The sequence below is a fragment of the Pseudonaja textilis genome, chromosome 9 (genome assembly GCF_049901715.1).
Source record: "Pseudonaja textilis isolate UNSWEBS1 chromosome 9, rPseTex1.2, whole genome shotgun sequence".
NCBI classification, from domain to species: Eukaryota; Metazoa; Chordata; class Lepidosauria; order Squamata; family Elapidae; genus Pseudonaja; species Pseudonaja textilis.
The window spans coordinates 7,108,776-7,219,051 of NC_141998.1; the positions used below are offsets into that span (position 1 = coordinate 7,108,776).

At 41.4% G+C, this 110,276-nt stretch overlaps 1 protein-coding gene and 1 long non-coding RNA gene across 5 annotated transcripts; both read left to right on the top strand.

The window, feature by feature from the left end:
• Positions 1 to 26,325: 26,325 nt before the first annotated feature.
• Positions 26,326 to 29,650, top strand: LOC148125024 (uncharacterized). The gene is made up of 2 exons (XR_015744654.1): positions 26,326 to 26,619; positions 29,359 to 29,650. It is a non-coding gene; the product is annotated as an uncharacterized LOC148125024 (long non-coding RNA).
• A 5,499-nt stretch (positions 29,651 to 35,149) lies between these two features.
• On the top strand, positions 35,150 to 80,240 carry LOC113445596 (zinc metalloproteinase-disintegrin-like MTP4). 4 transcript variants are annotated; one of them, XM_026714867.2, is made up of 17 exons: positions 35,150 to 35,287; positions 37,241 to 37,347; positions 39,972 to 40,048; positions 43,898 to 43,976; positions 44,454 to 44,530; positions 45,904 to 46,096; positions 47,607 to 47,669; positions 48,351 to 48,422; positions 53,809 to 53,982; positions 55,500 to 55,580; positions 57,131 to 57,261; positions 65,765 to 65,942; positions 66,942 to 67,031; positions 69,969 to 70,164; positions 70,805 to 70,907; positions 77,854 to 77,974; positions 79,778 to 80,240. In XM_026714867.2, exons 1-17 carry the CDS (start codon positions 35,236 to 35,238, stop codon positions 79,820 to 79,822), a joined length of 1,839 nt encoding a protein of 612 aa, XP_026570652.2. In that variant the 5' UTR covers positions 35,150 to 35,235; the 3' UTR covers positions 79,823 to 80,240. The 4 variants fall into 4 exon arrangements, with proteins under 4 accessions (XP_026570652.2, XP_087794996.1, XP_087794998.1 ...); XM_087938870.1 differs by having other exon boundaries at positions 53,809 to 53,978; positions 55,496 to 55,580; XM_087938871.1 differs by lacking the exon at positions 35,150 to 35,287 and adding an exon at positions 36,564 to 36,673 and having other exon boundaries at positions 36,780 to 37,347; positions 53,809 to 53,978; positions 55,496 to 55,580.
• Positions 80,241 to 110,276: the final 30,036 nt, after the last annotated feature.

Consider the following 110,276-nt stretch of genomic DNA (forward strand, 5'->3'; position numbering starts at 1 on the left):
ATAGCATAAGGTGTAGCCATATATGGCAATATTCCCTATTCCTGTCTAACTTCCTCATGTGTAACCTAACCGCCCCCCCTGCTTGCTGCACAATAAAAGAGAGGTGCGTAGTACTATCTGTGCTTCCTCTCACCAAAAGGAACCTTTGTGTCGCTGTCATCTTTGCCACTAAGAGGAGCCCGCCCGGACAATCTGCCTGGGTGCAGGTCATCAGCTGACTGATTCATCCCGGTAGTGGGACCTGCAACGCATCAACTGGTGACCCCGACGTGATCGTCTCAACGATACGTCCCTGACAAAGCGTGATTCTTGTCTAGGAATGCGCTTCCTTCATGCCTGTACTACGCACCTGGAATAGGCTCGCGCATTGTAAGTATGGGCTCCTCACATTCTCAAGTTCAACTCAAGCATAGGGATGAACTTCTCGCTTTAGTGAAGAAGGCAAATTATTTGCAAAAGGCTAACGGCACAAATGTATATCCTCTGTCAAAAAAGTATTTGGATGATTTTTTGAGTTATGTCCAACAACACTGCCCCGCGTATCCTGCGGAAGGCACTCTTAAATGTTCCTCTTGGGAACGGATGGGGAAATGGATGCATGAACCAGCCAGGGCTCCACCTCAGATTATTTGTTCTTGGCGTGCCGTTATGGCCGCCCTTAATATTCTCTTTCCCGATGATTCTATCCAGTCTTCCTCAGACCCACCTTCCGCTGAACTCTGTCCTGTTGCTGCCTCGGCACCTCCACCCTACTCCACCCCTTGACTCTTCTCCGAATCCCTCTTCTCCGTTGCCTCCTTCCACCATGGCGACAGATCCTCCTGTCCGTAATGCCTTTCAATCGGCTTTGGCGGAAGGAAAGCTATCTGCAGATGATCTTTCTTGTTTCCCTATGATTCTTCAAACCCCCGCTGCTGGGGGTAATCCTGTCCCTCATTATACCCCATTGGAGTGGACTTTGTTAAAGGAATTAAAAACTGCTGCTTCTAAGTATGGCATTCCTGTCATACAACTCTTCAGACCTCAGCCCAAAAAGCAGAATTAGCGGCTGTCATCTTAGCCTTGGACTTATTTTCTCACATCCCAATCAATCTTATTTCTGACAGCTTGTATGTCACTCAAGTAGTATTTCACATATATGGCTCTTATCTTTCCCCCTCCATGGAGACTTCCCTTTTAAAATTGTTCTCTTGCTTACAGCAACTCATTACTGCTCGTCAACATCCTTTTTTTATTGCTCACATTCGGAGCCACCAGCACCTTCCGGGATACCTCTCCGAGGGAAATGTCAGAGCCGATACTGCTTGCCAACAGGTTTTTGCTGCTCAAACACAACCTGCCCCCTTAACAGCAGGAGAAAGCCATGCTTATTTTCACCAAAATAAAAAGGCTCTGGTCAAACAATTTGGCATTACCATGGCTGAAGCAATTGCTATCATCCAACAATGCCCCACATGCAGTCTCCAAGCGAAAGCTATCCCTCAAGGGGTTAACCCCAGGGGACTTCAGGCATGTGATACGTGGCAAATGGATGTTACTCAGTACCCTCCTTTTGCCCCATGGAAATATCTTCATGTTACCATTGATACTTATTCAGGATTCATATTGGCCACACCCCAAAGGGGCGAAAATGCAAAACAGGTAATCAACCACTGTATTCAAACCTTTTCAGTGTTGGGATGTCCAAAAATACTAAAAATGGATAATGGACCTGCCTACACAAGCTCTGCCTTTTCGGAGTTTTGCCATCATTGGTCCATTAACCACAAATTTGGAATCCCTTTCAATAGCCAAGGTCAAGCTATTGTAGAAAGGGCAAACCAAACGCTTAAACAAGCCCTTGATCGGTACACGGGTCAAAAGGGATTAGCCCCCAACCTCCCGACACTGCAAAATCTGTTAAATGTCTGTTTGTATACTCTTAATTTCCTTAACCTCACTGGGAACCCTCCCTCGTCTGCTGTGTCTCGTTATTTCACTAAACCCTCTCTCCCCACTGCAAGACCACTTGTCTATTACAGGCAACTCCCAGATCCAGCTTGGAAGGGTCCTGCTGAACTTATCACCTGGGGGCGAGGCTATGCTGCAATTCAGTTACCTGAAAAAGTTCTCTGGATTCCTGGTCACTGTGTACGCCCTTGCCACACCTCCCCACCTGATCAGCCACAACCCAACGCAGACCCTCTGGATCTCCACTGGTTGAAGCTCCATGATGAATAACTGCCTCCTCTTCTTCACTGCATTATTTTCTTCCTTTCTCCTACAAACGTTGCCTGCAAACCCCCTCAATCTACACCAGCCAGTGAAACAAACTTGGACAATATATGATGCCTATGATTGTGTCTTATTTTCCATCAGCAACACCACTCACCCATATACCTGGTGGCCTACCCTCAAAGCTGACGTCGGACAGATATTGGTAGGCCTCACCGCCTACACCAGCACAACCGAGATACCCACACCTTCTCTGGGATTCGTCCATCGCTATCGATTTTATATTTGCCCCAGACATAAGCAGACTCGCGAGAATATTCACGTTTGTGGAGGCCCCGCAGATGCCTTCTGTGCCGCTTGGTCATGTCTCTCCACCGGTTCTATCTCCTGGTCGCCACCGATCAAAGACGATTATATCTTTGCCTTCCAAAATGGTTCTTGGCATCAAGCCATTTGCCCCTCAGGGGGCACATGGACTCCATGTATATTTTGTTTTCAGTGGGAGGGAAAAGGCTGACTACACGGTGGGAGGCGGGTCTTACCTGGGGAATCCGGATCTATGCTGATGGGTACGACTATGGCAATACCTTTCCCATAAAACTCGTCATTGAGTGGCCCGCTATCCAAGTAGGTCCCAATAGAAACATATCCCTGGTAGAATATCGTCCAGGCCATACAGTTCCCCAATCTTTGCTACGGTTGATAAACTCTAGTTACCTCTTCCTCAATGCCAGCAACCCTGCAATTACCAATGATTGTTGGCTGTGTCTTAACGCAGGCCCCCCTTACTATGAGGCCGTCGGTAGCACCACCAATTTCACTGCCCAAAACTCACCTTCATCTTGTCGTTGGTCACAAGGTACTCAAACCATTGGTAACATTATAGGGACAGGATACTGCCTGGGAAATGTACCTAACACCACAAGTCATCATTGTAACCAGACTTACTTATGGCTCAATGGTACTTCAAGGGCACTTTGGAATACCGGTGGGAATTTCACTACTGTTTTTCAGAACTTGTATTTTGTTCCGGACAACAATTCATGGTGGGCCTGTGACACTGGCCTCACCATCACTCAAAGAAATGGTTACTGTGTTCTCGTTTCTATAGTCCCAAAAATAACTTACCACTCCGGCCAAACCTTTCTGCAGGATAACACCAATTTTGCTCGTCCTAAGAGAGAGGTAGTCACCACCCTTACCCTTGCTGTATTACTAGGACTAGGAGCTACAGGTGCTGCTATGGGAATTGCCGGTCTAGCAGTAATAATCAATACCAAACTTTGCGTGCTGATATAGACAAAGATCTCGAACTTCTCGAACAGTCTATTTCTCACCTTAAAACATCTCTTACATCCTTATCAGAAGTTGTTTTGCAGAATAGAAGGGGCCTTGATCTGTTGTTTTTAAAAGAAGGAGGGCTATATGTAGCATTAAAAGAAGAATGTTGTTTCTATGCTGATCATACCGGCTTAGTACAAGATTCATTAGATAAACTAAAAGAGCGGTTGGAAATACGCAAAAGGGAAAGGGAAGCAGGTAACACTTGGTACCATAATATGTTTAATTTCTCCCCATGGCTCACAACACTTCTTTCCTCAATTGCTGGACCATTAATATTGCTCCTATTGCTGTGTGCCATGGGTCCTTGTGTATTCGGGAAAATAATGCAATTTCTTAAAAAACGACTGGCCATTATTGATACTGAGATTACCAACATAAACATGCTTGTAAAAATAAGGTCCGAGATCAACACTCCAGCAGAAAAAAAGGTCTCTACTGGCATTCACTTCGGACTCGGAGGAGAACGAAGATGAATACCCAGAAAAAGGAGACGGCCCTCGCATTCTAATATGCCGGCAGGACTTGGACTCGGAGGACGACTAGATCTCGCAGCATAAAGAATAGAGAGGTCTCAAAATAATAAAAACAGAGGAGATGTTGCAATATCATGACACATCAGTAGGAAGTCACGTACACAGAAAACCCAATACACATACAATACACATATAGGGCGACACTATGGAACAGCAACGTGTAAAACATGAGTTGGCTATAGCATAAGGTGTAGCCATATATGGCAATATTCCCTATTCCTGTCTAACTTCCTCATGTGTAACCTAACCGCTCCCCCTGCTTGCTGCACAATAAAAGAGAGGTGCGTAGTACTATCTGTGCTTCCTCTCACCAAAAGGAACCTTTGTGTCGCTGTCATCTTTGCCACTAAGAGGAGCCCGCCCGGACAGTCTGCCTGGGTGCAGGTCATCAGCTGACTGATTCATCCCAGTAGTGGGACCCGCAATGCATCACCCATGGTCAAGGGCTGCATAAGGCATACGTCCCCTCCACCCCCCGGAACCATAAACCTGGGGAAGAATCTCGGGAGTTGTGCATCGTCCTGAGAGGCGAAGAGGTCTACTGCTGGTCATCTGAAGCACTCTGACAGCTCCTGAAACAAAGTGGGGTGCAAACGCCACTCTGTATGGTCTATAGTGGCTTTGCTAAGCCATTCTGCTTCAACATTGGATACACCTGCAATATGCTCAGCTCTGAGTGAGACATGATGCCTTTCTGCCCAGAGGCACAATTGTTCTGCCTCTAGCATCAGGGGCCTTGAATGTGTTCCCCCTTGGCAATTTACCTGTGCCTTAGTGGTCACATTGTCAGTTAAGAACAGGACGTCCCTATTTGCAACTATGTTTTGGAATTGTCTCAGGGCCAGGTGAACTGCCCTGAGTTCTAACCAATTGATGTTATGGTCCAAATGGGCCTGGGACCACTGTCCACGGGCCATCATGGATTGGAGTTGAGCTGGCATCATAAAGGCTGGCATCAGTGGTCAGAACCAGCTGGTTAGGGTCCTTGAATTGGTTTCCTAAGGAAAGTGCTCCTGATAACCACCACCAAAAGGACTTGATGACTTCTGGGGGTATTCTGACTTGGGAATGGGAACAACTCTTGCCTGTCCTTTGATAAGGAAGAAGAAACTATTGGAGAGCCCTGGCATGCAAGTGTGCTCAGGGCACTATATTAATACACGAGATCATCTTGCCTAGAAGTCTTGAAAGCATAGCCGGGGGTACCCTGGTCTTAGATTTCGCTAGCATAATCAATTCCCTGATACTCTCCTGATACTCCTGGGACAAGAACACCTTGCACTATATAGTATCTATTACAGCTCCCAGATGGAGTAAGCTGGTGGTGGGAGTGAAATGGCTTTTGGCCTTGTTGACAGAAAAGACGTGCTCCTGTAGCACCTGAATGGTGAGCCCCAAGTCCTCCGCTGTTTGAGATGCTAAAGAGGACTGGACCAGGGTGTCACCAGATAACACTGGACTTTGACTGAGATAGCCCTAAGGTGAGCTGTTAGGGCTGCTAAAAGCTTCGTGGATGTTCTAGAAGCAGATGAAAGACCAAAGGGCAAGATCCTGTATTGAAAATCTCTGCCAGGATAGCAGAATCTGAGGAATTGTCTATGGGCACATAGTATAGGGACATTAAGTCTATGGAAGTGAAGAAGTCCCCTTCCCTAATTCCATCCAAAATAGACTGGAGAGAATGCATCTTGAACCGCCTGTATTTAGTTGACAGTTTAGATACTTTAGATCCAGACTTGCCCTCCATCCACCCTCCTCCCGAGGCCTTTGTTATGACAAATAGGATGGAATAAAATCCCCATCCCTTGTTGGTCCTCAGGCACCAGATGGATTGCACGGATTTCTAGCAGGTGCTGAATGACTGTTTCCATGAGGACATTTTCCTCGCTGTTCTTAGAAACAGGGCAATGAATGAGAAACTTCGGGAATATGGAGAGGAATTATACAGAAAGGCCCGATCAGACCATCTCCAGGACCCCGGTGTCTGTGATCACTTCCTCCCAACACCTGGCAAACAAGGCCAGATGTCCCCCAATGGGAGGGTTGATAGAAAATTTATCTAGGACATCGGAAGGGATGACCCCCTCCCCCTCAAAAGGGCCACTTGTTCTGGAACTGGCGGTTTCTACCTGTCCTGTCCTGCTGTTGTTCCTGTCTGGGGTGAAAGACTTCTGGGGTCTAGAAAACCCGCTCCAGCTTCAGTTGTCCTAGTGGAGGGGCAGTGAAAATAAGGCATCGAGCAGAATTCACCCCTTCTTGACCTGGAAGGCAAATCTTCCCCTTCTCTTTGGAGTCCACCAGAACCTTGTCCAGGGCTTCTCCAAACAATTTCTCCCACTTGAAGGGAGCAGTGGCCAACCTCCACTTATGCCTCATATCTGCCTGCGCCAGAGCAGACGGTGAGAGGCTACAGACAATCCTATCACCGTTGAAGCAAACCTGGCTGCACTGAGTGTGGCATCAGCAGAGAATCTAACAGCTGCTAGCTTATTAATGTGATGATGAGATCTCACATCGTTAGTTGGAATTCTCTCCTGCGGTTTACGCAGTCAGATGAGGGATGCCCTATTGAAGAAAGACGCGGCAGTAGAGTCCTTTACTGCCCAGGCTGCTGATTGACGAGTCCTTTGAAGTGTTTGTTCTGCCCTCTTGTCTTCTGCTGTCAAGGAGTCTTCAGCCTTACCAGGAATCTCAGAATTGGACTGCAGGGCAGCTACCGGGGCATCTACTATGGGTACTTCCAGAGCTCTGGAAAGATCAGCTCCCACATTGAACAACCTCCTGTCAAGGGAAGAAGGGCTTGGACCTGACCCAGGAGAAGACCGTTGCCTCTGGATCACCGTTGTAAACATCTTTGGTGAAGGGATGGCATTAGCAGTTATGGTCTTCTCTGAGAAGGGTGGATCATTGGGGTCTTCAGATGCACCTTGCCTTGCCTTGTGGTGTTCTTTGCCTTGAAGAGGAGCGATTTAAATAGGGCCGGTTGAAAAAGTCCTGAAATTACAGAGTTCTCAGGATCCAGGCCATCATCATTGGAAAGGTCTCTCTCTTTCTGATCCCCAGTGTCGGAGTGGGAAGAATGACCATGTAGAGAGGGAGTGTAAGAATCAGCCTCAGAATACACGGACAGGTCATCACAAAATTGAGAGGCTTGTCTCAAGCCCCGCCTAGAAGAAGAGCAGGAGGCTACTGAAGGAGATTGCCTAGACTGCTTGAGGGCTGCCAGATACCCCTTGCTTTACTGCTTCCACTAGTAGAGCCTGCATGTTGAATTGCACATCTGGATCTTGTCCCATTGCTGGATGGAACCCCGCAGCAGTGGGTGTGAAAGTGGCCTCGGGAGCTTCTCTGGGTCTTTGCAAAGTAGTTGCTAGCTGTTCTGTTGCTGGGCAGACAGAGAAGTTCTCTTCCTTCAGAAGTGCCAAAAGGAATTTCTGGCTCCTGGCATCAAAACTGCTCTTCAGCTCCCCCTGTGGCCAGCTCCTGCAATTGCCTCCTGTCAGTCTGTCGGGAAGTGGCTCTTCTCTCCAAGGGTGGCTCCTGATCTGGGCGGGAATCTATGCTAGTGCTGTAAGGAACCACTTCCAGGCTTTCCTTGGCTTCTTCTTGCTGTCCCTTTGCCCACAGCCTGTTCAGCGCCCCATCCTGCGTTGCTCATCTCTCTCTGCTGCCTTGGAGCTCTTTTGAGTGCTTGAGCAAGCCGGTGCAATAAGGGTGTGGAGGTCTCCTCAGACACACCGCGCTGTTAACCCTCTTACTTGAAGGGGATTGGCCCTCAGCCGATCCATCCACTTCGCTCCAAGCTGAAGCCCCAAACAATCTCTCTTTTGACAGCCACTCACTTGGTAGACTGGGAGCCGGCTGTCACTCCTTTATTGGGGATGTCTTGCTAACTGCCTCCGCTTTCCACCTGTTGTCTATTCCATTTGCACAACAGCATGTGAAATTGATTGTCAATCAGTGTTGCTACCTAAGTGGACCCATTAGTCCAAACATTACACTAGTCTTCAAATCCCTCTGTTAACCATCTATTATTGTATTTAACACGTAGAAAGTCTAAAAACAACTTCCAGCCTCTTATAAAGCTGTCTACTCCATTGTTTAATCAAAGGAGTCAGTTTTGCCATCTCTGCTAGTTCAGACAACTTTGAGATCCATTCTTCAACAGTCAGCATAATGACAGTCAGCAAGTGCAATCCTCCCAGCAGCCAAATAAAGAGATAACATCCCAAAACGTTTTTCAAGTGGTTTGTCCATAATACCTAATAAAGAAAACATCAAGTTTAATATTTCTATCTTAAATTTTAGAGAAGTGAAATGTTTTCAAGGAAAAAAAAACCCCAAGAAAGTCCAGTTGCCTTTTAAAAAGCACCTTTGGGACAACCATGAGCTGGATGACAGAGAATCTCCATAGACAGTGAGACCAATTAATCAGTGGGATGGCTTGACTCTAGAAACTGTGGGTTTCTGCTCCATCATCCCTGGAGGTTTTCAGGACAGTTGTTTGTCCGGGATTGTATAAGGTCTCCTGCTTGGCCAGAGGGTTGGACTAGAGGACCTCCAAGGTCCCTTTCAGCCCTATGATTCTAAATGCTGACTGCTACTAAAGGTTCTCTGGTTTCAAAAAGGTGCAAATTCCCTGATTGCGGATTCTTACCCTTTTGTGCTCAAAGCTGACTATTTGTTTTGCTAATGTTTGCATTCTAGCTTAAAAAATTCAGAGGACATGAAAAGACACCGGTTCTAAACATTTAGATTTTTAAAACATAGATTTTTTAAAAAAGGTCTTTATATGTGTAGCAACCCTGACATCTACTGTGCATGAGTCTCAACTGCACCCTTAAATACATGCTGTTTAGTTGTGTACTATCTGCATAGAGTCATGCTGGTCACATGACCACAGAAGCTCTTCAGCTGTGAATCAGAGGTGAATACTGCCCCCTGGAATCAGACACATTTTTTTTAATGCACCGGTAACAATGTTTGATAGTTCTTCCTCTCATATTTGAGCAGAAGATTTTGAGAGAAATACAGCTAAATGAAGCTCATGAGTTATGTGGACTTTGTCAATGTAAAGAGAGTAAAATTTGTGTTTCTGGTGCCAGATCTTCTTTGACAACACTTTGTTCTGATGACACAAAGGATAAGATCCAAGGAAACAGGAAGTGATGGTGACATTTCTAGTTTTTATTAGATAGCATTAACTTTGGTCTTGAAAAGTCTAAATGAGACAAGCTGATATTAATGGTAGATTTGTTTCCAGACAGAGCACATGAACTTGACATTGTCCTTTGAATCAGAAACGGTAATGGTATGTGGGAACGACCTTGAAAAAGACTGGGCAAACTGAGGGAACAATAAGACAAGAGACAACATGACCCCACAGCTGCATAATAGGTGGTGTAAGAGGCTCAGAAGGGACTCCCCCTAGTTTCTCAGACTGCAAAGGAGACAGTGGAAGATTTGTCCTTTCAGACGAATCAAAGGAGTTGATTTTCCAGAGCCTCATCCCTCCACTTCCAGTTCTGTTCTGTAGTGGAAAAAGCTCCTCAAATAGAGCTACTAAAATGGCTCACTTGTGCCCTGGTTCTTCGTTCTCAAGTACACAATGTCTTTATTTTTCTGCAGTTCTAGATTTTACAGCCACCTGTGAAATCCCATTTTAGCACCCCGATGGAACAGCTTACTTCCTGAAGGATGTTCTATCTGACCAGATCAGTCAGCAAGAGTAACTCATGTGGTCAGTTAAAGCTACCACCTGCAACATTTAGCAACAAAATGATTTTTAAAAACACACATTCTATCTCTTCCTAGTGTTTGCCTTCCTTTCATCTTAAAAAGTGATTAGAAACTCCAAATGTGACTTATGATTTGGAATGGGGGTGTGTGTGTCAAATTCTCCTACTCTTGAATTAGATTGCCTTGAATGTATCAAGCCCATTCTTATCAACGTGGTTAATTTCAAAGGTGAGGAAGATGTCTGGCTACCATGAACGTATTTGACAATATACCTTAGATTCTGGAGTGTTCATCATTGCATCTTGTTTTATTTTATTTTATTTTAGTTATTTTATTTTATTATTATTTTTATTATTTATGAGCTGCTCATCTTGTCCAGAAGCGATTCTGGGAAGCTTATAAACATTAAAACTAGTACATATTAAAATAAAAAGCGGGGGAAGATAATAGTAGCAATAATATTGTTAAAAGATGCAAAGGAGGGGAACATTAAGTACACAAGGAAAGATTGAGGGGGGGGGGTCTTTCCCAACCCAACCCAACCCAACAGCCACCTCCAGTTGGAGCCAGGGTTTCAGGCTCTTGTGGAAGGCCAAAAAGGAGGGTACGGATTTCACCTCCGGTGGGAGAGTATCCCAAAGGGCAGGAGCCAGGGCAGAAAAGGCTCTTCTCCGAGGCAGCTTCTGCCAAAATTCCTTGATTGACGCCTTGACGGGGGTGCAGAGCATGCCCCCTCTGCCACCATGGGTCGGGTGGACCAATCCTATTGATCTGAGATGATTCGTTGATTATGCCTTTTCTCTTATAGCTCAAGTCAGAGCAAGGAGGAGACTGGTCTTTCTCATTGTATATCTACAATAGTTGCCATTTTCAATAGACCAGAGTAGGAGAGTAATCAGCTAATAGTGATCCATGGTCGGGGTTAAGCTGAGAGCTGGATCAACCTAATCCAAACCCAGCCCACTATGCTTCCTCCTCTAATGGCAGCTGACTGGCAATCCTTGCATTTCCCGCATGGTGGAGAATTTTTTTTTTCCCCTTTGGAGACCACATGGCTTGTTTGATGCTACAGAGATTGGTCTCCTGTCCATAAGTATATCTTGGCTCACTTTTGTGAACATTTAATAGCTGGAGCTGTGGAGTTGTGCAGTGAGCCAGAAGGCATAGTTAAAGTGGATTGCTCTTGCGTGAGGTAATCTACACTGTGATTGGTTGCTATGGGTGTGAAGGAGGAGGGGTGGTCTCCCTTTTTCCCACCTTTTTCTTCTGGGTGCTCTGCGATTTACGTCATGATGCTCCTCTTTGCCCAAATATCTAGTTTTCTTTAAAAAAACACTTATACATTTTCCCATTATTATACACAATGCTTATAATATCTAGTTTTCTGTATTTACAGATGCAAAATATATTTATTTAGTATGACACCTGCTACACAATTCCCTGGCAATTTTCATATATGTAAAGGCAATTTTGGGATAGCCTTGATCCCTTTCTTGTAGCAATAGTAATAGCACTTAGATTTATATCCTGCTTCACAGTGCTTTACAGCCGTCACTCTAAGCAGTTTACAGAGTCAGCCTTTTGCCCTCAACAATCTGGCTCCTCATTTTGCCCACCTCAGAAGGATGGAAGGCTGAGTCAACCTTGAGCCTGGTGGGATTTGAACTGCCAAATTGCAAGCAACTGGCACTCAGTAGATCATCTCTCTTCCAATCTTGAGCAGCATCACTGGGGAGGAAAAATATGATGAACCTTCTTCCATTTTCCCAGTCATCCCTTGATGATCGCTGGTTTCTTACTGTCATTAGCACTGGGAAACTGGTGGTGCATCCCAGTTAAGCCACTATTCATCAGGATAGCAGAAATGAAATTACCTGATTGCTTTCTATTGATTGTGAAAAGAATTTCAGTTCAATATAAGAAGAACAAATACTTTTCAGGAACAAAAATGTCAGAAATAATTTCTACTGTGATATTTACCTATCTCTGAATGTTGCAATAGTTTCGGTGTGTCTTCTTCTACAAGTAGTAGAAGAAAGGGGGTCCTTGAACATTATTCTCCTACACTATAGAACAATACAGGTAGTCCTTGACCTACAACAGTTCATTTAGTGACTGTTCAAAGTTACAATGGCACTGAGAAAGTGACTTATGACCATTTTTCACAGTTACGACCTTTCCAGCATTCCCATGGTCAAGTGATCAAAATTCGGATGCTTGGCAACTGGCTCATACTTATGACCGTTGCTGTGTCCGAGGTCACGTGATTCCCTTTTGCCACCTTCTGATAAGCAGCATCAATGGGGAAACCGGATTCACTGAAGAACCAGGTTACTGACTTAGGAACTGCTGTGATTCACTTAACAACTGAGACAAGAAAGGTCATAAAGTGGGGCAAAATTCATTTCACAAGTGTCTCACTGAACAACAGAAATCTGTGGCTGAATTGTGATCATAAGTTGGGGATTACCTGTAATATCATGGGAAATTTCCAATTTTACCCCCCCCCCCTCCGAGTTTGATATGGGTGTGGAGGGTAAGAAGGTAATCAAAATATTCTGTATCATTTCTCATTTTGCAGACCTTCTGGTGGTCTTTAATGAGCACCAAAATGATCCACGTTTCTTTAATTGGAAATTACAAAAAGAAGGGTGTGTGTGTGAAGAAGCATGCTGTTGTATATGGACATTTTTCTAAACCTTCTGCTTTCTTTATGCTGTTCTTCTACTCCTCTTCTGTGGCTGTGAAGATTTTCAAACTGCAATAGATGAAATAAAACTGTCTTGTAATGTGATGACAGTGAGGTATGAAATAATTGTAAAATATAAACTAGCTATAGATACATAACAATGGCAAAGCCTACTGAATTGTAGAAGCGGTTTTAAGAACAAGTTTTATTGATTTTTGAAGACAAACAAAACATAAAACATAAAAGTATAAAACCTCCTTTCTAAGAATTACTTATAAATTTTAACAAGGCAAATAAAGCATTAGTTTTTAAAACATAGTTCCACATTATCACATTTCCATTTACACATATATATCTTTTCCAAATTTCTCATTATTTCTCCCTTCACTTTTGTTCAATTATATTTCTTTCTGTCAAAGTTTTAGTAATTCTCAATCAGTCATAAGCACACAAAATACATAACATAAAACAAGACATAAGAAAAATAAAACCTCCTTAATTGTCATTTATACATGTCTTTTCCAAATTTCTCTCCCTTTAGTTTCATTCCTCCAAGGTTTTATTAATTCGCAATCAAACATAACTAATCAAAACACAAAACATAAAACTTCTTTTGAAAAGTGGTTTAGCCCCGGGTTACATCTTTTTTAACAGACCTAAATCAAATTCATGCTCACCTTATATACCATTCATATCTTATTAACCATTTTATATTTTCTATATAACTTCTCCCATCTTTTCACTCTCTTAATTATGTTTTATTTATTTCATCTTATTTCAAAATCATTATGCTTATATCTTTTGTCCATTCTTTTCCAATCATCTATTTATCTCTTCTCTTTAGCAAAAAATTTCCCCTGTAATCACTTTTAAAGTGTGCGCCTTCCCCTAAAGTAAAACTTAAAATAATACATAATTAACATCCTGATTCTGCATAGTACATTCTACATATTAAATCTTAAAATAAAAGAATAATAAACTTATAGTATAGTTAAATATATAATTCCATTCTAATTCTAACTAGTACATTATTATAGAATAAGAAAATAAAATACTAAGTTTATAATAACATTAAGACAATAACGAATTAAACTATAACTAAACATTAATCATTTTACACATTCTCCTTAATATTTTATTAAATATTCTGGGCATGTTTTTACTCAGAGGTAGGTCCTATTGAATTCAACAGGAACTACTGCTGGCTATGTGCCAAGGAAGCTCTGTGTGTGTGTGTGTGTGTGTGTGTGTGTGTGTGTGTGTGTGTGTGTGTTTTAAAATAAGCTTGGCAGAGAAACAATTTTGCAAAGCTAATTCTTTCTGAATTGTTGGCTCAGTGTCACCAGGGCCAAATATAGACACTAATGACCTTCACTTTGATTCTCCCACCTACATTTCCAACAATATTTAATATTCTTATATTTATAATTGTCAAATATTTGTGTCTTTTATCTTGTAAGCTGCTCAGAATGACCTTGAGCCACCAGGTGGACATGAAATAAATAAAAATAAATAAATAAAATTGTCAAAAGAAGACGGTCAAAGTATTGGCCTGCTGAGATTTGGGGAAATTGCCGATCTGGAAGGTTACAATCTACCACATCCAAATATGACTGGAGAAAATTGGTCTAGCTGCTATCCCAGAATAAACATTTCCATTTCCAACAAGCTGCATTTTATAATTTTATAGAAGGAGGAATGATCCTTCTGCATTTAATTAATTGAATTTGTGCAGGATTAAATTAGTTTTTATCTGGTTCTTCTTTTCCATTGTTTTGCCTTAATTCTGCCTAATTAAAAAAAAAAATCAATATTAGACTCCCAAATCTTGAGTATTTCTCAACTAATCATCCCTGAACCAGGTAGCGCATTCCAGACTTTGACAACCCTATTACAGAAGTCATATTTTTACAGTCAAGTTTGCATTGAGTTTAAAGCAGTTGTTAGCACACGTATTATTTGATTAAAACAAAAAAAGTCATTTATAGCAAAACTTTAGTACATATAATTTTGTATAAAATACCAAGGTCTGACCACAAGCTATGCAGTTCTACATTATCCAAACTGAGAATGTTGAGCCTAGTAGCATAGGGAATTCTATCGTGTATAGAACAGTGCAAGACTTTTTTCATGAAGTACTTCTGAACCCGGTCAATTTACTGATGTCAGATATATGGTGGGGATTCCAAACAATACTCTAAGATTGGTCTAGCACAAGTTTCATAAGTTCTAATTAACAAAACGATATTTCCAGGGAAAAAAACTGCGCAAAATTAAGTTTACAACTCTTAATGCTTTTACAGTGAACTAGCTTATATTTGACATTCTGATTACATTTACCAATATGTAAGACAGAGCATATAGTGATCAAAATTTGAAGTTGCCAAATAGATGGCCGTTCAGACACATAGTTGAGATCACTTTGCAAAACAAAAGAATTATCTGTAGTACTAAATAATTTTATGTTATCAACAAAAAGAATGCAATTGCTTTTAAGTTGATTACATAAATCGTTGATATAGAGCAAGGAAAGCGTAGGACCTAAGATGCTGCCTTGTGGAACACCCCTGTTAACTAATGCAGGATCCTCTTCTGGATCCCACCAGCCAGAATCCCTTGGCAGAAGGATCCAAAGTAGCCCCCTTCAACCAGCACGAATGGGGCAAGCCAATCCCTTTGGGGAACGGTGGCTCTGCAGATACCTTCGATCCATGCCATGAAGGGCTTTAAAGATAATAAATAAAACATTTTTAATTGCACCCAGAAACAGATCAGTGCACCTCTTGTAACAAGGTGTAACATATCCTATTCAAGGAGCCTCCCAAAGTGTCCAAGCCAAAACATTCTGGACCTACTGTAGCAAAGGTAGCATTCAGCAGGTTCTGACCAGTTCTGGAGAACCAGTAGCGGAAATTTCGAGTAGTTCGGAGAACCAAACTGGCCCCACCCCCATCTATTCTCTGCCTCCCATTGAGTCCCAGCTAATCGGCTGGGTCTTCTTGGGTTCCCCTGCGCAGGAGAACGGAGCTTGAAAGCAGGTTATTGGAGGGAATGGAGATTTTGCAGTATCCTTCCTCTGCCACGCCCACCAGGCCATGCCCCCCGAACTGGTAATAAAATGTTTGAATCCCACCACTGTATTGTAGGTTCCAAATACTCTTCAAGGGAGGCCCCTGTAGAAGACACTGCAATAATCCAAGTGGGAGATTGACAATTATGGCAGCAGGATGTTTACTGGTTCCAATGGTGAGAAGGGTGCCCATGAACCCACCATACAAATCAAAGTGTATACTTCTATTTTTAAAAAAGTTGAAATCTGAAGATCTATCTGAAGAATACTACTTTGTGAAAAAGTAATTATGAATACTTAACCCTTAAGAAAAGCTTTGGTAATTCAGGAAAGTTTAGGATTATTATTTCTAAATAAAGAGCTGGGCCATTAGGTAAGACTATAAGATGACATCAAAGGCCAGGGGGAAAAGCCATCATCTTGTGTAGAGGACAGCAGTAAAATAGAAATAAGGGCTTTAGCTTCTTCATTCTGTTAAAAGGTTTCCTTTGCAGAAGTGAATAGAATATATATGTTTTCCTATTATTTCTTAATCCCTGGCATGAGAAAGCTAAATGTCAGTGTGTGTGTTTGTTATTAAAGGTTCTTGGCATGGATGAGACTTATTGTGCTAAATGTTTGTACTTGTCTTTCAACGATTAGGCACATCTCCAGAAAGGCAATGAAATGCCATCACAAGTCATGTGAAAGTTTTGTAAACGTAAATGTGGACAGTGCCAGGTAAGGTTACATGGACATTCATGAGACAAAGTTCTCCTCCTCTGATGTTGTTTTTTGATCCACTGCAGTAAACGTGGATTGTCTACACTTTTTAAACGAGGCAGCAGCATGAGCGGTAAACAGTCACAATGTTCAGAAATAAATGATATTGAGAGAGGAAAATGAAGAAGAGCCAAAACCAATGGGTTCATTTCAAAAGAAATAGATTTTAAAGAAATAGATCTTAACACAGTGTGTTTTTGCATACCTTCCGTGTATTACTCTTTGACTCAGGAACAAAAGGTTATATTAAGAATGTACATGCATAACCCATCAAATCCATCAGTCTTTTCTCAGTATAGTTGCCAACTGCAAGAGAAACTCTTTGGACTCCCAGCAGAGAGTCCCTCTGCCTTCAAGGCTAACAAATGATTATTTCCATGTCTTCTATGAATTGGTCTAACCCTTTTTCTGAAAAAAGAAAAATGGTTTAGGGAGCTACGTATGTCTAGCATATCGAAGAGAAGGGGAGCATGATAATTGTCTTCCGGTACTTGTGGGGCTACCTTAGGGAAGAGGGCATAGACTGATTAAAGAGAGATCAAACTAAAGGTAAGTAGAAATTTTCTGACAGTGAGAATGATTAATCAAAAGAATGAAAATTCACTGGAGATTTCACTGGGATGTTATAAGGCTTCGAAACAACCATCCTAAATTCTTCACCTTGTTTATAGTTAAAAAAATCCAGTTAGGTAAGAGGATTTCTCAGGTTTTCAATAAATTAGAATGGTCACCTCTGATGAAATCATCCCTTTTCAGAAGGCTACCATGCAATTTGCAACTCATAAAATGAACATAGAAAGGTCCCTAAAACAAAGGACAAAAAAATTAAAGCAACATTAGAACAAACTCTCTTAATATAATTGTTTGAACTAGGCATACAAAGTAAAGTACTTCAGAAAATAAATGTATTAGATGTACATGCATAAAAACTTTAATGCAGGCTTCCTGTTAATACAAAATTTATAATGATTGAATGATATGCTCATTTATCTATTTCATTTATACCTCAACTTTCATCTCAAATTAATATTTAATGCAATAAGTTGACAAATGCTATCAGGTTAGATTATGGAATAGTCTACAGAATAAAAATCTTTGCAAATCTTTAGCCAAATATCAAACATCCATTGTAAAATAACCAACACTACTGCAACAGCTGTTCATAAGTGTGGCAAGAATGGACTTTCCTTTGTCTTCTATATGAAGAGGAAGAAAGAATGATATATTAGAAAAGAAGGAAGAAATCACTAAGAGAGAGAGAGAGAGAATATGTATGCCTCATGAAATTTTACCTTTTGCTCCCAGTCACTAGTTTATCTAGTCTTGTCCCTTATTTGTACAATGCTTCTTCTAATTGAGCTTCAAAATATCATTATGAACAGAAAGGCAGAAGAACTAAAGTTGAAGTGCAAATACTATAATACTAATATTACTATAATACTACATAATATCATATAACATTATATAATACTAATATTACTGGACACCTGCATAACTGGATAGAAGCATTCCTCTCAAAGAGACAACAAATGGTCAAAATTGGGAGCGTCCTATCAAATTCTGTACCTGTCAACAGTGGTGTCCCCCAAGGCAGTGTTCTAGGACCAATTCTTTTCATAGTCTACATAAATGACCTCTGTGATCATATCAAGAGCAACTGCATTCTCTTCGTTGATGATGTAAAGCTATTCAACACCACAGACAATACTGCTACCCTCCAAAAAGACCTTGACTATGTATCAGAATGGTCAAACAAATGGCAACTTCAAATCTCAACAAATAAATGCTCTGTCCTACATACTGGCAAGCTTCTCGATGGAACCGCCTGGAAGGGTGAGCCAGGCCTATAGCTGTGACCCCTGCCTGGTGTTTCCGGGTCGGTCTAGTCGTTCACTCTGTCGGTCCCACCTGGATTCCCTGGGCTGGTTGAGCTTGTTCAGCTGCTACTTCCAGGTGAAGCACCCGTCTGCCTCAGTTCCCTGTTTGAAGGTAAGTATTGCTGATTTAATGTTTGATTTTTGTTTAATGTGTGTGTGGGGTGTTCTGCTTGTGCAGATATTGGCTCTTTTTCTAAGTTTGAGGTTTCCCCCACCCCTCTGATTTCTTGGTTAGAGTCTGTGAGGGAAAGGGTGGCCAGCCTGGACCTTAGCTGGTCAATGTGCCATTTCCAACACCTACCATCGGTGGTCTCTAGCCGGTAGGAGCGAGGGCCAGTGATTTGGGTGATTTTTGCAGGAAGCAATAGTGGGTTCCCGGTAAAGTTTTTTGCGAAAACAGTGTCTCCTACATTAAAGGTGCGGTATTTGCTGCTAGATCCCGGGGGTTTCTCTGGGGTGTAAGCAGGGTGCAGGCGATCTAGAGGTGACCATAGTCTTCTGCCCATGAGCAGTTCTGCTGGGCTTTTGTTGGTAGTGGTGTTGGGTGTGATGTGTTGTATTAGAAGCAGTTTGGTGATTTTTTCGTGGATGTTTCCATGTTCAATTTTTTGAGGAGTTTTTTTTTTTGCAAATTGAACCATGCGTTCAGCTCTCCCATTTGCCGCCAGGTGAGCAGGCGATGTCAATGCGTGTCAGATGCCATGGTCTGCCAAGTATTGCTCGAATGCCAATGTGGTAAACTGGGGGCCATTGTCAGATACTATCACATCTGGCAGACTGTGCGTGGTGAAGAGTTTGTTTAATTTCTTGGTGACAGCATCTGTGGTGGTTGTTTTCATTTTGCTCACTTCGAGCCAGTTCGAATAAGCATCAACAGTGATCAAAAAGGTATGCCCTTTGGTTGGCCCAGCAAAGTCAATATGGATGCGCGACCAAGGGCCTCTAGGTGTCTCCCATTCTAACGGTGGAGCCTTTGGGGAGGCTGAGTGAGTCTCTTGGCATCTGCTGCAAGCGGCGACCCAGGTTTCAATTTGTTTGTCCATGCCCAGCCACCAAGCATAGCTTCTGGCTAGGGCTTTCATGAGAACAATGCCTGGGTGCCCATTGTGCAGCATATTTAAAACTGTTTTCTGTAATGTTTCCGGTATTATTACCTGGTCTCCCCAAAGGATACAGCCCCTCTGGGAAAAAAGTTCAGTTTGTCAGTTTTTAAACGGTTTGAAGAGTTCGTTTTTTCCACTTTCTGGCCAACCCCTCTCCACCCAGCTGAGAACTCGCACCAAGTGTTTGTCCCTTCTTGTTTCGCGGGCAATGTCTTGCACGGTCAATGGTGGTGTAGCTACTGTTTCTATTTGTAAAATTGATAATGTGGGTGCTGGGTCGTCTTGCACATCTGGTAGGGGGGAGTGGCTTAAGGCATCGGCGTGCGAAATAGTTTTGCCAGGTCAATGTATTAATTGGTAATTATCAGCGGCAAGAAATTCAGACCATCTTGTCATTCTAGGTGACAGGATGTGTGGAGTAGGTTTGTTACCAGCCAAATGCCAAGTAGGGGTTTGTGGTCCGTAATAATTGAAAAAGTCCTACCTGTTTCATGTCTTTTCTCTGACTATGCGGCTCTTTAGTCAAAGGCTTTTTCTCTGGTTGGACAGGGTTCTGGAAGAAGATGGGGCCTCGTCCATTGGGGGGTAGGTTGCTCCCACACTGAGGGGGGGGGAAGGTGATCCGGTGTGGGGGGGGGGGTTTTTTGTTTTGTGGGGGGTTTTTTGTCTCTCACCGTCCCCATATCCAGGATGCCTTTTTATCCAGGAGTCTATGCAAGGGTTCTGCAACAGTTGCTTTCTGGGGTAGGAAAATATTATAGAAATTAATGAGTCCAAGGAAGGCTTGGAGGTCCATCTTATTTTTCGGCCTGGGGGCTTCTTTGATGGCTTTTAATTTTTTGTCAGTAGGGTGAATTCCTTGTTTATCAAGGAGGTATCCGAGGAATTCAACCCATTCAGTACATAATTGGCACTTCTCTTTTTTTTACTTTGAGGCCGGAGTCTTTAAATTTTTGTAGGACTGCTCTCAGTCATTTTTCCAATTGTTTTTTTATTGGGGGCTGCTACTAAAACGTTGTTGAAATAGGGTACGACTCCTTTAATTCCATGCAGCAGTCGTTCCATTAGGCTTTGGAAAATGCCAGGTGCGACACTGACTCCAAATTGGAGTTGGTTGCATTTAAATGCCCCTCGATGTGTCACGATTGTTTGAGCTTCGGTGGTTTCAGCATTGACCGGCAGTTGTTGATAGGCTTGTGCCAGGTCAAGCTTTGCAAAGATTTTGCCACCCCCCAGTGAGTGTAGGAGATGCTGGAATACTGGCACAGGGTAGGCACTCTGCTGCAGAGCATGGTTGAGGGTGCCCTTGTAGTCACCACAAATTCTCAGGGAGCCATCTGGTTTGATGGGGGTGACAATTGGTGTTTCCCAGGGGGCATGGTCGATAGGTTCTAATACGCCTTGCACTATGAGCTTATTTAATTGCTCATCTATTTTAGGTTTGAGTGCAAATGGCACTCAGTGTGGCTTGATGCGGATGGGAGCGACGTTAGGGCTAAGATTAAAGGAGATTGGGGACCCCTTGTACTTGCCTAAGGTGTCATCGAAGACCTCTTGGAAGTCTCGTACGAGCGTCGCCTCCCAATCTTCGTCATCTGTATGGTTGATGCCTGCCATCTCAATTCCCAGCAGTGTGAGCCATTGCAACCCGAGTAGGCTGGGGCGGTCCTTATCAACGATTGTGAGTGGTAGGATGTTGGTTCAGTTTTTGAATGAAATCTTGAAGTGTCCTATTCCAGCTACTGGAATGTGGTTCCCTTGATAATCTCTCAAAATTAGTTTCTGGTCGCTTAGTTCTTGGAGGGTATTAAGCACTTTATGGTCTGCCAGGAGACCATAGAGAGATAAGAGCTAGAATCCACTTCCATGGTGCATGGCTGGTTTTCGATGCTGACCTCAATGAGAATCTTCCATGCATCTATTGATGAAGCGTGGCCGATGATGACTGTTTGGTGCGTTTCTTCTCTTTGCGGTGCATCATTGAACTTTTTAATTCGGCTGTCTTGGCTCCATTGGTTGTCAGTCTGGCGGTCCCGGTTTTTGGTGGGGGTGCCATCAAGTCTTCTTGGGCTGTTTCCCCGACGCCAGGGGCTGAAATTTCTTTTATTGCGGCATACTTTGGAGATATGCCCTTGCTGCTCGCAAAAACGGCAAACAGCATCCAGGAACTTGCATTCAGAACACGGGTGATTCCCTCCACAGCCTTGATACCCTGACTTACAACCTCACCGGTCTCGACGCTCACGTTCAGATTGAAGTCTGTGGATTTCTTCCTCTTCACTGTCAGAGAGGGATTTGATGTTGTCATGGTGGTTGGAGGCTGCGAGTTTTTCTGGTGTGGTGGTCGCCTCGCTGGTTGATTGGCGATTGGTTCCATTTGAACGCCCCATTCGCGCTGCTGATTTGCGGGTAGCTTCGGCTGCGGTGGCTTCGTTGATGGCGTCGGTGAAGGAGATGTCACCCTTGGCCATCAACCTGCTTTGGAGTGCTGGGTCTTTTAGGCCGAGGACGACCTGGTCATTCATGGCCTCATCCAAGTTGGTGAATCCGCATAATCCCCCTAGGTCCCTCAGGTCAGTTACGAACTCACCAATGCTCTCACCCTCACACTGATCTCACTGATAAAAATCGTGCCTTCGGATAAGAGTTGGTACAGCTGGAGCGTAGTGGTTCCGGAGGATGGGAGCTAGGTTGTCCAAATCCATTGTCTTGATATCTGCGGGCTTCGCTAGTGCCTTGGCCATTTTGAAAACGGCGGGCCCGCAGTGCGTTAAAAAGACCGCTCGCTTTTTGCTGCTGGTAGCATCTTTTAAGTTGTTGGATTCCAAGAACATTTGGAAACAATCAATTTAGGACTCCAAGTCCTCGCTGGCTGGGTTGAATGGTGAGGGCAGCGTGGCGCTGCTGGCCATTTCGCTGGTCGTCTCTGCACTGTTTGCCATGTGCTGTTCAGCCCTGTTGTCTCAGAATCCCATCCTCGTCGCCAGTGTTAAGTATGCTTGGAGGGTCCCATAAGAACGAGGCTTGAGTAGTGAACAAACAGCTCTTTATTAAACAGAAAGAATTCTGAGAGAAAAGGCAGCTCTTTTTATAGAGCCAGCCACGGCTAGGCAGCCAATGACAGTTCTTTGAGTTTGCCGCGCTTGGTTGTAGCCAATCACGGCAAACCCCATACAAGCCAATCAGGGTTGTTTAAGACATCCAATCATGGTCTGGCTTTTCTGGACCAATAGGAATGCAGGTCTACAAGCTGGCTAATATGGAACACAAACAATTATATTAAGAGAGTTTGTTCTAATGTTGCTTTAATTTTTTTTGTCCTTTGTTTTAGGGACCTTTCCGTGTTCATTTTATGAGTTGCAAATTGCATGGTAGCCTTCTGAAAAGGGATGATTTCATCAGAGGTGACCATTCTAATTTATTGAAAACCTGAGAAATCCTCTTACCTAACTGGGTTTTTTTAACTATAAACAAGGTGAAGAATTTAGGATGGTTGTTTCGAAGCCTTATAACATCCCAGTGAAATCTCCAGTGAATTTTCATTCTTTTGATTAATCATTCTCACTGTCAGAAAATTTCTACTTACTTTTAGTTTGATCTCTCTTTAATCAGTCTATGCCCTCTTCCCTAAGGTAGCCCCACAAGTACCGGAAGACAATTATCATGCTCCCCTTCTCTTCGATATGCTAGACATACGTAGCTCCCTAAACCATTTTTCTTTTTTCAGAAAAAGGGTTAGACCAATTCATAGAAGACATGGAAATAATCATTTGTTAGCCTTGAAGGCAGAGGGACTCTCTGCTGGGAGTCCAAAGAGTTTCTCTTGCAGTTGGCAACTATACTGAGAAAAGACTGATGGATTTGATGGGTTATGCATGTACATTCTTAATATAACCTTTTGCTCCTGAGTCAAAGAGTAATACACGGAAGGTATGCAAAAACACACTGTGTTAAGATCTATTTCTTTAAAATCTATTTCTTTTGAAATGAACCCATTGGTTTTGGCTCTTCTTGATTTTCCTCTCTCAATATCATTTATTTCTGAACATTGTGACTGTTTACCGCTCATGCTGCTCCCTCGTTTTAAAAGTGTAGACAATCCACGTTTACTGCAGTGCATCAAAAAACAACATCAGAGGAGGAGAACTTTGTCTCATGAATGTCCATGTAACCTTACCTGGCACTGTCCACATTTACGTTTACAAAACTTTCACATGACTTGTGATGGCATTTCATTGCCTTTCTGGAGATGTGCCTAATCGTTGAAAGACAAGTACAAACATTTAGCACAATAAGTCTCATCCATGCCAAGAACCTTTAATAACAAACACACACACTGACATTTAGCTTTCTCATGCCAGGGATTAAGAAATAATAGGAAAACGTATATATTCTATTCACTTCTACAAAGGAAACTTTTTAACAGAATGAAGAAGCTAAAGCCCTTATTTCTACTTTACTGCTGTCCTCTACACAAGATGATGGCTTTTCCCCCTGGCCTTTGATGTCATCTTATAGTCTTATCTAATGACCTAGCTCTTCATTTAGAAATAATAATCCTAAACTTTCCTGAATTACCAAAGCTTTTCTTAAGGTTTAAGTATTCATAATTACTTTTTCACAGAGTAGTATTCTTCAGACAGATGGCTGTTGAGTTGGAAAAGACCTCCCCCGCAATCTTTTCTTGTGCACTTAATGTTCCCCTCCTTTGCATCTTTTAACAATGTTATTACTACTGTTATCTTCCCCACTGTTTATTTTAATATGTACTAGTTTTAATGTTTATAAGCTTCCCAGAATTGCTTCCGGACAAGATGGGCAGCTCATAAATAATAAAAAAATAATAATAAAATAAAATAACTAAAATAAAATAAAATAAAACAAGATTCAATGATGAACACTCAAGAATCTAAGGTATATTGTCAAATACGTTCATGGTAGCCAGACATCTTCCTCACCTTTGAAATTAACCACCTTGATAAGAATGGAGTTGATACAATTCAAGGCAATCTAATTTACGACTAGTAAAATTTGACACACACACACACACACACACAGTTCCAAATCATAAGTCACATTTGGAGTTTCTAATCACTTTTTAAGATGAAAGGAAGGCAAACACTAGGAAGAGATAGAATGTGTGTTTTTAAAAATCATTTTGTTGCTAAATGTTGCAGGTGGTAGCTTTAACTGACCACATGAGTTACTCTTGCTGACTGATCTGGTCAGATAGAACATCCTTCAGGAAGTAAGCTGTTCCATCGGAGTGCTAAAATGGGACTTCACAGATGGCTGTAAAATCTAGAACTGCAGAAAAATAAAGACAGCCATTTTTGAATTGTGTAGTTGAGAACTAAGAACCAGGGCACAAGTGAGCCATTTTAGTAGCTCTATTTGAGGAGCTTTTTCCACTACAGAACAGAACTGGAAGTGGGCGGATGAGGCTCTGGAAAACCAACTCCTCTGATTTGTCTGAAAGGACAAATCTTCCACTGTCTCCTTTGCAGTCTGAGAAAGTAGGGAGAGTCCCTTCTGAGCCTCTTACACCACCTATTATGCAGCTGTGGGGTCATGTTGTCTCTTGTGTTATTGTTCCCTCAGTTTGCCCAGTCTTTTTCAAGGTCGTTCCCACATACCATTACCGTTTCTGATTCAAAGGACAATGTCAAGTTCATGTGCTCTGTCTGGAAACAAATCTACCATTAATATCAGCTTGTCTCATTTAGACTTTTCAAGACCAAAGTTAATGCTATCTAATAAAAACTAGAAATGTCATCATCACTTCCTGTGATGATCCTTCCTTGGATCCTTCCTTGGATCTTATCCTTTGTGTCATCAGAGATACCGTAAGATTTTAGTTTTAGGAGTAGTTTGTCATGTACCACTGAATCAAAGGCTTTACAGAAGTCTGTGTAGATTGCTTCTATTGCTTTGCCCTGATCGAGTTGTGTAGTCCATATGTTTTTGGCAGTGTAAGAGTTGCAGATTACATGATAGTTTTTCCTGAAACCAAATTGTTTATTAGCGAGTAGGTTGTTTGTTTCTAAGTGGAGGATGATGGATTGGTTAATAATTGATTCCGTGACTTTACAGGTGACACAGAGAGTTTGGTCTGTAATTTTCAACTAGGCTGGGGTCTTCCTTTTTGAAGATAGGGATGACCATGGCTTGTGACCATAGTTTTGGCAAGGAGCTGGTCCTGAAAGATTTTTCAAAGATTATGCTTAGAGGTTCAGCTATGGCAGTGGATAGCTTTTTAAAGAAGTAGGAGCATATTTTGTCCGGTCCAATAGATAGAGATGGTTTTAGATTGTGTAGTGCTTTTTCAACATTGTCTTCTGTAAAATCGATATTAAATAATAAAATCATTGTAGTTGTCTGTGGTTCAACTTGGAAATACTGCGCATGATCCATTGCTGTTTACAAATACTGAGCCAAAGAATGTGTTAAAGAGGTTGGCTTTAATAGTGTCGTCGTTGCAGTCTTTACCATTATGTGCTATCAGGGGTGGGATGGACCCTGAGTCTTGTAGTTTGTTGTTTACAAAATTGTAGAAAGCGCGGGTGGAATTGGTGCATAGAACATTTTCTTCTTGTTTAATGTGATAATTGGTGCAATCGGTTTTTATCTGGTGGCATAAATTTTTGTATCGGCTTTTGAAGTTGGCAACGTGACCAGATTTGTTTTTCTGCTAAAGGGATTTCTTTTTGAATTGAAGCTTCCTTATTGTTATGGGTAATTTGTTTTTTTCTGGTTTGGGGAGTTGTTATTGGTACATATAGTTTGAGGACTCTTTTGACTTCAAGTAAAAATATGTTGTATCCCAAACATTCTCAATTGAAGTATCTTCTTTTTTATTTTCTCTAAAGAAAAAAGCCAATTCTTTCTCAATCCATTGTGTAAAATCTTTTTCCTTTAAAATAGTATTATTTAGCATCCATCTTGATCTTTTTTTTGTCCTTTCCATTTTTCATTGGATTATGGTCTGCCCAAGTACTTGTTTCGATATTGAGGAGAGGGGAGGAACTGGCGTCGCGACGGTACAGTCTGCAATCGAGCTCCAAGTTTGCAGCCGATATCTTTGCCCCTGGCCGGTCCAAACGGACCTAAACCGTCCCATAGAGATGGTGATAGTGAAGGGCACATCCTATGGATCCCAGGGACACCACAAAGTCCCTGGTTGATTCAGGGGAAGTCCCTTTTGCTGGCGGCAGAGAGGCAGCCCCAAAACTGCTGAAGTTGGGACAGCTCCAGAAAGGAAGAGACTGAAAGAAAGTGTGTCAGCTGGGTGAGAATTTTTTTTTTTTTTACTAATATTTTGACACTTGAAAGGACACTCTAAGTATAAGAAGAAATCTGTAAGATTTTTGACAAAATTGAATAAGCGGCGATTTTTAAAGGGAGACGTCAAAGTGAGGCTTGGCTTTTTATTTCTTTACTTTTTTTACTGGACTTTATTGCGACTTAGCAGTTAACTGGACTGAATTTTCCTCTCTATATATTCTTTTTTTCTCTTCTCCTTCTTGATTTTTCAATTTTTTTAGATTAGAGGCTCCCTTTAGTTACTTTTCTTTATATATGTGTGTGTGTTTTCTGAGGTATAGTATATATATTAAAAGTATATATATATACTTTCTCTTTTTTTTTTAACCTCAATTACGTTTTTCTGGGAAAGGAGGGGGGAAATGAGAACAAAGAAACTTTGTAACACTGCCAACTAGAGGCTTGAAAATATTTTACTTGAAGTGGAGAGAACTGTGAAAGACTCCTTCTCAAGGACATTGCAACTTGATAAGATAGAGGGAAGAGCGCGGGAGAATATTCCTTTATTTCTATTCAGTTTTATTCATTCATATATTTCATCTTACTATATTTCATATTGTTACTATTTCATATGTTCTTATCCAATATTACTCCTCAATAAGCAAATATAAACTGACAAAACACATAACATAAAAAATATAAAACTTCTTTTTAGAAAGCGGCTTAACCCCGGGTTATAACTTTTGGTACAGACTTAAATTAAATTCATGCTCAGCTTATATACTATTTCATATCTTGTTAAAAATTCTACATTTAACAAATATCTTCTCCCCTCTTTTCACTCTCTTAATTCTACTTTGTTTATTTAATCTCAATTTAAATCATTTCACTTGTATTTTTTGTCTGTTCTTTTTCAATCATCCATTTACCTTTCTCTTAAACACAAACTTTTTCCTGTAATGACTGGTTGAAGTATGACACCTTTCTATTTTCCCCCCAAATTCAATGCTTAAAATTAAACATTATTTCAATTCTGATTCTGCTTAGTACATTCTAGATGACATTTTAGAATAAAAAAACAAACATAATATTCTTATAGATATTGGAAATAGTATTCCCTAACAAATTAGTTAAATACACATCAATTACAGTCCCTACAATATTTTATTGACACATATTTCAAATACAAATATAAAATGCAGTCTTGTGTACCTTTGCAGAATCTCTATTAGAATTTTATTTTACCCTTTGTCTCTGAAAAAAAGTTGCGTATAAACAAAACAAACAACATCTTGTTTAAAATCTTTATAACTTCCCTTCGCTTTGTCCCTTCCTTCCTTGTCAAATCTAGCCTTTTTACCCCCCTCTCTCAATCTCCCACTTTTTAATCTCCCCTCTCTGTTGCATTCCTCTTTTCCATTGCTTTCTATCATTATATCGATTTTTCACCTTTCTTTTCCCTTTCTTAATTGTTTTTTTAAAGCTTAAATTCTTGATTTTCTTCTCCTTTTTACCCTTTTTTAAAATCATATGTCCATTAAAGATGGCTTTTTCTTCATCATCCCAGCCTCTTTCTTGTTGCATTTCCTGGTAGGCAGAAATCGCCATTTCTAAAAAGCAAAAGATAGATCCAAAAGAGCCATCTTCCTCTTTTCTTAATTTTCGGAACTGCATTTTCAATTCTTCAAAAGACACCATTGTAAACAGAAAAGGATTTTTTTTTTTAAGCAGTCCAAATGTTTTCTTAGTCTTTCAAAAGATAGTTAGAGTCCCAAAGTCATGAGGCAATCAAAATCAGTACATTGAGTGCATTCTGTTTCGCTTTCTTACTTGCTCTTCCTGGGGGAGAATTCAATTACATGATTCCAAGACATTTTTTGGAAGTTTTATTGCAATTTAATCTCTAATCTTATAAAACTCCAAGCAGTCTCCTTCAACAAACGTTAGTATAAATCATTTGCCTCTCTTCCTTCCCCCTTAAAGCAAAAAGATTTGAGTTTTAAAGTATCAATATTTGAGAATGTAATTTCCCCTTGGCTTCAATTTTGAAAGTTAATACCTTCTGCTGCCAATACGGGTGTTTCGGATTTCCATCTGCTGCCTCCGTGGGAAGGAAAGTGAGGAGAAAAAAAATTTTTTCCCTTTACTCTTCCACCGCAGCTTAACGATCCTTTGGGAAACAATATATCACTTGAAAAGCCAAAGTTCCAGGGTATTCAGATGTTAATTGTTGTCCCGGTTCAGCCAAAAGCTTTCTCTGTTTTCTCTTCCTTCAACACCCCTCCTGCGCAATCTTTTCCCGGATGCCAGCCTCTTCATGGCGGCCATAAGACCGTCGCTGCATCGTCTTGAGAGAAGGAGGTTTAAACTGGGGGGGGGGTCTGCGACACCTCCAAACCCCTTCCCAGATCCTCCCTAACTTCGGCTGCCTCTACAAGGCAGCCTTATCCTCCAAATCCATCTGGATCGGAGGCACCAAGACGGCGAGCAGCATGGGAGAATATTATTATAGGTGTTCCTATCAACAATCTAACACTTGAAGCTTGGCTTTGAAGTTTGTGGAGAAGGGAGTCCTAATAAGAGCCTTGGATAATTAAATAAAGTGCAGTGTGTTTTCTTCTATTTTCTTTTAGTTGTGTTACCCCTCCTTACCAGCTCTACTGTAAACTTTTATTTTTGCAATATTTTTATTTTCGCTTTTTATTTTAAAGGGAAAGCCTCAGAATTTCTCCTTTTTCTTTTTTTTCTTTCATTGGGAAACAAGGAGAAACTTTCTGACAGTGAGAACAACCAACCAATGGAACAGAAGTTGCTCTCGGAAGTTGTGGGAGCCCCTTCACCTGAGACTTTCAAGAAGAGATTGGACTGACATTTGTCAGAAATGGTGTAGGGTCTCCTGCTTGGGCGGGAGGTTGGAATAGATGACCTGCAAAGTCCCTTCCAACTCTGATTATCTGTTATCTGTTAATTCCAGAAGTGATCTCGTGTATATCTTGAGCTCCATGGAGGAAATGTGGGAAATTAATATAAGAGAATAAAATAGATTCTTGAATGAAGCTCTTTGCACCAATTTTTCTTAGATTATATTGATGATCTTCTGTTTATGATTCTTTTCTTTGACCAAAACAATATCATTTTATTTAGTTCCTAATAACTCCTAGATTATGACAATAGATAATAATATATCAGCAAATACAGTACAAAAATTACAGGTAAATAGGATAAAAAATACAATTTTTCTAAAATATCTAAAAAGGATTGGAATAAATATGGCATTCTGTACAAATTATAGGACAGTGGTTATGATCAAGAAAATAAAATCAGATTGATCCAATAATAACATATTGAAATAAACCAAATCAGAATGACCAGATTATTTAGTAAAAAAATAAAAATAATAATTATTGGCAAAATCTGCATAGAGAGGACAATATAGAATAGCATGTTCCATCAATTTAATTATTCCTTTACCACATGGACACTGTCTGTGTTCGAAGGGGATTTTTTGGTATCCTCCTTCAATAATTGCTGGGGCATTGAATTGTGCTAGGGATAATGTCCTTCAGAATTTTGGGATACTTCCATAACTAAAATTTCTGACTGTTGGAGAAGGTAAGCAGAGTAGTTCAAGAAGGGATTTCTGAGAATGTATTCATTTATTTAGAAAATCTAAATGGATGCCCACTCATTCTCCATGAGTAGAGCTGGAAAGTCTGCTTACAGCTCTAAATCAATGGCCCTAATTAGTGTATGTTCATAGTCATGGTGATGCCTAGCCAAGAAACCCATAAAGTTTGCCTGCCTCACTCCAGAAGCACTAAAAGCTGTAAATCATAATTAAAGTGGACTGTCAAGCAAAAATAACTAAGAGCATTTGTTGTGTTCAATGCACAGAATAATTTATTACTGCTACTTGTAATAAAAGAATCCCAATAGGTTCACCTCTTATTTAGTTGAAAAGAACAAACAGATCATTGAGATGTACCATAGGTTCTTGTTCTAAAGAATGGGCGTGCATGATAGAGTATGGCCTAGACAAGAACTGTTGCATCAGCAAAGAGGGCTGAAGCATTCTTGAATCTTCAAATTTGGCAATAATAATCCTAAGGCCCCCAGATCCTGCTAAATTAAAATCTAGATATATTGGCTACACTGTTAGGGTTGCTGGGAGATGCTCAGTTGATTAGCAGTATCTGGAAGTCTAAGGGACTATTAGTAAAGAAAAGGCAAAAGATTCTGAAAGAAAAATCCTTATGCATGTAGTACATATACCTGTACATATATTCACTTGAATACAATGCAAGTAGAAATTTTTTGACTAAGCTAGTGACCTCACCCCTTTCCTAAGAGGTCTGTAGGGGGCGTGCATAAGTTCACCAACATGCCTACCGTCCCTGTCCTATTGTTTCTTTTATTTTTCTTATATGTACCCATTTCATGTATTCATAACTATGTATATACTTATACCTATTATCTTGTAAGCGATTGACAAAACAAAATAAATAAAATAAAAATAAATTCCTGAGTTGCTATATACAATTTATTTTCATAATAGAGGTAAAAGAAAAAAAATAAATGATGATTTTACTAAATGAGGGAGAATGAACCCAAAATGTGGAAGAAGAGATGGAGAAAAAAACCCTAAAAACTAATTAAAGAAGAAATTGAAAAGAAATTTAGATAAATTTAGAGAGTGTGTTAGATATAAGTGTTAGAGACATATTTTTCACAGGTTGTTTGGGTGAACAACTAAAATAATTTACTCAGAAAATTTTCTTATGATGTGGTTAATTATCAATTAGCCAAGAAACTTTCTTATAGTCATTGACCAATTCATAAAAAGGAAAAAGACAAATTCTAGTTCTAGCAAACACAACTTTGATAAAACTATTTTAAATAAATAAATAAATCCAAAATAAAGCTTATTTTATAAATAATAAAGGAAATGTAGCCACATTCAGAGAAAGGAAAAGCTCAGACAATAAAAATTTAGACAGAATTATCCTGAGTTGTCTGGAAATGATCAACAATTATTATAGCAGAGAAACGTGATGATCTAGAAGTTTCCTTGTCTACTGACATGTGAGTGATGATCTCTTCAGAAGCAAAATATAGAGACACGGAGAGGAAAATTAATGGGAAGAGTGAGGTTGTTCAGTTGAGTAGAAGCTATGAGGAAAGATCTCAACCAGATCTCAATTCTGATTTTTTAATCTCTTCCTTCTTTGATCACTCTAAAACAGAACCAAGTTCTCACTTCAAGAAAGTTCAATGAGTAGCTCCTTTTTAAAAAGACTGAAAAGGAAAGCTTTTCCTCCTTTTTTTCTACTGTGAGAGAAGAATTTAGAAATTTTAGATCAGATTCAGCATCAAACTAAGATAAGAAAAGCATTAAATGCAGGTACATATTTTTAGAAGTATGCATACATTGTAATACTGGTTTATAATTTACCTTCCCCTCAAACAGAAACATTAAATTCAGTATAAGATGTGGCTTTGAGGCTACTTCTCCTAATAAGCTTTGCAATTTTAATTAGTTTGGTGCTGATGCAAGAAAGGATGTCTGATGATGGGAAGTGCAGAAGTTCTGAAAGAAAACAAGGTGGACACCAAAGAGAGTGTCAGTCCTGAAGACTCCTTTCTTTCGCTATCTTTTCGGCTGCTATAGTAATGGTGGGGAGGGCTTTGTGGGATGGGAAGTGTGCTGGAGGCTTTCGAGAATGAACTGTAAAACTTGGGGAAAACTTTATTGTTTATGCTTACTTGCTTACTGTGCAACTGCAGCATCTTATCTAACCAGGCCAAGGTCAATGGCCAGATGTCTGCATCACCATCTGAAGATGCCCCGCATGACATTATACACATCTCAGATTGGATGGACTGTTTGAACTATTCTGGGTGGGAATGCTGCCATGACTTTGTATATGGGATTTTTCCATGCCTAAATTCTCAGATCTCGGATTCTTTTGATGCTACCACTTGATTTCCAGTAAAACTTTCTTTTCTCTATAACAATGGAGTCTAAGAGTGTCTTTCTTAGATTTTCAATGGATCACTATCTGACATTATTCTAGATTTCAGTTTACCATCCCACCTGGAGAATTAACATTCTTTCTTCCAATGGGGTCTGAAAAACAATGTCCAACTCAGCTAGTGACCAAGAAGATTTGGGAGCTGCTGGATAAACAACTTCCCTACTTCTGGATGCTGCAGGGATGGCCGAGTTGCTAGTAGGGCTGCACCTCAAGGAGAAACCTGTGGTCTGACCCAAATGGTCCTTGGGAGTCAGCTGGAAGGAACCAGATGACACCCCCCTCCCCCCAGGGGTGATGACTACCAGATGCCATTGAGGAGAAGAGGCTTGGCATGAGGAACAGAAGAAAAATCTTCTGCTAGTGCAAGCCTTTAATCTCCTAAAGGAAGCTGTGGGTGGAAGCAAACCCAACCCAAGGTATGAATGAATGACTCATGGAGAATCTGAGAGAGAGAAGGGGGAGGCAGCAGCACTGGGAACCCTGCCAGCCATCCTCATAAATCTGGCCAGTTCAACCAGTGGCTGCAGCCCAAGGGCCCCAGTAGGGGGAGCAATTGCCCAAAGGTGTCAAATTCCAAGGTGCTTCCACTGGAAGTAAAATATGGGGGGGGGTGGAATCCCAAGGAATTAGGTTTTTTCCTAGCCTAAGAATATGGTAATGATTTTTCATCAGAAGCAGCTAAAGTGAGATGTGTCACCAGGGCTTTAGAAGGAAGTATTCCAAAATGGATGGTGACATTGCATAATGATAACGCTCCCAATTGATGAATTATGACCTGTTCACGGCAGCATTATGTGCCAGATTTGAAGACCCATTGGCTGAACGTAAGGCTAGGATTAGAATGAAGACCATAAATCAGGGGAGGAGATCAGTGGCCGAATACACCCAGGAATTTAGAGAGCCGGAGTGCCATATTTGAAGCTGGTCCCAGGGAGCCCTGATAGAAGCATTCAAAGATGGGCTGAACGAAGATGTTTATCAAAGCTGCATCGCCAGAAAAGACCCAAGTGAACTGCAATTCTGGTACATGTTAGCAGCAGAGATGGAAATCGATCTGACCTGAAACAGATGCAGGGGTGGCCTCAGTTGGAGCAAGCCCTCCCCCACCAACCCTCAAGAAACCAAAGCCTCAAAAGGGAAGATGAAACCCAAAACCACCACATGCTTCCAATGTGGGAAGGAAGGTCACCGGGTTGCAGATTGCTGTGCTAAGTTGGAGCCAAAGGGGGCGCAGGTGGAAGAAAACTAGAAAAAACTCTGTGCGAGACTGCATTGAAAGTGCAGGAGGTTCTAGAGTTCGCCCCTTCGAAAGGAGAGGAGCTGGGAACTCCAACCTCTTCTGGTGAGAGCAAGTCCAACTCTGAAGGCAATCCTCTGGTAAGTCCAAAGAAGGGCCCCACGACTATCCCAGTGAAATTAAGGGTACCCACTTCTGGAACCCAAGGGGAAATGTTGGCCTTGCTAAGAAAGAAAGAAAGAAAGAAAGAAAGAAAGAAAGAAAGAAAGAAAGAAAGAAAGAAAGAAAGAAAGAAAGAAAGAAAGAAAGAAAGAAAGAAAGAAAGAAAGAAAGAAAGAAAGAAAGGAAGGAAGGAAGGGAGGGAGAGAGAGTGTGTGTGTGGTGTGTGTATGTGGTGTCTGTGTGGTGTGTGTTGTGTGAGAGAGAGAAAGGAAGGGAGAGAAAGACAGAAAGAGACAAAGAAAGATAAAGAAAGGAAAAGAAATAGGAAGGGAGAGAGAGGGAGAGAGAGAGAGAGAGAACTGTGCTATTATTTTTAATTGTTCTATTATTTATCATGTGTTAATATTTTACGCTGTCCCTACACCTAGAGTGATTCTACTGCCTTTCTTTTGCCCAGAGCTACCATATATTTTTCAGGGTTTACATGCATTCCCATATCTATAGTCCAGAGCATAAATACATGTGTGTTTAAGAGTTGAAAGGGACTTTGGAGATCTTCTAGTCCAACCCCCTGCTCAGGCAGGAAAACTGAGGATGCCAAACTCTGAGTAGAGGTCCTGGGAAAGGTGTCAGAATAACAGAATAACACTTAGAAGGGATGTTGGGAGGAACCCTATACCGTTTCAGAGAAATGGCTGTGCAGTCTTTTAAATATTTCCAGTAATTGGGCACCCAGAACTTCTGGGCACAAGCACTAAATGCTAGCAATATTGAAAGGAAGCTAGATTGTTGAAAAAGCGCTCACAAAATACGATAAAAACCAACTCGTGGCATTTAAGACCCCATGCCCAAGAGACCCCAAACATGTGAGCCAAATGAGGCAATGCTGTGAGCATTTAATCCTCTCCATTTGGCTTTGGCTTTCAGGGATGCTTTCAAAGAAGCTTTCCAGATGTCATTATTGCAGTGACAAGGACTAAGCCAGTTGGAAAACTGCCCTCCAGTAATATAGTTGGAAAACTGCCCTCCAGTAATATTGTTACAACTTAGAATTTGGGCAAACCCTTTAGCAAACACCTTTGCATGCAAGGGCATGAATGGAGCCGAAGGACTCACTACTTGCTTCTCACGGTGAATAGGAGAAGAGCTCAGGTTGGCTTGGAAGCAGAAAGAGATTTCTATCCACCAGTCCAATCCAGGCTCCAAAATGATCCAAGCTCTCTTGGTAACTATATGCTTCGCGGTTTTTCCATATCAAGGTAAGATGTTTTCTTTGGTTTCAATGTTCAGACTCTTATTGGTAAAAGTCTATGGCACCCAACAAATTTCTATGGTTTTTCTTTAGATGCTTAACCAAAATTTGTTCCATTTCCATTTCTACAGACTTAGCAAAAGAGCGCTTGCTCTCAAAGCTCACATTTGTTCTAAAGTTACGTAGATTGCGGGGAGGGAGTATTTGCTTAAATTTTGTCAAGCCTCAAACAGATCCTAAGAAAGAAAAGTCATAATATCCTCAGAAGAAAAGCATGTTCAATTTGGAGAGAAGATTTTCCAATAAAGTGAGTTTAAAAAAGGATTAGAAGACTGAAGAGCACAGAGAGAGACAGGGTTTGTGGCAAGAAAATTTCAGGAAGCAAAATGTTAAAGAAAAATAAAGAGCTTTCAGTTCTAATTTTATTTCAATAGGTCCGTTAGACATCCTGTAATTAAGCTAGCACAATAGTCAGCCAAACAAAAGCTATGTTATTGTTGTTAAAGAGAGCCTTCAAAAAATACTCAAGTTAATATGATACCTTTTACATGCCAGTTGATTAGTCTGTCGCTCTTCCTCCTGTCTCCAAAGTCATTTCCCCATATCATTGCAAATAATAATGTTCAACTGGTTGCCAAGATACAAGTGAGGGTCAGAAGCTCACTGGGATAGCCTTGGTTTTTTTTAAAGCAAGAAATGATGGGGATGTCCTTATCAGGAGGTATCTTTCAAAATTAGAATAATAATTTACGGAGAACAATATAGTAAAGAAGAAGGGAAAACGCTGATTTTCTGTGCTCAAAGCAAGGGAGGAATAACCACCTTCATTTCCAGGAGATGGAGTTGAACCCCTCCCTGTTTCTGGGAGCATCCGGTACAAATGGGCAGCTACATGGATAGGTATGAGGAAGATATATCCTTCTGCCTGGATCTTCCTTTGGAAGATGCTCATCAGTCTCAGAAGATAGATTTCCAAGGCCAAATGCTACTTATGCTTAGAATTCAGCCTCTCCCTCTCCCTCTCTCTTTCCCTCCCTCTCTCTTTCCCTCCCTCCCTCTCTCTTTCCCTCCCTCCCTCTCTCCTTCCTCTCCCTCTTAAACATATCCAGTACTTTGACCCCCTCTTCTTTGTGACAACCCCTCAAGTACTAGAATACTGCTATTATCACCCCCTAATTCTTCTTTTCTTCAGACTAGCCAAACCCAAATCCTGCAGCCATTCTTCACAGGTTTTAATGCAAAATTTTGCTTTTCTTCACATTGAAATTCATTTTGTTGGATAGGGCCCTTTAATCTGTTAACAAATGTTGGTCTCAGTTGTGATCGTACATCCTGGAGTACTGTAGGTGTTGGACTACCACATTTACAAAGTATGTTAAGGAACAAATAGCAGGTGAGTGACCATTGAATGTGCACATACTGTAGTCATACTAAATTTTTCAACTTTTGTCTAATTCTGAAATCGCTGAATTTGATTGTATACCTGTTGTTTTTGAAAGTGAAAGAACGGAGTCAAGCAAACCATTTGGATGGCAGTAAAATAGCAGTTCAACTGGAATGAATTCCTAATAAGCTGCATTTGCATAACAAGCTAAGTTTGCCTAGCTTTTTCACTATGGATATACTAAACCATAATGTAATATGGTTTACTGAATTTTGTGAATCAAACTATTGTGATTTATAGGTTCTCATGTTATCCTTATACTTGCACTTTCTTTTTTCAAGCTCCAAAATCTTTCTTTTCCAGCTGCCCAAAGCAATGTCTCTAAATAGTCTCCTAGCTCTCAAACATCCTTCCGCATACTCAGAGAAAATCTTGATTTCAGTGCTGTCTTCCACTAGAAAATGATCCCATTCTTCATTGATAACTGAATAGCGAATTGAGTTGTGGGTGTGAGAATGGTAGAATAACATCCCAAAGTCAACCAAAGTTTTCTTATTTTTCTTCCCCCTTATGAAGGGAGCTCTATAATCCTGGAATCTGGGAATGTTAATGATTATGAAGTAGTGTATCCACAAAAAGTGCCTGCATTGCCCAAAGGAGGAGTTCAGAATCCTCAGCCAGAGGTAAGAAAAAGATCTCAGCAAAAGACTTCTTACCAGCCAACATAATTTTTTGTTTCCCTTTACTGCCATCTAATGATTATCTGGATTTTTTTTTTCATTGAAATCTATGTGCCCCATTCATTCATTCAACAAATTTATATAATCACCTAATTCGCATAAAATTGAGGAGACTCCTGGCAACATAGAACAGAATTTCCTAGTATTAATAGGTTACTATTAATGTTCATAAGATATTCAGTTGGAGGACTTCTGGTTTGCTGGGCTTCGGCAGCGGCAGGAATCTGCGATCGTGTGTGGTTTCTGCTTGTGCTTGCCGCTGGAGTGCCCCGAGCCAGCCGGCTTCGGGGCTAAAGCCACCCCATAGAGGGGGCTGAAGACAGGGGAGACCCAGCAGGGCTTTGAGGGGAGTCCGCACCTTCCCTCCTCAGCTGGCTTAACTCCCTTTTCCAAAGGCGGTAGAGCGGTGGTCAGAAATGGTCGCCTCAAAGAAGCACTCATCCGGAAAAGAATGTGCAGTAAGAAGCTAAGAAGTGAAAATTTTGGCTGACCGGGATAAGAAGCAACATTCAAGATATCCTGGAATTTAAATTTTTAAAAAGATTCATCGTTCCCAAGGAAGATCTGGAAGCAGCAAATGAAAGTGAAAAGGGAAAGTTTGTTTTTTCTCACACTCCTTCCTTACGGTGACAGCAGATGAATGAGAAATCGGAAAAACCCACTTTGATATCAGCAGGTAATTAAACTGAAAATCAAAGCCAAGGGGACAATAAAGATTTCTGAACACTGAAAAAACTTTTTTTTTTGCTGTAAGTGCGAAGGGAGAGGAAAAGAATAAAGAGTAAGATTTGGCTGGAGGAGACTGCTTGGAATTTAAAAGAATCGAAAGTTAAATTGTAACAAGACTTCTAAAAGATACATTTTAATTGGAACTTTGTAACTGAATTGTAACCCCAGGAAGAGAAAGTGAAAAAAGAGGAAAGTGTTAAATGAAACAGCTTGTGTGTATTTGGACTGCTTGGTGACTTTTAGACTTTTGGAAATTATATTTTAATGATTAAAAATACTTGGGTAGTTGTTTAAAAATTTTTTTATAATGGCATCACTTGTGGATGAACTGAAAATTGAATTTAAAAAATATAAAGAAGAGGAACAAGAAGGGAAGGCCTCTTTTGGCTCTGTTTTCCACTTTTTAGAAATGGCGATTTCTATCTATGAGAAACTACAAGAACAAGAAGATTGGGACAAAGAAGAAGCCATCTTTAATGAACTTTATCTGGGGGAGAAAGGGGAAAGAGGGGAAAGAGAATGGAGAATTTAAAACCTAAAAGAACAACCAAAAAAGGGAAAAAATAAGGTGAAAAGTGGATATAATGTCAGAAAGCAACAGAAAAGAGGGATACAGAAGAGGGAAATGGAGATGGAGAGACAAGGGGGTAAAAAGGGCATGAAGAAGCAAGGGAGGAAGGAAGGGAAGAGAAGCTACCAGGGTTTGAAACAAGATGTGAAGAAACAGAATTTATTTAGAGATAATGGGTAAAAATATAACTGAAAAAGAGATTCTGCAAAGGTACATATAGACAGTATTGTTGTATTTGTATTAGAAATAATGTTAGAAAATTGGAACAACATATGATTATAAAATGGGATAATATATTCAATGTAATTTAGTGAAACTTTTTCTTTTTTGAACAAAATAAATGAAATGAAATATGAGAGAATTGAATTAAAAAGGAATGGGAACATTTTAATTACATAATGTTTTAAAATATAAGTGAAATGGGGGGGGAAGTAACTACGCAAAACTTATAAGGGTTCCCATAGAAGTATGATACTTATTTGAAAAGGAATGTGTAAAATGTTTAAGATTTAAATGAATATTATTTTTAATGATGGAGTTTAACTGGTATGGATTGTTGTTTTAATTATATTATATATTTATAATTTTTTTCTTTTTTAAAAAATATAGTGTGTAGCTTTAGAATGTACTAAGCAGAATCCGAATGAAAGTTATGTATTATATTAAGTGTTAAATTTAGGGGAAAGATATAAAGGCGTCATACTCCAATCAGTGATTACAGGAGAAATTTTGTGTTAATGAGAAAAGATAATAGACAGTTGAAACAGGACAGACAAAGGATATAAGTATAATGATTTAAATTGAGATGAAATAAATAAAATAGAATTAAGAGAGTGAAAAGAGGGGAGAAGCTATATAGAAAATTTAGAATGGTAATAAGATATGGAATGGTATATAAAAGTGAGCATGAACTTGAATTTATGTCTGTACGAAGAGATGTAACCCGGGATCAAGCTGCTTTCAAAAAAGATGTTTTATGTTTTTATGTTTTGTGTTTGGTTTGTATGTTTGTTTTTTAAAAAAATAATAAATTTTTGGGAGAAAAAAGATGTTCAGTTGGAGAATGAGATCTTGAACTTGTGCTAGAAAGTTTAATTCAATTTAAATTTTTATAGTGCTGTTCAAGCACCAGATGAAATATTCTAAATCTAATAAATAATTTGGCTATAGCTCTCCATTTGACACAGGTGTAGAGTTGTTAAAAGGGTACACATTTTATTTGCCTTATTCTTTTAAAGAAAAAACCTCTGAACTCTTTGCATTTCAGACCAAGTATGAAGATACAATGCAATATGAATTTCAGGTGAATGGAGAGCCAGTGGTCCTTCACTTAGAAAGAAATAAGTATGTTATCTCCAAAGTTCTCTTAACTTAATTAGAACAATATGGAAAATGTATGTTCTTGGATGTAATCCAAGAGAAATAATAATTGTATTGCTTTGTTTGGGAACCTAAAAGTAAATTAAATTTTACACTATAGGAAAAATCGATATAGTTGGTGAACATGTTAATTAGGTTTTACCCCTGAACTGAGAATTGTTTATTTCAGCTTTCTATGGTTCATTGCTGTACTATAACAATTTAGATAAAGTTGAACCATTCAAGGCTCATAACCTTCTATCCCTTGAATTACCTAGATTAGTTATGAAATATTATAGTTTTTAAAATGATGGCTTATGCTGCTTCAAAGATATCCTATTGATCTGAATAATATTACCTAAGAAATCTATATAGTCAATCAACTTACATCAGAATTTACATATTGAAGCACGAAAGGCATGAAATATCAAGGCATGAAAAACCTAAGTAAGCTCAGATTTCACTACACTTTTTTTCAAAGAATGCCATGTGAATCTTCTTGGTGGTGTTCTATTTGAATTATAAATCAAAATATTAATAAAGATATTGTTCAAATATAAGCCACCTGGTTTATATTCTCATAATAACAAACCATTGAAAGAAGTTTTTGGTCTTTCACTGACTCATCTAGCCAGGCCTTTAAAAAAGATTGGCAGCTTTGTTTCACTACAGGTAACAAAAATGGAACAAAATTATTTTTCAGCAGAAAGGGACCTTGAAGGTCTTCTAGTCCAACCCCCTGCTCAAGCAGGAGACTGTACCATTCCATAGCTATCCAATCATTCCTTGAAAACCTCCAGTGATGGAATACCCACAACTTCTGAAGGCAAGCCATTGCACCAATTAATTGTTCTCATTGTCAGGAAATTGCTCTTAATTGTAAGTTGGATTTCTCATATGTAAACTACTAATACCACTAAAAGAAAGTATGCCATTTTCATTATCCCCTAACCTGTAAATGCCGCATCACCTTTGAAATTTGTATGGCTGCGTGCTTTAGAAATCCTAGTGTCCTTTTTAGTTTTGTTTAAATATGAAGGCTATCCAGGATTTCAAGGGCAGCATCTAGATCAGGCTTGTCCAACCCACGGCTCGCGGGCCGCATGTGGCCCAGGTCGGCTCATAATGCGGCCCAGTGCCCACCCCAACCTTCATGCAAGAAGACGAGCCAGCGAGGAGGAGGAGGAGAGGCAGGCGCGAGGCGGGGCGAGGCAAGCGCCACGCCAAGCAGCAACAGAAAAGGTGGGCGTCGTCAGAGCGCTCCTCGTGCCAAGGCAGCCACAGCCCAAGTCCCGCTCCACCACCTCCTGCTGTTGCCGCTGCCACTGCTGCCGCCGGAGCTGTTGTAACAGCTTCTGCCCCCGCCGCCGCTGCTGCTGCTGCTGCACTGAGCCTCCCGGTCCTCGCCTTCCAGTTCTGCTGCATCCAGCCAGGCCATTTGCAGGAGGAGAGGTAGGCGCGAGACGGGTGAGCTTTCTTCCCCCCCCTCCGTGTTCCTTTCTCCCTGGTTGACTATTTTTTATGATATCTTATGAAAAAAATGTTTGCTATGGTTTTTTTGGATGATCAGGTATCATTACTGTTATTTTATTTTATGTGCAGCCCAAACCAAATTTTCATCTTCTAATGTGGCCCAGGGAAGGTGAAAGGTTGGACAAGCCTGATCTAGATGATCACGTTTTGGGACGGAAGCCAAGCAGGGCTAGAGGTGGAAGACTAGCAAAGAATATCTAGATTGGAAAAATAGAAGGAAATGCGAAAGCACACAGATGTGACATAGGAGTGGAAAGTGAATCCATATATTAGTTTAAAACTTCAAGACAGATGCTTCTGTGTGAGGAGTCAAGGCATCCATTTCTTTGAGGTTGCTTCATTTTACTCTTAAGCAGGGATGGAATTCTACCAGTTCAGACTGGTTCTATAGAACCGGTTGTTATGGTTCCCGATAGTTCAGATAACCGGTAAAACGGCCCCCAGGCTGGCCCCGCTGCTCTCCACCCTCTTCTCCGCTTCCTGCCCAGTCAGTTCCTATTGCACATGTGCAACATCGTGCGCATGCGTGACATGCCTGCAGCCTGCTTTTGCCCGCCAGGCCAGCCGTTGTTGCCTGCTTTTCGCTGCAGCAGAGCAAAAAGCTTCTAAGTCCCCCCCATTCGGGAATCAGTTGAATCCTGTTTCTCACTGCTGCCTAGGAGTCATTTCCAAAGGGAAGAGGGACTTGCAAGGTTTTTGCTCTGCCAGGAGATGCTCTCCCAGCAAGAGCAGGTGAGAGAAGAAGACCAGAGCTGATACGAGCCTCTCTTCTGATCTGCCTGCTCACAGGTAAGCCTGCGAGTTGTGCTAACCCTTCCCCCACTGTCCCTGAGGCTCCCCTACCCTCACCCAGCCTATCTAGCTACACCCCCCCAACATCCCCGGGCTTGGCTGGCTTCCCCTCCAGTGCAGCCCCTTCCCACTGACTGGCTAAGCCACCACACAGCATTCTCCCAGCTCTCCCTACCATGTGGCAGTGCTGCCGCCTATAAGCAACTCTATCACCACAGCGTCTCTGCCGCCTCTGCCCGCTTCTCTCGGGGGCAAAATGGGGGGCAGCCAGTCCGCCACCTCTGCTGCCTGCAGAGATGCTTTTGAGGGCCGGGGAGGGGGAGGTGCTCACGCTTTAAAGCAGCATGCTTTAAAGTATACAGCTGTTGCTGTAAACTTAAAGCAGCAGGACTATGAGCACACACACACACACACACACACACACACACACACACCTGCCGCAGCTGTCACAAACACACACACACACACACACACACCTACCTGGTCTGGGACTAACTGTGATCCAGTGAGCTCCAGTTAGCAGTGGGTGGCAAAAAGGAAGAAAGGGGGGAGGAGGTGGTGGCGTGCAGCTGCAACGGGACCTTGAGCACCCCGCACCCCAGCTGTTGCTGCTCAACTTGGAGATGCTTTTGGAGGGCTGGAGCAGCGGGTGCTCACGCTTAAAATGGCAGGCAGGCTTTAAAGCAGCACGCACTCTTTAAGAATGCTGCTTTAAAGCCTGCCTCCCGCTTTAAGTGTGAGCACCTGCTGCCCCAGACCTCTGAAATCATCTCCAAGTGGAGCAGTGACGGCTGGGGTGGGGGGTGCTCAAGGTCCCATTGCACAGTCCCATCGCAAGGTCCCATCACATTTAAAGCAACAGGCAGGCTTTAAAGCAGCATGCACACTTTAAGAATACCACTTTAAAGCCTGCCTGTTACTTTAAGCATGAGCACCCACTGCCCCAGCCTCCCAAAAACAGATGAAGTAGCTCTGGGGAAGTCAGTTGTAAATTAGAACACTTGCTAAGCAACTGGCCATTAAGCGAGGACCACTTGTATTTGGTTTGCCAGTTACCTGGCCACATCCACCCCAGTCACATGACTGCCTAGCCACACCCAATCAGCAAGCCATGCCCACCCAATCACGTGATCACCAAGCCACACCCACAAATCAGGTCACATCCACAGAACCAGTTAAGAAATTTGAATCCCACCCCTGCTCTCCTTTATACACCAAGCAGTTTCATCAGACTGTTGCATAGACCAGAAGAATAAAAAGAAGAGGCAATACAGAATGTTTTCTCCTGGTCAATCATACCACCTCTGAGATTTGATGAAGAGAATTGCACAGCTTCCTTGGTGCAAATCTCTTTACTCAGGTGAATCTAGTATGGGCTTCACTCCTCTTAAATACCTGCCCCTTTTCTTTGATACCAAACAATATGCCTAAAATACAGTAGTTGTAGACTTACTATAAAACTATCTCTGTCCTACTTAATTTCTGACATAGATATTCTCCTCTTTGCAGAGAACTTTTTTCAGAAGATTACACTGAAATTCATTATTCCTCTGATGACACAGAAATTATAACAAGCCCTCTGGTTCAAGTAGGTTCAATATCCAGATTATCTTACTTTTAGGAAATAAATTGAGAGGAATATTTGAGCACAATATTCCAAATAGGCATGTTCCAGACCAGGCTACTCAAATAAGAATGACTGTATATGTATAAAATATCTTATACTGAAATATTCATATAAGGATATATGGATTGTTAAACCCAGTTGGTTTTATTCATTGAATTAGTAGGGCAAGATTCCAATCAACCAGTGCTTTCCTACTGGTTGGAAGCAAATATTTTGGGGAGTGAGTTTCACAAATAGATTTATTATGAGAATATCAGGTTTATATGATCTACCTTTTCATTTTCATTTTTTCTCCTCCTCAATAAAAATATTCTCAACTAGTTTCTGTCCTACTCATTATTTTATTGATGTTGTGGAATATATTGGAACTGTACTTATGCTCATCAAATCGTACTACAAACAAGCTTTAACCAGTGTAACCCTCTTGCCTGCATACAGGATCACTGCTATTATCATGGCTACATTCAGAATGAAGCTAATTCAAGTGCAGTCATCAGTGCATGCGACGGCTTGAAGTAAGATAGTCTCTTATCTTTTACTGATTTTATTAAGAATAAAATACTGCTCTTGGAGTTGTCATAACTCCAACTTAAAATGGAGTTTTTCATGAAAATTAGTTGGGTGTGACTTCTGCAGAATTTAGAAAGACTTTGGTTGAAACATGAGCTGCTGCCAGCTGGTAGAGACACTAGGGAGCTAAATCAAGGTCTGTCTAAAAGAGCTTCCAAGCCCATGATTCCTTTGTATGTAGCAGACTTTTCAGTTCTACCCAGAAACACTTTCTTGAGTCACTCTGCTGTCACTCTAAGGACCTTCTCCAACCAGAAGGTCCTTATCACTGGTCAGGTTCAATGTTCTCCCAATAGCTGCTATTGAAGGAAGACACTAAAAGATCCCCTTTTTGCAGAGACTGTGTCCATGCAGCAGGGGAATACATTAAATGATGGACAGAACAGAATAACAAAAGAATAATAAGGGAACAACAGAATGATAGAAAAACAGAATTGGAAGGGACCTTGGTGGTCTTCTAGTCCAACCTCCTGCTTAAGTGGTTGTCAATCTCTATTTGAAAACCAGGGGTGATGGAACACCCACAATGTCAGAATGTATATCTTTCCACTGATTAATTGTTCCAACTGTCAAGAAATTTTTTCTTAATTCTAGGTTGCTTCTTTCCTAAATTAGTTTCCATCCATTGTTTCTTGTCCTGCCTTCAGGTGCTTTGGAGAATAGAATGTCACCCTCTTAGCCCCTTAGATATTGGAAAACTGTTATCACGTCACTCTTAATCCTTCTCTTCCTTACACTAGATTTACCTAGTTCCTGCAACCACTCATCATGTGTTTTAGCTTCCAGCTCCTTGTTATCCTGCATTGTTATTCTACATTGTTATTCATATTATTCTACATTGCCCTCTCTAAGAAGATGCTTGCCAAGAATTCTTATTTCCATTTTTTTATTAATTATCCTGGTCATCCTGACTCCTATCTCAAACTGCTATCATATGAATCTGATTTTATTTCCCTGACCGCAGCCAAATACTGTGCTATAGTTTCTATAGTACATTGTATATATAATGTGTAGATAGATAGATAGATAGATAGATAGATAGATAGATAGATAGATAGATAGATGGATGATAGACAGAGAGACAAAGTGACAGACAGATAGATAGAAAATAACAATTTCAGTGAGTTTTAGGGAGGGATTAAAAAAACGGAATGTTGACTTGGTCAATTAAAAATGGCTCTCAAAGCTTAGTTATTTCCTTGCAAACATTTCACTGCCCAACTAGGTAACATCATCAGTCCAGATTATCCCTGAACTAACAATAATTTCTTCTATTGGTTATCCATCTCTGACCACCCTTTTCTACATTCTTTTACAGAGGACATTTCAAGCATCAAGGGGAGACATACTTTATTGAGCCCTTGAAGCTTTCCGACAGTAAATTCCATGCAATCTACAAAGATGAAAATGTAGAAGAAGAGAAAGAGACCCCCAACTGTGGGATAACCCAGACTACTTCGGAGTCAGATGAGCCCATCAAAAAGATCTCTCAATTAACTAATATTTCTGAAGTAAATCTTATATTAAACTCTCAGATATATAATAACATGGTTCAGGAACAGGGATTCATTAACTTGTTTCTAAAATGCAAAGTAAACAAGAAATTCCTTGGGGGGGTGGGGTATTAGATAGAATTCATAAGGGAAGAGGCCCCATTTCCAAATTCTTTATTCTCAGCAAGTTGTAGTTATATACATTATGTTTAATTGGTCCTTAATTGGTCCTTTATCGTAAATGTTCTATTCTCAGTGTCTGCTCATGGTCACTTTATTCAAACTAGATCTTGTGCAGCAGAGTTAAGAAACTGGCTCTCAGAGAGCAAGGAGAGAAATTGCACCCTGGAATTGGCAATTTGGCCTTGTAGTTCTGTATGATGAAAAAACATGAATACACTTTCCTTGGGAAAGCAAATAATACACCCTCGCACATGCAGATCTTAGCATAAGTGCACTTCCTGAGTAATTTGGCAGTTCTAGTGGTGAAACCTAACAGTGGAATGCAGGAAGGAAGGGCTCTTTCTCAGAGAAATAAGAGGCAGATCAACAATGAGTCCTTGGATTGCAGAAAGAAGGCCAGAAAGGATCCTCTCTAAAATTTTCAGAGGGTATATTCAATGGTTTAACAGAGTTTACTTTAGTCTGGCAAGATTCCTGTCTATAGGAGAGCAGCAGTAAAGAACCTACTCTGACCATGTTGTTCTTGTTCCTTGTGCCCAAGACGTCTGAAACAATATTTCAGTAATCATTTTTAAATTACATCAAAGGAAAGATATAAATTTTTGACCTTTTACGGTGAGTTCAGGGGGTCAAAATGTCTTGTCTTTGATGTAAGGTGTGTTATCATTGCAGGCAAGGTCTAAATGGTTATATAGCATAACCACATCACTATGTTTCTCATGTGATTGGTTGAAATCCTTGGTTTGAGAAAGGGAAGGAAAAGTGAGAAGGTCATTGGAGCGGCAGGCTGAAAAATAGGTCAAAGAAAGCAATTTCTTCACATGCTTGTTTTTATTCCTATTAAATTCTGTTCAGAGCTAGGTATTCATATATAAATTTATCTTTAAATGTTGGCATCATAAATTCCAAAAACAGATTAATTGGAAACAAGTGCCACACCATATTAATACAAAGAAAGTGATTCATGTCATGACAAACATTTTTTTTAAGGTGACAACTTTTATTTTTGCTTGACAATCCATTGCATAATGTACTTTTTCTACAAACATTTATCAGCACATTCTCTAACTCAGAGTTCCCCAACCTTTCCAGCTTTGCAGTCTGGCGGGGTGGGGGGTGGGGGATGGCTCAGTGTGAGCAGTGGGGTCACGCGTGCACGCAACTCCATTTGTGTGACCATGCACTCACTTGTGCAAATAGAGCATGCCCATCCATGCTTTCTCAAGTGGAACATGCACCAGGGAGTATAACAATCAGTTTTCTGATTATCTGATGATGACCAACAAGAATGTTGGCTGATGGGAGCAACATATCTAAACAGCCTTTTGTTTATTGTTCTGTTTAGCAAGAAAGGTACTTGAAGGTCAAAAAATACATTGAGTTGTATGTAGTTGTGGACAACAAAATGGTAAGTATCTGGATATCATTCCATTTTTTTCTGAGTTGATTTCTGCCTTTTTTAATGTAGGCATTTTTGAAGACATAAACAAACATCCTAACTGGATTTCTCTTAAAATGTGCTTTATCATAAATTTTGATATATTTTTTTGTTATTGGACCCAACCAATATTTACAAAGTTAAAGAGAGATTTGTAAATATACTCTAATTTGCACATTTGTTCTTCCTGGATTCCATCTAAAAAATTTTTATCCCACAATGGTTAAACACTTCTATAGATTTCTTTGAAACATTCCTGAATTATTTGTTTATCCAAGTTGACAACACATGAAGAATAAGATATCTAGTGGAGAATGCTTATCTCACACTTCTCTGAACACAGATATATGGCATCTAGTTTAAGAAAGCATCTCAATAGGCTGAGCAAAATTTTCTCCAGCCAGGAGGAGAGCCCATCTATGCTGCTGAAAAGTTAATAATTTGAATATATTAAAGGCACAAATGCAGATTAAAAACCAGCACAAAAGAATTATTTGGACTGCTTAGATAAAAATATTACTTTTGTCTGAATCAGCAAATTCAATGATCCTTTATGTCCTGATATGATCCTGATATGTTCTTTGTCTCTCTACTTCACTTCCTTCTTCCTATCATTATGATCTCATCTTAACATGTTTGTCTTTTCTGTAGTACAAGAATTACGACAGCAACAGACATGCTATAAAAAGAAAAGTATATGAAACAATCAACCTTTTAAACATGGTAAGACAATATGGCAAAAATTATTTCACTTGTCAGATTTAAACTTCTCTCAGCCCCATCCCAGGTTTTCACTGTGTTGACACAACACACATAAAGGTAAAGGGAGCTAGGAGATGAACTTCTATAAGAATACTAACTTTTGTGGCTTCAAGTGAGGCAAAACTGGGTCATTTGACCAGCTGGTCGTCTGGCATGTAAGGCCATCCTTTAAAATGGGTTAATTTAGTAACTAGGTTAGTAAGCCTTTGTTCAGAGTTTTGCAGTGTAAATTCTGCACCAGAAAAATAAACACAGATGGCTGATGCTTCATTTAACGTCTTTATAAATATATTAAGTAAATTGTACAATACCAGTTGTAGATTTCTCCAACATGGAGCAAACTCAAACAGAAGTAAACATGTTACAAGTGCAGAGCAGAACAGAAACTCAACTTCAGCAGACAAGCAAGCAGGTTAATTTCTCTTTCACTTTAGAGCTGAGCACAGAACAGAGATAAACCAAGCTCGGATTCTCTCTTTAAGTTTTCAGCCATCAATTCAGCTCTCATTGGCTGACCTAAGCTCTATTCCAGTTCATGGATATACTCTGACACTCCTCCCTTCATAACTGGAATAGACATAAAGTCAATTACCTTTAATATTTTTCAGATATCTGTATTTGGAGAGCCAGATTCACAGTTCCCTTCATACCTGAGGGATACCTGGGAATTCCTTTTTTTACCTATCCAACGCAATTGCGTTCATCCCCACCTTTTAACTTGTTCAATTTTAGATAATGCTAATAGTTCTTTGTAGTTCCTTGGCTCATACCATACATTACACACTTTAACTTTACCAGCAAAATACTTGTCAGGTGGAATCCCCTTATTCCATCACTTTGACCTGGGTGGCACTGACTGCTCCTGTGTGTCAACCCTCTCTTGCTTCATATATTGTTCAGCTTCTCCTCCCCAGACATTGAAGTGAGTTACTGTCACTAAGTGAGTTACCATCACTAAGTGGATCACCATCACTAAGTGAATCATTGCACAAATTTGCATCAATTCTGTTCCAATTTTGCTCTGCAAAACTCACAGACCTTGAAAATACTATTCTTTTCCTCCCATCACTAAAGCGATAACTCTTTGAGCTTGGCTCATAGCCCGCAAAACCTGAGCTTTCTAGCCTTTGGTTGCCCCTTTCTTCTAATTGCTTGTGGAATTGTATCCACACATTGCTTCCAAACACCCTTAAATGTGCTAGAGATGGTTTTCTCCCATATAGCAATGCATATGGAGTATCATTAATAGAGGAACTCTACAGCCTATTAACTAAATAATTAGCAGTCAATATGACTTCACCTTAATATGATCTGCTTAGGCCAGAATCCTCTAGCAGTGAGTCCTTCATGGTTTGCAAGACTCCATTCTGTCTCTCAGCAACACCATTTTCAGTTGCTGTGTATTCTTATTTGTGTGTCTGTGTTTTATTCCTGTGTCAACCACTGCTGAAAACTTGTTGCCATGAATTCTGAACCTCTGTCAGTTTGCAGCTGACATAACTGTTGTTTATGCCTTCTTTCTACAAAACTTACACATTGCTTAAATTTCTGTAGCACCTCTGTTCTACTCTTTAATAAAAAGCAGAACCCAAACCTGGTATAGTCATCTACAATGACCAGCACATGCTTAGCTCCTCCCAAACTGGCTTGCATTGGGCCCACCAAAACTTCATGTACCAGTTCTAGAGCTCTTGTTGTCTGCCTTGTGCTATTCTTGCTTACTGGGAATGCCTTGGACTTTGATGTTTTGCATACTGCACAATCCAAATATGCCTTACATCCCTTTACATGCAATCTTTCTGCATACTGGTCCATCTTTTGAACAACATGTTTTGCAACATTGCCGAACGTTTGTGCACATTGAACTTTTTGTCCCTGTAACATATAAAGGTTATCATGCTTTATGCCCTTTGCACATACAATCCCATTTTTCTTTATAAGACACTGCCCATTTACAGATGTGGTCTCAAATCCCTGCTTGTCTAGAGACACTCAGCAAATTATGTTCCATTTCTGGCATATATAAAGCATTATTAAACCTTGTTTCCAAATATGGAATTTGCACACTGCCTCTTCCAATTATTTTAGCTTTCTTGCCATTTGCCAAGGCTACTGTGTCTCCTGCAGCTGCATCCATCCTGTAAAACAATTTAGCATTATTAATAATTGTTTGGCTAGCCCCACTGTTGATAAGACATTTGTCAGGATTCCAGGGAACATCCATTCCTGTCAGTAACTCCAAGACAAGCATAATCTCAAAGTACTTTTATTAGAATAGCACCTGGCACATCTGTGGAATTCTGAATCTAAAAGTTTCCTGGCTTCCCCACAATGTCCCAATCTGCAAACCATCTCTTTTTTACTCATCATCACATCACATGAACCAATCCCAAAGTAAGTTCCAATTCATTCTGTGTCACACTCTTTAACCTTGAACTATCAAAAGAATTATATTTTATCTACTGAGCTACTCAATTAACATCAACCCACCCCCCCTTTCTCCAGCTGGGTGGCAGCAATGAATCATGGTTCCATAGCTGACATCATTGACCTCTCCTGCAAGAGTTGACTTTTGCTATTGCAATTTGTCCATCAACTTGTCATTCTTGCAAACTGCTTCTTCTGTCTTGCAGACAGTCCCTTTGCAAACAGTCTTTCTTTAAATGAGTTGTTTGTCCACAAATGAAGCATCGTCTCCATTGTAGGGCTTTCTGTTTAGCTGTAATCTGATATACCCTGCTGTTTTTCTCTTCTCTGGAGACAGCCAGTCTGTGGACTTTTCCATTCTGCTCCCTGGACCCCTCCCCATGGATTTCTCTCCTGTCTAATTAAACAAGCTTTAAGGGCTTCAAAATGCAGCGCCTGCTCCGGTTTGCATTCAAACACAGCAGAAAGAATGTCCCAAGTTTCATCTAGGCTGTTCAAAACTAGCAGTACTTTTCTGAGATTCAGGAATCCTCATCCCACACTGCTCCAAATCCACAAAGTTTGCATATGAACAAAATGCTCTTCCACTGAATCTCCTGACTGCAAACAAGCTCTATATAACTTTCTTGATAACTATACGATGTTGCATGCTGATACACTCACATGAACAGTCCTCAATTTATCCCAGACTTCCTTTACAGTCTTTAAATCAGCTACATTGAAAAACTGATCATCTTCTAAACTTAAGATGATATAATAATCCAATGCTCTATCATGCAGCTTCCGATCTGTAGCATTCAATGGTGCCTGGGGTGGGTTTTAAACAATATTCCAAAGCACTTGAGCCTTTAGGAAACACTCCATTTTTTATTTTATTTATTTATTTATTTATTTATTTTTAAGAACAAGTTTTATTGATTTTTAAAGACAAACAAAACATAACACATAGAAGTATAAAACCTCCTTTCTAAGAATTGCTTATAAATTTCAACAAGACAAATAAAGCATTATTTTTTAAAACACTCCATTTTTACAGCCCAAATAATATAGTTCTTCTGACCCAAACGGAGCTCTCTTTAATTTTTTCAGCCATCCTGCAAAGCCTTGTTTCTTACTTTTAAAACAAGCAGTTTCTCAGCTTTAATTACAATTCAGTCTTTTTCTGGGCCCATAACCTGTTCAGAGTTTTGCAGTGTAAATTCTGTGCCAGAAAAAATAAACACAGTTGGCTGATGCTTCGTTTAATGTTTTTGTAAACATGTTAAGTAAATTGTAAAATACCAGTTGTAGATATTTTCAACATGGAGCAAACTCAAACAGAAGTAAACATGTTACAAGGGCAAAACAGAACAGCAACTCAACTTCAGCAGACAAGCAAGCAAGTTAGTTTCACTTTAGAGCTGAGCACAGAACAGATTCTCTCTTTAAGTTTCTGCCCTCAATTCAGCTATCACTGGCTGACCTTGTTACTAAGCTCATGAATATACTCTGACAGCCTCTTATGTGAATACAGCCACAGTGTTGGGAGAATGCCAATCCAAAAGTGTTGCAAGAATTCAATCAGAACTATATATGTAGCTGGATTCTTTGAGGGCTGTGGTTAATGGTTCTGAACTTGGACATTAGAAAGAGGTAGACAGAGTCAGTTGATTATTGAACTGATCCCTGAAAAGAAACCTGGAGAGAGGAACTCTATTTGAGTTGGATTGTGGTACCTACGGGGAGATATGCTCCTGTTGTAGTGTCCAATTAGCCCTGTTTACAGACAACAGGAAGATCGATGAGTCAAATCTCCCTTTACTCCTCCTCCTCCTCTGTTCTTGACTATAGAGAATAAACACCTGCTTCTTGTTATCGTTTTATTTCTCCTGCTTAATACACCATCATCATTATAATTATCTCTTTTATTCATTAAACATGAAACTCAGTCAACTGAACATTTAATTGTGCCACAAATATAATTGACTGGCTCTGATGGTTGATACGGGTCGCTGCCAGCATCCTAGGTATCAACCAAGTGTTTTCTTAAGTTGTACAATGATGATGATGATAATGATGATGATAATGATTGATTCAATTTACACTCTGGGACTGGTAAAAATTAAACAATTCAGGTCCTAACCAAGGACCCAAGAGCTGTTAAGGTAACATCTCAATATATAGGCAGTTCTGAGTAAGATGGGTTTTTTTGCAAAGTCAGGATATTCAGGTCTGATAAGTTCAAAATTTCCATTTTGCCCTTGGATATTGCTCCAAGGGCTCATATTTCTATTGGTACAACCACTGGTATTATTGATATATTCCTCCACAATCACTCAACCTTAGTATTTTGTTATTTTTTTCTTGTTGTTTCTCTTCAATTAGTGCATCACCTGGTATTGCAATATCAATTAATCATATTATTACTGTTAGTACTATTATTAGTAATCATCATCATCATCATCATATTATCTTTTATTCATTAAACATGAAAGTCAGTCAACTGAACATTTAAAAATGTATCACAAATATTATTGACTGGATCTAATGGTTGATATGGGTTTCTGCCAGTATCCTAGGTATCAACCAAGTATTGTTGTTGTTGTTGTTGTTGTTGTTGTCCTTCTCCTTCTTCCTCCTCCTCCTCTTCCCCAATATATAGAGTCCTTAGTGTTGTCTGAGCTTGGTGGTTTCCTTGCAGACATTTCATTATCTGACTAAACAACTTACTTGAGTAAGCAAAGCAGCAAACTCAGAAAGCAGCAAGGAGTCCACAATTGAGTCTAGAGCACCAGAGAGTTCTCTTCTATTGATGCCTATATCTATTTTTTTCACCTGCCCATAGAAGCCAATGCCAGTTTCTTTTTAATCTTGGTCTTCTCAAAGTTCTCAGGGTTTACTTGCATTTAAGGTTCTAATTGCTGTCATGTCCACCTCACAGATGTACAGACCTTTGAATTTTCTCATTGCACTGATTGGCCTAGAAATTTGGTCCAACCGAGATAAGATTAACATTGAACCAGAGGTGGCTGTCACTTTGAAATCATTTGGAAAATGGAGAGAAACAGTTTTACTGCCACGCAAAAGGAATGATAATGCTCAGTTACTTACGTACGTCTCATTGTGGGGAAAAGGAGTGGGGCTATCTGGGAGTGGAGGATTATGGGAAGGTTAGTGCTGTGTACTTTAAACCATATCTGAACTATATCTCTGGGTCGAAGTCAATCACTTTTTTTTGTAGATGAGGGATGGAGTTGAGAGTTCATTGAATGATTGCAGGTCAAAAACTCAGCTTGATTTCATTTCATCTAGATTTAAAATTGAAACTCAAATGATTATCCTACTATGCTTTGGCTGTACTTACACATTCATTTTTTATTTGATTGGGTAATGGTTTGGTTCCCATTCTGCATCAATTAAATCAATGCTGGCATTACACAACAGATAACCAAGAATAAACTAAAATGATAAAATACCCACCCAATCTATTTAGCAGTAGCACAGCTGAAGAGCCAAGTTTGTTCAAAGATGCTTTCATAGTCACATGGCCAGCATTATTAAATGCCAAAAGCACAAAGAATGCTATTATCTTCCCACCGAAATGGTGCCTATTTATCAACTTATGTTTTTGTGCTTCTGAACTGGCTGGCAGGAGTTGGAGTGTGTCAGGCAGTACTTGGCAGGAGTTGGAGTGTGTCAGGCAGTACTTAGGTCTCTAACTGTCCACTTTCCAGTCAACAAGCCCAGTATCTTAACTGCTTAGTTCTGCACCCCATCAGCCTATGTATTCTCATGCAATTTAATGAGTGGGAAATTGATACATTTATTGTCTTATATGTCTTATAAGACATTGGACAAATGACAATTGTGTTGTGAGCAATCCTACAGGATACATGCATAACAAGTTGGTCTTGTGAAATATATTAGGGGCTAGATGTAGGGCAGATCTAAGCGCAAGGGAGAATATTAAAATAAACAAAAACAAATTCCATTTTATTTTTGCCACAGATGTTGATTTGACTTGTCTCCCAGTCTCCTTTTCCAATCCCATCTAGTCTTTAATAACTGCACAACTAAATTGATAGACAAAATCTATTAAATAAATATGTATTTGGGGTTTTCATGATTAATGGAATTTAAATTCACCTTATGGGCTGGATTCAGGCAATATGCTAATCCCTCTCCCCAACCTAATTCACCAGCCAAATCACCATATCATGAAAATGCATCTTGAATATGTTTAATACAGGTCTGCTTAGTTAAATGGCTTCTGAAACTAGAACCTAAAATAAATTCATTAAAAAAAAAACTTTATTAAACTTTTATTAAATTAAAAACATAGGAAATATATTATTCAACAACAGGATTTTGTAGTCTTATCTTATAACAATAATTTGTGCATTATTTACAGGTATTAATTTGTGCGCAATTACATTCTTACTTTATTACTTATAGTTGGTAGCTACCTATTTATTTATTTATCTAAAATAAATTCTAACGCCCTGAAAACTGGTAGTAACTGAGGAATGGGTTTGCAAAAAGCCATGGAGAGTTATATATGCCCTAAGACTACATAATGTGCTTTCACCTTCTATAAATTTTATTCCCCCTCCCCTTGTTTCTAATAGGCAGATTGAGTTCAGCGGAACTACTGTAGGACTTGCTTATGTGGGCAGCATCTGCAGTCCGGAGGAATCTGTAGCAGTTATGGAGGTTAGTAGAAAGGATACCTGTTACCTATTTGTACTCAAATCAAAACTTATATAGTCATAACTTCTTTACAAATAAAGTATCTTCTTATTTTTGATCCATGTCATTTTCATCCATATTTATTTGTGGATTTGACATCTCCAGGTCCTGTCTCAATTGATGATACTTTGGCACAATGTATTCTAGACATGTTATAGATTGAACTTCTTGTATGCAATGAGCTATATATCAGAAGTTGACAACATATTACAATGTTTCTGGATTAGGAGGAGTCAAACTGTGCTCTAATTGGCAAATGAGCAGGTCAAATCATATTACAATACTCCCAAATAATACTCCTGAACAATATTCTTAGCAATCCTAATGACAAACATGAATCACCCTTTTTTTCTTCCAAGAAATTTAGGATCTATATGATTGAGTTAATGTGCATTGAGAAAATGAGAGAATGCTAAATCTACTTCAAACGAAAAAAAAAAAAAACCTCCAATATTTTAAGATCCTGCAAGAAAACCATATTAGTTAAAATGATGCTATGCATTTATTGAGAAACGGTAAACTTAGTTTATTATTCACATAGAAAAAATGGAGAGACACAGCAATAAAAAAACTTATATGACAAAGCTCATAAAGTTTTGTTTCTTAATAAGCAGAGTTAGGATGTGGATAATATAAAGTAATCCTAAGCCTCTTTGCTTAAAAAGGCCATTTTTTATTCAGAAGAACATTCATTCTTAAGTTTGTTTTGGACTTCAGCCTTCAATATTCTGAAAATGCTAACTTGTACAAACACCAGTGAATATTTTTGAACTGAAGTTGCCTGTAAGTTTTAATAACTATTTATTTATTCAGTTATTCATTTATTTATTTAGTCAAGCTATTATTAGATAACAGGTATAACTATAAACATGGTTATGAATACATGAAATGGATACAAATAAGAAAAAAAGAAACAATAGGACAGGGACGGTAGGCACGTTGTTGCGCTTATGCACGCCCCCTACAGAACTCTTAGGAAAGGGGTGAGGTCAGTAGTAGAAAGTCTATGGTTAAAGTTTTTGGGGTTTGGGGAAGAAACCACAGAGTCAGGTAGAGTATTCCAGACATTGACCACTCTGTTGCTGAAGTCGTATTTCCTGCACTCAGATTTGGTGCACTTTACTTTGAGTTTGTATCTATTGTGTGCTCTTGTATTGTTGTGATTGAAGCTGAAGAATTCATTGAGAGGGTGGACATTGCAATATATAATTTTATGTACTATACTTAGATCGGACTAAATAAATGCAGATACCAAATGGATGCATAGGTTTTGATCTTCTCCTGTGCTTTAGCTTCCGGACTTCAAAGTTTTCTTCTGGATGTATTTCTTTATGTTCTGGGGTCTTGGTGGGCATACATGTATTCAGAAGAGCTAGAAGAATTCTGAGATGGTATCCTCAACTCAACATTTATCACTTAGTCACCAATTTTAGCCACTTAATGTTAATAATAATTGGATTCACTTTCAGTTTCTTGACAAACTAACAGTAAACAAAGTATTCTCTTTTCTTCAGGTTTATAGCAGAAGAACAAATATAATGGCATCTGGAATGGCCCATGAGTTGGGTCATAATCTGGGCATTACTCATGACCACGCTTCCTGTAATTGCAATGCTGAACTATGTATTATGTCTGCGATAATAAGGTAAGGATTGAGGAACACTTTTAATGCCTTTCCAATTAAGTTATTTTTAACTATTTGCAACTAATTGTTAAACATACTAAGAACTTACAAAAATGAAATAGTCAGGGAGTTACAAAAAGTAGGGTTTGGATCATTTGTGTGTCACTTTACCATGTTGTAGTTAAACTGTGTTATATTTGAAAAGGTAGAACTGTTCTCAACAATTGAATAGCCATCATTCATTAGCCCCCTCCAAAACACAAGAGTTTAAAGGAATAGAATAGGAAGCATAGCCCAAGAAACCAAATATGAATATCTGTGATGGATAAAAAAGGAAATCAGGTTAGATGTTAAAAACATCTCTAAAATGGAAAGGTGAATGAGGGAGGGGATTATTCTGAACGATGCAACAGCAGGAAGAACAAGATAGATTAGTGTCCGTGGGGTTTTCCTGCCTCGCCCCTTGCAACATAGAAGATATGTTACGTCTCTGCCATATATTGCAGTCTTCTGAAATCAACCGGTAGCAATGTACAAGTAGTCATTGACTTGCAAGCATTTGTTTAGCAACTATTTGAAGTTACAATGGCACTGAAAACTGTGGCTTATGGCTGGTCCTCACAGTTACAAGCATCGCAGCCTCCCTTCAGTCACAGAATCAAACTTTGGGCAGTTGGCAGCACCAGCATGTATCTATGATGGTTGCAGCATCCTGTGTACATGTAATCATCGTTTGTGACTTTCCCAGCTGTCTTCCCATATGCAAAGCCAATGAAGCAAGCTACAGTCCCTTAATGACTGTGTGATTCACTTAACAGAGTGGCAAAAATGGTTGGAAAACTGAGCATGACTCACTTAACAACTGGCTTGCTTGGCCATGGAAATTCTGTGGTAGCAAGTCAAGGACTACCAATATTTTGTTCTGGGTGCATATTTAGGCTTTACTTCATCAAGAGAGAAAAAGGAAACAGAACCAATTGAAGGAATCTTCTCAGCAATTGTCTATGGCAAAACTCCCCATAACTTTTGTGTAAGAATTTTGTGTAGCCTCAGTGAGCATGCCACCTATGGATTTCTAGTTTCTTCTGCTAAACCCCTAGACCTTTCATTGTCTCATATTTCATGCAATGGCAATGAGGTCAGGAAGCATAGAGAATGCTATGGAGCCTTTCCTGTACTTACTGAAAGATTTCTGCCATCGTGATTACTTTAACACTTCTAGACATTTTATGCTGTTTTGTACAGAAAACCTTGCCTAGAAAACAATGTTGCTGAATTAACACCACCAAATGAGCCTGGTGCAACCTTTACCTTGAAAGAAGACCATCTTGTCTATTCAATGGCCACCAGCAGATTGTCTTTGTGTTCTTGTTTTCAGCCCCTAACTTGAGGGCCAATGATTATATTCCTAGTGATTTGTATTAACATTAGGAAGGTGCTTGGGTGGGCTATGATACCATGTTTGCATCTATTGAAGTATGCAGTTTTGGAGATCAGTGGCACATCACTGATATTATGACCTTTTCAACAAAAGAAATCAACAATGAATACTTTCAGGCAAAAAGAGAGTTAGCATAATTAGCTCTCTATGTGCCTCAAAGCAGGAGTGGGATTCAAATTGCTTAACAACCAGTTCTGTGGGCGTGGTCTAATTTGCGGGTGTGGCTTGGTGGTCATGTGGCTAGGGTAGGAGTGGCTTGCTGACTGGGTGTGGCTAGGTGGTCATGTGACTGGGGTGGGCATGGCCATGTGACTGGCAAACCAAATGTAAGTGGTCCTCACTTAATGACCAGGTCTTTGCTTAGTGACTAGTTGCTTAGCAAGTGTTTTTTGCCAGTTTCCAAGGCCTGGGGAAGGCAGGGTGAGGCGCAGGCAGGTGGCCATGTGACTGGTTGGGCATGGCTTGTATGTAAATATTATAAATTATAACTTTTGCCCAAAATCAGGCAAAGCAGAAAGGCAGATTGAGTTGCTCAAGAATCACAGATTTACTTAGAGATCCGTGTTCCCGCCATCGGCTAGCTGAGTCTGCACTGCTTCAGTCCTAAGGAAGGTTTCTCTCTGCTTAAAAGCAGAGCCGAATATAAAGAGTAACTTTAGGAATGCCGGGAATGTTGCACTTAGCAAAGAGTTCCACGAACAGGATACTGACCTCGGTAACAACTCAGCCTGTAAAAGAAAAGCATACTTTTCTTTCTCCAATTCTTATATGACCATTTTAATCTAGTAGTTTGAATAAAACACCACCATCAAGTAATATAAGAGGAATTAGAATCCTGTGGCATCCATATGTTGCTAAACTGTAATTCCCCGGATACCAGGACACCAGACTATTGGTGAGGGGCACTGGGAGTAACATGTAGAGTTATCACAGGTTGATTATCACTACTCTAAAAGATCAAACATGTTATTTATTATAATACACAATATGAATTCTTCATCACTCCTAGATTTTTTTCTATAGAGTCATATAAGCCAGTACTTATATTTTTAAGAGTATGCTAAAATCACTATAGTCTTTTTCAAGTCAGGGTACCTTGTAATATCATTCTTATAGGCTAACATTACCTTCAGAAATAAACTCTTGCATATTAAATGGAGTTCCTTCCAAATTTACATTTCATTTATCCTATCCTTACTCCAAAAATAATACATATTTATCTATGTCAGAGCAGGCAAAGCTATGGAACATCTCATAAATATTCTCATAAATAGGGATAAGCATAAGCAACTAGGGGATGAGGCAAGTGATGAAACAAGAATTAAAACATCATGACACAAACCCTGTGACTTATACAGCTGCACAATATGTTCTGTCACTACAATTTGTACTACAATGGCTAGGTGGGTGGGAGTCACAAAATATCTACAGAATCCAAACTGCTAGCATTGTACCAAATTGTCCTGTTTGCCTATCATTAACCTTCTTCCATCCCCTTTTCGTTTTGTTAGACAAAACAGAAATATTTCCAAAGAAAGTTCTGAATTGCAGCTATACATTTTATTTTGTTTTTCCTACAAACACTTATGTGACTGAAATAGTATCCAGAGGCTTTCCTTGTGGGTGATGCTAAGGATTGATGACTTGCTCCACAATATTTTAACATTTTTAAATTAAAATCAATTGGTGCAGAAGTATTCAGGGGTGGGATTCTCTTCCCCTCTCTTTCTTTCTCCCTCTCTCTTTCTCTCTCTTTCTCTCCCCTCCCTCTCTCCCTCTTTCTTTCTTTTTTTCTGCCCCTTCCTTCCACCCCCTTTCTTCCTTTCACTTCCTTTCTCTCTCCCTTTTTCTCTCTGCTCTTTCTTTCTTTCCCTCTCTCACTTCCTCTTTCTTTTTCTCTCTCTCATTCTCTCCCTTCATCTTTCTTTTCCTTCCTTCCTTCCTTCCTTCCTTCCTTCCTTCCTTCCTTCCTTCCTTGTCTTTATCTCACAACAGACACCAAATTCTCTCTTGTCACACACACGCACGCACACACACACACACACACACACACACACACACACACACACACACACACACACACCTGGTCTGGGAAGAACTCCAGAGTAGCGAGTGGCAGGACAACGAAGAAAGCAGCAGCCCCGGAACATCCCTCCGCCCTCCCTTTCAGAGCACATGGGTGGTGGCGGTGGCAGCGGTGGGGGGGGCGGGCAGTGGTGGTGGCACGGCTATGGGAAACCCCAGCCTCCCTTTCCCTCTTCTCCTATCAAGCTGGCGGCCAGGTGCGGGGAAGCCCAGGACAGGCACAAGGTGGAGGAGGCACGGAAAGATCCCACTCTCTCTCTCACACAGACACATATACACATGAGCGGGCAGTGGGAGAAGAAGAAACTGAGCAGCCCCTCCCTTTCTGAGCCCCTCTGCTGCCCCTTGCTTCTCTTGGGTGGCGGTGGTGCACTCCCACCCCACCCTGATCCTCCCAAAGGAAATGGGTGGCTTTAGGTGTGCAGCAGCGGTGCACCCCTGCCGCACCCCGATCCTCCCAAAGGAAACAGACCTCCACATGTGGTGGTGGCCAGGAGTGGCTGCTCGAGCATGTGGAGGTACTTTGGGGGGGGGGTGCTGCTCAAGGCCCACAGCTCACTGTACTGCAGCTGCCATGTGGTAAGGAGAGCTGGCATGCCATGTGGTGGCTTAACCAGCCAGCTGAGGTTGCGGATGGGTGGGTCAGGTAGGTAGACTGGGCGAGGCCTGAGGAACCCCCGGATATGGCTACAGGAGGCCCAGGGAGTCCCAGAGATGGCAGCGCGAGGCCCAGGGAGCCCCAGAGATGGCTAAGGCCCAGGAAGCCCCGGAGATGGCCGCGGGAGGTCCTGGAAGCCATGGAGATGGCCATGGGAGGCCGAGGGAGCCCCGGCGATGGCTATGGGAGGCCCAGAGAGCCCTGGAGATGGCCACGGGAGGCCCAGGGAGCCCCGGAGATAGCTGTGGGAGGCCCAGGGAGGCACGGAGATAGCGGTGGGAGGCCCAGGGAGCCCTGGAGATGGCTGCAGGAGGCCCAGGGAGCCCCAGAGATGGCTGCAGGAGGCCCAGGGAGACCCAGAGATGGCTGCAGGAGGCCCAGGGAGCCCCAGAGATAGCTGTGGGAGGCCCAGGGAGGCCCGGAGATAGCTGTGGGAGGCCCAGGGAGCCCTGGAGATGGCCACGGGAGGCCCAGGGAGCCCCAGAGATGGCCGCGGGAGCCCCAGGGAGCCCCGGAGATGGCTACAGGAGGCCCAGGGAGCCCTGGAGATGGCTATGGGAGGCCCAGGGAGCCCCAGAGATAGCTGCGGGAGGCTCGGGGAGTCCTGGGAACAGAGGGGGAAGGGCTAGCATGACTTGCAGGCTTACCTGTGAGCAGGCATATTAGCGAAGAGGCTCACATCACAGCGAAAGGCAGGCAGGAATGGCTGCCCTTGTGGGCAGGCAGAAGCAGGCTGCAGGCATATCACACATGCGCAATTTAATCCAGTTCTGTGGACATGGCTTAATTTGTGAGTGTGGCTTGCTGGCCATGTGACTGGCTTGGAGTGGCTTGCTGGCTGTCATGGCCTGGTGGTCACATGACTGGCTGGGCATGACTTGGTGGTCATGTGACTGGGTGGGCATGACCAACTCAATGTCATTCACATCAAGCGGTGCCTTGCCTGGTCCCTCCCCTCCCAGCCACTCCTCAACTTATCTATAGTTCTATACAAGTATTGTTCACCTTTTTTTGACTTTATTATCTACATACTATAGATGTACTTTCATGGACCACTGAAAGGAGGAAATGGCTCACATTCTTTGCCCAAGAGGATGATAGGCAACAGGCTTTTAAAAGTCTGTCAGAAAGAAGTGGCCGGGGGGGCAATGTATTTTCCAAAGAAGCAGAAAGCAAAACAAGAAGCAATGGATGGAAACTGAACAAAGAGAGAAGCAAACTAAGAACTTCTAGGTGCTTCGACACTGGAGATTTTTAAGAAAAGACTGGACAGCCATTTCTCTGAAATGGTATAGGGTCTCCGCCAAAGTCCCTTCTAAGTGTTATTCTATTATTCTGATACCCCCCACCCCTGCACCCCCCTGCGTCCCATTGTTGGCATTGCAAGCCTCCCTGCACTTACTTGGGAGCCAGAACCAAGTGCATGGGCAGGGTCAGTTGGTCTTCAGAACTACTGGTTCGCTGAACTTCCGGTTGCAGGCTTTGGGGGTGGCAGGAATTCATGATTCTGTGGGTCCTTGCTGCACTCACCACTGAGGTACCCCTGATCCAACTGGATTTGGGGGTTGTCGCTACCCCAGAGGGGCAGCGGAAGATAGAGGAGATCCGGGCAGGGGTCTGGAAACATGGCAACCCCTTTCCCCTGCCAGATAGACTCCTTTTTTTTTCCTGAGGCAGTGGAGCGGCTGTCAGAAATGGCAGCCACAAAGGAATTTTCAACCGGATAAGATTTGTGCAGTAGGAAGAATCAGAAGGAGAAAGTTTTCTTGGCTGAACTGGGACATTAAGATACTTTTAAACCTGACTTTTGGATTGATACATTTGTTTCCAAAAGAAGTTGCTAAAGCGGCGAAAGTGCTGAAAGGAAAGTTCACTCCCTTTCCTTACGGAGAAAGCAAATAAGCACTGGAAAATCTGCTTCTTTAAGGTAAAAATAAGCTCTTTGTTATAAGTGGGAAGGAGAGGACTAAAAAAATCTTTAAAAATTTGTTTGAGGAGACGCCTTGAAGATTATAAGACCAGCAACTAACTGTAATACGGCTTTAAAATATATTTTGGGATTTTGCCCCAGGAGAAAAACTGCAAAGAGAAGAAGAGGAAATATTTGGTGTTTGTTTGGATTGTTTGATAACTTTGACACTTGGAAGTTACTTTAAGACTAAAAACATCTGGGTTGTTCTTAACAATTTACAATGGCATCATCTGTGGATGAATTAAAAATGGAATATGAAAAATTAAAGGAAAGAGAACAAGAAGGCAAGGATTCTTTGGGAGCTGTCTTCCACTTTTTAGAAATGGCAGTTTCTACATATCAGCAAATACATGAGGAGGAGGAGGAGGAGGAGGAGGAGGAGGAGGAGGAGGAGGAGGAGGAGGAGGAAGAAGAAGAAGAAGAAGAAGAAGAAGAAGAAGAAGAAGAAGAAGAAGAAGAAGAAGAAGAAGAAGAAGAAGAGGAGGAGGAGGAGGAGGAGGAGGAGGAGGAGGAGGAGGAGGAGGAGGAGGAGGAGGAAGAGGAGGAGGAGGAGGAGGAGGAGGAAGCCATTTTTAATGGACAAAAAAGTTCAATTAAGAAAGAAAATAGGAAGAGAGGAAGGAAAAATGAGAATTTAAGATTTATTAAAACAACCAAGAAAAAGAAAAATAAGGTGAAAAAAAGGTACAATGTTAGAAAGCAACAGAATAGAGAAATACAGCAGAGAGGGGAAGTTAAAAAGGTGGAGGTTAGGAGGGGGGGGCAAAAAGACCAGACTGGAGAAGAAAGGGAGGGAAAAGGGGGGGAAAAGCCACAAAGGTCTGAAACAAGATGTAAAAAAGCAGATCTTTTTCAGAGACAAAGGATAGAGTATAATTAAAGAAAGATTCTGCAAGAGTACATAAGATAGTATTGTAGTATTTGCATTTGAAATAGTCCATTGGAATATTATAAGATTTAACAAAATATTAAAATATTAAAATGTTTAATAATGATAGATCTCAATATTCAATAAAATATCAAAGAGAATTATAAATTTACTATTTCATTTTCTTATTTTAAAATAATGTATTAAGTAGAATTAGAATTAGAATGGAAATTATATATTTAACTATATTATAAATTTATTATTCCTTTATTTTAAAACGCAACATGTAGAATGTACTAAGCAGAATCAGAATGGAAATTATGTATTATTTTAAGTGTTAATTTAGGGGAAAGATAGAAAGGCGTTACACTTTAAAAGTGATTACAGGGGAAATTTTCTATTAAAGAGAAGTGATAAATAGATAATTGGAAAAGAACAGACAAAAGATACAAGTATAATGATTTTAAAATAAGATGAAATAAACAAAATATAATTAAGAGAGTGAAAAGAAGGGAGAAGTTATATAGAAAATATAGAATGGTAAATAAGATAAGAATGGTATATAAGGTGAGCATGAATTTGATTTATGTCTGTAAAAAAAGATGTAACCCAGGGCTAAGCCACTTTTCAAAAGAAGTTTTATGCTTTATGTTTTGTGTTTTAGTTAGCTATATTTGATTGAGAATTAATAAAACCTTGGAGGAATAAAACTAAAGGGAGAAACAATGAGAAATTTGGAAAAGACATGTACAAATGATAATTAAGGAGGTTTTATGTTTTTTATGTCTTGTTTTATGTTCTGTATTTTGTGTGTTTATGTTTGATTGAGAATTAATAAAACCTTGATAGAAAGAAATATAATTGAATAAAAGTGAAGGGAGAAACAATGAGAAATTCAGAAAAGATATATAGGTGTTTAAATGGAAATGTGATAATTTGGAACTATGCTGTATAAATGTTTATATTTGATTGAGAATTAATAAAACCTTGATAGAAAGAAATATAATTGAATAAAAGTGAAGGGAGAAATAACGAGAAATTTGGAAAAGAGATATATGTGCTTAAATGGAAATGTGATAATGTGGAACTATGCCTTAAAAAATAATGTTTTATTTGCCTTGTTAAAATTCATAAGTAATTTTTAGAAAGGAGGTTTTATGCCTTTATGTCCTATGTTTTGTTTGTCTTTAAAAAATCAATAAAATTCATCGAACCAGATGTACATTTAACATAAATTAACAAATCCTTAGAATCCCACTGCTGAAGTTGGTGGAATTAAAACTGAGGGAGCATAATCTGAGTGTTAGATCAAGGACTACAAAGAGTTCTCTTAGCACTTTGCACAAATCACTTTTTTAGCTCTAGAGAAAAAAAATCACTGCAATTCTTCATTAGCCATCCCTTTTCCATCTTATATGTTTTTGCAATGATTTTTGCTCTTAATGTAAATATGGATCATGTCCTGATGTCCTGATGTCTTATTTTGTTTCATCTCTACAGTTTTGAACCTCTCTCTGAGTTCAGCTCTTGTAGTATCCAGGAACATCAGAGGTATCTTCTTAGAGAGAGACCACGATGCATTCTCAACAGACCCTTGAGCACAGATATTGTTACACCTCCAGTTTGTGGAAATTACTTAGTGGAGGTGGGAGAAGAATGTGACTGTGGCTTTCCTATGGTAAGATTTCTTTTAATCAACAAGAGTCATTTGAAAAAAATTTCTCAAAAATGTGAATCCTTGAAAAATCATCTGGCTTTCTAAGTGGTTTGAGCCATCCAAGAGGCTGGTTTGTGAATGGCATAGGTTTGTGCCATTTATGTACATGCATGTATGCAGTGGTTCCTTGGATTTGCATAACCAGTTGTAAGGGAATAAAGAACTGGTATCTCATTAGTATTTGGGGAAAAGAATGGGTGATTTACCTCTTTTTCCTGACTGAAAACCCCTATTTTGTTCACATGGCCACTGTTCCATGATTTCTTGAGCTGCTTCCTCCCACAATTTATAATCTTTTATCTATGCTCTAGTCCCTAATAATCTTTTTATAAGAACAGTTATTTAGTGAAGTGTTCTCTTTATATTGTCAAATAAACATGTAATGGTTTGTAAGAATGTCATTGAGAGACAAAAGAAGGAGGGAAAGTCTACTCGATGGTCATATAGGAAATAGATTAGCCTGCAGAAGTAATGGGGCATGGCAAACATCTCATGAGGAGCAATGTGCATGGCAAACATCTCCCACCCTCTCTCTTGGTCCATAAAGATGAGGGGGTAGAAATATTGAAAGATTCTGCTACTGTAACCTTACAACAAAGGTAGTGTTAATATTCATGGTCAGTGCTTCTTCTCTGGATCACCTCAAAGGCTGGCATGAAGAGTAGAATACCCTTCATGAATAAGGAATGGGGGCTTTAGGTTATGTGGGATTCACAACTGGGAGATGAGGATATTTTTGTTTGTTTTATTCTTTTCACATAGGAAATATCAGATAAGTCTATTTCCTGCAGATATGCCATGATCTATTTTCAATAACAAACCATTTGTGCATTTGCTAGCATGAACCCATAAGAGAAAACACATCACAGAAATATATTTTCCTTGGCAGTTTTCTTCTTCAGAATAGACCAATTAGATAAAATAAGTCTATGACATCATTTGATATGTTTTGGTTTTCAGGATTGTCAAAGTGCCTGCTGCAACGCTACAACTTGTAAACTGCAACATGAGGCACAGTGTGACTCTGAAGAGTGTTGTGAGAAATGCAAAGTAAGACTTGTTTATTTTTAACTTCAAGAAAGATCTTACCCTGGTCCATACTAACCATATAAAAATGTAATATCTCTTGGCTGTTTTCTCTAGTCTGATAGGGATCATTTGAAATAAATATAAAAATTTGGGTAAGATGGACATTTTTATAGTTGCTACTCTTCCCAGTAAAGATAATTGCAATTTAGCCCATAATTCCAAATATTTTTTTGTTTGTATAATAATTTATCATAATTATTCTCTTTTATTGTTTTACATTGTGCGGTCAGCCATATACCTAGATATTTAATTTTCTTTATTGTCTGTAATCCCATTACTCTTTCTAATTCTATTTGTTGCAATTCCATTAGATTTTTGGACAGGAGTTTTGTTTTCTGTCTATTAATTTTCAGACCTGTCATTTCCCCATATCTTTCTAATTCACTAATTAACTCCTTTCCTGTTTCTATTGGATCTGCAATAAAAAAGACCATATTGTCCGCAAAAGCTGTATTGCAATTTGTATTCTTCTATCTTGACTTTTAGTCCTTTTATTTCCGGTTTTTGCCTGATTCATCTAAGAATCTCAAGTGATAATATAAGAAGCAGAGGAGAAAGAGGACAACCTTGTCAAACTCCTTTTTTTATTTCTAAACTCTGGGTAATTTTGCCATTCACTATAATATTTGCCTTCTGATTGGAATCTATTGTTGTTATTATGTGTTTGAATTTAGTTCCTAAGTTCATATAAATTTGCTGTATCATGAATTGCCAGTTCAGGTTATCAAATGCTTTCTGAGCATCCAAAAAGACAAGTGATATTTGTTTCTCTGGGTGGACATCATAATATTCCAGAATATCTATTACTGTTCTCAGATTGTTCCTAATTTGTCTGCCTGGCAAAAATCCACTTTGGTCTGTGTGGATGTATTCATTCAAAAGTCTCTTCAATCTGTTTGCTATAATGGTTGTGAATATTTTATAGTTGACGTTAAATAATGATATTGGTCTATAATTTTGGATTTGTCTTGTGTCCGTGCCCTCCTTCAGGTTTAGCGCGATAAGAGCATCCCTCCATGTATCCAGCATTTAACATCTATCTAGTAGATCTTCCATTATTTTATAAAATTCCCCTGGGAGACCATCTGGCCCTGGTGTTTTATTGTTTTTCTGGTTTCTAATTGGTGATTTAATTCTACTATCGTTATCTCTTTAGTTAAATTTTCCTTTAGATCTTCTCTATCTATAGGCCTCATTCTCCTCTCAAGTATTTTGGTAGTTCTCTTCTTTTCTTTCCTTTTTTCCCTTTTTCCCTTTCCCTTTTATAGTTTTTTTATAGCCTATTATTGAATTATAGTCTCCTATGATGCATATATTTCTTTGTTCTAATTCAATAATTTTTTAATGTAACATTTTGTAAAATTCTTGTTGGTTTTCATTGGGTGCATAGATTACTACTAATAATACTGGTTTGAGTGCTATCCACACTTCCATCATCAAAATTCTTCCATTGGGATCTGCAAACATTAATTTCGCTTTTATCTCCTCTTTAATATATACAGCTATTCCCTTCTTTTTTCCCTTATCTGCTGTGGCAGTGTATAATTTCCCTAATTTGGGGCATTCTAAATATTTTTTGTCCATTTTTTGAATATGTGTCTCTTGGAAACATGTTATCTCTACTTTTTGTTTACTTAATTTTGCCAATGTTCTTTTCCTCTTTATTGCCAAATTTAAACCATTTATGTTAATTGATAGTAAATGTATTTCTTCTCCCATTCTCTTAATTGTACCTAATTCTTGTCTTCTGCTTGCCCGTAGCTCTCTTTGTGTTCTGGTTGTTGCTTTTTGGTCTTCTTGTTCCTGTTTTGTTGATGATCTGTTCTTCCCATTCCTTTCTCTTCCTCTTTATTCTCTTGTTCCTGATGTTCCTCTTGGGAATTTGATTCAAGTTCCTCCTTGCTGCTCTGATCTTCTGGGCCTACTAGTTGATCATAGAAGTCCTGTGCCTTCTCTAGAGTGTCAATTTTAATTCTCTTTTCTTCCCATGTAATAAGCATCCTTTCGGGAATCAGCCATCAGAAGAGAATGTTCCTTTTGTTCAATTGCACAGCCAAAAACCTATAGTCCTGTCTCTGCTCCCTCACCCTTCTCGGGACCTGTTTCAATATCTGAATCTCCTTTCCCTTATAAACAACAGGTTCATCTCTCAAAATTCTATATACAATATCTCATACTTTTCTTCTTCTAAACCTTATGTGTACTTCTTTGGGGAGTTTATGTCGCCTGGCATAACTCGTGCTTACCGTATACGTATTGTCCAATTCATTCAGTATTTCACTTTTGTCTCTTCCTGATGTATCTGCTAAGATTTCAGCCATTACCATTTCCAGATTTCTTCCTTGGTTTCCACATCATTTTGGAATCTAAGATATGACGCCTGGTCCATCTAAAGGTGGATCAAAGAGTCTTCCATTTCTTTGTTTATTATTTTCATTTGCTGATCGACCCTTTCTAATCTTTTTCGGTTTGTTCTGTTCATTTTTTGACTTCTTTTATTTTATGTTCATTCTTTTCTAAGGCTTGTTGAATTGAGCCAACTTTCTCATCAAGTTTAGATATGTCCGATTTCATTTCATTTTTTAGTTTTCCCATTTCTTCTTTGATTTCATTTATATCTGCTCTCATTTCTGTATGATTCTTCATCATTGTATCCTGAAGCTTAAGCATCATTTCCTGTAATGTAAATAATGTTGTTTGTATACTGATGTTAGAAGCAGGTTTCTGTTTTTCCGCCATTAGCATCTCATCAATTTTTTTTTGTGTCACGGGTGAAGCTACTGTCATTGAAGTTGTTGCCACTGATGTAGGTTTTTCCCAGTCTTCAACATTGTGATAGTAATGCTTGTCATTTCTTTTAATATTTCAGCTGGAAGTATTTTTCATTCTCACCCACAGCTTAAGAAAGCAGGAGCAGAATGCCGGGCAGCAAAGGATGACTGTGACTTGCCTGAAATCTGCACTGGCCAATCTGCTGAGTGTCCCATGGACAGCTTCCAGAGGAATGGACATCCATGCCAAAACAACCAAGGTTACTGCTACAATGGGAAATGCCCCATCATGACAAACCAATGTATCGATCTCTGGGGGCCAGGTAAGTCGACCTTAGGATTTCAGAATAGTGGTATTGTAAAAGACTAAGACAATCATTGCATTAAATATTTTCTCCTTTGTATTCTGTTCTATAACAGAGTTAGAAGGATGCTTGGGGGGTCTTCTAGTCCAACTCCCTACTCAAATAGGAAACCTTATACCAATTCCCATCTTTTCTTTAAAAATCTCCAGTGTTGCAGCACCTACAACTTCTGAGGGATTTGTACAGATGGAATAATTTTTCAAGATGAAGTTCTTTCTTTGGAAGGTTTAGAGCTCAGCCCTCCAGATCTTTTGGTTTAAAGCTCCAGTCATCCCTAGAGAACAAGGCCAATGGTCCAAGATTCCCCTCCAGCCATTGATTTTCTGCATGGTCTTCTGCAAGTTGCATAAAAGTGGCTTCAGATTTTGTGCCCATAAAATTCAACAACAAGCAAGTTAAATGTAGCGCTGTATCAGATAGAGAATGATTCAGGCATAAAGAGGATTAGATAAATAATGGGTTACAAAATAATAGGTTACAAATAAGCAAATACTAATAATAGTGTCTTTAATCCTCTAAAATCTCTTAAGCCATTCTTTATCCTGCTGACATGTTACACTCTCAGGTAATTGTCCTGATTCCTCACTCCCCTTTACAGGTGTAAATGTGTCTCCAGATATATGTTTTACGTTGAACCAGTATAGCCAAGGTTGTGGCTTCTGCAGAATGGAAAATGGTACAAAGATTCCGTGTGCAGCAAAGTAAGCAATCTAAATTATTTCCTTCTATGATGATGATATAATATAAGAATAATAAGAAATATTTTAGGGTCTCCACTGTGGGAATATGATTCGGTCATCTGGCTAAAACAGTAGAAATGTCAGCCAATTTCTGAATGGCTAATTTTCCTTTGTTTGCCATCTTGGGAAACTGCCTTTTAAAAGATTGTGTCAGAAAGGACAGATAGTTCTTGACTTACAACCATTCTTTTAATGATTTCCGAGAAGTGACTTACAACTGGCCCTTGCACTTACAACTGTTGCAGCATTCCTATAGTCATGTGACCACAATTTGGGCGCTTGGTAACCAATATATATTTATGAGGACTGCAGTGTCCCAAGATCACATGATCATCATTTCCAACCTTCCAGCCAACTTCCAATAAATCAAAGTCAATAGGGGAAGTCAGATTTGCTTAACCACCATGTGATTTATTTAGCAATTGTAGTGATTGACTTAACAGCCATGGCAATATGATCATAAAATTATGTGCAGCTCACTTACCAACAGCCTTATTTAGAAATGGAAATTCTTCATGCATTTGTGGTCATAAGTCAAGGACGACGCTATAATCAGCCTTTCCCTTTGGGCTGACATTATCCAGCTTTGTTTACCCTGCGTATTTCTGAATAAACCCTGGTTGATGAGTTTATTTAGTCATAAATCATGATTTAGAAGTCACCATGGCTAAATTTGCACCACATGTTGGGGCAAGATACAGTGTTGCCAGAGCTAATCTGAAGAAAGGTCAGGCCAAGACTGATTATAAGAGGAAGATTGAGGATAATTTTTATAACATGAGGCAAGTGTGGTGAGGGATTCAACAAATTACAAACCATCAACTGACCAATGTCATCCCTGCTGAGGGGGATGCTTCATTGGCAGAGGAACTGAATCATTTTTTTCTTGCTTTAAAGTGGAGAAGTCAAAGACAGATAAAATACAACCACCAGCCAATTGTAGCCCCCAACCTCATTATGGAGGAACAGGATGTGAGGAGCATTCTGAGGGCTGCGGACCCTAGAAAGGCTGCTGGTCCTGATGGTATCTCTGGCCGAGTGCTGAAAGACTGTGCTGATGAGTTGGCTGGAGTCTTTACCAGGATCTTCAATCGGTCTTTATCCCAGTCCACTATTCCATCTTGTTTGAAGGCTTCCACCATTGTTCCACTGCCAAAGAAGTTCCCTATCAATAACCTCAATGATTACAGACCAGTGGCACTCACTCCTATCATCATGAAGTGCTTTGAGAAATTGATCTGCCGGCACATCATTTCTGGTCTTCCGCATACATTTGATAAACACCAGTTTGCATACAGAAGAAATAGATCCACAGAGGACACTATATCACTCTTCACACTGCTCTGACTCAGCTAGAATGGGGGGAGGGGGATATATGAGAATGCTGTTGGTGGTGTTTAAACTTCTGGACCTTGGACTTTCTTATTCAATCTGCCTTTGGATTATGGATTTCCTGTCTGTCCCCTCACAGAGGGTTAGATTAAGTAATCATACCTCTTCAGCCCTTATTCTTAATACTAGTACACCACAGGGTTGTGTGTTGAGTCCCTTACTCTATACTCTTTATGTGCATGACTACATTCCCACTCACGCTAGTAATACTATTGCTAAATTTTCAGATGATACAACAGTGGTTGGACTCATCTCTGGGGGGGATGAGTCTGCCTACCGAGATGAGATGGATCAGTTGCTTTTGTGGTATGAGACAATAACTTGGTCCTCAACACCAGTAAGACCAAGGAGCTTATAGTGGATTATAGAAGGAACAGATCAGACATCCAGCCCTCGCTTATCAATGGAGACCAAGTGGAGCAAGTGGCCAATTATAAGTTTCTGGGTGTTTCTATAAAAGAGGACCTGACCTGGGGTCATTGCAGCCCTGGTCAAAAGGGCCCAGCAAAGATTATGCTACCTGAGACTTCTCAGAAAACAACAACTGAATGAAAAACTGCTGGTGATCTTCACCATAGAGAGTATTTTAACTTACTGCACCTCTGTAGGGTTTCCCAAGTGGCATATAGGACAGCACTCCAGAGGGCTCACATCATTGCCCAGAAGATCACTGGTTGCCCTCTCTCCTCTTTGGAAGAGCCTTACAGCTCCTGCTGCCTTAAGAAAGTTCAAAACATTCTCAAAGGTCTATCTCCTCCTGCAAACCCTTTTTTTGAACTATTACCATCTGACAGATAGTACAGAATAGTAAAAAATAAATATTTTATTTATTTATTCATTTCTTTGTTTGTTTATTTATTTGATTTGTCAATAACTTACAAGATAATAGGTATAAGTATATACATTGTTATGAATACATGAAATGGGTACATATAAGAAAAATAAAAAAATATATAATTTTATATATATAAAATATAAGAAAAATAAAAGAACAAATAGGCTGAAAAACAGTTTCTATCCAGACCCCACCACCTACCTAGAAAAAACTACCAAATCCAAAATAAAAGCCTCCCCCATCAGTGAAGAAATCCAGCAAAGAATCATACCCAGAGAGAAATCATCCAGATGCCCTAAGCTTTATGGTCTCCCCAAGATACACAAAGAAGGAACCCCACTCAGACCAATAGTCAGCTCCATAGGCTCACCTCTACAAAACCTGGCCAAATTTCTCGCCAAACAACTACAACCCTATGCAGAATCCATCAACTCACATGTAAGAAACTCATTCCAGTTCATCGAGATCATAAAGAAACAAAACTTACAACCCAGCGACCTACTAGTAAGCTTCGATGTCATATCCCTCTTCACCCAAGTACCAATAAAAGAAGCCTTGACAGCCATCCAAAACAAATACAACCCCCCCAAGCACATCCTGGATCTGACCAACCACTGCCTATCCAATACATACTTCACCTACAATGGACAAAAATACAAACAAATAGAAGGAGCACCCATGGGATCACCCCTCTCACCTGTCATCGCAAACCTCTACATGGAACACTTTGAAACACAAGCTCTAGAAAAATACGACCACAAACCCAAACTCTGGCTCAGATACATAGATGACACCTTCATAATCTGGCCACACGGGAAAGAAAAACTGAACAACTTCCTCACACACCTCAACAGCCTACACCCCAAAATACAATTCACCATGGAAACAGAAGCCAACAATCAACTTCCCTTCCTAGATGTCTTGGTATACAAAAGATCCAATGGCTCCCTAGGACACACCATCTACCAGAAGAAAACACATACAAACCGCTATCTACATGCACTCTCACACCACCACCCAGCACAGATCAATTCCATAGCCAAAACACTCATCTCCAGAACAAAATGCTTAGCCGATGAACAACACCAAAAAACCGAACTACACACTCTCACCAATGTACTTACAGCCAATGGATTCCAAAGACACAAGATTACCCACCTAATCCAAAAAGAAACCCCAACCAAAATCCAAGACAGAGAACAAGAAAACGGCAAAGCCCTCCTCCCATATATAAAAGGCACTACAGACAAAATCAGCAAGATCCTCCAAAAACACAACATTAAAACAGCATTCTGCACAAACAGAAAAATATCCACCATCCTAAGAAACCCCAAAGACAAAATCGAATTAGAAAACCAAGGAGTATACGAAATCCCCTGCACTGCCTGCCCTGCCACATACATTGGACAAACTAACAGAAGAATAAATGCACGCATTGAAGAACATAAAAACTCAATCAAAAAAGAAGAAACGACCTCTTCCCTGGTCCAACACCTCAAAGCCACAGGACATGAAATTGACTTTAAAAATACCAGAACTATCGCCAAAACCGAACACTTCAACAGCAGAATAATCAGAGAAGCCATAGAAATAGAAAAATGCCCACACAGCATGAACAAACGAGATGACACCTCCCGCCTTCCAGCCATTTGGAAACCCGCCCTCATGAACAGACGAGTACCTAACATGAAGAAGGACACCAGAACCACACCCATGAGAGCCACACAAGATGCCACCACCACACTTCCATGTAGAAAACAGACTCACACCCACTCAGAAGATGAGACACGACCATGGACCAGAAGCTACACTGCAGCTGCATCACTGCCCACTTCAAACCCCTCCGAGCCATACATGAAGCAGGCTGACACCCACTATGGAGATGCAGCGCGACCACGAACTCGAAGCCGGGCAGCAGGAAATCCAGCCAATCAGAACACGGCCAACCCCCCAACCAATCAGAACACAGCCAAGCCCCCACCCAATCAAGTCCCACCCCCACTGGCAGTTGGAAGGAAGAAGCAGCTGCAATCTCACATCACTCCGAGAAGCAAGAGCCAAAGACCTCAGAGGCCTGATGATGATGAATGAGACTTCATCGAAACGTTGCCTAGATACTTTGAATCTTACGCGGGAGAAAACCCGAACAACCAAAGATCCATATATATATTATATATATATAACTTATATATATCCATTATATAAGTTTCTATATAATCAGTTTTACAATATTCTAAAAGTTTCTAACTTAAAAATATTATATTTTAAAGTACCCAGTCTGGTTTTCTAAATATGCTCTTTCAACAAGTCTGTTACCCAACCTCCTATTCCAATAATGGCTCTTAAAGCTCGCCTTGATGCTTTTCTTCCAGAGGTGGAATAGGAAAACTAATTCCACCTGTCCTTTGGGTCTCACTTTCACTCAGTTGTTTCCCAGGGAGCTCCTTCTTCTATAAATATTAGAAATTCAGAGTTGAAAGTATCTCACCCTGATCGATCACACCGTCTTTCTGTCTTATCTCTTCTTCCAGTGGCTATCCCAGCTTCATAAGGGCATGCAATGGCTGCCTCCCCTGGCTGCCGAGCTGGAGAGCCTTCTCCAGATCAGTCAGGGAGATTGTGGGCTTCCTGAGGTCAGCAGAGTGTGCTCTCTTCATTTGTCACTCCTCTGAGGCAATTTAGATCCATTTTGACCTTCTGGCAGCTTGGATATCAATGGTCCCACAGAGCTCCCGTGAGGCACATCATATCACTGAGACATTAGCCCACCCACCCACCCCACTTTCAGGGTTTTCCAGGTGGACAATGGATGCATTACTTGCTCTTAAGATAAGAATCCTGAGTCACTCATCTTCACCTTTAAAATCAGGGAAATCACAATGAGCCAGTTGGAGATACAGGAACTGTGGTTTATCTATTTTGTTCCAACCTTGAAACACCTTATGAGATTTTTCAGTTATGTGTTAGGGGCAACTAGTTCCTACTGAGGCTGAGCAAACTTCTGGTTCTCCATTTCTAATTAAACAAAAACACATAAAGGTTAATCCAAGATTAAGAGTGTTAGCACAGTCACTCATGCCCCAGTTCCAGCTGGACTACTGCATAGGAAATGATACTGGAAAAGATAATAAAGAACCAGATCTGCCAACATCTAGAAACAAGTAAAGTAGTAACTAGCAGTCAGCACCAGTTTGTTAAAAACAGATCATGCCAAACCAATCTTATTTCACTCTTCAACATAGTGCCTAATTAGTAGACCAGCAAAATACTGTGGACATAATATATTTACATTTCAGCAAGGCATTCGACAAAATAGACCACAACCTACTTCTTAGTAAGCTAGAAAAAAAGTGGAATAGATAGCACCACCACTAGTTGGACTCATAATTGGCTGACAAACAGTACTCAATGAGTAGTCCTTAATGGGTCTAAGTCTACATGGATGGAAGTAAGCAGTGGGGTTCAACAAGGTTCTGCCTTAGGCCCAGTACTCTTCAATATCTTCATTAATGACTTAGATGAGGGAATAGAAGGGGAACTTACCAAATTTGCAGATGATACTAAGCTGGCAGGAATAGCTAACACCCAAGAAGATAGGCTCAAGATCCAGATGGATCTTGACAGACTAGAACACTGGGCTGTATCTAACAAAATGAAATTCAATGTAAAGAAAAGTAAAGTCCTACACTTAGGCAAGAAAAACCCAAAGTGCACATATAGATGAGTGAAACCAGGCTCAATAGCAGCAAATGTGAGAGGGACCTTGGAGTCTTAGTGGACAACCAGCTAAATATGAGCCAGCAGTGTGCAGCCGCTGCCAAAAAAGCTAATGCAATCCTAAATTGCAATAACAAAGGGATACAATCGAGATCAAGTGAGTTACTAATACCACTCTATAAAGCCTTAGTAAGACCACACCTAGACTACTGCATCCAGTTTTGTTCACCACATTATAAAAAAGATGTTGAGACTGTAGATCTAGAAAAAGTACAGAGAAGACCATTAGGGGACTGGAGACTAAAACATATGAAGAATGTTTAGTCTAGTGAAGAGAAGGACTGGGGAGACATGGTAGCAATCTTCCAATTTTGAGGGGCTGCCACAGAGAGGAAGGAGTCAAGCTATTTTCTAAAGAGCCTGTAGGCCAGACAAGGAATAATGGATGGAAACTGAACAAGGAGAGATTTAACCTGGAAATAAGGAGAAATTTTCTGACAGTGAGTACAATCAACCAATGGAACAGCTTGCCCTCAGAAGTTGTGGGAACACCATCACTTGAGACTTCCAAGAAGAGACTGGACTGCCATTAGTCAGAAATGGTGTAGGGTCTCCCGCTTAGGCAGGGCGTTGGACTAGATGACCTATAAGGTCCCTTCCAACTCTGATTATCTGTTATCTGTTATAGGGCTACCCTTGAAGAGCATTTGGAAGCTACAACTGGTACAGAAGGCAATGACACTTACAGTCCTGGAGGCCCCTGGCATGACATACATGACCCCAATGTTACACAAGCTGCACAGATTGCCCATCATCTTGTTTGTTTAATTTTTAACTTTTATTCCGATTATAATTGTTTTTAGCAATTTCTAACTTTTTATTACATTGTAGGTCACCCAAGAGAGCAGGCTTCTCATTACTCCATTCTTTTTAATTAAAATGAATTCACTGTTTTCTTTTCAGGGATAAAATGTGTGGCAAGTTAATATGCGAAAAGGAAAACTCGACATGCACCTGCTTTCCTACAACAGATGACCCAGATGATGGAATGGTTGAACCTGGAACAAAATGTGAAGATGGAATGGTTAGTAAAAGATGACCTCTAACCTATGTGCTCAGATTCCAAAGGTTGATCACTAAAAATCTAACAATAGATTTTGCTGGTTTATATTTTCCACAGTACAGTGAATCTGCATAGAAGGAAAAGTAATCCTCTAGCCCCAGGGGTTGCCAACCTTTTGGACCACAGTGACTACCAAATTCATAATTTTAAATCCCAGGGACCACTAACCGGTTTTGTGGGTGTGGCCTATTTTGTGGGTGTGGCTTGGTGGCCATGTGACTGACTGGCTTGTATGTAAATATTATAAATATTTGTATAAATATAAATATTGATTTTTTTTATAAAAAAGAGCAACTTTTACCCCAAATCAGGCAAAGCAGGCAGGCAGATTGAGATGCTCACAGAATCACAGATTCATTCAGAGATCTATCTATCTGACATCGTCTAGCTCAGTCTGTCACATAAAATTTGCTTGAAAGAAAACTCATAAAATTAACTCACAACACACCATGTATGTAAATATTGAAATTTTTATTTAAAAAAGAGCAACTTTTACCCAAATTCAGGAAAAGCAGGCAGGCAGATTGAGTTGCTCACAGAATCATTCAGTGATCCATCTATCTGCCATTGGCTACTTGAGTCTGTCACATAAAATTTGCTTGCTGTGAGTCTACACTGAATAATAGAACCTTCAGTCCTAAGGGAGGTTCGGCTGTGCTTAAAAGCAGAGGCAAAGATCTAAAGACTAGCTAAAAAGCAAGAAATGCAACCATTTCCTGCTTTCTATCTAATCGAAATCTCCCAGCACAGCAGAACAGCTGATGGTTGGAAAAAGGAAAAATAGCAACTTAGCAGGCAAGTTTGCCAGGTAAGGAGTGAATGAGCGGGGAGGGTTCCCATGGGCCATGTGGGTCACACAGCCTTGTGTTTCTGTGCAGCCTGGATTAATTGCTTTGGGGGGGTGCTCTGGGGGTGACATTTCTCTGAGGCCCACCAAAATTTTCTCGTGACCACTGCTCCAGCTTTCTTTTGGTTTTCTTCTTTTGTTTTTCCTACAAACAACCACAACAAATGAGGTGAATGTCCAGGGCTGTTTCTTTCTTCTAAGAACAAAATGGCCTTCTCAGAGCCTTGTGCTTCTCCCTTGCAAGCACTTTCTCAACAGACTGTCAAGAGACAATCCTTTCTCTTAACTTGTAGGTATCTTCATAGGGAAGGTGGAAGAGAGAAATGAGAAAATCAGGGCAGAGCTGGTTGTGGCCTAAAGGCAGGGGTAGGATATGAAAGGGTTAACAACTGGTTCGGGAATTACGAGTTTCCCTGCCCACTGTGAATTGCACGCCTGTCAATCGTCATGAGCACATCATTAGCACGCTGCTGCCGCCACTGCTGCTGAGAAGCAGCCTTTGAAACAGCCCTCTTTTCTTGTTTTTTTAACTGCAGCTGTGCCTTATTTGGCAGCTGAAGTTGAAAAATCAGGAAATAAAGATCAGGTAACAGCCCAGGTGGGTGGGTGGGCAAAAACATCAGCAGACATAGAACTGGTTCTATGTCTGCTGCTCTTCAGAGCTACCGGTTCTACAGAGGTGGACAGAACTAGTAGAAACCTACCCCTGCCTAAAGGACACCAGTTCAATGAAGCCACTTAGATGTGCTAAAGCAACCTCAAAGCTTATGTGAAAGGATCAGGAATCACTTCCCCCTGTTTTTTTGTACAATGTAGAACCTTTAAAAAGTTTGGGTTAGTTCTAAGGAATGACAGAGTTTAGTTGTGTAGGAAAGTGCTTTCTTATTCTATTGATAAACTCTTGCTTTGACTTTCAGGTGTGCAGCAACAGGCAGTGTGTTGATGTGCAGACAGCCTACTGATCAAGCACTGGCTTCTCTCAATTTGATTTTGGAGATCCTCATCCAGAAAGCTTCCCTCAAGTCCAAAGAGACCCATCTGTCTTTATCCTACTAGTAAATCACTCTTAGCTTTCAGATGGCATCTAACATTTGCAATGTTTCTTCTCCATAATTTAATCAGATAATCTTTTGTTATAATCAGATCTTTTCCCTGCCACAAAGCTCATGTACAGCACCAATGGTCATGTACAGCACCAAAGGCTTATTTGCTGACAAGAAAAAAATAGCCATTTTACTGTTTGCCAATTGCAATTCACATTTAAGGCAATAAGCTCTGCCCTTTGAGCTGGCATATTCAAAGGCAATGCTCCCTCTCCCAAAATTATATGCTGGCTTTCCAAGAGGTAGCTTCTTCCATCAATAAACTATTCTCATTCTGCATTTTGTAAAGGCTCATCTTTCAAATCTGGTTTGCTGAAGTAAACCACATCAAAACTTGCATGCAATCAGGAGGTAAACCATCCAAGTGAATTATCTACTGGTACCAAAGAAGTTGGATTTAGTTTATTCCTAGTCACCTGTTTCATTCTGAGACATTCTGTCTCATTCTAGCTCAGAAAGAGCCCCTAAGTATAAATCATTCACATATTGCAACACACATGCTTTTCAAAAGGCAACTGGACTTCCTTGGTTTTTCCTTGAAAATGTTTCACTTCTCATCCAAGATGCTTTTTCAAGTCCAGTTGCCTTTTGAAAAGCATCTCTGAAACAACCATGACCTGGATGATTGAGAATCTCCATAGACACTGCAACACAGTGCTATTTGTTCCTGATTGGGGGTTCATCTGAGTAGCTCAGAGCCAAGAGCTTCACCAAAAATGGTTGGGCTATTTTCAGACCCTTAGGGTAAGGCAGTCCAATATAGCTGAGTTCCTGTATCTGTTCATTGTCAGATCACTGAAAAGCAAATAACTTCTCATGATCCACTTGAAGGGGAATAGAGAAGAAGGCATCCTTTAAGTCCAATACAAAACAAAGGTGAAATCAAAGTAGGATTTGATACTGTAGGGTGAATTGTCACTGTGAGTAAATTGATAATTCTCAAGTCCAGAACCAGATAAAAAGACTCATCATGTTTTTTAATTGGCAGAGCTGAAAATTGAAATAAGTTTTCCCTTTCTTGAGAAGATCATATTGTAGGAAGTGATTAATAATTGGCCTCAGTCCTACTCTAGCTTTCTCTGAAAGAACATACTGTTTAATTTGCACAGGTTCCTCTTCAGGGCAATTTCCACAGGAGGAATATATTTAGCTCCTCCTGGAGTGCTTGTAGCTCAGCCTCATGACATAACTGCATTTGAGATAGACTGCCTTGGATGGGGAAGATATTGCCTGAGTGGGGATTTCAAGACAGGCAATAAGAGTCTCCAATTGGCAAAAACATCATGATTTTTCTTTGATCAAAAGAAAGAGTGACTTGCCATTTAGAAAGTAAGTCATATCCCAAAAGTGTAGCCAGACAGTGATGCATATTCAAAAAGCCAAGTGTCAACTTTTCCCTCTAACATCCATTCCCAAAAGTGGTTAAAAAGGGTTGATGTGGGATTGTCCTGAAGCTCTAACAATGGGTATAAGATGATTAGATTTAAGAGCCAGCGATTTAGTGACTACAGAATGTGTAGCACCCATATCCCGAGGAAATAAATATTTTCACCTCCTACCATAGCAGATATCAAGAGCTGGGGAGGCACTAGGGCTGTTTGAAGACTCCACCCCTGGCTGCTTCATTCTTTGTCTTCCAGCATAAGAAAATATGGCTGGTAGGCAAGTCCCCTGTTTGAATTCAATGGTCTTGCATCTTGCCAATGTCCTATTTTAGGGCAGGGGTGGGATTCAAATTTCTTAAGCGGTTCTGTGGGAGTGGCCTAATTTGTGGGTGTGGCTTGGTAGTCATGTGACTTGGTGGGCATGGGTTGTATGTAAATATTATAAATATTTATGTAAATATTGATTTTTTTATAAAAATAGAGCAACTTTTACCCAAAAGCAGGTAAAGCAGGCAGACAGATTGAGTTGCTCACAGAATCACAGAGATCTATCTATCAGCAATTGGCTAACTGAGTCTGTCACATAAAATTTGCTAGCAAGCAAACTCACAAGATTAATTCACAACACACCATGTATGTAAATATTGAATTTATTTTTTAAAAAAAGAGAGAGCAACTTTTACCCCAAAGCAGGCTGGCAGATTGAGTTGCTCACAGAATCAAAGATTAAGTTAGAGATCTATTCTATCTGCAGTCAGCTACCTGAGTCTGCACTTCATCCTAAGGAAAGTTCAGCTCTACTTTTAGATTAGCTAGAAAGCAAGAAATCCAAGATTTCCTGCTTTCTAGCTAATCTAAGTCTCCTGGCAGAGCAGAACAGCTGATGGTCAGGGAAAAAAAAGAAAAAAACAGCAACTTACCAAACCAGGCAAGTTGGATGACTCCTATGCCAGGTAAGGAGTGAGTGGGTGGGGAGGGGCGGGGCCAGCCAGTGGAGCGATTTGCTGGTTCTCCGAACTGTGGACAATCATGTGTGCAGCGTTTGCAAGAAATCATCAGCTGTGCTGCCTGGACAGCTGACAAGTGCTGCACTCTGGTGCTCAGTGTTTAAAGATCCTCTTGTTTCCTGCTTTTTCAACCTCAGCTGTGCCACACAAAGCAGCTGAGGAGGGAAAAGCAGGGAATAAAGGACAGCCTAGAGCCCAGGCAGGCAGGTGGGCCAAACACTGAACTGGTTCGTTGTCAGTTGTTCTTTGCAGCTAGAGGTTCTGTGATGACCTGGAGTGTACCACAAATATAACAAAAGCCAAAATGTAAATAAAGGTCCTTTAATGCCTTCACCTTGGCTTCATTGTTCAATTGTTCACAGTTGGAGATTAAACTATTTTCAAAATAACATTCCAAACGAAAGAAATACAGTTCAAAATCAAAGAGCAGATAAGGAAGCAAAAATCAAAAACAAACCGCACTGAAAAAAGTTCCACGACAGACCAGGATAATTAATTACAAACTTCCAGAATATTACCAGGTACAGTCTGTTAGACGAACGCCAACCAAGATAAACCTGGAAAAACCACTTTTTGTCTTCAGCATTTGCTAGCACGCAGGTCCAAACTCTTATGCAGATCTCATACCTGCAACCCATGAAGTGGATCATGGCCCTCTCCTCCTGAGTAGACCACATTTTTCCCTAATCCTCTTCTCCCTGAGTGCCCTGGGATGGATAGGGGATGGGCTTGGGTCCTCCTCTGACTGCTCAGCTGGCCTCTGCCCTTCCCCAGCTTCCTCCACAACCTCTGGAGCCACACTTCCACTCCCTGTCGGCTGTTCCTCCTCTCTCTCAGAGTCAGTCTCCACCAGGGGCATGGCAGGTTCTATAGAACCGGGCTGAACTGGTAGTATCCCACCCCTGTTTCAAGGGTATTAAACTCAAGGCACAGGAGCCAGATCTGGCCCATGGGGCCACCCTGGAAAAAAGCAAAGGACTGGCCTGTGGTGCCTCTGCCAGCAAAAATGTAACTTGGGAGGGTCACTCACATCCCTCCTGAGCTCCATTTTTGCTAGCAGAAGGTTACAGGAGGCCTTCACAGCTGAAAACAGAGTTCAGTAGCCCATTTTCACTGGCACAGCACTCAGGCCACTACAGGCACCCCCAACATGAATGACATTTGAGCTGGCCATGCCCATCCTAGCTGTGCCACCCCCCAGAGGGTAAAAGAAAACCTTGATGCGGCCCTCAGTGTAATTGAGTTTGACACCCCTGTCCTATTTGCTTACCAAAAGCACACTGATGTTTCTGTAGAGTCTCCAGCAAGTGCAGAGTGCTTTAGTGAGGTCAGTGGTACCGTTCCTGTAGCCCAGTGAGACAAATCTTCTCCTCTGTGTTACTTATCTGTTTTATTAAGACAAAATGTGGCTACCTTGAATATCTCCACCACCACCACCACCTCCTCCTCCTCCTCCTCCTCCTCCTCCTCCTCCTCCTCCTCCTCTCCTCCTCTCTTCTTCTTCTTCTTCTTCTTCTTCTTCTTCTTCTTCTTCTTCTTCTTCTTCTTCTTCTTCTTCTTCTTCTTCTTCTCCTCCTCCTCCTCCTCCTCCTCCTCCTTTTCCTTCTTTTGGTATCATCAAAGTATGGCCAGCAGGGGGAGCAAGAGGACAACCAGATTTTAGCCCACAAGGAACGAAAAAGAAGCATTACTAGGAACCTTCCACAGCTATAATAGATTGCCTCCTTCATGTCAAACTTCACTTACCCTTAACTAATTATGAATCTCTGTCCATGTCTGCTTGCAGACATATACATTAATTATGACAGCTTTAACCTAGCAGTACAAAAGCCTCAGACAGTCTGGCACCAAAGCCAATCAATAAATAGTTTTTTTTTCTTTTAAAAAATCCATTGCCTGTGGGAATGATATTTTCAGGAAAGCTAAACCTTAGAAAATTCTTTTTTAATGTAATCTCACATTATTCATAGGCTTAAACCAGGCTCCAGACTATCTGCTTGATTGCAAAGTTTGCAGGATGAAACTCAGAAGTTAAGAAAGATGGGTGAATGACCCACAGCAGAAAAATCTAAATGCAAAATCCGCTACACTGGGTGAGAAAATTAGCTAAATAAATATAATTTCAAACTGCATTCAAAACCTGCCATCTGAACCAGCTACATCATCTCTAGCAGCATAGCTTTTTGGATTTTCAGCAGTTTTGTCAGAGTGTGAATTCCTTTAAGTGCGTGACAAACTTCCATCATAATTACAGATTAATACAGATTTTATTCTTTATACTATGAATCAAATACAGATTGATTAGTGACTATTGCGAATTAGCATACATCTAGAGGGAAAACTCAGGAAAAATTAAATCAGCAAAAGTAGCTTTTCTAAGAAAATTGTTCAGAGAAGATTTCTATGATCCCCCCTCTTCTCAAATCTATAGAAAAAGAATGCCCTGTTATGGGTTATCTTCTTTTTTGGGAAAATCTCAAAAAGTTATCCTTGAGCCAACAAGGACTCCAGTCCAGCCAAACTGATCAAGATATTTATCCTTCCTTCCTTCCTTCCTTCCTTCCTTCCTTCCTTCCTTCCTTCCTTCCTTCCTTCCTTCCTTCCTTCCTTCCTCCCTTCCTCCTTTCCTCCCTTCCTCCCTTCCTCCCTCCCTAGTCAAAATCTTATTCCATGGATTTATAACCAGTGATTATTAGAGAACATCTGATAAACTTTCTTGATTTTAATTCATTGATGGCACATTTTGATGACACTGTTCACTCTCCTAGCAGGGCAGATGGAGGCTGGGACATGCCAAGAGCTTGGCCCTGATTGAAGCAGACAATGGGACAGGGGACAGGGCTTGTGGTACCTACCCAAACACTTTTCAACCAAAGTGGACATTTTGAAACTGAGCAATTAGCTCCATTTCAAACCATCCCCTTTGGAAGCACACAAAGCTTTGAGTCTCCATCATTTCTCCATCCAGGTGAAAAGTGTTTGATCACCTATTTGGTAATGGAGCAATTTGCCTGTTTCTGGTTCCACCAGGCAAGCCTCCCATGAGCCCCCCATGAGTCAGGCAGCTTTGCAGCTTGTCTGGATCACCTGTCTTCTCCCCTCACACCTCTGCCTCCATGCTTGGACCTATCAATATTTGCACTGTGCCAAGAGACCAGCTGCTGACACCTCACATGCTGCTGCCAAAAGAAGGAAGCCGGAACTAGCTGGTAACACCAGAGAGGCCTGAGGCCAAACAAACAGCAAGACAATTCCCTACCGGAGGCTAACAGGGAGGGAAGCCAAGGCGATCAGAGGAGTCCCTCCAGAAAAGTAAGCAATAAAACTAATTAATGGCAATAAATAGCTATGCAGCCAGGGAGAGCTGGGGAGTGAGCTGGGCTACCGTCTCAAAGGGAAGCCAACTTCCCAAGAGCTGACAAGGTGGGCTAAGTTGAGGCTCCCACTGGCTACTCTAAAGAACCCAGCCACACTAAATAAAAAAAAATAAAAAATAGTAATTAAAAAAACAGACAATCCATAGACAATCATGACACTCTACTGCCAAGCCCCAACCCAAAAAGAAGGGGACTGCTACTGATGTGTCTTATGAATCCTGCACATGCTTTGTCTGTGATGAAACATTTGAGGAGATTGAGAGCACTATGAAGTGGATATGGGGATATGGACTCATACGCCCACTACAAGTGTTTTGGGTTAACCAAAGGTGTAGCCCAGTTTCTTCAATCAACATCACTAGAAACCTCCCAATTTGCATTTCCATTATTCTGCCCATCCTGCAAGCCCAGACTTGACAAATGTATTGATTTGCTTGAATGGGTGGATACTCTGGAAGCGCGTCCAGCATCCCTTGAAGAAAAGGATAAAATGCAGAAAAGTGAAGCACCAGTATCCCGTAATCATGACACAGCTCAACAACCCAAGCTGCTGGAAATCACTAATCCTGCTAGTAACATCTCCATCCTTATCAAAGATGCAATTGAACATGAACAGAAGCATCCCAACACTATCTTATTTGGACTGGATGACACCAATGAATCCGATGACACCACAAAGATTCGCAACTTCATCAGCAACTTCCAGACATCAACCATCGCTCCCGATGAAATCATCAATGTTTCCTGCGACGACCCCAAGTTCAAGAACAGTGATGGCTCATGTTTTCCAGTCTGACCATGATAACCATAGAGGGGGTGGTGTTGCTATCTTCTATAAAAAGTCCCTAGGTTTGAAAAAGATAAATGTTACACAGGAGCTTGCTCTTACTGAGACTATTGTCTGTGAACTGTCCCTAAACACCACAATTCATTTCTTGCTATGTTATAGAGACCCTGATTACAACCTTGGTCATATGAACAAGCTAACTGCACTACAGACACCAGAGGAGGCTACTTGAAGACACAGAGGAAGCCATTGCCTTTGACATGAATCTGGCAGAGCTTGGGGTAGTGTCAGCCGTTAATTCAGCAATGGCAATGATTTTGTTGAGGTCTGGGTGGACTGTGACATCAGTGCTGGGTAGCCAGTCTTGAAGTTGGTATAACCAACATATGCCTGACTGTTAGCTCTGGAATTCATCACTGCCACAGAGTTGAAGAATGTTGGTGTGTGTGTGTGTGATGTAGTTGAATAGTTTAAAAAGGAAAAAAGTTTAGTTTGAAAGTTCAAGGTTATTTAGTATGTCCCACTAAGAAATTGTAGCTGCAGAGTAATTGGTTCACGTGATTAATGAGGTGTAGAAAAATGGGAGGGGGGAGGTTGAATTTTGTGGGAAGGTCTCGGAATGATTTCAGTTCTGAAATTTCACAGACATTACCAGTGATGGTTTTTAATAAGGTACTTTGAGATATGTTTGTTTCAGAGTTCCTGTTTTAAACCGGACAATGGCTGGAACCCTGACATTATTTCAGAACTCACTTTTTTCTAACGGGGCTTGAGCTGATACCCCAGATACTTTTTTTACAGCGATGGAGAAAGCTCAAGAATCAGCCAACACTGAAGGTGAGCAGGATAGGGCTTGGGGTGGGGGGTGGGGCTCCAGAGCATTAGCTGAATCTTTCAGCCCCCTTTTGGGGGAGATGATGGATGCCTTCAGAGAAGAGAAAGGATTTGGGAGCCAGGCCAAGACGTTCCAACTCATGGGGGAGTTGCAAAACAACTTTTCACAGACAGCCTGAAGAAAAATCTTTCACTAGCCTCTGTATATAGCAAAGAAAGCAGACTGGAGGGAGGAGACCCAAACTGAGTCAGAACTCTCTCAAGATCATAACCCCAAGATTGATTCTTGGAGCTCATCGATGGTGGAATTACCACACCAATTCCAGCAATTAAAAGTGGCAAGCTTAATCTCAAAGCCACAGCCTGTCTGGACAAGTTGGAGCCTGACACAATCCATCTTCTCCAACTCAAGTATCGCGAGGAATGAGGAGATTACACAGATGCCAGTTGGAGAGGCCCAGGTATGTTGCAAACCCCGAGTCCTGCTCCCCACTTTCCAGAAAGAAGGTTATCCCCTGCAGAAAGTATCCCTCCAGGGTGGGGATTTTATCCAGGCCAGGGGTGGATTCAGTGCCAATGGATGCCCTGGATTGAAGGGAATCTACCCAGACAGCAGACAGCAGGCACTTCCCCTCCAACCAGGTAGGGAACCAGGCAATACCCACTTTCTTCATGGCAACCACAAATGCAAACACCAATTGGAGCAACCCTACAGAGACCCCTCTCCCAGGGAGGCACAACCCAGCCAAGCCTTAGGGCCCCTGCCCAGACTAGATACGCAGCCTATCAGGCTCCTTTCATTCCAGTTCAATCTGCAGTTGCCAGGCCCATACCACCTCCCCAACCACGATGCAGACTGGCCCAAATACCGTTCAAAGCTGTTTTCGATGGCCGCCATGAGCATTTTAATTACTTCCTCACTTGAATCCGGTCTCACATAGACCAATTTGGAGATCAATATGCGACAGAGTGTGATTTGGTTACTGCCATAACAGATGGGATGAATGAAGGGGATGCATCTGACTGGGTGGCCCAACTACAAATGAACAAACCCCAGAATTACAAGATATAAATGGGTTTATTTGATTATTGAGACTCAGATTTGAAAATCCAGACAAGGTGGCAGAGAATGAAGAGAAGTTAATGGAAATGAAACAAGGCAAGCGACCCTTATCAGACTTTATTTGGGACTTTAGAAGGGTCGTGAGCTATCTCATGGATTGGCCTGAAAGGATGACTTTACACTACTTTAAGAACGCCATTGACCCCGAAGTAAAGAAGGCCTGTAACATTTGGGGAATACCAGAGACTCTGCAAGCATGGCATACTAACACCCTCAGATTAGACCACGACATCAACCCACATAGAAAACCCCTTCCTGAAGGCCCACCTAAGAGAACTGTGGCTAGGAGACTGCTGACCAAATCCGCTGAAACTATGCATATCCGACCCAACAGGATGATAAAATGTTACCGTTCTGGCCAGGATGGGCATAGAGCAGCTGACTGTCTGGCTTCTGCACCGGCACCACGAGCACCACAAAGTCTAGTACAGCTGTTAGAGGTCGGAAAAGTCAAAGAAGACCTCTGGACATTACCCAGTTTGCTAGACACAGCCTGGAAAGTCCCCTCTACTAGTGGTACCTTACACAGGGGAGGCTGGGGAGTTAGAAGCTGTCATTGATACTGGGTGCTCTAGATGCCTTATCGGGCTTCCTATCATTGAGCAATTGGGAATAAAGACTAACCCACTAAGATGCCCAATCAGATTTGAGCAGATTTGAGATAGGACATTAATTGCGGGGACCCCAGCTATTCAAATGGCAGAGTTGATCAAGATGGAAATGGGTCCTCATTGCAAACTCATACGCTTTATAGTGGCTGTTAGGAATTGATAGTTACCTAACAGTTCGGCTGGAAATATATAAAGCAGGATAGATGTTTAATACTGTATCTTTAAGGGAATGCTAAAATTATAATTGGGTGTGGTTCCTCAAACGGTCATAAGATGGAGCCAGAAACCTGGGTTGTTATGTTTTGAGTGTTGCTAGTTGGTCGATGTTCTGATGTTCGCTGTTTTTGGTTACTGAATTTTTTCCCTATTGACTGTTGCTGATCATAGTTCTTCTTGGATTTGATGTAAGTCTGTTACTGAACTGTTTATGATACTGGACTTTATTTTGGGATTATCCCTGGACTGAATACTGACTGCTTTAACCGTGTATGACTTGGACTGCTTGTACTTTGCTTAGCCATTTACTGGAAGTAAAACCTACATTTTACTATTCAGTGTATCTGTGTGCTGGTCATGTGTTATTCAACTTGACTCTCACTACATCTCCCTGTGTGCACTCATTCTCCTAATGGGGAATTACTTCAACAGTGGCCCCCAGAATGTCAGAATCAATCATATTGGGATTTGCTTGGCTAGACAAATGGGCCCTTACCATCAAATGGGAGGATGGATTCAGAAAAAGCATCATTGGGCTGGGCCCATTGCCCTCCCTTCCCCCCACTAAGAAACCACCAGCCGACTTGAACCCAAAACCTGAACCAGCATCCACAGCATGCAACCTTCTCCTAAACACCCCCAAATACCCAACCAATACAAAGATTTGGCTGAAGCATTCAGTGAAGAAGAGTGTAATGCTTTACCTCCACATTGAGCCACTGATTGCACCATAGAATTAGAGCCCGGGGTGAAACTACCAAAACCAAAGATGTATTCCATGACACCTGCTGAAATGACTGAATTAAGAAAATACATCGACAACAATTTGGACCGTGGTTTTAGTGAACCTGTTAAATCAAGGTTAGCTGCCCCATGTTGTTCAAGAAGAAAGATGGCAGATTGCGATTATGAGTGGACTTTAGGGGCGTAAACGTCATATGCTTCAAAAACATGTACCCTCTCCCCCTCATGAAGGACTTATTAAACCACCTATCGAAAGGCAAGATATTCCCCCCACTAGATCTGAGAGAAGTTTATTACTGGGTCCACATCAAAGAGGGAGATGAGTGGAAAACAGCTTTTAACTGTCCTTTGGGTAGTTTCCAATTCGAAGTCATGCCTTTCGGACTTCAGGGGGCTCCTGCAGTATTTATGCAACTCATCAATGAAGTGCTACATCTGCACCTGTACCGGGGAGTCCTTGTATACCTGGTGACATCCTTATATTCAGCGAAACCATTGAAGAACATGTCAAATTGGTCAGACAAGTCCTGGGAAAACTTCTAGCTGCCAAATTATATGTAAAACTCTCAAAATGTGAATTCCACAAAGAGTCGCTGGATTATTTAGGCTACCAAATATCCAATCTGGGAATTGAGATGGACCCTGGAAAGCCGTGCTAGACTGGAAACCCCCCAAAAACAACTTCAAAGTTTTTTGGGTTTTGCCAATTTCTATAGATGATTCATTCCTTCATTTGCCAGTTTCCCTCCCTTTAATGGAGTTATTAAAAACGGGGCTGTCACCCACCAAACCAAAATCCAGTCAACCCCTGGCTTGGACCATGGACTGTCAGAAAGCTTTCGAATTAACAATGAATGAGGGACTGGCTTGGAAAGGGACTAAACTTTATGTACCCACAACCTAAAGACTACTGGTACTAAAGCATAACCACGTCTCACAACTAGGAGGCCACTTCGCGTTCTTAAAAACCTACATTTACTAAGAAGACAGTCCTGGTGGCCAAAAATGAAGCCTGACATTGAGGACTATGTAAAAAGTTTCTCAATTTGTGCCATGATGAAACACAGAACTGGAAAAACCCCTGGCCTTCTCCAACAAGTCACTGAACCAACCCAGCTGTGGGAAGAAATCACAATGAACTTTATCATAGAATTACCTGAGAGTGGAGGGGGAGAGGGGGTTAAGGACAATGTATTAACCCCTGGGTGTGTTTTGTTTTTCTTTTCTTATAGGAGAAGGGATTTTCAAGGGGGGATGCCTGTCAGCTCTGGAATTCATCGCTGCCATAGAGTTGAAAAATGTTGGGGGTGGGTGATATAGTTGAATAGTTTAAAAGGGAAAAAAGTTTAGTTTGAAAGTTCAAGGATATTTAGTATGTCGCACTAAGAAATTGCAGCTGCAGAGTAATTGGTTCACATGATTAATGAGGTGTAGAAAAATGGGAGGGGGAGATTGAATTTTGTGGGAAGGTCTCAGAATGATTTCAGTTCTGAAATTTCACAGACATTACCAGTGATGGTTTTTAATAAGGTACTTTGAGATATGTCTGTTTCGGAGTTACTGTTTTAAACCAGACAATGGCTGGAACCCTGACATTGACCTTGTAAAGAATGAGGCTGCGGTGAAGACTAACCACCCAAGCTGTGGCCTGGTTTCTATGTTACAGGGTTTGCTCTGGTTCCATAGGGGTTCCAGAAAAAGCAAAGGTGGATACCACTGGGGGATCAACAGCTGGCACTGCTAGGGCATTGGCCAGGGAGGGCCCCACATTGAAGAATCTTTTGTCTTGTGACAAGGGGCAGGACCCCAACAAGGGAGCAGAGCATTGATCCCTCACCAAATCCAAAAATAAGAGTGGTGAGGGGAGCACCTCATTTGTCACTATGGGCTTGGAGAATAAAGAGTCCCCTTGGGCCATGAGATCCACTGGGTGTTCAGGTGCCACGTCCTCCGGGCTTAGTTGTGCAGTAATTAAAGCCTTTTGAATAAGGGGCCTTAATAAAGAAGATCTGAAGACAGCTGCTGTTGTGGGCTGCTCCAGTCTACATTCTTCCTCATCTGAAAGATAGGGGTCCCTGGGTTCCCCTTCCTCCTCCTCTGACCCAGAAGATCTGCTGTGCTCTGAGGGGTATGAGGAGCCTCTATCTTCCTGTCCTGCCCAGTTAGGGAGATGGGAGGGATACAGAAAATCCAGGGGTTTGGAAGTTACCTTCTGAGGAAGGAGGTTTCCCTGGTAGAAAGTGGGAAGGATACTTGGAGGGGGGGGTCTGCTGGTCAGAGGAGCTGCTGGAACCCCACAACGATGCCCAGTCTGACTGCCACAGAGACCATAGATTGTATATCTTGGGGCCTATTGTCTTGAGGGGGGACCATAGGGCAGAGCCCTGCCACAGTGGGGATAAAGGAAGCTTCCACACTGGGCCTATATCCCTCTTGAGGCAAAAAAACTCCGAGGGTTGTAAATTCCAGTATCCCAATTAGCAGGCCTGAAGCTAGGCCCAGTCCTGCTAAGGCTTGGGGAATGGAGGCCTCATCAGGCCTCTCAGAGGACCATGCCTGAAGGTGGCTCACTAAACTATCTTCTGACCCCACAGTTCCTGGGGCCTGACCAGTATAGGTCTGAGAGTCTCCTGACTGAGAAAGGCCCTGTTCTTTTAACTGCTGGAAATTTTTGGCAAACTGTTTTTCCAGTGCAGCGTGTCTCTGCCTTTCAGCTCTGAGTTCTGACTTTGAAGTTTTCTTGAGAGCAAGGGCCTTCGCCTTGATCTTCGCTGATGCTCCCCTATTGGCTGAAAGGACTCTTGGACGCCTTCTCTTGAGAGGCCTTCTTGACATCTCAGGGCCTTGGGTAGCCTACAAGCCTGATGGTCCTGACTGGGCTCAATCATTTTCCATTTCTCAAGAAAGTACACCAAAAGTGCTGTCAGCTCCTCAATAGGGTATCTTCTGAGATGGAGGCCAGGCTGAATGGGTCACTGCTTTGAGGCCCAATCAAAATGATGCCCCAACGAATTTGATCCTAAAATGGCCACCAGCCACGAGGTAGGAGGCTTTTGAGGAATGACAGTTGCAGGCCTGGATCTTGAGGCCTCACTCTGAGGGGTAGCTGTCAGGCTAGTTAACTTGAGGGCTGGCAGTTGCAGGCCTTAGTCTGCCTTCTTGTTGGGGATTTGCCCCTCTCAGCTTCCCGAATGTCAGCTGGGAGGCACGATAGGAATCGGGCTTAGCTCTCTGAGGGACCACATGGGAGGCCTGTCGGTTCCTCCTTGTTCCTGAGGCCCAAACTGCACACTGGGAGATGCACACCTCAGAATACCCATATGGTTGGTCTCCTGGCTTGGAGACTTGTATGTGAGTGCACATCGAAGAATGGCGTGCAGCAAGTGACGCGCCTCATAGGAGCAATGTGGGAGCCTCCACGGCTCTCTCCCAGGCCGCACTTGCTGTTAATGGTCAGCACCCTGCTGGGACAGCTGACCAGCGCAGGAGAGTGGGTCCCTACTCTTCCTGTGAGTGCAGCTCTACCGGGTCCCCAGGAGCTGTGGTGATGTTATCTTGTTCACTTTTTCCTTTTTTTTTTTTTTTTTTTTGTAGCTAAGAAGAAGATCGCTATATATCTGATAGCAACTGTAGATTTGTAGGGGAGGATTTCTAAAAAAATCTTAATGGCTGAGAAATTAGGCCTTACAAAATAGCTAATAAGAGGTGTGTAAGCCAAATTTCCAGTGATCCAATTTGCTCCTGTAATTTACTTTTATGGATAAAATCTTACCACTCATATTCTCTGCAGTTGAGCCTCCCTCAACTCTTCTTTTAATGCTTGGATTATTTTAAATGAAGCACATAATAAAATTAAAGAAATCATAAATTTTGCAAGCTTCTTAGCATTGCAGTATGCTTCTTTATGTAGGCAGCTCTCAGAGATGCATTAGTTTGGATTTCTCTACTGAACTCCAATTCCTTATATTTGCTTTCATAAAGACTTTTACGGATGACTTCTGTTTATGGGGCTGCCTTTTTCTAATTGTTTCTGACAAGGTGGATGTGGTCCTGGTACTATATATTAAACGGTACCAACTATTCATGCTAAAGCTACTCTATTAGTTGCTAATAGGCTATGAAGTCCAGTTCTTTAATGTTAAAATCCAGACAGTGCTGCTCTGAGATAAGTCAGACAACACCTTTCAATGTTGAATTTGCTTATCCAGTCTAGTGATTGGCTAAAGATTTGCTAATATTACCTCCACATACTATATGAATCAAGCAGCAGGACTTCTCTATATGGGCCTCCACCTTATGGGATACTGTCAATGTTATGTCCCTGGAACTTAAAGAAGTTCCCACCCAGGTCCGTTCGCACTGCGGGGGCATTTGCCCTCTCTCATTGGCTGGTTCTCCCCAGCAGCCAGCTATAAAAGCAGGCTGCGGGGTCCAACCAGTCGCTGATCGCTGCGAGCCAGTTCCAGGCTGGGTTAGCACATTCAGTCCTTTATTACCTTAATAAAGTATGTGTTGCATCCATGCCCTGGTCTAGCCTCTCATTGCTCAACTACAACACTGGCGACGAGGATGGGATGGCTACCAGAGGCAACTCGCAACAGCTGAAGTCACTAAACTGCTGAGCCGCAGCCGCGCCGCCGGAGAGCACGGTCAGCAAGAGCGAAAGTAATAGCGTCTGTAGCCACGTTGTGTTGGCAAGCTACAGGGGAAAGTGAAGTGCTGCGAGCCGCAGCCGGCTCAAATCAGAGCGCGAAATTCAAACGGCTGTCGTTGAATTTCAAACGGAAATACAGCGCGGTGCTGTAATTCCAAGTCACTAACGTTTACACAAGGCGCGAAATTTAAAGCGCTGTCTGAGGCGGCAAGCCAGCACCACCTACGCTCTCCAGGAGCGCGAATTTCAAAACGCTGCCAACAGCCGTTGCAGCTTTACCACGTGTGAGCCCAGAGAGAGAGGGAGAGTTGTGGAGCCTCCCCAGAGCTGAAGTCACTTGCCTGCTCAAGGCACTAGAGCTTTATTTCCGCGTTGTCCCAGAGAGAACCCTCAACAATTTAGCCACCAGATTCTCAACATGAACTCCAACCCAGCTTTTCCGTCGTTCAAGCCTGATGAGGAGAAGTGGGAGTCATACAAGAATCGTTTTAACCACTACATCGACGCTATAGGACTGGCTGATGCAGGAGAGCACCGAAAAAATCATTTTTCCTGAGCTACTGCGGAGCCGTGCCTTTGACACTGCCACAGCGCTCATGGCTCCACGTGAGTTAAAAAACGTCCCTTGGACAGAACTGTTAGAAATCCTTACTAACCACTATTCTCCTAGGCCTTCGCAGATTGCCAGACGGTTCACTTTCCGAATGAGGAAGCAAGGAGACAAAGAGAGCATCAATCAGTACATGGCTGCCCTCAGGACTGCAGCACTCCATTGCGGGTTTGGGAGCTACCTTGATGACATGCTCCTCGACCAGTTAGTCTGCGGGGTCAAGGATCTATACCTCCAAAGGCGTCTACTCGCCAAGAAGGACCTTAACCTTGCTCAAGCCGTCGAGGAAGCCCTAGCAGTGGAGCTGACAACCCATTCAGCCACCGAGATCCAAGGTCCTGGTTCCAGGCAAATGGCGGTTTCCGTCCACTCTGAAGAGGTGGTCATCAAGGAGGCCCCCAGTGATGAGACCGACATCCACCGCCTCACACACGCCAGGCACCCGCAGGTAGGAGCCAAGCAAGATAGCAACACTCCACCCAAGCACATCACTCTGTGCCTATCCTGTGGTGGATCTCACCCGAGAGCCAATTGCAAATTCAAAGGAGCCACCTGCAACAGTTGCCACAAAAAGGGGCACATCGCCAGAGTCTGCCAAGCCGCTCACAACTCGGCACAAAGGGTTCCTGCCTTTTCACATTCTGGACCTCAAAGGCAAGTATTAAACTGTCGCACGCACCACCTCGCCAAACATACTTGCCATGCTATCAGTAAAATCTCACTCTCCGTTCTATTAGAAGGTAAACCTTGTTGTATGGAGGTTGACACGGGGTCAGTGCTCTCAATTATCTCATGGAGCACCCTCAAGAAACTGCAGCCCAGACTGTCCAGAAACCGGCTCCAGAAGTGCCACATAAACCTGAAGGACTACCAGGGGAAGAACATTCCTGTTATCGGCAAAGGCAAGTTCCTTGTTAATTTTAAAACCTTTAAAGGCCACCTACCTCTAGTGGTAGTTAACGGCAACCTCCCTACACTTTTGGGACTTGATTGGTTCCCCCACCTCGGCCTAGGGCTAACAGGAGTCCATGCTGTCTCAACCTCTGACACTGACTCCTTGTTCGCTGACTACTCAGACATATTCAGCGATGAGCTAGGGTGTTATAACGGTACCCCTATCTCATTTTCAGTCGACCCCAGGCAGTCCCAATCCGGTTGAAACCTCGTAGAGTTCCATTTGCCATTCGGCCTAAATTGGATGCGGAACTAGATAAATTATTAAAACAAGGGGTCATTGAACCAACAGATTTCGCCAAATGGGAGACGCCATCATCACACCCCTCAAAAAGACGGTAGCCTGAGAATTTGCTCAGACTACAAGACCACAATTAATAAGTTTTTACAAGTTAGCGCTTACCCAGTGCCCGTCATTCAGCATTTATTACACACTTTTGAACCTGGCAGCATTTTTGCCAAATTGGACATGTCTCAAAGCGTATCAACAGTTCCCTGTTGACAACCAAACAGCGGAACTCCAGACCATTGTCACCCACAGGGGTGCTTTCCGGTGCAAGCGTCTCCAATTTGGCGTAAGTGTTGCCCCAGGCATTTTTCAATCCCTCATGGAGCGGATTTTGCAGGGCCTCCCTGGTGTAGTACCCTACTTCGACGACATCTTAGTCTCGGCCAGGGACAGACCCCAACTCTTCCAGAGAGTTCGAGCAGTGTTAGAGAGGTTCAGACAGCATGGCCTCAAATTAAAAAAAGAAAAATGTGCCATTGCCACTAGACAGGTGGACTTTCTGGGTTATAAAATTGACGCCTAAGGCATTCACCCCCTGGAGTCCAAGGTTAAGGCAATTCACGAGGCACCCACTCCAACCTCCAAAGCGGAACTGCAGGCCTTCTTGGGGCTATTGAATTTTTACGCATCTTTCCTGCCCCATAAAGCATCTGTGGCGGAACCCTGCACAGACTTTTGATAAAAATCGTCTTGGCATTGGGGACACAAGGAAGACTCCGCTTTCGCGCAGTCAAATCACTACTCACGTCAGAGGCGGTACTTATTCAGTTTGACCCCAACCTCCCATTAGTGTTAGCAGCGGACGCATCCCCCTTTTGGAATTGGGGCAGTGTTAAGCCACAGGCTCCCCAATGGCTCCGAGGCTCCCATCGCTTTTTTTCCAGGACGCTCTCTGCAACAGAGCGCAATTATAGCCAAATCGATAAGGAAGCTTTAGCAGCTGTCGCAGCAGTGAAGAAATTTCATGAATTTCTTTTTGGCCACTTTTTCGAGCTGGTCACGGATCATAAGCCTCTCCTGGGTCTACTAGCAGGTGACAAACAGACCCCTCAAGTCCTGTCTCCTAGAATGACGAGGTGGACTCTTTTCCTAGCGGCATACTCGTATAGACTCATACACCGTCCAGGTAAAACATTGTCCCACGCAGACGCCCCTCAGCCACTGCCCCCTGCCTGCTCCAGCTGAGGATCCTGCCCGGTCCATGCTATCTTTGAGGTCACCCAACTGGACCTCCCCATCACTGCCCTTGACATTGCCGCCAAATCCAAGGCAGACAAAACGATCGCCCAGGTACTGGACTGGGTGAGGAGGGGTGGCCGGGCAGTGATGTTGAAACCAAATTCACGCCTTTTAAGACCCGCCACAGGAGTTATCCAGTTTGCAGGGCTGTTTGCTGTGGGGCACACGAGTGGTCATCCCGACCTCACTGCGTACCCGAGTTTTGGAGGCGTTGCATGAGGGCCACCCTGGCATCGTCAGGATGAAGGCATTAGCACGCAGCTACGTATGGTGGCCTGGCCTCGACGATGACATCATCAGATGGGTAAGCTCCTGCCATCCCTGCCAGGAATCCCGTCCATCCTCCAATTGCCACCCCACTAAGTGGGAAAGCGCCAGCGCACCTTGGTCCAGGATTCACATCGACCTAGCGGGCCCGATGCATGGCAAAATGTTCCTGGTGGTCGTGGACTCTTACTCTAAATGGATTGACGTGGCACAACTATCCACAACCACCACGCAGCGGTTACCAAGGTATTGACTCGCCTGTTCGTAACACATGGGCTACCAGACTCTATTGTTTCCAACAATGGCCCCCAGTTCGCATCGGCCGAGTTCAGTCGCTTCGCTGCCAATCTGGGCATCCGCCACATCTTCACGGCTCCCTTTCATCCTGCCAGTAACAGATTGGCAGAAAGAGCCGTTAGGACCACTAAAGAAGCTCTAGCTAGGTTCAGCAAGGAAGACTGGCACCACAGACTCTCCCATTTCTTGCTGAGCCAGCACTCAACCCCGTGCACAGTCACTAATAAGTCCCGGCTGAACTCCTGATGGGTTGACGCCTGCGGACTGTATTGGACAGGCTTCACCCACATTACTGCCCTGACTCTCCCTCGCTTCCACATTGGGGGTTAGGCATTTTGTCTTACAGGAAACCGTGTTCGCGAGGAACTTCGCTGGAGACCCTCTGTGGATCCCGGGTGAGATCGTGGCCATCACCGGACCCAGGTCGTGTCGAGTCAGACTGGAGGATGGCCGAATCTGGAAAAGGCACCTGGATCAGCTGCGGAGCGCCAAGGCACTCACGTCAGCAGTGACTCATGGTTGCAGACCGGTGCGAGGCTACAGCATCAACCCCACATCAGCACCAATTCCGGTGACCTGTTTACACCTGCAGCCGATCCGGGAGCCCGAACACGAACCGTGACCACCAGACGGCTGACCAGTCCGAACCAGTCAACGGGAGCACATCCCCAGTGACCAGCCCTACGAGTCCCGAACCAGCACCGACCGAGGAACGCGTTGTGACACCCCACCGGTCCGACCTTCCTCTGCAGACTCTGAACTACCAGACAACTCACCAGAGTTGCGCCGTTCTGGGCGCCAGCATAAGCCTCCCGCGTACCTTAAGGACTATGCGTGTTCGCATCTGGGGGAAGGGGTGTTATGTCCCTGGAACTTAAAGAAGTTCCCACCCAGGTCCGTTCGCGCTGCGGGGGCGTTTGCCCTCTCTCATTGGCTGGTTCTCCCCAGCAGCCAGCTATAAAAGCAGGCTGCGGGGTCCAACCAGTCGCTGATCGCTGCGAGCCAGTTCCAGGCTGGGTTAGCACATTCAGTCCTTTATTACCTTAATAAAGTATGTGTTGCATCCATGCCCTGGTCTAGCCTCTCATTGCTCAACTACAACAGTCAACTTCCCAGATAGACCAGAGAGGAAACACAATCAAATGAGCTAATTCTACTTTATTGCAAGGCTACATTAACAGCATCTTGAAAGTCTGAAAATACAAATCTTCCATTGTCTCCTTTTACTACCTGATAAACTGATAAGTTTCTTTCTCTGCTGTTATTCAATTGTGGTTTCCTATTCCGTTTGTTTGATCATTCCCTATGCAGCATCTCTCCTCCCCAACCCCCACTCCCAAGGTCATTCTCATATTCCATTATATACTGCTCAAAAAAATAAAGGGAACACTTAAACAACACAATGTAACTCCAAGTCAATCACACTTCTGTGAAATCAAACTGTCCACTTAGGTAGCAATACCGATTGACAATCAATTTCACATGCTGTTGTGCAAATGGAGTAGACAACTGGTGGAAAGCATAGGCAGTTAGCAAGACATCCCCAATAAAGGAGTGGTTCTGCAGGTGGGTGACCACAGACCACTTCTCAGTTCCTATGCTTTTTGGCTGATGGTTTGGTCACTTTTGAATGCTGGCAGTGCTTTCACTCTAGTGGAAGCATTAGACAGAGTCTACAACCCACACAAGTGGCTCTGGTAGTGCAGCTCATCCAGGATGGCACATCAATGCGAGCTGTGGCAAGAAGGTTTACTGTGTCTGTCAGCGTAGTATCCAGAGCATGGAGGCGCTACCAGGAGACAGGCCAGTACATCAGGAGATGTGGAGGAGGCCACAGGAGGGCAACAACCCAGCATCAGGACCACTACCTCTGCCTTTGTGCAAGGAGGGACAGGAGAAGCACTGCCAGAGCCCTGCAAAATGACCTCCAGTGGGCCACAAATGTGCATGTTGGCTGCTCAAATGGTCAGAAATAGACTCCATGAGGGTGGTATGAGGGCCTGACATCCACAGGTGGGGGTTGTGCTTATAGCCCAACACCGTGCGGGATGTTTGGCATTTGCCAGAGAACACCAAGATTGGCAAATTCGCCACTGGCACCCTGTGCTCTTCACAGATGAAAGCAGGTTCACACTGAGCACATGTGACAGACATGACAGGGTCTGGAGATGCTGTGGAGAATGTTCTGCTGCCTGCAACATCCTCCAGCATGACCGGTTTGGCAGTGGATCAATAATGGTGTGGGGTGGCATTTCTTTAGGGGGCTGCACAGCCCTCCATGTGCTCGCCAGAGGTAGCCTGACTGCCATTAGGTACCGAGTTGAGATCCTCAGGCCCCTTGTGAGACCATATGCTGGTGCGGTTGGCCCTGGGTTCCTCCTAATGCATGACAATGCTAGACCTCATGTGGCTGGAGTGTGTCAGCAGTTCCTGCAAGATGAAGGCATTGATGCTATGGACTGGCCCTCCTGTTCCCAAGACCTGAATCCAATTGAGCACATCTGGGACATCATGTCTCACTCCATCCACCAACGCCATGTTGCACCACAGACTGTCCGGGAGTTGGGGGATGCTTTAGTCCAGGTGTGGGAGGAGATCCCTCAGGAGACCATCCGCCACCTCATCAGGAGCATGCCCAGGCATTGTAGGGAGGTCATACAGGCACATGGAGGCCACACACACTACTGAGCCTCATTTTGACTTGTTTTAAGGACATTATATCACAATTGGATCAGCCTGTAGTGTTTTTTTCCACTTTAATTTTGAGTGTAACTCCAAATCCAGACCTTCATGGGTTGCTAAATTTGATTTCAATTGATAATTTTGGTGTGATTTTGTTGTCAGCACATTCAACTATGTAATGAACAAAGTATTTAATAAGAATATTTCATTCATTCAGTTCTAGGATGTCTTATTTTTGTGTTCCCTTTATTTTTTTGAGCAGTGTAGATACTGCAGTCCATTCAACACAAACACAGACATATATAAACATACCTCTTTTCTGCTATTCATGAAACAGGTTGAACTATCTCTAAATGGGAATTTATTTTTGCTTTTTATGATTATGCTTGGGTTGTGACATTATTCTTTCTGTAGTTATTATAATGTATTTGTCTTTTTACTGACAAATATATTTGGGTCTGGACAAGGTGATAAGTATTGCAAAATAATAAATAAACAAATAATCTTTACCATTCATCATTTCATCATTCATCAATCCCTTTTTTGCCCCTATTCTTTTTTTTTGGAGGGGGGGGGTAAGGGGTGAGGAGAAATGTGTCGTGTTACAAGTATTTGCTTTTTTAGAACCAGAATGTATTTTTTGTAACTATACTTCATCACACAGTACTGTAAAATACACTACAAAGATGAGACAGAGGCAGAAGAGGGGAAATTTAATTAGGAAAATGCAAATGAAATTATTGGCTTATTCATTGCCACCCCATTGTTTGTCCACAATCTCAGTGACTTTGCTTCTTCTCCACATGACTACTAGATAGCCAATTCTGACTGCAGAACTTTCTTGCCCATTGAGTGATGCTTAGTGGATAGAATTACTTCCTTAAGTTTATCAGCAGAAATATTAGGCATATATAAACTTGAAGAAATAAGTATGAATTATTTAGGAAGGAAAATGAAGGAGACAGCCACAAAGGAATGAAAGTATTAATGCTACAGTTACAAATTATGGGTTTGATTTAAAGTGGGGAATAAGAAGTGGTCATAATATACACCATAATAAAATGACATAATGTGAATTAATTGTGAACAGATTTTCCAAGCACAGTATTTTCATGGGTTTGGCAAACCTGTTCATTTTCTTGTTCTTCCTTTTCTTACCCTTCAGTTCCAATATAAAAACTTGTTTTTAAGCCTGCTTTGGAAGAAATGCTTGGATCCGTACATGCCATGGAATGTTCTTGATTACTAATTGAAAGGGTAGAAGCCAATTTTGTTTCCGTTTGTTTGGCTGGCTGGCTTCTGGGCTACATTTTAGCCCTTGAGCTATAAAATTTCCTTAGGAAAGCAATGAAAATCGTGTTTTATTCCTATTCCATACCATCTGAAATGGATCCCATCTTCTCTTCTTAGATATGTGGGAATCTCTTCCCTATTCTCATTGTTGCGGTGAGACAATTTGAATGAATGTGCATAGGAAGGAAGATCCCCCACTTCAAAAGCCTAATTTGCAAGCTGCGATTTTTATGAGTGAGGTTGTTCACCAGGAATTAAAGAAGTTCTGTACACATTTATGTCCAATGCAGCAAATTTAAAAGCAAAATGCCCAAACCTTCCATTAAATAATTTGCAAACCACTTGGCCAGTGGTCAGACTAGCCTTACAAGAGGCTAGAGCAGCTTTTAAAGCTCAAGCAGACAAAAAAACACTGTGATCCTAAACCATTCAAAGTTGGGGACTGAGTATATTTGTCTACAAAGTTCCTAAAATCATTGCAACCCTCTAACAAACTGGGACCAAAATTCATTGGCCCATTTTTCCATCTCCAGAATTATCAATCCTGTTACTGTAGAGCTTCTACTTCCCAAAACACTTAGACAGGTTCATCCAGTATTTCACTGCAGCCTACTCAAACCAGAGATCATTTCAAAACAGACCCCGCCTTCCCACACCTCCAACTCCCATTATGGTACATAGGGAATAATATTTTGAAATTAAAGATATCCTTGATTTGTGCACTCACCATGGATCCACACAATATTTAGTAGCTTGAAAACACTTTCCCTCCTCAGAAAATGAGTGGGTAGCCAAATGACATGTAAAAGCACCCACATTGCTATGGAAGTTCCACCTGAAATACCCTCACAAACCATCCTAAGTTGTAAGTATAACACATGTTTTATGTTTTTCAGGTGGATTTCTCAATTTTTTGAGGAGGGCAATATGTCAGATCCGTGTATCTGCCATTCTTCAATGAAAGAAGAAAGCGGGGGTGGGGGGAGTTGATACAAGTAATCCTTTTTGATGTAACCGGAATATCTTAATTCTTGTATTGAATCTATATAACTTGCATATGATATACAACTGGGAACTGGAGACCAGATGCCTGGAAACTTGTCACCTCTTGGAGAGATAGCAAGAGGAGAAGGGGCCATAAAAATTCCAGCTCTGAAAGAAACTTCCTGGGAAACTTTCTAAGTTACGTTCCCAGAAAAAAAGAGGGGGGTTAATATGTCCCTTCTTTGTATTGACTAAAGCCACATCAGAATAGGGGAGGGGTTCTAATCCCCTTTATCTATGCTGTACACCTGGAGGCATATTAAACCCTGCTCTGGCTAGTACCTGGATCACTTCCTTTCAGTAAAGAATTACTTTTGAAGTACCTAGCTTTCACTTCCTTTCAATAAAGAATTGCTTTTGAAGTACCTAGCTTTCAGAAGTTCATTCTTATCAGTTGAAGAGGAAAGAGTCTGGTCCTTACAGATAAACGTCTTCATTCAGCCCAGTGGTGGGATTCAAATTTTTTTACTACCGGTTCTGTGAGCATAGCTTGGTGGGCATGGCAGAGGAAGGATACTGTAAAATCTCCATGCAGAGGTGGTATTTGCCAGTTCTCTGAACTACTCAAAATTTCCACTACCAGTTCTCCAGAACTGGTCAGAACCTGCTGAATACCACCTCTGATTCAGCCCATCCTTGAAAGCTTCTATCAGGGTTTCTTGAGATCACCCTTGAATATGGCATACCAGCTCTCTAAATTCTTGAGTGTATTCAGCCACCAACCTCCACCCCTGGTTTATAGTTTCTAGCCTTGCATTCAGCAAGAGGATATTCAAAGTGGGTGTGCAAGGTTGCCATAAACAGGTTATAGTTCATCAATTGAGGGGCATTATCATTATGTAATGTCGCCATCCACTTTGCAGCAGTTCCTTCTAAAGCCCTGGTGACACATCTCACTTTAGCTGATGCAAAATCATCACCATATTCCTCCATATGGTTTCAAACTTGGGCTTGGAAGAATCCTAACTCTTTGGGATCTCCCCTGTATTTTAGTTCCAGTGGAAGAACCTTTGGAATTCGTCACCTCCATGGGGCTGCTTCCCCACGGGGGGGCAGGGGCGGCTTGGGTGGCAGCTGCCATTTGAACTGGCCAGGGCTGAGTTAAGGGGATGGCTGACTGAATGTCCATTGCTTCTGACTCCCTCCTCTCTCCCCCAGCTTCTTCACAGGTCAGGAATTCATACCTTTCTTCAGGTCTGCGTTCCTCCATAACCTCATTTAAGAGATGCAAAGCTTGTGCTAGCAGAAGATCTTTTCGGTTTTCTTCTTGCCAAGCCTTCTCTCCCTGATGGTGTCCTGGTAGTCATCACCCCGAAGGGGTTTCTTCCAGTACTTTCCATCTGACCATTTGGGTCGGATGGATAGTTTCTCTCTGATTATTTAATATTTCGTTTCTCTCTGATCTGCAGCCCTCCAAGCAGTTTGGCCTCTTCCTCTGCGTTGAGAAGCAGTGAGGTAGTGTGTCCAGCAGCCCACAGATCTTCTTGATCGCTGGCTGAGTTAGACATTGTTTTCAGACCCCCTTGGAAGATAAAAGAAATTAATCTCCAGGTGAGCTGGTAAAACAGAGATCTTGTATAATGTCAGGTGAGGCTCCATTCAAAATCTAAGAAAGAAAACCTTAGACTCCGTTGTTTTAGAGAAAAGGGCTTTTACTGAAAATTGATACGGTAGCATCAGAAGAATACAAGATCTGAGGCAATAGGCGCAAAAATCACATATAAAAGGTTATGCCAATGGCCATAATAATTCAAAATGGCCATCCAGTCTGATGTGTGCATAATGTCATGTGGGGCATCTTCAGGTGGTGTTTCAAACGTCTGGCTCGCCATGGCGGTTGACCTTGGCCTGGATAGATAAGAAGTTGCCGCTGTGCAGTAAGCAAATAAGCATATTCAAGACAGTTTTCTCAAGTTTTACAGTTCACCCTCTCAAGCCTCCAGCACTCTCCCCTCCCTCACATAGCCCAATTAATCTTCCCTCCCCCCACCTCCATTTCTATGGCAGCCGGAAAGACAAGCAGAAGGAGGATCCTTGAAGGCTGACAGAAAGCTTGGAGAAATAAGTTGCTTTTTCAGCCTATGATCAATATGAGGACAGCTTCTTCATGTACCCACCTCCTCCAACAATGAGCATCTCCGTCAAGACTTGTGAGAGATGATAGAGTAGTAGAAGTAATAATTACTAATCATAACTTTTATGAAAAATCTGATGTTCTCATTAAGCTAAAGAAGATAGGTCAATCGATCAGAAGGTAAGTCAATCAACAGAAATCAGCTATGGTAGGGTCTAGGAATCAATCCACATTTATATCAGTTTTCATTATTTCACTTGATCTTGTGTGATAATGGATTTCTTGCATTAATTTCTCAGCCTTGACTATGGAAGATACCTCTAAAAATTTTAAGAAGCTCTTTGCTTTCATCCTTGCTACCTCCAATGGATTACAAAAACCTTGAATATTTTTAATTGCTTGAAATTATTATTTTGCATATGTTCATGTCAAGAAGACTAGTAAGAATATAATTACTGAAACTTGCTTCTATTCAGTATTTCTTCTATGGTGGTTATTGAGTCATTATTTATGACAGGGCTTGGGGGACTTGTGTGGTTCTCAGAATATTGCTAAACTGAAATTCCAACTTTCAGAAATTGTGGCATCAAATTTCCCATTCCTGATTTCTCAGGTTCTCTTGGGACTCCTAACAATGTTTGATCACAATCTTTTGTACTCTTAAATTACAACTGAGAAAAGGTTGTGCAATATTAACATATATGCACACTTTGAAACCTGAAAGATAGTTTTCTCCTGCTCAGCTAACACCCGTATTGGGTTGAAAACTTCAGGCCTCATTCACACCACTGAGTGCAGCAAGAGCTTATTATAAAATAACCATGTGCTTTCCACACACTGCCTCTAGAGAACAGTGTTCAACTTTCAGAATGATATATTCTATTGAGATTGTCTTGTACAAAGGATTGGGAGAGGAGAAGAGAGGAGAGGAGAGGAAGACAAAACATGAATATAGAATAATAAAATTTCCTGCAAATAAGGATTCACCACAGTGATGAATAGAACTCAAAAGACAAGTGGACTGTTTTTTCCTTGAGGAAAAAAAAAGAAGACATTGAACTGATGAAGCTTCTTGGATGAGAAGCAAAACAATTTTTTCTTCTTCCTTAAGGAAAAAAAAAAACCAGCCCAATTGTCTTTTGAAAAAGTACCTTTGAGATAACTATGACCTGGATGACTGAGACATTGGTGTACAGAACATTTCTTACAGCAAATGTCAGTGGGGATATGTATTATTTTTCAGTTGCTAGGGCTTATTACTTGTTCTGTCTCACCTTTCTTCTTTCTCAAAAGATGAAAGAGTACAAACTCACACAAACACAGGCTGGCAGGCTGGCTCGGACTTCGCAGAGTTAATTCTTTGGAACTGATAATGTCCTTGGCATTCCAACACGCTCTGCCTGCCAAGTCCGAACTGATAACAAGTAAAAAGCTACTTACAGAAAATTACAAGGCAGACCACAAAAATCATTCACAAAGAAAACCTGAAGTAAGATCAAACTTTGTCCCGTACAAAGTTCCAGCCGACAACACACCCACTTTTATCCCCTGTGGGGTGTGGCTCAATGAGTCAGCTCACTCTCTGACCCTCCCACGTCTCCTATGTTGCTGCTCACGTTTCTCCCTATGACGCTGCTTAGGATCAAGCCAACATTCTTCCTCTTGACTCCCTGTCAGGGGCTGCTCCGATATGCCTTCCTCCTGATTAATCTCAGGCTGTTCCTCTCGGTTGTCTGATGAAACCTGAGGCATTATCAGGGAGGAAGGCATTGCCAGAGAGGAAGGTCCTGGGGAGGAAGGCATTCCCAGTTCCTCCTCCTCATCTTCCAAGTCCTCTTCCTCTAATAGCACAGGCTCGGGATTACTTATACAATTACTTATGCAAGGAAATAACTGTCTGATATCTGAGGGCTAGAAAACCTCCCAAGTCCCTTCCGACTCTGTTATTCTGTAAGATTAAGGCTGCAGATGGGGGAAGGATGCTTACAATAGTAGCCACAGATACTGGAGACTGAAGCTATGTGTATGGTCAGCTTTCTACCTCTTAGCTACTGCAATAGAGGATGTAGGTGCACTGCCTGTGTTAAAGAAGAATCAAGAACAAGTCTGAATGGTTTGCATAATGAAGCAATGGCATTTTGTCCTTTCTCTGTAGCAGTGATAAGCCACCCTAGATAAAATTCAAAACAAATGAGGCAAGTCAATGGGATTGATACAACTCATCTTCTCTGAGTTATACTCAGTGTTAATGGGACCAATTCATGGATGTTAATTTTTTTGGAGACTTACTTTTAAATTGAACATTTAATGTATCTGGTTGTTGGAATTTAATTATCCTTCCCAGAGACCATGAAATCTACTTGCATTCTGTGCCAGTCTTTGGACTAAATATTAAATAATATGATTCTACTTTCTTTGCAGTTTCTTTTTGTGCTGAGCAAACTTAAAAGAAGGCATCTTGAATGGCATTCAATCCACTGGATAAGGTCTTAAGATGGGGGAAAACAATATGAATAGATTTTACTTATGGAAATCAATATATTTTTTGAAAAGGAAAAAGAAGCAGAAAATTAACAGTTTATTGCAAAGTAACAACCTTCTTAAAGCTTGCTTGTGCAAAATCTTGTTTGTGCTTATGGACAGGAGGAGCCAATCCAAATATTGTCAGAAATAATGCTGCAGAGTCCCAAATGTATTGTGTTGAAAAAAAAGGAGAACACTAATATTATGCAAAAATCAAAGAGAACTTTATGAAGGTAGGCTTTTAGTTTCCAGAAAAGCTAGCAATGAAAATCTAAGATAGTCAAATGGTTTTTAACAGTGGTGATTTTTTTCATAAGTTTGTATGTAAAAATGAAATACAAAAAAATATTTATTGGGAAAAGCAATGACTCCACCTTGCATATATCCATGGGTACACACCCACAACAGTGGTGGGATTCAATTTTTTTTACTACCAGTTCTGTGTGCATGGCTTGGTGGGTGTGGCTTGGTGGGTGTGGCAGGGGAAAGATACTGTAAAATCTCCATTTCCACCCCACTCTACGGAAGGATACTGCAAAATCCCATTCCCTCCCCACACTATTATCCTGCTTTCCAGCTCCGTTCTCCTGTGCAGGGCAACAAATGAAGATCCAGCCGATCAGCTGGGACTCTGGAGGCAGAGAATAGATGGGGTTGAGACTAGTCAGAGGTAGGATTTGCCAGTTCTCCGGACTACTCAAAATTTCCACTACAGGTTCTCCAGAACTGGACAGAACCTGCTGAATACCACCTCTGACCCACAAGCATATTAATTAAGGGACTTAAAGTATTTAAAATTAACCAGTGAAAATATTTGGGAATATAGTATTTTTTTCCTTTGAATGTCCCTGTAATCCCTTGTATTGGGATGGGGTCAGGGTGACTGAATGGAGCTGAGTGTTTACTGGCCAGGTGCCCTTTCTGGTGACTACATGGAGTTTACAGCAGATATTTCCTCTTTGTGCCCAGAGAGAGGAACATCTGTCACTGCCTAAGACTGAACTCTCAACTCCCTGTGTGTGAGGTGAGAGTCCGCACCTCTAGGCCACCAAGCCACTCGTTTGGAAATATAGTAAATCATTCACTGAAAATATCATTTATCTAGCCACTGTGCCTTCAGTGGGATTTTTGCAGAGTTACTTAAATATATCAGGATAGATACTGTATGTAGAACTAAAGCTTCTGTAGGCACACACACATTCACAAACACACACTTGATGCTGCCTTGAGTGTGGCTCACAGAGGCCTCTAGAAGTCATAACATTGTTATATTTAATGAGACAAAAGGGGGGATATTGGAGATAAATCATACTAATTATATTTAATTTTTAGACAAACTGAAATATATGCAACAATCCAGAATCCAATTTAGGTTTTTTTCCTGACCCCGCCTATTACTGTTTGAAGCATGCCACTGCTGGTTTGGACTGGTTTCAGCAAACTGGATGTTAAGTTTTCATCTGGTTCACCGAACCAATATTTCAATGGCCACCCATCCCCCCCCCTCCCAGGAGTCTCTATGTGATGCAGGTAAGTGCAGGGTCTGTGCAAAGGCTCTGGGAGGGGGAAAAACATGTCTTCTGGAACTCCAGAAAGAGCCTGTTTCTGGCTTCCGGAAGGGCTCCAGAGCTCGGGGAAGGCCATTTTCATCCTCCCAGAGGCCCAGGGGAGGCCTTCTGACGCTTGGGAGGGTGAAAAATGGCCCTCCCAGAAGTACCAGGCCTGGTTCTGGCTTCCAGTGGGCTTCCAGAGCCCAGGAGAGGCCTCCAAACCCTTGGGAAGGCAAAAAAAATGCCCCTCCTAAAAGTTCCGGTAGGCTACGGCCACCATGGCCATGCCCACCCAGCAACCAGGCAGAGAACTGGTTGCTGGGATTTTTGAATCCCATCCCTGTCTCAGCACCTCATTCAAAAGCCAATAGTAAGTTTTAATCTAGAAAGTTGTAAGATAGTCCTTGATTTACAACCATTCATTTATCAGCAGCACTGAAAAAAAATGACTTAAGACTGATTCACACGTTTACAATCGTTGCAGCAGTTTCATAGTCATGTGATCAAAATTTGGGCAGTTGGTAACTAACATGTATTTATGACAGTTGCAGTGTCCTGGGTTCATATGAACACCATTTGCAGTCTTCTCAGCTGGCTTCTTGAAGTCAATGGGGGAATCAAATAAATAATGTAGTTTCTCATAATAATAACTCTAATTGGCTTCCTTCCTTACTTAGGATGGAGCCCTGGTGGTGCAGTGGTTGGAATGCAGTATTGCAAGCTAACACTGTCCATAGCCTGGAGTTTGATCTT

Coding starts and splice junctions, on each gene's coding strand:
- LOC113445596 (XM_026714867.2), top strand. CDS start 35,236: ATGATCCAAGCTCTCTTGGTAACTATATGCTTCGCGGTTTTTCCATAT. Junction 43,977..44,453: donor TAACAAGCCCTCTGGTTCAA/GTAGGTTCAATA, acceptor GCCTGCATACAG/GATCACTGCTATTATCATGG. Junction 65,943..66,941: donor GTGACTGTGGCTTTCCTATG/GTAAGATTTCTT, acceptor TTTGGTTTTCAG/GATTGTCAAAGTGCCTGCTG.